Source organism: Pelobates fuscus, chromosome 4 (genome assembly GCF_036172605.1).
Source record: "Pelobates fuscus isolate aPelFus1 chromosome 4, aPelFus1.pri, whole genome shotgun sequence".
In the NCBI taxonomy this organism is placed as follows: domain Eukaryota; kingdom Metazoa; phylum Chordata; class Amphibia; order Anura; family Pelobatidae; genus Pelobates; species Pelobates fuscus.
In genome coordinates, this window is record NC_086320.1 from 392,545,573 (window position 1) to 392,689,751 (window position 144,179).

The window sequence follows — 144,179 nt, forward strand, 5'->3', positions numbered from 1 at the left end:
GGTCGGGGGGTAATAAAACATGAGGATGTGGGAGCTTGGTTTTGGGAAAAGGTAGTAAATAAAACACTTCGAGCCGAGCTAGAAGAAGCTTGACCGGAAGTCTGAAGTGGCGCCAAATCAGGATATTCGGATCTAATGGGGGTTGGCTCTGGTTCCGGAAGGGGAGATTTAGTACGAGAGGGGGTGGATTCTGTACTGGAGGAGGAAGCGGAAGTGGATGAGGGCAATGAGGGAAGGGGTGCAGGACTTCCTGCATTTGCGTCACTTCCTCTTAACGGAAAGTAAGGGGGCGGCAAAGGGATCTCGGACTCAGGGGGCGTGTCCAAAATGGGCCTAACACCAGTCCTAGTGGACAAACAAGTCCTAGCCACCATGAGGCGACATTGCTCCTCGTGGCATGTCTGAATCCATTTTGGCGAGTCATTTACGGCCTGTCTCCAACAATCAATATAAGGAAACTGCCCGTAAAGTTCAGGCCTACCCGATACAGCCACGTGTAAGCGCTGTACCAGAGTTGGATCCAAACTGCCACGTGGCGGCCATGCCGCAACCAAAGTAGGCCACTCCCTAGTACACAAAGTGACCAAACGTACAGGAGACATTTTAACCCCAAAATCACAAGTTTTGAATCCCTTTTTAAAATTCTTCACCATACAACCTAAGGGATCCGGAATCGTTGACTGCGACGCGCCCATACTTATCAATGGAACGTCGTTGACAACGAATACTATGCACGCGTACTATTCAACAATCACACCCGTTTCCTCTGGCAACAGCACCACGTGGTACAGTTACCAAGTGAAGCGTACACAATAACACAATAAACACTCAGGGAATTCCCGTACACACACAGCTGTTACACCAGTCACTAGATAATCAATATTATGCCCTTTGGCGAAACTATACAGTCACCCACGCTATAATTCTCTATATACGAATTACCCGTCTATAACACACCCCAGTAACATCGTCTTTTACAAATAGCGGTTACAGTACGGTTAGCATAGGTCAAAGCACAATTTAAGGTCACAATACAATTATTAGTGGTTATGGTGTTAAACATGCAATGGACGACAATGATTAGTACTTATATACAGTGTCAGTAAATATACAGGGTTATGGTACCGTGCACTATAATACAGCAACACACTATTAACACTCTCGCTAGACGGCTGAGCTCGCGCTATCTAACAAGATATACACTTTACTAAACAATCTTTATCACATTTACAATTCCCAACTAAACTATTGGCCAGTACCTTGAATGGACTACCAAAAACTATCTACATACGTTTTGGTTAGCCACACTGCCCAAGCACCACATATAGCGAGCTAGAGGACCGAATTTACACAGACGCCTCTTAGTCGATTACTATCAAAAATCTAGTGGGTTCCAAATTTACACGCCTTCCCACTTAGCCAAGATAGGTTGAGAGCTAGCGAACCGAATTTACACAGACGCCGCTTAGTCTCCCGGTCCCTCCGACCTAGCGAACAAAATATACACCCTAGAACGCTAGTCTAGACAAGACACCGGTGTCCGGCTAGGGCTATTTACACCAGAGCCCCGCCTGACTAACAAAATCAAACGGTCTGACTAAAGAGCGTTCGATCGAGCGGTGCGCCTTCGCTCCTTCCCTCCGACAGAGGGGGCAGATTCCATACACAATTCAAACCCCTGATGGGCCTACCGCACAATCGGTATACCCCTAGTGGGTCTGCCGTCTAAAACAGCAGTTGTCTTACCTCCTCGTTCCTGAACCTGAGTTCACACTCATCGACGGGGACACCCCAGCACTTCTTACGTAGAGGCCGATGATCTCCTGGACAACAGACCAGTGGCGCCGAGACGAAGGGAGGTCCACGCAGAAGTTCAGGGGTGCAGCCGTAGAGAACGTGGGCAAAGATAGACCGTCTCACGCCTCTGCCTCTCAGCTACCGTTGAACGATGAGCTTCCCGGCCAATGCACCAAATGATACCGGAGAAACTGACGGAAGCGAAGCACAGAGAGATGGACACAGGTTTCTTCAGGAAGGAAGAGATTCTTTATTGGATCACCGATCGGGACTCAGAGGGACTAATGTCACCAAAATACAGCAAGTTCTGAGCCCCGGACAATAGTGCAGGCTCCTTATATAGGCACATAACTCCTCCCATATTAAGCTCCACCCGCACATTCTCTTGACCAATCAACACAAATAAGAATTAACTTCCTGCTTGACCGCATGGCTTGTCCAGCACAATGGAGGAGGGGAATACTACATCCTGTATTCTTGCACATGCTCCGTACACTACTGATCGTATCTTGCCTCGTGCAACCAACTGATCGATACGTCAGCATATGCACGTACACATGCCACGTGGTAATCTCGGCCTACTAAATTTATTTTTACCGAGATTCCACCACATATAGATATAGTCTACAGGAGGTAGGTGGGTATATATATATATATTTGTATAGGAGGTAGGTGGGTATATATAGAGATAGTCTATAGGAGGTAGGTGGCTATATATATATTTGTATTAGAGGTAGGTGGGTATATATAGAGATAGTCTATAGGAGGTAGGTGGTAAATATATATATTTGTATTGGAGGTAGGTGGGTATATATATATTTGTATAGGAGGTAGGTGGGTATATATAGAGAGTCTATAGGAGGTAGGTGGCTATATATATATTTGTATTAGAGGTAGGTGGGTATATATAGAGATAGTCTATAGGAGGTAGGTGGTAAATATATATATTTGTATTGGAGGTAGGTGGGTATATATATATTTGTATAGGAGGTAGGTGGGTATATATAGAGATAGTCTATAGGAGGTAGGTGGCTATATATATATTTGTATTAGAGGTAGGTGGGTATATATAGAGATAGTCTATAGGAGGTAGGTGGTAAATATATATATTTGTATTGGAGGTAGGTGGGTATATATATATTTGTATAGGAGGTAGGTGGGTATATATAGAGATAGTCTATAGGAGGTAGGTGGCTTTATATATATTTGTATTAGAGGTAGGTGGGTATATATAGAGATAGTCTATAGGAGGTAGGTGGTAAATATATATATTTGTATTGGAGGTAGGTGGGTATATATATATTTGTATAGGAGGTAGGTGGGTATATATAGATATTTGTATTGGAGGTAGGTGGGTATATATATATATTTGTATAGGAGGTAGGTGGGTATATATAGAGATAGTCTATAGGAGGTAGGTGGCTATATATAAATTTGTATTAGAGGTAGGTGGGTATATATAGAGATAGTCTATAGGAGGTAGGTGGTAAATATATATATTTGTATTGGAGGTAGGTGGGTATATATATATTTGTATAGGAGGTAGGTGGGTATATATAGAGATAGTCTATAGGAGGTAGGTGGCTATATATATATATTTGTATAGGAGGTAGGTGGGTATATATAGAGAGTCTATAGGAGGTAGGTGGGTATATATATATTTGTATAGAAGGTAGGTGGGTATATATAGAGAGTCTATAGGAGGTAATGGGGGTTAATTAATGTGAGGATATTGGGTTATGAGAAGAAGGAGAGACACTCCCACTCCAATCCCAGACAGACTCTGCCCACAACAAACATGGCCGCCGTGACTCGGCCCCCACCGGCTGCGTCACGGTCACGTGATGGGCGGAAAGTTTGAAACAAACGGAAACGGAATTTGTCTGCGGGAAGTGAAGCGGAGCCCGAGGTGAGAAAGCAAAATAATCGGGAATTAACCGACCGGTAACGAACTGCTAATATTCCATACCATCCCTGACCCCCCTCCTCAGTAATATACCCCCCCCATTAATAATATACCCTAACCCCCTCCCCCCATTAATAATAACCCATCCCCCTCCCCCATTAATAATATACCCTCCCCCCATTAATAATATACCCTAACCCCCTCCCCCCATTAATAACCCACCCCCTCCCCCATTAATAATATACCCTCCCCCCATTAATAATATACCCTAACCCCCTCCCCCCATTAATAACCCACCCCCTCCCCCATTAATAATATACCCTCCCCCCATTAATAATATACCCTAACCCCCTCCCCCCATTAATAACCCACCCTCCCCCCCATTAATAATATACCCTCCCCCCATTAATAATATACCCTCCCCCATTAATAATATACCATCCCCCCTCCCCCATTAATAATAATCCCCCCCATTAATAATAACCCATCCCCTCCCCCCATTAATAATATACCCTCCCCCATTAATAATATACACTCCCCCCCATTAATAATAATCCCCCCATTAATAATAACCCACCCCCTCCCCCATTAATAATATACCCTCCCCCCATTAATAATATACCCTCCCCCCATTAATAATATACCATCCCCCCACCCCCATTAATAATATACCATCCCCCCTCCCCCATTAATAATAATCCCCCCCATTAATAATAACCCATCCCCTCCCCCCCATTAATAATATACCCTCCCCATTAATAATATACACTCCCCCCCATTAATAATAATCCCCCCATTAATAATAACCCATCCCCCTCCCCCATTAATAATATACCCTCCCCCCATTAATAATATACCATCCCCCCACCCCCATTAATAATATACCATCCCCCCTCCCCCATTAATAATAATCCCCCCCATTAATAATAACCCATCCCCTCCCCCCATTAATAATATACCCTCCCCCCTCCCCCATTAATAATATACACTCCCCCCATTAATAATAATCCCCCCATTAATAATAACCCACCCCCTCCCCCATTAATAATATACCCTCCCCCCATTAATAATATACCCTCCCCCATTAATAATATACCCTAACCCCCTCCCCCCATTAATAATAACCCACCCCCTCCCCCATTAATAATATACCCTCCCCCCCATTAATAATATACCCTCCACCCATTAATAATATACCCTCCACCCATTAATAATATACCATCCCTGACCTCCCCTCAATAATATACCCTCCCCCCACCCCCATTAATAATATACCATCCCCCCTCCCCCATTAATAATAATCCCCCCCATTAATAATAACCCATCCCCTCCCCCCATTAATAATATACCCTCCCCCCTCCCCCATTAATAATATACACTCCCCCCCATTAATAATAATCCCCCCATTAATAATAACCCATCCCCCTCCCCCATTAATAATATACCCTCCCCCCATTAATAATATACCCTCCCCCATTAATAATATACCCTCCCCCCATTAATAATAATCCCCCCCATTAATAATAACCCATCCCCCTCCCCCATTAATAATATACCATCCCCCCATTAATAATATACCCTCCCCCCATTAATAATAATCCCCCCCATTAATAATAGCCCACCCCCCTCCCCCATTAAAAATATACCTTCCCCCATTAATAATATACCATCCCCCCATTAATAATATACCCTCCCCCCATTAATAATAATCCCCCATTAATAATAACCCCTCCCCTTCCCCCATTAATAATACACCCTCCCCCATTAATAATATACCCTCCCCCCATTAATAATAATCCCCCCCATTAATAATAACCCACCCCCCTCCCCCATTAATAATATACCATCCCCCCATTAATAATATACCCTCCCCCATTAATAATATACCCTCCCCCCATTAATAATAACCCATCCCCCTCCCCATTAATAATATACCCTCCCCCATTAATAATATACCATCCCCCATTAATAATATACCATCCCCCCATTAATAATATACCCTCCCCCCATTAATAATAATCTTTCCCCCCCTCCCCCCATTAATAATAATCCCCCCATTAATAATAACCCATCCCCCTCCCCCATTAATAATAAACCATCCCCCTCCCCCCATTAATAATATACCATCCCCCCATTAATAATATACCATCCCCCCATTAATAATATACCCTCCCCCCCATTAATAATATACCACCCCCCCTCAATAATATACCCTCCCCCCATTATTAATAATCCCCCCATTAATAATAAACCATCCCCCTCCCCCATTAATAATATACCATCTCCCTCCCCCATTAATAATATACCCTCCCCCCATTAATAATAACCCACCCCCCTCCCCCATTAATAATAACCCATCCCCCCATTAATAACATACCCTCCCCACATTAATAATAATCCACCCCCTCCCCCCATTAATAATAACCCATCCCCCCATTAATAATATACCCTCCCCACATTAATAATAATCCACCCCCCTCCCCCCATTAATAATAACCCATCCCCCCATTAATAATATACCCTCCCCACATTAATAATAATCCATCCCCCTTCCCCCCATTAATAATATACCATCCCCCTCCCCCCATTAATATCCCCTCCCTCCTCCCCCTATTATAATATCCCATCCCTGCCCCCTCCCCCTATTATAATATGCTGCCCTCTATTAATAATATACCATCCCCCATTAATAATAATACATCCCTGCCCCCCTATTAATAATAATAATCCATCCTTGTCCCCATTAATAATATACCATCCCTGCCCCCTATTAATAATATCCAATCCCTGCCCTCCATTAATAATCCATCCTTGCCCACCTACTAATACTATACCATCACTGCCCCCCTATTAATAATATACCATCCCTGCCCCCCATTAATAATAATCCATCCATGCCCACCTACTAATACTATACCATCACTGCCCCCTATTAATACTATACCAACACTGGCCTCCTACTAATACTATACCATCACTGCCCCCTATTAATAATATGCCATCACGGCCCCCCTCATTAATAATAATCCATCCTTGCCCACCTACTAATACTATACCATCACTGCGCCCCTATTAATACTATATCATCACTGGCCTCCTACTAATAATATACCATCACTGTCCCCCATTAATAATAATCCATCCCTGCCCACCTACTAATAATATACCATCACTGCCCCCCTATTAATACTATACCATCACTGCCCCCCTATTAATAATATACCATCCCTGCCCCCCATTAATAATAATAAGCAATCCCTGCCCCCTCCTAATAATATCCCATCCCTGCCCACCTACTAATATACCATCCCTGTCCCCTATTTATAATATCACATCCCTGCCCCCCATTAATAATAATCCATCCTTGCCCACCTACTAATACTATACCATCACTGCCCCCTATTAATACTATACCATCACTGCCCCCTATTAATAATATACCATCCCTGCCCCCCATTAATAATAATCCATCCTTGCCCACCTACTAATACTATACCATCACTGCCCCCCTATTAATAATATACCATCCCTGCCCCCCATTAATAATAATCCATCCTTGCCCACCTACTAATACTATACCATCACTGCCCCCTATTAATACTATACCAACACTGGCCTCCTACTAATACTATACCATCACTGCCCCCTATTAATAATATGCCATCACGGCCCCCCTCATTAATAATAATCCATCCTTGCCCACCTACTAATACTATACCATCACTGGCCTCCTACTAATAATATACCATCACTGCCCCCCATTAATAATAATCCATCCCTGCCCACCTACTAATAATATACCATCACTGCCCCCTATTAATACTATACCATCACTGCCCCCTATTAATAATATACCATCACGGCCCCCCTCATTAATAATAATCCATCCTTGCCCACCTACTAATACTATACCATCACTGCCCCCTATTAATACTATACCATCACTACCCCCCTATTAATAATATACCATCACGGCCCCCCTCATTAATAATAATCCATCCTTGCCCACCTACCAATACTATACCATCACTGCCCCCTATTAATACTATACCATCACTACCCCCCTATTAATAATATACCATCACGGCCCCCCTCATTAATAATAATCCATCCTTGCCCACCTACTAATACTATACCATCACTGCCCCCCTATTAATAATATACCATCACTGCCCCCCATTAAAGGACCACTCTAGTGCCAGGAAAACATATTCGTTTTCCTGGCACTAGAGTGCCCTGAGGGTGCCCCCACCCTCAGAGACCCACTCCCGCCGGGCTCTGGGGGGAGGAAGGGGTTAAACTTACCTCTTTCTCCAGCGCCGGGCGGGGAGCTCTACTCCTCCTCCTCTTCTTCCTCGTGACGCCATCGGCTGAATGCGCATGCGCGGCAGGAGCCGCACTCGCATTCAGCCGGTCGCATTGGAAAGCATTCATAATGCTTTCCTATGGACGCTTGCGTGCTCTCACTGTGATTTTCACAGTGAGAAGCACGCAAGCGCCTCTAGCGGCTGTCAGTGAGACAGCCACTAGAGGCTCTGGAGGCTGGCTTAACCCTCAGAATAAACATAGCAGTTTCTCTGAAACTGCTATGTTTATAATAAAAAGGGTAAAAGCTAGCTGGACCTGGCACCCAGACCACTTCATTAAGCTGAAGTGGTCTGGGTGCCTAGAGTGGTCCTTTAATAATAATAAGCAATCCCTGCCCCCTCCTAATAATATCCCATCCCTGCCCACCTACTAATATACCATCCCTGTCCCCTATTTATAATATCACATCCCTGCCCCCCATTAATAATAATCCATCCTTGCCCACCTACTAATACTATACCATCACTGCCCCCCTATTAATACTATACCATCACTGCCCCTCTATTAATAATATACCATCCCTGCCCCCCATTAATAATAATCCATCCTTGCCCACCTACTAATACTATACCATCACTGCCCCCTATTAATACTATACCAACACTGGCCTCCTACTAATACTATACCATCACTGCCCCCTATTAATAATATACCATCACTGCCCCCTATTAATAATATACCATCACTACCCCCCTATTAATAATATACCATCACGGCCCCCCTCATTAATAATAATCCATCCTTGCCCACCTACTAATACTATACCATCACTGCCCCCCTATTAATAATATACCATCACGGCTCCCCTCATTAATAATAATCCATCCTTGCCCACCTACTAATACTATACCATCACTGCCCCCCTATTAATACTATATCATCACTGGCCTCCTACTAATACTATACCATCACTGCCCCCATTAATAATAATCCATCCCTGCCCACCTACTAATAATATACCATCACTGCCCCCTATTAATACTATACCATCACTGCCCCCCTATTAATACTATACCATCACTGCTCCCCTCATTAATAATAATCCATCCTTGCCCACCTACTAATACTATACCATCACTGCCCCCTATTAATACTATACCAACACTGGCCTCCTACTAATACTATACCATCACTGCCCCCTATTAATAATATACCATCACTGCCCCCCTATTAATACTATACCATCACTGCCCCCCTATTAATACTATACCATCACTGCCCCCCTATTATTGCTATACCATCACTGCTCCCCTCATTAATAATAATCCATCCTTGCCCACCTACTAATACTATACCATCACTGCCCCCTATTAATACTATACCAACACTGGCCTCCTACTAATACTATACCATCACTGCCCCCTATTAATAATATACCATCCCTGCCCCCCATTAATAATAATCCATCCTTGCCCACCTACTAATACTATACCATCACTGCCCCCTATTAATAATATATCATCCCTGCCCCCCATTAATAATAATCCATCCTTGCCCACCTACTAAAACTATACCATCCCTGCCCCCCTATTAATAATATACCATCCCTGCCCCCCTATTAATAATATACCATCCCTGCCCCCCATTAATAATAATCCATCCTTGCCCACCTACTAATACTATACCATCACTGCCCCCTATTAATAATATACCATCACTGCCCCCCATTAATAATAAACCATCCCTGCCCACCTACTAATACTATACCATCACTGCCCCCCTATTAATAATATACCATCACGGCTCCCCTCATTAATAATAATCCATCCTTGCCCACCTACTAATACTATATCATCACTGGCCTCCATTAATAATATACCATCACTGCCCCCTATTAATAATATACCATCACTGCCCCCTATTAATAATAAACCATCCTTGCCCACCTACTAATACTATATCATCACTGCCCCCTATTAATACTATACCATCACTGGCCTCCTACTAATAATATACCATCACTGCCCCCCTATTAATACTATACCATCACTGCCCCCTATTAATAATATACCATCACTGCCCCCCTCATTAATAATAATCCATCCTTGCCCACCTACTAATATACCATCCCTGTCCCCTATTTATAATATCACATCCCTGCCCCCCTATTATAATATCCCTGCCCTGCCCCCTATTAATAGTATACCATCCCTGCCCCCCTATTAATAAACTACCATCCCTGCCCCCATTAATAATATACCATCCCTGCCCACCCTTTAATAATAATAATAAGCAATCCCTGCCCCCTCCTAATAATATCCCATCCCTGCCCACCTACTAATATACCATCCCTGTCCCCTATTTATAATATCACATCCCCGCCACCATATTAATAATAATCAATCCCTGCCCCCTACTAATAAACTACCATCCCTGCCCCCCATTAATAATATACAATCCCTTCCCCCTCTATTAATAATCCATCCCTGCTCCCTAATTATTTACCATCCCTGCCCCCTACTAATAATATACCATCACTGCCCCCCATTATTAATTTACCATCCCTTCCCCCCTATTAATAATAATAATCCATCCCTGCTACCCCTAATAATATACCATCCCTGCCCCCTAATTATTTACCATCCCTGCCCCCTACTAATAATATACCATCACTGCCCCCATTATTAATTTACCATCCCTTCCCCCCTATTAATAATAATAATCCATCCCTGCTACCCCTAATAATAATATACCATTCCTGCTCCCCCCTTTTAATAAAATGCCATCCCTTCCCCCTGTAATGGTATTGATCTGATTTACATCCTAAAATAAAGCATAATAAGTTTAATGCTTTAATGGCACCACTAGAGGCAGTCTGTAGGAATCCTTAAAGGATTACTATAGGGTCAGGAACACAAACGTATTCCTGATCCTATAATGCTAAACCCACCATATAGGTAGTCTTTTAAAACGTAAAATGTATAATGACAATGATGTTATCCCTGAAGCTGAAGTTTATTTTTTATTATTTTTGTGGAATATGCAAAAAACAAATCTGAACACCAGGGTTTGTGACTAAGTCTCTACTAACAAAGACTCAACATACCCTATTTTGAATACCCTGGGTTGTCTACGTTTGCAAATGGTATGTCAAAATGGGGATAATTCTCATTCCATGGCTACTGTAGCGGACCACGGGTTACCTCCGCTAATTCCTTCTTTTAGCCACTCTGGAACCATTAAACTAAGCAGACCTTCATTCCCCCAGTAACTGAACAACACACAGTTCTGGACAACACAATTTTATTGTGTCACACACTGCTTTTATGCATAACCCCATGCAAGGGGTCTTCCACACAAACAGACAGGGGTTTTCATCCCCAGATCCTCTGTACCTGGGAGCCAAGGCACGGGGGAAAAAAAGGCTCTAGTCTCTTTCTCACAGGTACAGAAAACCCACCACCCATGCAGATGGTTTTCCACACAAAACGATACTGGTCTCCATCCCAGGATCCCCTGTGCCTGGGAGCCAAGGCGCAGGAAAAGGCTCTAGTCCCTTTGTCTCCCAGGCACAGAAACCCCGCCAAAATAGACGGTACACCAAAAGTGTCCCCACCAAACTCAAGAACCCCACAAAAGTACATTCCCTGACCGGTCTCCGTTTGTGAGATTTTTGTGCGAACACCATGCAAGGGAATCAGTTCATCTCGGCTATACGAATGCTCCACCTGATTGGCATTCGTCTATACGAAATGGCGGCCACCCATGGGAGCACTCATTAATTACTTCCCTTGCAGTTTCGCACTTAAGTTATTGGTGGGAACGTTCTAATGGGGTACCGGGGTGGTCCCCGTTCGGGAGACGAATGGGTCCTGTATTAACGTTCCTGAACGGGGAAACGGCACAATACGCGAAATACACGAGGAAACACACAAATAAGCAGTGGTTCTACCACACAGCTCCCCCTTAACCACAAGCTGGAATACATCGTCTGATTCCAATGCATCAGCTTGGGGATGTCCGGGGGACAGTTCTGTCTGCCTTGACAACCCGTCGGCATTCCCGTTTTGCTTACTGGGTCTATAATGAATCGTAATGTCGTATGGTTGTGTGACCAGGCTCTAATGTAACAGCCTGGCATTGTCTCCAGCGACCCGGTTAAGCCATACCAACGGGTTGTGATCTGTGAGTAAAGTGAATTGTGTCGGTAAATGTAGGGCTGCAGCTTTTTGAGTGCCTAGACCGCCAGACACTTCTGCTCGATGGCGGTGTAGCTCACCTCCCGGGGTAGTAGTTTTCTGCTGAGCTAAGCTACTGGATGTTCTCCACCATCGTCCCCAACCTGGCTCAGCACTGCTCCTAATCCAAACATAGAAGCATCTGTGTGGATGAGAAAATGTTTATTCGGATTAGGAGCAGCCAGGACAGGTGCATTTATCAGGGCGTTCTTAAGGACTTGGAGCGCTTGCTCACACTCTGGGGTCCAGTGTACCTGTCTGGGCAAGTTCTTTTTGGTCAGGTCATTGAGGGGCTTAGCTAGTGCACTGTAGATGGGGAGAAACTTTCGATAGTAGCCAGCAGTCCCTAGGAAAAAAAGGCATCACATGGGTATTAGTGCGGGGAAGGGGCCAGTGAGCCACTGCCTCAACCTTGACTGGTTTGGGCTTCTGTTTCCCACACCCTACTCTGTGTCCCAGTTACTGCACTTCTGCATCCCAATATGGAACTTTCTTAACGCCAACCCTGCCTCTGTGATTCTGTCCATGTTGTCCAGGTATGCGCACGCATACTTCTGGAGGCCATCCAACAGCCGGTCCACCATCCTTTAGAAAGTGGTGCATTCTTCATTCCAAATGGCATTACCTTAAATTGGTGCAGGCCAAATGGAGTGACAAATGCCGACTTGGGAATAGCATCTGCCGCTAAGGGGATCTGCCAGTACCCCTTACACAAATCTATAGTGGTGAGGCATGGGGTAAGCATCTGAGACCGTCTTGTCATTGAGCCGGGTGGCTTTGTCTTGTTTCGGGACAAGCACTACTGGGGAGGCCCACGGACTATTGGACGGTTCGATTACCCCTAGTCTCCTGTGTAGCTTATTGCATTGGGCTGTCTGCTAAAATTGTGTGTTAAAATGTGCTCTAGTTAATTTCCTGCTATGTGTATTCCTCTTGTATGCAGCATTCGACTGATTGTTCGCTAAAATCACTCCATTCATCATACGAATGAAACTACCGAACAATCAATCACCCTAGGGATAAGTGTGCCTCTCGTTTACCCCCTTGATTCATTGTAACCACCAGCTAAGTGGCAATTGAGTAAGCCTCCATGTGGGCTTGCTGGGTGGCCGCTGTTCAGCATACGAACATGTGGCGGCGGCCATTTTACATACGAACGCTCAGCGGTGTTTGGTTGTTGAGTGTCTGGAACTCAAATCGGACACTCGATTACCAGAACACCGCTAAGACCTCCTGGGCTCCAGAACTACCGAACGGAACCACGAATCAGTCCATCATTCGTTTAAATGAATCTCCCGAACAAGGGGATTCAGCTGAACCCCAGATCAGCCCTGGATGGCAGGGATTTTCGTGCTTTTCAGGTACCGAACAAAGACCGACAGCAAGGCCCAAACATATGGAACTGCTTTCGGCTACTGCCTCGTGTGCGGTCGGACCAAATCTCTACTTCCACATAACTCCCGAACCCCTGGTCCGATCTGGGTGATTTTTGAATATGTTGCTCACCCAGATCAGGACTATCAGGGGATATAAATGTATCACTGTATCTTGCATATTTGGGGTACATCTGAAAACCGGGTAAAATCCTATACTGTAGAAGTGGATTATGTGTCATACTAAGGGGAGGAGATGTATGGGAGGTAACATATACACGATTGGTTACTGTACTAATTATTGAGGGTGTCTCCTTTGCATGGGAGAAATGCTTAAAAGGAAGTTGTGTGGACTAAAAGTTTTTAGTTCTGCTCCTGATGCTGTGTGTCGTCCAGTCATTGGGAAACGTGATGGGATACTTTTGGTTTACTTTATTAACCGTGGATATTATTCTTTTGGGTTTTACTACTTGTTCCTGAGCCTCACTTGGATTATCAGTGGAGATAGTCTGTGAGAGACCAGCACTCCGCTACATCCTGAATCTCCTGCCTCATATTCTCCCGAACCGCCTCTGTTATTCTGTACGGGGTTTGCCACAGAGGCTGTTGGTCGGGGGTCTCTACTCTGTGGGTGGCTAGTGGGGTAAAACCTGGCAGATTAGAGAACGTGTCTCTCTTTGCAGACAGCATCTGCTATGTATGCCTGCGTTTTTTTCTCTGTCAGCCGGTCCCCTAATTGGACCTCCTCTATGGACCCTGCCTGAATTCCCTCTTCTAGTAGATCAGGCAGGGGACGTTTGTCAAAATCTTCCGAGGCTGGAGCACATATAGCGGCTACCTCCTCCGTTCGCTCGTAGTAGGGCTTCAGCATGTTAACATGCAACGTGCGTGTGGCGGCCTCCCTGATGAGAAGAAGGGTTTCACCGCTAGAGATGTTCTTTTCCCCTTATTGAGAGGAATGTTGAAGAGAAGAGCAGGAACAGCTCTTAAAAGAGCTAGTGATTAGAATACAACAAAGAATAATCCCAAGAGCAGGGATTATAGCAAGTATAGCTTTCCCCTACAAGCACGAGACAAGGCTCTGTGTTGAGGGTAAACCGGAACTTAATTTTAATGGCGCCACACTGGCCTTTTATGACAATCCCCATGCAAGGGGTACGCCCACATGGACCTTATTGGGGACTCCAACACAAAGACACAGACCAATAAGAACAGTGATTAAATGCACGACACTCCCATAACAAACATACAATCCCTCCCCTCTGTCTGGGAGATAATTGAGTCAGATACTGTATCAATTCAATTATCTCCAGGCAGAAAAAACACATATTTTACAAAACCACAAAAGTACCCCACAAAATCCCCACAATTGTTACATATCCTGATAGCCCTGAGCGGGGTGACCAACATATCCAAACATCACCCAGATTAGTTCAGAGGTTCAAGAATTCTATGGAAGTCATATTTTGACCTACCGCACGCATGGTCCCATGCCCAAAACAGTTCCAGAGAATAAGGCTGTGCAGCTGGTCTACTTCGGGGATTCAAAGTACAGTTCGAAATACCGAACGTAGCCGTTCGTGGATAAAGCCAGTGTATGTCTCTTGTTCGTGTGTTTCTTTTTACCGAATGCTGTTTGACTCCCGTTCAAATAGCCGAACATCCATGGAAGGTAAACTTTAGCGGTGTTCGCGCCGGCAAGTGTCCGATTTGATTAAGATGGCCGCCGCCATGTGGTCGAATGGCACTTCAAATGGCTTCGGGTTCGAACTGCTTCACAAAAAGTATTTCTTTACCACAGGGGCCATAGTCACAGGGTGATGCGTCTAATCCCTTCACCTGAGCAAGGATCGATAACGTACAAAGTGTCACATTTCTGTTCCACTACCTGGTATGAGCCCTGCCATGCAGTCTGTAGCATGTCATATGGGACGGGTTTCAAAACCAGCACCTTTTGACTGACTCGAAAGCTATGGCTCCTGGCTCCTCTTTCATACTATGTGCGATGGCGCTCCTGTGCCGCCTGGAGGTTCTCATGCACCAGGTGAGTCATCCAATCACAGTGATCTGTCATTTTACACAGCGTGGGAAAGTTCTTTTGAATTTTCCCACGCTGTGTAAAATGACACAGAGCACTCTGATTGGCTTAAACCAACCAATCAGTGTGTTCTAAGCCTAATTGCAGGGCGGGGCAAGGCTTTATAAGCCTTGACCCGCCCTGCGGAGCTCAGTACGCGGCGTGCCCTCCATGGGTGAACATGGATTAATTTTTGTTTGCGCTCGTTTTTTTTTTTTTTTTTAAAGTGCGACGGGTATGATGGATTTTTATTTGGCCTTTTGGGGGGCTGAAGAAAGAAGAATTTAGAAAAAAGAAGACGTCAAATGGTAAGTTTAAATTTTTTTTTTTTACAGGTTAGTTATTTTATTCCCCCTCACTATTTTTAGGGTGAGGGGGGTAGGTAGGGGATAGAATGTTTTGGATGGGGGGGGGTGACTAGGGGTTTGGGACCCCTAGTCACCATGATGGGGGGGTTCATTTAGGGCCCCCACCCACCGCGCAGGGGTGAGGGCCAGGGGTGGAGGACAGTAGGTCCCCCCCCCTTATGGTTTTATTAGGGCCCCCACCCACCGCTCAGGGGTGGTGGCCAGGAGGGGAGGACAATAGGTCCCCCCCTTATTGTTTTATTAGGGCCCCCACCCACCGCTCAGGGGTGGGGGCCAGGGGGGGGAGGACAGTAGGTCCCCCCCTTATTGTTTTATTAGGGCCCCCACCCACCGCGCAGCGGTGGGGGCTAGGGGGGAGGACAGTAGGTCCCCTCCCCCTTATTACCATTTTTTTTTTTACAGTGAGCAGCCACAGGCTGCTCACTGTTTAGTGGACATGCCCCTACTCGCGGTATAGCGAGTAGGGGCATTGGGGAGATTGTAATCTCCCTTGTGCTATTATGACCCCCATAGAGTGAGGGGGGGGAACCTGGGGGGCTTATGAAGTGGTGCTCCCTGCCGCTTCTATAGTTACATATTACAAGGAGGGAGCTGCACGCCGGTAGCTCCCTCCTTGTAATAAACTGAACGAACAAACGAACACTGATACACAGTGTTAGTTTGTTCATCTGATTTTTTTTTTTATTCATTCATTCGTCTGTCTGATGAATGAATGAATAGATGAAATTCCCGTTCGCATGTCCAGGTGTTTCACTGGGCATGTGCAGGAATCTTACAGTCTGTGTAGTGTGGGCAGATGACGTGTCCCACAGGGACTTCACCTACCCACACAAAGATGGCGGCGCCCTGAATATAGATCGGGTAGAAGATAAAAAATAGGTAATGTGGGGGCTTAGGGGCATTTGGGGGTGACTAGGGGGTCGATTGGATGTAGTGGAGGCGGGAGGGGGGTTAAAAAAAAAAAACGGGATTCGGCATGACAGTGCCGCTTTAATGAAGCAGTTTTGGTGTATAGAACATGCCCCTGCAGCCTCACTGCTCAATCCTCTGCCATTTAGGAGTTTAATCCCTTTGTTTATGAACCCTAGTCACACCTCCCTGCATGTGACTTGCACAGCCTTCCATAAACACTTCCTGTAAAGAGAGCCCTATTTAGGCTTTCTTTATTGCAAGTTCTGTTTAATTAAGATTTTCTTATCCCGGGCTATGTTAATAGCTTGCTAGACCCTGCAAGAGCCTCCTGTATGTGATTAAAGTTCAATTTAGAGATTGAGATACAATTATTTAAGGTAAATTACATCTGTTTCAAAGTGAAACCAGTTTTCTTTTTCATGCAGGCTCTGTCAATCATAGCCAGGGGAGGTGTGGCTAGGGCTGCATAAACAGAAACAAAGTGATTTAACTCCTAAATGAAAGTGAATTGAGCAGTGAAATTGCAGGGGAATGGTCTATACACTAAAACTGCTTTATTTAGCTAAAGTAATTTAGGTGACTATAGTGTTCCTTTAATGATTTGTGAGTTTGAAATCAATGTGTGTGTGTGTGTGTGTTTGTCTGTCCGTGAGTGTCAATGTTTAGGTGATCTGCCCCCTCTATTCACATGGGAAAGTTGTTACCCTTTTCCCCACGCCATGGTGGTGACGCCACGCCTGGCCCCACCTCCATGGCTGAGATCAATCTTGATGATCTGAGCCAATCCAATGCTTCCCCATGGAAAAATATTGTGAGACTAGTGCTCATGCGCGGCAAAACGCCATGCTTAGCAATCAACTTCTCTTCATAGAGATGCATTGAATCAATGCATCCCTATGGGGATTATTAATGTAGGTGCTGCACACTGGGCACCACTGACCCAGGAAGCACTTCTAGAGGCTGTCTGAGTGACTGTCACTAGAGGTGTTACCAGACAGCAATGTAAACCGTGCCCTTAGTCTGAAAAGTCAGTGTTTACATTGAAAAGCATGCAGGGACAATATATAGAATACAGAACATCTATATTAAGCTGTAGAGGTTCTGGTGTTCCTTTAAAAATTGTATTTTTGACGTTTAAAAATCTGTCTCCTGGGCGGGGCCTGACAGCCAAGATGGCCGGACGCACAATCTAAGAGCTGCTGCAGCAACAGACAAAAGATTGGTGAAAATGAGAAAACTCAAGGCGCTAGCGGCAAATGGTGACCAGCAAAGGGCACAGGAGGACTCAAGCTACATATTGATACCTGCCCGACACCGGAACGCCGAAAAAAAAACACGCCGGGCATGCGGCCTACTACAGAGCGGGACCCGAGGTCCGGGGGAGGCGGACGATCCCACGGCCTGGAACGCGCTCACAAGCAAGATAATACAAAAGCCCTGCTTCACCCCCCTATGGACCGGTGGGGGACATCTAAACTGCGACTGTGCCTTCATTGTTAATATCTCAGAGACATACTATACATCAAAATGTAGGTCTGGGTCTTGTGATTCTCACAATATAAAGCTCTTCGCTGTAGGATTTATAGTTTTTAAAATACGACCGTTTGAAGATGGCAACCGCAAAAATACTCTGACCTGTGCGAGGCTGCAGCAGCAAGTGATGTTATAGACAGGGCCTTTTGCACTTGCTAATGGTTTGTATAACTGTATGTTTTAATGTAACTGTGAAGCACTTTGGGCAACAACTTTGCAATTAAATGTGCTATATAAATGATAACAGTTACTCCGCCCACTCCAGTTATAGACTACTGGTGGAGGCAAGAACACTTCACACAATTTCCCCAGAAATTGTAGCTTTTCTAGTTATTAAGTGTTCTTGCATAGCAAGACCACTTACTGTTATCTCACATATATTATTAAGTGTTCTTGCATAGCAAGACCACTTACTGTTATCTCACATATATATTATTATTAAGTGTTCTTGCACAGCAAGACCACTTACTGTTATCTCACATATATATTATTATTATTATTATAGCCAAATTTGCCACCCTAACTCCTCCCACAGTTTTTACACTACATAGACAAAAATATACCAAAACGTGCAGATTGTTCCCGATCGGATTGCTATTACTTTGTGGAACGTTTCGCCGAATGGTTCTCGGAATATCGTCGTTCTTGTGGCGAAATTTGTCCCATAGGAATGAATGGCAAAGCTAGAGTGGGAGCTGTCAAAAGCTGAAAAATCAGGACGTGATTTCTAAACTGCCACCACTCCCTCATTTTCAGGCCCACCTACACAAATCTTATATCAAAACGTTCAGCTATCCCTGCTGCCACTAAAAATGTCCACAGCTAAGCCATAGTCCTTATAGTTTTCACAATATGACCATTTGTTTGCAACTCACGCCTTCCATTGACATTCATTGAAACTCCACTCTGCAAAGCTCACATTTGAAGGGCAATTTCTAAACTGCGACTGTGCCTTCATTGTTAATATCTCAGAGACATACTATGCATCAAAATGTAGGTCTGGGTCTTGTGATTCTCACAATATAAAGCTCTTCGCTGTAGGATTTATAGTTTTTAAAATACGACCGTTTGAAGATGGCAACCGCCAAAATACTCTGACCTGTGCCAGGCTGCAGCAGCAAGTGATGTCATAGACAGGGCCTTTTGCACACCTGCTAATGTTTTTATAAATGTATATTTTAATGTAACTGTGAAGCACTTTGGACAACAACGTTGCAATTAAATGTGCTATATAAATAAATAATAAGTTATTCCGCCCACTCCAGTTGTAGACAACTGGTGGAGGCAAGAACACTTCACACAATTTCCCCAGAAATTGTAGCTTTTCTAGTTCTTATTATTCTTATTATAGCCAAATTTGCCACCCTAACTCCTCCCACAGTTTTATCACTACATAGACAAAAATATAACAAAACGTGCAGATTGTTCCCGATCGGATTGCTATTACTTTGTGGAACGTTTCGCCCAATGGTTCTCGGAATATCGTCGTTCTTGAGGCGAAATTTGTCCCATAGGAATGAATGGCAAAGCTAGAGTGGGAGCTGTCAAAAGCTGAAAAATCAGGACATGATTTCTAAACTGCCACCACTCCCTCATTTTCAGGCCCACCTACACAAATCTTATATCAAAACGTTCAGCTATCCCTGCTGCCACTAAAAATGTCCACAGCTAAGCCATAGTCCTTATAGTTTTCACAATATGACCATTTGTTTGCAACTCACGCCTTCCATTGACATTCATTGAAACTCCACTCTGCAAAGCTCACATTTGAAGGGCAATTTCTAAACTGCGACTGTGCCTTCATTGTTAATATCTCAGAGACATACTATGCATCAAAATGTAGGTCTGGGTCTTGTGATTCTCACAATATAAAGCTCTTCGCTGTAGGATTTATAGTTTTTAAAATACGACCGTTTGAAGATGGCAACCGCAAAAATACTCTGACCTGTGCCAGGCTGCAGCAGCAAGTGATGTCATAGACAGGGCCTTTTGCACCTGGTAATGTTTTTATAACTGCATGTTTTAATGTAACTGTGAAGCACTTTGGGCAACAACGTTGCAATTAAATGTGCTATATAAATAAATAAATAATAACAGTTACTCTGCCCACTCCAGTTGTAGACTACTGGTGGAGGCAAGAACACTTTACACAATTTCCCCAGAAATTGTAGCTTTTCTAGTAATATTATATTATCCCCACTCTCCCTATTAATATCATATTATCCCCACTCTCCCTATTAATATTATATTATACCCACTCTCCCTATTAATATTATATTATCCCCTCTCTCCCTATTAATATTATATTATCCCCTCTCTCCCTATTAATATTATATTATCCCCTCTCTCCCTATTAATATTATATTATCCCCTCTCTCCCTATTAATATTATATTATCCCCACTCTCCCTATTAATATTATATTATACCCACTCTCCCTATTAATATTATATTATACCCACTCTCCCTATTAATATCATATTATCCCCACTCTCCCTATTAATATTATATTATCCCCACTCTCCCTATTAATATTATATTATCCCCACTCTCCCTATTAATATTATATTATCCCCACTCTCCCTATTAATATTATATTATCCCCTCTCTCCCTATTAATATTATATTATCCCCTCTCTCCCTATTAATATTATATTATCCCCTCTCTCCCTATTAATATTATATTATCCCCTCTCTCCCTATTAATATTATATTATCCCCACTCTCCCTATTAATATTATATTATACCCACTCTCCCTATTAATATTATATTATCCCCACTCTCCCTATTAATATTATATTATACCCACTCTCCCTATTAATATCATATTATCCCCACTCTCCCTATTAATATTATATTATCCCCACTCTCCCTATTAATATTATATTATCCCCTCTCTCCCTATTAATATTATATTATCCCCACTCTCCCTATTAATATTATATTATATTATCCCCTCTCCCTATTATTATATTATCCCCACTCTCCCTATTAATATTATATTATCCCCACTCTCCCTATTAATATTATATTATCCCCTCTCTCCCTATTAATATTATATTATCCCCTCTCTCCCTATTAATATTATATTATCCCCTCTCTCCCTATTAATATTATATTATCCCCACTCTCCCTATTAATATTATATTATCCCCTCTCTCCCTATTAATATTATATTATCCCCACTCTCCCTATTAATATTATATTATCCCCACTCTCCCTATTAATATTATATTATCCCCGCTCTCCCTATTAATATTATATTTCCCCCTCTCTCCCTATTAATATTATCCCCACTCTCCCTATTAATATTATATTTTCCCCACTCTCCCTATTAATATTATATTTTCCCCTCTCTCCCTATTAATATTATATTATCCCCACTCTCCCTATTATTATATTATCCCCGCTCTCCCTATTAATATTATATTTTCCCCTCTCTCCCTATTAATATTATATTATCCCCACTCTCCCTATTAATATTATATTATCCCCTCTCTCCCTAATATTATATTTTCCCCTCTCTCCCTATTAATATTATATTTTCCCCACTCTCCCTATTAATATTATATTATCCCCGCTCTCCCTATTAATATTATATTATCCCCTCTCTCCCTATTAATATTATATTTTCCCCACTCTCCCTATTAATATTATATTTTCCCCTCTCTCCCTATTAATATTATATTATCCCCACTCTCCCTATTAATATTATATTATCCCCTCTCTCCCTAATATTATATTTTCCCCTCTCTCCCTATTAATATTATATTTTCCCCACTCTCCCTATTAATATTATATTATCCCCTCTCTCCCTATTAATATTATATTTTCCCCACTCTCCCTATTAATATTATATTATCCCCGCTCTCCCTATTAATATTATATTATCCCCACTCTCCCTATTAATATTATTTTTTCCCCTCTCTCCCTATTAATATTATATTATCCCCACTCTCCCTATTAATATTATATTATCCCCTCTCTCCCTATTAATATTATATTATCCCCTCTCTCCCTATTAATATTATATTATCCCCACTCTCCCTATTAATATTATATTATCCCCACTCTCCCTATTAATATTATATTATCCCCACTCTCCCTATTAATATTATATTATCCCCACTCTCCCTATTAATATTATATTATATTATCCCCTCTCCCTATTATTATATTATCCCCACTCTCCCTATTAATATTATATTATCCCCACTCTCCCTATTAATATTATATTATCCCCGCTCTCCCTATTAATATTATATTATCCCCACTCTCCCTATTAATATTATTTTTTCCCCTCTCTCCCTATTAATATTATATTATCCCCACTCTCCCTATTAATATTATATTATCCCCTCTCTCCCTATTAATATTATATTATCCCCACTCTCCCTATTAATATTATATTATCCCCACTCTCCCTATTAATATTATATTATCCCCACTCTCCCTATTAATATTATATTATCCCCTCTCTCCCTATTAATATTATATTATCCCCACTCTCCCTATTAATATTATATTATATTATCCCCTCTCCCTATTATTATATTATCCCCACTCTCCCTATTAATATTATATTATCCCCACTCTCCCTATTAATATTATATTATCCCCTCTCTCCCTATTAATATTATATTATCCCCTCTCTCCCTATTAATATTATATTATCCCCTCTCTCCCTATTAATATTATATTATCCCCTCTCTCCCTATTAATATTATATTATCCCCACTCTCCCTATTAATATTATATTATCCCCTCTCTCCCTAATATTATATTTTCCCCTCTCTCCCTATTAATATTATATTTTCCCCACTCTCCCTATTAATATTATATTATCCCCGCTCTCCCTATTAATATTATATTATCCCCTCTCTCCCTATTAATATTATATTTTCCCCACTCTCCCTATTAATATTATATTTTCCCCTCTCTCCCTATTAATATTATATTATCCCCACTCTCCCTATTAATATTATATTATCCCCTCTCTCCCTAATATTATATTTTCCCCTCTCTCCCTATTAATATTATATTTTCCCCACTCTCCCTATTAATATTATATTATCCCCTCTCTCCCTATTAATATTATATTATCCCCACTCTCCCTATTAATATTATATTATCCCCACTCTCCCTATTAATATTATATTATCCCCACTCTCCCTATTAATATTATATTATCCCCACTCTCCCTATTAATATTATATTATCCCCTCTCTCCCTATTAATATTATATTATCCCCACTCTCCCTATTAATATTATATTATCCCCACTCTCCCTATTAATATTATATTATCCCCACTCTCCCTATTAATATTATATTATCCCCACTCTCCCTATTAATATTATATTATCCCCACTCTCCCTATTAATATTATATTATCCCCACTCTCCCTATTAATATCATATTATCCCCACTCTCCCTATTAATATTATATTATCCCCACTCTCCCTATTAATATTATTTTTTCCCCTCTCTCCCTATTAATATTATATTATCCCCACTCTCCCTATTAATATTATATTATCCCCTCTCTCCCTATTAATATTATATTATCCCCACTCTCCCTATTAATATTATATTATCCCCACTCTCCCTATTAATATTATATTATCCCCACTCTCCCTATTAATATTATATTATCCCCTCTCTCCCTATTAATATTATATTATCCCCACTCTCCCTATTAATATTATATTATCCCCGCTCTCCCTATTAATATTATATTATCCCCACTCTCCCTATTAATATTATTTTTTCCCCTCTCTCCCTATTAATATTATATTATCCCCACTCTCCCTATTAATATTATATTATCCCCTCTCTCCCTATTAATATTATATTATCCCCACTCTCCCTATTAATATTATATTATCCCCACTCTCCCTATTAATATTATATTATCCCCACTCTCCCTATTAATATTATATTATCCCCACTCTCCCTATTAATATTATATTATCCCCACTCTCCCTATTAATATTATATTATCCCCTCTCTCCCTATTAATATTATATTATCCCCACTCTCCCTATTAATATTATATTATCCCCACTCTCCCTATTAATATTATATTATCCCCACTCTCCCTATTAATATTATATTATCCCCACTCTCCCTATTAATATTATATTATCCCCACTCTCCCTATTAATATTATATTATCCCCTCTCTCCCTATTAATATTATATTATCCCCTCTCTCCCTAATATTATATTTTCCCCTCTCTCCCTATTAATATTATATTATCCCCTCTCTCCCTATTAATATTATATTATCCCCACTCTCCCTATTAATATTATATTATCCCCACTCTCCCTATTAATATTATATTATCCCCTCTCTCCCTATTAATATTATATTATCCCCACTCTCCCTATTAATATTATATTATCCCCACTCTCCCTATTAATATTATATTATCCCCACTCTCCCTATTAATGTTATATTATCCCCACTCTCCCTATTAATATTATATTATCCCCACTCTCCCTATTAATATTATATTATCCCCTCTCTCCCTATTAATGTTATATTATCCCCTCTCTCCCTATTAATGTTATATTATCCCCTCTCTCCCTATTAATATTATATTATCCCCTCTCTCCCTATTAATATTATATTATCCCCTCTCTCCCTATTAATATTATATTATCCCCTCTCTCCCTATTAATATTATATTTTCCCCTCTCTCCCTATTAATATTATATTATCCCCTCTCTCCCTATTAATATTATATTATCCCCTCTCTCCCTATTAATATTATATTATCCCCACTCTCCCTATTAATATTATATTATCCCCTCTCTCCCTATTAATATTATATTTTCCCCACTCTCCCTATTAATATTATATTTTCCCCACTCTCCCTATTAATATTATATTTTCCCCTCTCTCCCTATTAATATTATATTTTCCCCTCTCTCCCTATTAATATTATATTATCCCCTCTCTCCCTATTAATATTATATTATCCCCTCTCTCCCTATTAATATTATATTTTCCCCACTCTCCCTATTAATATTATATTATCCACTCTCTCCCTATTAATATTATATTATCCCCTCTCTCCCTATTAATATTATATTTTCCCCTCTCTCCCTATTAATATTATATTATCCCCTCTCTCCCTATTAATATTATATTATCCCCTCTCTCCCTATTAATATTATATTATCCACTCTCTCCCTATTAATATTATATTATCCCCTCTCTCCCTATTAATATTATATTATCCACTCTCTCCCTATTAATATTATATTTTCCCCTCTCTCCCTATTAATATTATATTATCCCCTCTCTCCCTATTAATATTATATTATCCCCACTCTCCCTATTAATATTATATTATCCCCACTCTCCCTATTAATATTATATTATCCCCACTCTCCCTATTAATATTATATTATCCCCTCTCTCCCTATTAATATTATATTATCCCCACTCTCCCTATTAATATTATATTATCCCCTCTCTCCCTATTAATATTATATTATCCCCTCTCTCCCTATTAATATTATATTTTCCCCACTCTCCCTATTAATATTATATTATCCACTCTCTCCCTATTAATATTATATTATCCCCTCTCTCCCTATTAATATTATATTATCCCCTCTCTCCCTATTAATATTATATTATCCCCTCTCTCCCTATTAATATTATATTATCCCCACTCTCCCTATTAATATTATATTATCCACTCTCTCCCTATTAATATTATATTATCCCCTCTCTCCCTATTAATATTATATTATCCCCTCTCTCCCTATTAATATTATATTTTCCCCTCTCTCCCTATTAATATTATATTATCCCCTCTCTCCCTATTAATATTATATTATCCCCACTCTCCCTATTAATATTATATTATCCCCACTCTCCCTATTAATATTATATTATCCACTCTCTCCCTATTATTATATTATCCCCACTCTCCCTATTAATATTATATTATCCCCACTCTCCCTATTAATATTATATTATCCCCTCTCTCCCTATTAATATTATATTTTCCCCTCTCTCCCTATTAATATTATATTATCCCCACTCTCCCTATTAATATTATATTTTCCCCTCTCTCCCTATTAATATTATATTTTCCCCTCTCTCCCTATTAATATTATATTTTCACCTCTCTCCCTATTAATATTATATTTTCCCCACTCTCCCTATTAATATTATATTATCCCCTCTCTCCCTAATATTATATTTTCCCCTCTCTCCCTATTAATATTATATTATCCCCTCTCTCCCTATTAATATTATATTATCCCCACTCTCCCTATTAATATTATATTATCCCCTCTCTCCCTATTAATATTATATTATCCCCACTCTCCCTATTAATATTATATTTTCCCCTCTCTCCCTATTAATATTATATTATCCACTCTCTCCCTATTAATATTATATTATCCCCTCTCTCCCTATTAATATTATATTTTCCCCTCTCTCCCTATTAATATTATATTATCCCCTCTCTCCCTATTAATATTATATTATCCCCTCTCTCCCTATTAATATTATATTTTCCCCTCTCTCCCTATTAATATTATATTTTCCCCTCTCTCCCTATTAATATTATATTATCCCCTCTCTCCCTATTAATATTATATTTTCCCCACTCTCCCTATTAATATTATATTTTCCCCTCTCTCCCTATTAATATTATATTTTCCCCTCTCTCCCTATTAATATTATATTTTCCCCACTCTCCCTATTAATATTATATTATCCCCTCTCTCCCTATTAATATTATATTATCCCCACTCTCCCTATTAATATTATATTATCCCCACTCTCCCTATTAATATTATATTATCCCCTCTCTTCCTATTAATATTATATTATCCCCTCTCTCCCTATTAATATTATATTATCCCCTCTCTCCCTATTAATATTATATTATCCCCTCTCTCCCTATTAATATTATATTATCCCCGCTCTCCCTATTAATATTATATTATCCCTTCTCTCCCTAATATTATATTATCCCCTCTCTCCCTATTAATATTATATTATCCCCACTCTCCCTATTAATATTATATTATCCCCACTCTCCCTATTAATATTATATTATCCCCACTCTCCCTATTAATATTATATTATCCCCACTCTCCCTATTAATATTATATTATCCCCTCTCTCCCTATTATTATATTATCCCCTCTCTCCCTAATATTATATTTTCCCCTCTCTCCCTATTAATATTATATTATCCCCACTCTCCCTATTCATATTATATTTTCCCCTCTCTCCCTATTAATATTATATTATCCCCTCTCTCCCTATTAATATTATATTATCCCCTCTCTCCCTATTATTATATTATCCCCTCTCTCCCTAATATTATATTTTCCCCTCTCTCCCTATTAATATTATATTATCCCCACTCTCCCTATTAATATTATATTTTCCCCTCTCTCCCTATTAATATTATATTATCCCCTCTCTCCCTAATATTATATTTTCCCCACTCTCCCTATTAATATTATATTATCCCCTCTCTCCCTATTATTATATTATCCCCTCTCTCCCTAATATTATATTTTCCCCTCTCTCCCTATTAATATTATATTATCCCCACTCTCCCTATTAATATTATATTTTCCCCTCTCTCCCTATTAATATTATATTATCCCCTCTCTCCCTATTAATATTATATTATCCCCTCTCTCCCTAATATTATATTTTCCCCACTCTCCCTATTAATATTATATTATCCCCTCTCTCCCTATTATTATATTATCCCCTCTCTCCCTAATATTATATTTTCCCCTCTCTCCCTATTAATATTATATTATCCCCACTCTCCCTATTAATATTATATTTTCCCCTCTCTCCCTATTAATATTATATTATCCCCTCTCTCCCTATTAATATTATATTATCCCCTCTCTCCCTAATATTATATTTTCCCCACTCTCCCTATTAATATTATATTATCCCCTCTCTCCCTATTATTATATTATCCCCTCTCTCCCTAATATTATATTTTCCCCTCTCTCCCTATTAATATTATATTATCCCCACTCTCCCTATTAATATTATATTTTCCCCTCTCTCCCTATTAATATTATATTATCCCCTCTCTCCCTATTAATATTATATTATCCCCTCTCTCCCTAATATTATATTTTCCCCACTCTCCCTATTAATATTATATTATCCCCTCTCTCCCTATTATTATATTATTCCCTCTCTCCCTAATATTATATTTTCCCCTCTCTCCCTATTAATATTATATTATCCCCGCTCTCCTTATTAATATTATATTATCCCCACTCTCCCTATTAATATTATATTATCCCCACTCTCCCTATTAATATTATATTATCCACACTCTCCCTATTAATATATTATCCCCACTCTCCCTATTATTATATTATCCCCACTCTCCCTATTAATATTATATTTTCCCCTCTCTCAACTATTAATATTGTTGAATCCCGATCTTATCGTATTACCTATTTGCTCATCGTTTTCTCAGATTAATCATGCACCTTAATTTGGTTATCGATATATATATTTTTTTAATGTTTTTTTGTCATAGATGGCCGGTAAAAGTGTAACCTGCGATAGGGGAAGGACATTGCGAACCTATGGTCGCCTTCAGCCTTTGCGAAGGGTAAAGTCACAGCACTGGTTATCTCCAGTGGAAGCCAATCATCTCTTCTCCAGCTCTTCTTCCTCCTCTTGCTCCCTCCTCTCCTCGTCATGTGAGCCATCCTGCAATGGCGATTCTGACTTTAAACCCTATAGAAAGTGAGTATCCTCTATTTGTGCATACCTCTGCCTGTTCCTTCTCTTTATCCTGCTTCTTCGATGTTTTGCTATTTCTTTTGTAGAAAGAAGAGGGTTATGTGTAAGGTTAGGAAAGTAGTTAAGAAACGCCCAGCTGTGAAAATAAGAAAGAAAGACACAAAGTCCGAGAGCAAAATCCAACCGAAATCTGATTCGGCACGAACATCTAATGGATTAGAAGGAGAAACAGGGCCCTCGTTGAAAAGGTACGTGTCCTCTGAAACCTTTGTATCTTCCATACAGTATCTGCATTTCCACACTTTGGCTGTTGGGAGAAAATATCATCTTGTGAGATTTAGTGTTTGCGACAGTGTGCCCATTATTATCTTACTATTCCCGGACTTACATAGAACTGTGTCTTTTCCTTACTGCTGCTGATTTGTAGTTTTTATAAAATGAAAAATATTCCCATATAAGCGTCATCTCTTGCATAGGAATCCCACTGCTTCACTTGTATTATCAACACCATTCCGGAGGTTTGTTACTGTTCGTCGGAAAGCACTACCTTCCAATGTTATGAAAACTCAAGGATCACGGCCTACTAAAGAAAGGGTAAATTAAATGAGGTTTTATTAATTGTGCGGTTAGTGGTTTAGGGGAATAATGGATGTTATTCATTGTGCGGTTAGTGGTTTAGGGGAATAATGGATGGAGGGGGTTATTCATTGTGCGGTTAGTGGTTTAGGGGAATAATGGATGGGGGGGGGGGTTATTAATTGTGCAGCTGGTGGTTTAGGGGAATAATGGATGGAGGGGGTGGGTTATTCATTGTGCGGTTAGTGGTTTAGGGGAATAATGGATGGGGGGGTTATTCATTGTGCAGTTAGTGGTTTAGGGGAATAATGGATGGGGGGGTTATTAATTGTGCAGCTGGTGGTTTAGGGGAATAATGGATGGAGGGGGGTTATTCATTGTGCGGTTAGTGGTTTAGGGGAATAATGGATGGGGGGGTTATTCATTGTGCAGTTAGTGGTTTAGGGGAATAATGGATGGAGGGGGGTTATTCATTGTGCGGTTAGTGGTTTAGGGGAATAATGGATGGAGGGGGGTTATTCATTGTGCGGTTAGTGGTTTAGGGGAATAATGGATGGAGGGGGGTTATTCATTGTGCGGTTAGTGGTTTAGGGGAATAATGGACGGAGGGGGGTTATTCATTGTGCGGTTAGTGGTTTAGGGGAATAATGGATGGAGGGGGGTTATTCATTGTGCGGTTAGTGGTTTAGGGGAATAATGGATGGGGGGGTTATTCATTGTGCGGTTAGTGGTTTAGGGGAATAATGGATGGAGGAGGGTTATTCATTGTGCGGTTAGTGGTTTAGGGGAATAATGGATGGAGGGGGGTTATTCATTGTGCAGTTAGTGGTTTAGGGGAATAATGGATGGAGGGGGGTTATTCATTGTGCGGTTAGTGGTTTAGGGGAATAATGGATGGAGGGGGGTTATTCATTGTGCGGTTAGTGGTTTAGGAGAATAATGGATGGAGGGAGGTTATTCATTGTGCGGTTAGTGGTTTAGGAGAATAATGGATGGAGGGGGGTTATTCATTGTGCAGCTGGTGGTTTAGGGGAATAATAGACGGAGGGGGGGTTATTCATTGTGCAGTTAGTGGTTTAGGGGAATAATGGACGGAGGGGGGTTATTCATTGTGCAGTTAGTGGTTTAGGGGAATAATGGATGGAGGGGGGTTATTCATTGTGCGGTTAGTGGTTTAAGGGAATAATGGATGGAGGGGGCGTTATTCATTGTGCGGTTAGTGGTTTAGGGGAATAATGGATGGAGGGGTTATTCATTGTGCAGTTAGTGGTTTAGGGGAATAATGGATGGAGGGGGGTTATTCATTGTGCAGTTAGTGGTTTAAGGTAATAATGGATGGAGGGGGGGTTATTCATTGTGCTGTTAGTGGTTTAGGGGAATAATGGATGGGGGGGTTATTCATTGTGCAGTTAGTGGTTTAGGGGAATAATGGATGGAGGGGGGTTATTCATTGTGCAGTTAGTGGTTTAGGGGAATAATGGACGGAGGGGGGTTATTCATTGTGCAGTTAGTGGTTTAAGGGAATAATGGATGGAGGGGGGGTTATTCATTGTGCTGTTAGTGGTTTAGGGGAATAATGGATGGAGGGTGGTTATTCATTGTGCGGTTAGTGGTTTAGGGGAATAATGGATGGAGGGGGGTTATTCATTGTGCGGTTAGTGGTTTAACCCCTTAAGGACCAAACATCTGGAATAAAAGGGAATCATGACGTTTCAGACATGTCATGTGTCCTTAAGGGGTTAAGGGAATAATGGATGGAGGGGGGTTATTCATTGTGCAGTTAGTGGTTTAGGGGAATAATGGATGGAGGGGGTTATTCATTGTGCAGTTAGTGGTTTAGGGGAATAATGGATGGAGGGGGGTTATTCATTGTGCAGTTAGTGGTTTAGGGGAATAATGGACGGAGGGGGGTTATTCATTGTGTGGTTAGTGGTTTAGGGGAATAATGGAAGGAGGGGGTTATTCATTGTGTGGTTAGTGGTTTAGGGGAATAATGGACGGAGGGGGGTTATTCATTGTGCGGTTAGTGGTTTAGGAGAATAATGGATGGAGGGGGGTTATTCATTGTGCGGTTAGTGGTTTAGGGGAATAATGGATGGAGGGGGGTTATTCATTGTGCCGTTAGTGGTTTAGGAGAATAATGGATGGAGGGGGGTTATTCATTGTGTGGTTAGTGGTTTAGGGGAATAATGGATGGAGGGGGGTTATTCATTGTGCCGTTAGTGGTTTAGGAGAATAATGGATGGAGGGGGGTTATTCATTGTGTGGTTAGTGGTTTAGGGGAATAATGGATGGAGGGGGGTTATTCATTGTGCGGTTAGTGGTTTAGGGGAATAATGGACGGAGGGGGGTTATTCATTGTGCGGTTAGCGGTTTAGGGGAATAATGGATGGAGGGGGGTTATTCATTGTGCGGTTAGTGGTTTAAGGGAATAATGGATGGAGGGGGGTTATTCATTGTGTGGTTAGTGGTTTAGGGGAATAATGGATGGAGGGGGGTTATTCATTGTGCGGTTAGTGGTTTAGGGGAATAATGGATGGAGGGGGGTTATTCATTGTGCGGTTAGTGGTTTAGGGGAATAATGGATGGAGGGGGGTTATTCATTGTGCGGTTAGTGGTTTAAGGGAATAATGGATGGAGGGGGTTATTCATTGTGCGGTTAGTGGTTTAGGGGAATAATGGATGGAGGGGGGTTATTCATTGTGCGGTTAGTGGTTTAGGGGAATAATGGATGGAGGGGGGGTTATTCATTGTGCGGTTAGTGGTTTAGGGGAATAATGGATGGAGGGGGGGTTATTCATTGTGCGGTTAGTGGTTTAGGGGAATAATGGATGGGGGGTTATTCATTGTGCAGTTAGGTGTTTAGGGGAATAATGGATGGAGGGGGGGTTATTCATTGTGCGGTTAGTGGTTTAGGGGAATAATGGATGGAGGGGGGTTATTCATTGTGCAGTTAGTGGTTTAGGCTGATAACGGACGGAGGGGGGTTATTCATTGTGCGGTTAGTGGTTTAGGGGGACAATGGATGGAGGGGGGGTTATTCATTGTGCGGTTAGTGGTTTAGGGGAATAATGGATGGAGGGGGGTTATTCATTGTGCAGTTAGTGGTTTAGGGGAATAATGGATGGAGGGGGTTATTCATTGTGCGGTTAGTGGTTTAGGGGAATAATGGATGGAGGAGGTTATTCATTGTGCGGTTAGTGGTTTAGGGGGACAATGGATGGAGGGGGGTTATTCATTGTGCGGTTAGTGGTTTAGGGGAATAATGGATGGAGGAGGTTATTCATTGTGCAGTTAGTGGTTTAGGGGAATAATGGATGGAGGGGGGGTTACTCATTGTGCGGTTAGTGGTTTTGGGGAATAATGGATGGGGGGGTTATTTATTGTGCGGTTAGTGGTTTAGGGGAATAATGGATGGAGGGGGTTATTTATTGTGCGGTTAGTGGTTTAGGGGAATAATGGATGGAGGGGGGTTATTTGTGGTTTAGGGGAATAATGGATGGGGGGGTTATTCATTGTGCGGTTAGTGGTTTAGGGGAATAATGGATGGAGGGGGGTTATTCATTGTGCGGTTAGTGGTTTAGGGGAATAATGGATGGGGGGGGTTATTCATTGTGCGGTTAGTGGTTTAGGGGAATAATGGATGGAGGGGGGTTATTTATGGTTTGTGGTTTAGGGGAATAATGGATGGGGGGGTTATTCATTGTGCGGTTAGTGGTTTAGGGGAATAATGGATGGAGGGGGGTTATTCATTGTGCGGTTAGTGGTTTAGGGGAATAATGGATGGAGGGGGGTTATTCATTGTGCAGTTAGTGGTTTAGGGGAATAATGGATGGGGGGGTTTTTCATTGTGCGGTTAGTGGTTTAGGGGAATAATGGATGGAGGGGGGTTATTCATTGTGCAGTTAGTGGTTTAGGGGAATAATGGATGGAGGGGGGTTATTCATTGTGCGGTTAGTGGTTTAGGGGAATAATGGATGGAGGGGGGTTATTCATTGTGCGGTTAGTGGTTTAGGGGAATGATGGAGGGGGGTTATTCATTGTGCAGTTGGTGGTTTAGGGGAATAATGGAGGGGGGTTATTCATTGTGCGGTTAGTGGTTTAGGGGAATAATGGACGGAGGGGGGTTATTCATTGTGCGGTTAATGGTTTAGGGGAATAATGGACGGAGGGGGGTTATTCATTGTGCGGTTAGTGGTTTAGGGGAATAATGGATGGAGGGGGGTTATTCATTGTGCGGTTAGTGGTTTAAGGGAATAATGGATGGAGGGGGTTATTCATTGTGCAGTTAGTGGTTTAGGGGAATAATGGATGGAGGGGGGTTATTCATTGTGCAGTTAGTGGTTTAGGGGAATAATGGATGGAGGGGGGTTATTCATTGTGCGGTTAGTGGTTTAGGGGAATAATGGACGGAGGGGGGTTATTCATTGTGCGGTTAGTGGTTTAGGGGAATAATGGATGGAGGGGGGTTATTCATTGTTCGGTTAGTGGTTTAGGGGAATAATGGACGGAGGGGGTTATTCATTGTGCGGTTAGTGGTTTAGGGGAATAATGGACGGAGGGGGGTTATTCATTGTGCGGTTAGTGGTTTAGGGGAATAATGGATGGAGGAGGTTATTCATTGTGCTGTTAGTGGTTTAGGGGAATAATGGACGGAGGGGGGTTATTCATTGTGCGGTTAGTGGTTTAGGGGAATAATGGATGGGGGGGGTTATTCATTGTGTGGTTAGTGGTTTATGGGAATAATGGATGGAGGGGGTTATTCATTGTGCAGTTAGTGGTTTAGGGGAATAATGGATGGGGGGGGTTATTCATTGTGCGGTTAGTGGTTTAGGGGAATAATGGACGGAGGGGGGTTATTTATGTTTAGTGGTTTAGGGGAATAATGGATGGGGGGGGGTTATTCATTGTGCGGTTAGTGGTTTATGGGAATAATGGATGGGAGGGGTTATTCATTGTGCGGTTAGTGGTTTAGGGGAATAATGGATGGGGGGGGGTTATTCATTGTGCGGTTAGTGGTTTAGGGGAATAATGGACGGAGGGGGGTTATTTATGGTTAGTGGTTTAGGGGAATAATGGATGGGGGGGGTTATTCATTGTGCAGTTAGTGGTTTAGGGGAATAATGGACGGAGGGGGGTTATTTATGGTTAGTGGTTTAGGGGAATAATGGATGGGGGGGGGTTATTCATTGTGCAGTTAGTGGTTTAGGGGAATAATGGACGGAGGGGGGTTATTTATGGTTAGTGGTTTAGGGGAATAATGGATGGAGGGGGGGTTATTCATTGTGCGGTTAGTGGTTTAGGGGAATAATGGATGGGGGGGGGTTATTCATTGTGCGGTTAGTGGTTTATGGGAATAATGGATGGAGGGGGTTATTCATTGTGCGGTTAGTGGTTTAGGGGAATAATGGATGGGGGGGTTATTCATTGTGCGGTTAGTAGTTTAGGGGAATAATGGACGGAGGGGGGTTATTTATGGTTAGTGGTTTATGGGAATAATGGATGGAGGGGGTTATTCATTGTGCGGTTAGTGGTTTAGGGGAATAATGGATGGGGGGGGGTTATTCATTGTGCGGTTAGTGGTTTAGGGGAATAATGGACGGAGGGGGGTTATTTATGGTTAGTGGTTTAGGGGAATAATGGATGGGGGGGGTTATTCATTGTGCAGTTAGTGGTTTAGGGGAATAATGGATGGAGGAGGTTATTCATTGTGCAGTTAGTGGTTTAGGGGAATAATGGATGGAGGGGGGTTATTCATTGTGCAGTTAGTGGTTTAGGGGAGTAATGGATGGGGGGGGTTATTCATTGTGCAGTTAGTGGTTTAGGGGAATAATGGATGGAGGGGGTTATTAATTGTGCAGTTAGTGGTTTAGGGGAGTAATGGATGGAGGGGGTTATTCATTGTGCGGTTAGTGGTTTAGGGGAATAATGGATGGGGGGGTCATTCATTGTGCAGTTAGTGGTTTAGGGGAGTAATGGATGGAGGGGGTTATTCATTGTGCGGTTAGTGGTTTAGGGGAATAATGGATGGAGGGGGTTATTCATTGTGCGGTTAGTGGTTTAGGGGAATAATGGATGGAGGGGGGGTTATTCATTGTGCAGTTAGTGGTTTAGGGAAGTAATGGACGGAGGGGGGTTATTTATGGTTAGTGGTTTATGGCAGGGCCTGACAAATTTGTTTGGAATCTAGGAGCCAGCTGAAAAAGTTTTTCTAAAACTAGCGAAGTTTAATTCATGAGAAATATACAATTCTTAAAGGGACACTATAGTCACCAGAACCACTACAGCTTAATGTAGTTGTTCTGGTGCTTATAGCATGTCCCTGTAGGCTTTTCAATGTAAACGCTGCCTTTTCAGAGAAAAGGTAGTGTTTACATTGCTGCCTAATGGAATTTAAATTCATACTTTTGTTTTCCTTCTTTAATTTCAGTTCATTCAACCCTCTGATTCCGCATATGATTATCAAACCTGTGGTCCATCATCACAGAAGAAAAGGAGACGGCGTAAAGCGATCAGTAACATCCTTGACTCTTCTGCAGAGATTCTTCAAAGTCCTCTCCATAACAGCCCATTGCTCTCAAGCACTCCATCTGTGGCAGTGCTGCCCAGGCTGAAGGCTAGAGACACTTTGAAAAGATCCCTAGATTTGCGTGATAATCTGGAAGAGAGTGCGATAGTGAGTTTTGTGGAGCCAAATGTGAAGGATTCCTTTATTTCAGAACATCTCCAAGTCAGAAAACTTGACACATGCAGGAAAACGCATCTGCTCAGTGCTCACAATGAAAGTAATACAGAAAGGGACACGAGTGCCTCAAGTGAAATCAAGAGACGAGCAGGCAAGTCAAGGCGACACTCAAAGTCCATGAGGCTGGAATTTGATCACGAAGACAACACATCCCGTAAACCAACATCTATACTCATTGATTCAAAAATTAAGCAGTGCCGGAGATCGTCTTCTTCTCTTCCCTTTTATCCATTATCACATTCGTCCTCCATGCCTTCTTCCTGTCAATCCCAATCTCTTATCTGTCTCGAGGAGCCACTCACACCATGCAATAGCCAGAATCATGACAGTGTAGTTTGTATCAGCTCAGATCTTTTTTCCAACATGGACTCTAAACATGAGTCCCTGGAAGCAAATGATAAGGATCTGCCAGAGGACACTTGGGTGCCCTGTAAGAGGGCATTGACTCTGGTGTTATTTGATAGCCCCTATGCAGACAATGAGACCTTACATCCTCTAAAACATCTACAGACTAAAAACTATCAAGCAAAGAACAGAGTATCGAAGTCCCCTCAAAGATGCATTAACCCTGCCAGGTCACCCCCTTGGGAGGCTGATACTCTGGAAAATGCACAGCAATTGGAGGCCAATACATGCAGAGATACACTGCAGAGCAATACAGGAATAATTCATTTAACAGACAAAGGCTTGTGCCTTAAGAAGATGCAGCCTGTTGTGCTTCTGGATTCAAACATTGTTGCTAAGCATTTTGTCATTAAAAACGCTGTGTCTCCTTCACTGAAAACAGAGGCTGTGATACAGGGATCTGGGTCCACCCTGCCTGTTGACACAATAACTAGGACACCAGTCCTTTCTGACTCCCGGGTAAAGAATAAAATACAGAGTTCCACTGCTACCCAGGAGGCTGTTGGCACAGGGAGGAAAGTGTGTATAAGTGGATTTAGTGTCAATAGGTGGGGCACTCGTCAGAAAAAAAGAAAACCTATCCCAGATCTTTCTTTCCGAAAACATGACATACCAGTGTTGCGATTTAGAGAGGTAAGCGTAAGCCGTTTTCATGTTTTATTGTGAAGTTTGGTCAAAAACCAAAACCTCAGTTTAGCGGTATTCAGATATTTTCCCAACCTAGGCAGCAGTAGTAGAGTTTAATTTAGTTTTTTAGAAACCTCCAAGACCCAGAAATACAGCACCCTGCTACAGTGGTAATGGTGCCAGTGTAATTTGTCAAACCATTTTAGAACGACTTGCCAAGTTCCTGCCGGGCTTGCTCAGGTTCAGCTCCTGATTCATTGAAAGAGTATCTATTGCTAAGCAGGGCCATGCGTCACCCGGACTTAGCTCAGTAGCAGAAGAAGACCAGATGCAATGTTGGTGCCTGGGAGACCCAGGTTATTTGTTAAGCTGTTCTAGAACGGTTTGATAATGACACTGGAATTTGCACAGTAAAGGTTTTTCTTTAATTACATTAACTTGCATTGCTGCTCAGTGTAGTATAAATGAGGCTGAGTAATTGCATTTAAACGCTCCACTTCTGGAAATTACATCTATTTGTAATGCTAAAGTGTTGAAAAAACTGATTTTAATTTCGGGCCCTCCAGCGTTGTCCCAGAAGAGTGAATGCTGATGCACTGGAGTCCTATGACGCATGTGTGTCAGAATATTTCTCAATTAGAAGCAGTGAGCAAGGAAGACCACCACTACCGCGGCAGACATTTATAAAAATGCAGAGTTATCTTGAAATTGTCACGTGAGGCTGTACTCCAGCTAGGTTGCTAGACCTTTCCTATAATATATATTAACATTCACTTTCCAGCTTTGTCTCAGATGCATGCTGTTTTTAAATCATTTAATTTCTATTAAATCAGTCATTTAACAATCATCATCTTGGGAACCCTGCACTTTGACGGATAGATGTACGTTTTCCTCTAGTAATTTTAGGGACAGATTTGCACCCAAAAGGAGGGACAGAGGCACTTGCAATGAGAGAATAGTCAACATAAATAGAAATATTCATGTGGCAGGATAAAACCTTTTGGAAATCTCTTTCACAGGATGCCACAAGTTGCAGTGCCTTATCTTCCTCCCTCCTATACTCTACTTCACTTCTCACCTCCTCGTTCATGAATTCATCAACTGCCATGAATTTGAGTTTGTCTCCTGATGGAGTTCCAGATCCCCAGAAAGAACACCAGCGTTGGCTTCGTCTTCGAGCTGCTCTGTCTCTGCACCGGAAGAAGAAAGGTAGGGCTTTTGTGCTCTTCCACCATTTCTTAAGGTGTTCTATTTATTTTCTGTGTTCATTTTTCTTTGCTTTATTTCTACATCCCTATTGAATTAGCAATGCTTTCCAATCGAGCAGAAGACAAAGATATTCGACTGGAACTTCACACTCCATGCAGTGTCAACTCCACAAGGGTATCACAGCGTTCGTCCTTGGTAAGTTTGTTTTTCCTAATGTAGAAAGTCTTTTTGTCCTCTGGAGTCATTGCTTGTTCCGTGTTTGACATCTTCATCAAACTATATAGTATGTAGAGATTCCTAAATACGTAATGTATCTTATACTCTGGTTGTCTTGATAGTTCGAGGTTGGCGGTTCATATAAAGTCTCTGCTCATGAGTTCTGTCTTTCTTGTAGTTTCTGCTGAGTCCTCGTCGTTCATCATGTGAGGAGCTCAGTGATGCAGACAAGGTGTTCATGGAGTGTGACCAGGATGGGCCCATTTCTTTCCTTCACTGCTTGAACAAAACTGAGCTGCGTCTCTGTCAGAAAGTAGGAGAAGGGGTATATGGGGAAGTATTCAAGACCATGAGACGGGGAAAGCATGTGGCTTTGAAGGTCAGTGTTCATAGAACGATGTGGATTACTACGTGGTCTTTTGGTAGAACGTGGCCCAATTTCTTTAATTCTCCTAATTTAGCTAGCATTAAGTACGCTTATTAATGGAACACTTTCAAAAAAATATATATTAAAAAAAGAAAATATATATAAATGTATCTATATCTATCTAGGAAATCAGAGCTTTTGCACTCCAACTCCATAATATGACACAGTTACACGGTACTCAGCAACATAGATACCAAAACTCCAGGATTTTCTCCTTTATTGCATAATATCAATAAAGCTTTCAGTTCCCAAAAGGAACTTTTATCAGGACAGCACGAACACTTTAAAAAGCAAAAAAAAACTATTTAAGAAAAAAAAAAAATCTATTTAGTGTGCTCTTTGTCTCTGGAATAACAGCAGATTTAAGAAAAATGATCCTAGAAATCCTTGACCATCGGATAAGACTACCAAAGATCACTGGAAAATGGCCACCAGACAGCATGCTATCTGCAGTTAATGAGGCACTATCCAACCCTTATCATCAGAGAGACTAACATGCTCATATATGCCGCAGCATTAGTAGTTCTTGAGACTACAAGATCGACCTCAAAGAGATGCAATGCCCACCATGGAGACTAAGACTGGAAACCAAGATAAAGACAACACGGAATGAGGTTGGTAAGCTGGGTCAACTTCACAGAGATGGAAAGAGCAAAGCTAGAACCTGGCTACTGAGGACGTACAAATATATGCCCATACCAGAGGCACTGGAAACAGCTAATCAAAGACTGACAGCACTGGCACCCATACTAAGCAGATACACCAGAGAAGCAGAGGCTAAGAGAATCAATGCCCTGTTTACCAAAGAACCATCCACAGTGTATGCACAGCTGCAGGGGAACTACCACATATCCACCCAAGACCTACTCAGAGCAAAGACTGAACAGTACTGAAAGAACATCTTGGAGAAAGAAACATCACATAACAAGGATGCCCACATGAAAGCAGAACACTGCATGCTGCCAGAACATGACTCAATCACCATCACAGTGGAAGATTTCCAGCATAGAGTAGCCCACATGAAGATGTAGTCAGCCCCAGAAGCTGACATGATCCACACCTACTGGATATAGAAATTAACAATGCCCTTGAGCTCCTAGCAGTTTAAATGGACCAGCTACTAGCAACAGGCTCCCACCCTGACTGTCTTACACAAGGCTGAACAATACTGGTCATGAAGGACCCTTACAAGGGAACAACACCTGCCTCCCCACAACATGGAAGGTCCTTCAGGAATCATAGCCTTCAAGATCAATAGGTATATAAGTCAGTACATGAGCAATGCTCCGAATGGTATTGGAAACCACACCAGCAGTTCAAAACACTAACTACTAGTAGACCAGGATTATAAGACCAGACAGACCAATCTGTGTACAGCCTGAATTGACTACAAGAAAGCCTATGATACAATGCCACACACATGGATTCTGGAATGCTTGGCTCTATACAAGGTCAACAAGCCAATAAGAGCCTTCATTAAGAACTTGATAGTTGTGGCGGTAGAGCTACTTGTCCATGAATTGTCTTTATGTTATTGCCTGTATTTTCCCATGTATTTGTGACTATTTGTGTGTTTTGCCTGATCCCTGTTCGGGGGAGCTCATACGAACGGAACTTGTTCGTCTCCCAAACGGGGACCACCCTAATACCTAGATTAGGATGTTGATTAAAACGTTCACAACTCGACCTGTTGCAAAAACCAATAGAGAAGCCTTGGCGTGTGTCTCCCCTGGGTGGCCACCAGTTCGTACTGCTGGCCGCCATTGAGGGGGAGCATCCGCGAACTGCTTCCATCCTCGTTCGTATCCTGAACGTACTCGTTCGTTTCCCGAACAAGGACCGCCCAGGGCCCCTTTGGAATGTTCACACCAATTTTTATTATTATTTATTTATATAGCGCCATCAGATTCCGTAGCGCTGTACTATGGGTGGACTCACAGACATGTAATTGTAACTATACAACTGGACGTACAGGAACAGAGAGGTGGAAAATCAATTTGAACGTTCCCCCAAGTTGCAACATAAGTGCGAGACCGCAATAACACTTTGAAACAAGTGTGAAACCGCAAGGGTGGCCGCTGTTCGTATAAATAAGCACTGACCAGGGGGAGCATTCTAATTCCAAAAGGAGATGCTTCCCTTGCCTGGTTTCACACAGGGACCCTGCGAACGGGGGCTGTACGCAACAGGTACCATTGTGGAGGTCCCTTGGGTTGGTGTGGACATCCTTAGGGGACAACGGCAGGTTTGGCGGGCTTTCTGTGGCTGGGAGCCCAAGATGTGGGAGTCTCTCCCGTACTGGGACTCCCAGGTACAGAGACTCTTGGGAAGAAGACCCTGAGTGGCGGAAGTTCTGTGCCTGAGAGACAAAGGGACAGCGACTCCCCTCTCCCGCGTTTTGTCCCCGAGCATAGAGGATTATGGCAAGAAGACCCCCTCTCACCAGAAGTGGGAAGACCTGTGTTGGGGTGGCAAGAACAAGGGACTAAGGGACCAGAGTTCCTCTCCTGGGGAAGATCCTGGGAGGGGACAATGTCCTTGTGTGGTGTCCACCCCTTGCATGGGGAAAAAGTATAAAGTAGAATGTTGCCAATAAAGTTGTGTGTCGTCTAGTTACGGGGGGACAGAATGGGATTCTACGTGTTAACGATCCCCTCTTAAGTAACCGAAGTGACTTACTGAAGATAACCATTCGGGTTACCCCTGGCCCGCTACAATAGACAAGTGGGAAACCACTCTAGATGCTAATTCCAGGACAATAACATGAGAAAACATCAACTGTGGCAAATACCAAGGAGATGCGCGATCTGCTTAGAATATGGGCTGGATCTGCTTAGGTCCAGATGGGACTTAAGATGGAATATACCACAAATGGTAGTTTAAGCATTACCGGGCTAAGTTCCTGTGGGACTTCCAGATCCAGACAGACAAGCAAGTACTGGCCAATCAAACGGACATTGGCATGGTTGACAAGGAACTGTAGAATTCAGTAGTGATGGACGTAGCAATACTAAGTGACTATAACAGGAAGAAGAAACATTAGAAAATGGACAAATACCAAACTGAAAGAAGTGTTAGAAAGGATTTGTTGTTTATAGAATGTTTTTTTCTGCACAGATACAATTTATGATATTTTTTGATAATCAGGCTTAAATAGCCTTTGATATTAGAGTATTATGAGCACTTTATTATTTTCTAAACATAGTGTAATATGCACTTTGAGATGTACTAGAGAGGGGAGGTTGCAGATTATATTTTAGTTTGCACCTTATTAGGTTGGTATATCATTGAATACTCTCTGAGCACTTGAATTTTGGGGATAACAAGTAAAGTGTTCACAGGGGTTAATCAAGAGATGTGTCAGACAGTATGACCTTTATATCAGTTAAAATGATTTACTAATCAGGTTTTCTTATACCTTTAATTTTATGTATGTAGTGACAGTGGCTAATATATTTACTGGAAGCCTGTGTATGATCATATAGATGAGTGTGTATTTATATAACAGGCTTAATGCAGTGATACAATGTATTCCCTTAGCACGGTGTGTGAGATCTAGCTCCCGTGCGAGGGGTGGATGCAGAGATAGCAGTTTGTCCAATACGCATGCGCCCGACGTCTCCATGGAGATGGAGGACGCGGGCATTCAGGAAGTAACGTATGCTCCCTGTACCCACCCACTCGCTCGGAAGGGAGGATGGTCTGCCCCCTGCACATCTGAACTGTGAGTTTATTTGATTACTTTCCTTATTTAAGCCATGCTGATTTTTAAATAGGTTTGTATTCTGTCCTGATGAAAGTTCCCTAGCGGAACTGAAACGTTGACCGTTGGAATAAAGTAAAACATTTAGAATATTTTTTTATTTTTTTTTAATAAACCCTGGGAGTGCTGATTTCTTTTGTATATATATATACACACACACATACATATATTAATATTTTTTTTACACAGATTGAATTTTTTTAAAACTTTATTTGTAATTTTCCACTTGCAGGGAGATTACCTGTCAGCACAGACAGTCCCCCTGCAGGCAGATACACAGGCACCTATTGCGGTCATATGATCGAGTGATCACGTGGCCGCAGGGTCCTAATCTGCCGTGGGGAGACTGTCTGAGCAGACAGGCATTTCCTTCAGACTGGAAGAAATGCTGATCGCCGTCGGTCGGTCGGTCAGGTAAGTACCCCAAGACCGTTATGACTGTTCAGGACCGTCATCGGTCCTCCAAGGGATGTTTCCGATGACGGTCCTGAACAGTCATCGGTCCTCAAGGGGTTAAATGAATCGTTAGATATGGGCCCCTGGAGTGGAGCATTCAGAGAGTAGGGCCGGAGCTCCACTCCCCAGTTTTTACACAACTGAGAGAAATAAGGTCCAGGCCAAGGTTTTGGACTGTCTCCAACCCACTGCTCAGCTGCAGGTAATCAGCTGCAGCAGTGGGAGTAAACCACTCCCAGCTCGGCAGGTAAGGGGAGATTTTTGTTTCTCCCTTGGAGGTTGGAAGCAGCAGACTGACTGAGCACTGGAGTGCAGGGAGTTGACAAGACACTAGGTTGGTGAAACCTGTATTATTTCTGTTATAGTGTAACCTGTGAGAGATGGGGAATTGGATGTTAGTAAGCGCTCAGACGAACTAGGGTTTTGTTTACAGGGATTTCTGTTATATTATTGTTTCTTTCATTTGCTGCTGTCTCCGTGGTGAATTTCAACAATAAAGTGCCTGGATTTATGTTACTTCAAAAGACTGTGCATGTTTGTACCCTAGAGGACCGTGCTAATTGCTGTAAAGGATCACTATATATATATATATATATACACTTAGATCCAAGTATATATTGTTTTATATTGCACTGTTTTTAACTTTATTTTAATTTATTTCATGCAGCAGTGGGAGTACCTGTCATTCCATGCACTCCCCGTGCTGGCACTGATATGAACAGCTATTCTGTCCATGTGATCGTGAGGTCCTTGCAAGGACCTCGGGACCACATGGTCCAGGAGGGCCGGATCGGCAGCAGGGGGACTGCATGGGAGTCACGATTGCCGGCGAGCATTTTGCGATTGCCGACGAGCGGGTAAGTTCCCTGGACGGCGGGGACATACTATGCTGCCCGCTGGCATTTAGAGCCGGGTACCCAAGGACTGAATAGCACGCCCGCCGTTCTTAAGGTTTTAAAGCATCTGCTGCGAATATCTTGGTGCCAGATACCACAGGACACGTTCAGACGTCTTGTTGAGTCCATGTCTCAATGTACCAGAGCTTGTTCTTTTTTTGTTTTGTTTGTTTTTTAAAGCACAAGGGGAGGGAATATGATATTAGGCAGGTGGTTTTTATCTTGTGGCTAATTAGTGTAGTTTACCTGTGTGGTCATTTAAGTGATTTTCAACTCATGCATACCTATTAACCCCTTAAGGACAGAGCTTCAGAAGCTTGTCTTTCACTTAATGACAACAGCTTTTTTTGCTGTTTGCGTTCAACTGCAATTTGCATTTTACTAATTTATTGCACCGTTTTTTAAAGGACAGAAAGGGCTTTAATTTGATGTAACATATATTGGAAGGCATGGCCTGAAGTTGTGGGAGGGGCTATAGACCTACAAAAGGGACTCCCCCCTTTCCTTGCTTACCTTTGTGGGTCAGACGAATAGCACTTCCAGGTCATACAAGACGCCATTTTGATTTCACCTTTGCTCCATGAGGTCTCATACTCCAAGCTGTGTCCAGGAATCCTGCTGCAGGGCTTTCCGTTAATCCAGTGGCTTTCTTTCCGGTCAGCATCACATTTGGTGCCTCAGGGACTCTCAAACCGTAAGTTGACCCACCTGTCGCGCCAGGAATAGTTCCCACGGCGTTCAGCACAGCACGGGTCCTCACTTTACGGTTTCCTTTTGTTTCGCACGGTTATTTCATTACCTAATACTCACCCAGCTGTTCATGTAAAATCTGTTGTTTAAAATCTGTTGGGTTAAAATCATCTGTGTGGTTAAAACTACAAACGAAATACAATTTTTCACCTACACACTGTCCCCTACCGGTCTTTGGGTGTACTACAGGCTTCTTAGACATTATCGCATTTCATGTACAAACCAACGAACCACTGCATTTTTTCCCACATACTGACCCCTACCGGTCATTCGGTATACTACAGGCTTCTCAGACATTATTGCATTTCATGTACAAACCAACTAACTACTGCATTTTCGCCTACACACTGACCCCTATCGGTCATTTCGGTGTACTACAGGCTTCTTAGACGTTGTTTGCATTTTCATATATAAACCACTAAATTTCACCTACACACTGACCCCTACTGGTCATTCGGTGTACTACAGGCTTCTCAGACATTATTGCATTTCATGTACAAACCAACGAACCACTGCATTTGAGCCTACACACTGACCCCTACCGGTCATTCAGTATACTACAGGCTTCTCAGACATTATTGCATTTCATGTACAAACCAAAGAACCACCGCATTTTCACCTACACACTGACCCCCATTGGTCATTCGGTGTACTACAGGCTTCTTAGACGTTTTTCATTTTCATGTACAAACCAATAAATTACGGCATTTTCACCTACACACTGACCCCTACCGGTCATTTCAGTGTACTACAAGCTTCTCAGATATTATTGCATTTCATGTACAAACCAACGAACCACTGCATTTGCGCCTACACACTGACCCCTACCGGTCATTCGGTGTACTACAGGCTTCTCAGACATTATTGCATTTCATGTACAAACCAACTAACTTCTGCATTTTCGCCTAGACACTGACCTCTATCGGTCATTTTGGTGTACTACAGGCTTCTTAGATGTTGTTTGAATTTTCATGTACAGACCAATAAACCACTGCATTTTCACCTACACACTGACCCCTATTGGTCATTTCGGTGTACTACAGGCTTCTTAGACGTTGTTTGCATTTTCATGTATAAACCACTGAATTTTCACCTACACACTGACCCCTACCGGTCATTCGGTGTACTACAGGCTTCTCAGACATTATAGCATTTCATGTACAAACCAACGATCCACTGCATTTAAGCCTACACACTGACCCCTACCGGTCATTCGGTGTACTACAGGCTTCTCAGACATTATTTCATTTCATGTACAAACCACCGAATTTTCACCTACACACTAACCCCTACCGGTCATTCAGTGTACTACAGGCTTCTCAGATATTATTGCATTTCATGTACAAACCAACGAACCACGGCATTTGCGCCTACACACTGACCCCTACCGGTCATTCGGTGTACGACAGGCTTCTCAGACATTATTGCATTTAATGTACAAACCAATGAACCACTGCATTCGTGCCTACACACTGACCCCTACCGGTCATTCGGTGTACTAAAGGCTTCTCAGACATTATTGCATTTCATGTACAAACCACCGAATTTTCACCTACACACTGACCCCTACCGGTCATTCAGTGTACTACAGGCTTCTCAGACATCATTGCATTTCATGTACAAACCAATAAACCACTGCATTTTTATCTACACACTGACCCCTACCGGTCATTCGGTGTGCTACAGGCTTTTCAGACATTATTGCATTTCATGTAGAAACAAACGAACCACTGCATTTTCGCCTACATGCTGACACCTACTGGTCAATCGGTATACTACAGGCTTCTCAGACTTTATTTCACTTCATAAGCAAACAAACTAACTACAGCATTTTCGCTTTTATACTGACTCCTACGGAATATTTGCATGGTTGCACGCTTAAAATATAAGTCCTTCCAATTACGTACTTTCACACATTAGGTTATTCAGCAGCCAGTCATGGTTCACTACACTCATGTTTCCGGGTACAGTTGTATTCCATATCACAGATGATATAACACTCCTGACAAGTTAATTTCCTTCAAACAAGGGCATTAACAAGCATACAATAAACATTGGGACGGAGCACTTTGCTCTATTAAACATGCATAACACACATATGGGTATACGCTTTTAAATGTCTATATTCAATTCTCATACATTGTTTTACCCGTCCGGGACACAGGTATTAATAACCCTTACGACCAGTAAGGGTATCTAATCATACTACCAGGTATATACACCTTCTCATGTGGTATTTACATACATTTTCTGTTTTCCCCTGGATACATCCTTAGCGTACTGGCAATTAGGGACTATAGGTTTCCAATAGGTATTCTCCTTTCTTGGCATCTACGCCTGTCGTATAGTGGTCCCGCGAGGCCAACACCCCGCCTCAACGTTCGGAGGCAAACACCCATCGGGCCACTCGTGAGCTAGCCGCCTCGCCTGGTATATAGAGAGGGCCTCACCTGTCACTCCCCTCCCCTTTTTCTGGTTACAGTCACCGAGAGGCCAACATCCTGCCATTACGTTGGTGGCCACAAAATTCCCTCGCGCCATTGCATAGATAGAGCCTCTCAAGCCACTTGGCAACTAGCAGGGCCTCACCTGTCACAAAACAAAGGATTAATTGTTTCGCCATGCGGCTTTAGCTAGCAAGCCAGTACTAGCACACTGTGGGTTCATATAATAATGGTTATCTTTATCTTTCACTTGGAGAGGATGTTGCTAGTCCCACACGACAATTTTGTCCCAACACAGCGGACGATCACGTTTCAGGCTCCAAGCTCTAGCACCTCAGAACTACCAGAGACAATTGGGTAATCTCATTCTCTTTGGCAAATCCCAGATTTGCAACAATTTCCATGTTGGCACAAGTTGTTTCAGTGCATGCAGACTGGCAGGTATGTTCCCAATACGTCAGGACTCAGGGCACATGAAACCATGTGTCCCAATAAATGTACCCTGAACATTACTTCACGCCTGTAAACATTATGCATTTCCAGTACTTTCTAACTCCTCACCCTTCCAGACATTTAGTTGATTTCCTAATCTCCGATTTTAAAGGCCTTCCAGACAGGTATTGCCATATACTTTTGGGGAAATCTAGAATGCCCTAACTTGCAGTCATCACAGCAGCATCCAACAGCTAGCAATACACTCATGGCCCAAGAATGGCAGAAAGATTTCTACCTGGGCCTCTCCGATCTACACCATTTACCGCGTGGCGCAATCCCATTGGGATTGTCACAGGGAATCTTCCCTCACACTGTAACTGATCATAGACTTATCTGCACCTCACGCCTCGGCTACCCCAAGTCTCAACTCCCTCATACCCTTCCGAGGAGTCTTCATTACAGTATGCCACCATTGTTCATACCATTACAGCTATCACTCAAGCAGCGGGGGAAGCCTGGTCAAGTAAAACTGATATCACAACGCATTTCAGACTGCCATCATCCACCCTACACTGGCACTTACAGGGCATTTATGGGCAGCAGTCATATATTTCTTCTCCTGCTTAACTTTCGGGTTAAGAGCAGCCACAATCTTAAATATATTCGTAGAACTATTTGTTGGTTGTGGTTAGACATATCCAGATGCCCCACAGTCATACACTCCCGAGATGTTTTCTTGTTGATCAAAAGGAACGCCTTTCCCTCTAGAAGCTTCAAGGAAGCCATTAGTATGTCTGAACACTTGGGGGTCCCAGTATTCCCTAAGGTCACAGAAGACCCAGACACTATCATTACATTCCTGGGCATACAACTTGACTTGGCATCCTTGCCAACAAGTTACCACGTGAGAAATGGGAACAGTCGCAACAACACCAATTACCAAATCCTGCTTGGTATTCGCAACCGCATGGAACTACAATCCCTGCCAGGTTCCTTAAAATTTGCCATGCGCATCATACCGCAGGCTGTGCTTTCATCTCAGACCACTTTGCTTTTTCCACACTCCCGCATGATGATCAGGGGCTGTCCCTAGACAACCAAGCCACGGCAGGCCTAACCACTCGTAATGGTAAACTACTGTGGCAGCTGACGTGACAGCTGCCATGGCAGGGGGTCATTTATGGTCAAGGTCATGGATTACATGAACCTCGCCAACATAGCCGGGCTCTGACTAAACTGGCCTTGTCCACCAGCACTCAACACGCTTGCTACAGGGTTTCCACTTATACAATACGTTTCATGTCGGACCATGACTTAGATAGCTGGTTTGAGGTTTCACCATTTATGGCATTCACTTCTTTTGCCACCTTAAGTTAAAAATTCTCGCACAACACGGTTAAACTTTATCTCACGGACATTCAACACTATACGTATTTCTCCTTCCCAAACAACAAATGTTCCTATCCTCCTACCCCATCCATACCTTACTTAGAGACATAGCCAAGCGGACGTTCCCGCTACAACTAAATACTGGCCATAGACCTACAATGTTCAAACCATATCAGAACCACTCGACCATGCACCTTCCGAACCATGCACCAATGCAGTCATCAAACTGCTACCTATCTAGCCTTTAACTGCTTTCTCAAGGTATGACTCACTATCAGCTGCAAACATCAGAAACAAGAGTGCCTGTTGACCTCTTATTGTTCTAAAACACACAATACCACTATGTCCGGTCCCTTCCTAAAACTAAGACGAGTCAGATGTGTGAACCAGTGCATATAACCTACTATCTTACAAGCAATGCTGGGTGCCCGGTTTAAGGTACTGGTTACGTTCTTGGGCACGCCACCATAAGTACCACTGAACCATTACTGTCACTGTACAATACTGTCCTTACCACAGGTAAGTTCATGCACTATATATCCAAGATATCCCCGCACACGTTAAAGACACGGGGCCGCTCGGAATCATAGGCTTATGCGACTTACATACCACAGCCGATTCAGGAATTAGGAAGATTTCATTAAAATGTCTACCTGATGGTTAACAAATGCACTATGATCCTGTATAATGTTTTGCATTAATATTTCTCTTTTTGCCCACTTTTTACCGGCCTACAGCATACGTCGGTTTCGGCACACCTCAACCGATTATTCCTAAAGCTACATCGCTACAACCATCTTATTCTATATCATATGAGAATGCCCCGAACACAAATTATATATATATATCTATATATATATATATATATATATATCTATATATATATATATATATCTATATATATATATATATATATTTATTTATTATTAAAAATACAGAAAAATGCAAATAAAATGAAAAATGATTTTACAGTTTTGCAATAATGTGTGCACAATTAGTGCAAGTTAAGGAAAGTGATTAAAAATAAATTCATTAAGTTGTTCTGATTTACAGAATATATAATGTGTCTGGGATTTTCAGTTTTTTTTGGTAGTTACAGGTCACAAAGCACAAGGAGTAAAATAAACTTTTAATATGGAGCGATTTTAGAATTTGGTATGTTTGTCTTGTAAGCTTAATAGCCATAAAAGAAAACAAAATTGCCACACAAAAGTATATATTTATATACAGTAGACACCACAGGCTATTTACCTAAGGTTGGTTTGACACTTTCTACGTAGCCATTTCACCGCCAACCTCTGCTAAATATTGGAGTAAAATTGTGTTTTTTGGGTGTTTTTGGCACACAAACTTATAACAAAGAACTTCTCATGTGTATTTTGTAAAGTTGGTGTGTGCTATTCCTGTACAAAGTTTTATTTTGTGTTCAGTTACATCTGCTGAGTAAAATGACACCCCCATTGTATGTCCTAGCAACTATTTTGTGAAGCTACAGTGCCATATAGGAGACCTGTCCTTTTCAGTATTCACAGTCGAATTTTGAGAGACGGATTTAATGAGCCTATGCTTCCATTTGGGGTATTATAGTAGTTTGACTGTTCAAAAAAATACCACAAAGGCCTACCATTTGTAAAAGTAGACACTCCAGGGTATCTCATAAGGTGCATATTGTGCCTTAACATGCCCCCATTTTTTCACCAATATATGCCAAAGTATGTGGTAAAAAATATTATGCATTTTTTTTGTAATTTTTTTTTAAATTGCAGTGGTATTCGAAATACAACTTTATTATGATCTGAACGAAAAAAGGTGTGGGAATGACAGTAACAAACAAAGGTTTACCACTGAATATTGTGATGCGACTGTAGCAGTCTTAACTTAGATTGTAACTTGAGGGAAGAGTATTTGCAGTCCCAAACAGCTAAATATGCAGGTCCAAAATATGAAGGAAGGAATTTTTTTCAGAACTGCCACATTCACTCGAAGCCCACTCATCTCCTTCAGCATCCCAAAAAAACTAAGCACATGTTCTGCTAGATAATAAAGTGGCAAGCACGCTGCACCACCGACATCACAGGACAGTTGCCTATAAAACTAGACTTCTAACGCTGGGCTCCAGCTTCATTCGCCTCACAGATCATCATCTTCATCTGGCAGTGCAGTGGTTTTAGCAATCTGTAAATCTTGCTCATACTGTGCTGCCAATGCTGGATCCATAACAACTTCTGGTGGTGCTAGAGCAGGCATGGCTACAAACTCAAGATTGGGATCTCCTATCAGTTTTATGGCAAGCCAAAGGAAGGGCTTCTCAAAGTTGTAATTACTCTTTGCAGAATTGTCATAGTACTGAAGGTTCTTCTTCCTATGAAACACAATTGATTTTGCTCTGACTTTTCTGTCCTTTATGTCCACTTTATTGCCACAGAGGACAAAGGGATGTTTTCACATACTCTTACAAGATCTCTATGCCAATTTGGTACATTTTTGTATGTGACTCTGGATGTAACGTCAAACATTATGATGACACACTGGGCTTGAATATAAAACCATCTCGCAGACCACCAAACTTCTCTTGACCAGCAGTATCCCACACATTGAATTTAATAGGACCTCTGTTAGATTGGAATACCAGAGGGTGAACTTCGACACCAAGTGTGGCTACATATTTCTTTTCAAATTCACCAGTCAAATGACCCTTTACAAATGTTGTTTTACCAGTACCACCGTCTCCAACCAAAACAAGCTTAATCTGCATTTGAGGTTCTCCTTGGGCTTCCATGGTTTGTGTCGTCCAGAAGCGTCTGTGAGGAAGCGAAAGAAAATCGTTATGCTTTTTTTTTTTTTTACATACGGATTGCATTTTTTGCTGGGCATTTTGTATATTTCATATGTGCCACTAAGTTAAAAACCCCCAAATTATGCTCAGCTAAGTCTTCTGAGTAAAAAGACACCCCCAATGAATGTCTTTGGCACTATTTCGTGAAGCTACAGTGCCATATAAGAGACCAAGCCATATCAGTTTTTACCGAACTTTGAATTTTGACGCTGGGCCTATGTGCAATTTCCAAGCATGTTTGCAGGTTTTAAATTCAAACTACCCCACAAAGGCCTACCATTTCTTAAAGTAGACACCCCAGGGTATTTCATAAGGCATATTTTTTTTTTTTTTTTTTTGTGGTGCAAATAGCGTCAGATTGTTGCATTGACATATTATAAACAACTTAGTATACATTTTGAGAACAAAGTTCCAGCAACATGTTATACGAAGCTGCACCTTTTTTGTTAGGTAACTTTAAAGGGATTATGCATGCTAATAACAAATGACTTTTAAGATCATTTGAGGTTTATATATGCTGCTAACTTATGGTTTTGAAAACATTTAAGGCTTGTATATGCTGAGGAAGTACGACTTTACGAACATGTAAGGAGAACATTTGCTTCAGTAACATGTAAGGAGTGAGTATGCTGATACCGTATGGCTTTAAGAACAATTAGTGAACGCATATGCTGATAACATTTAACTGAGAAGCATTTAAGGATCATATATGCTGATAATCTGCTTATTTATGAACAGTTAAGGAATATCTATGCTGATACTACACGACTGTAGAAACATTTACAGAGAATATATGACTTCAATAGCATTTAAGGCGTATATGTGTTGATAAAACACGACTTGAAGAACATTTAAGGATTATATATGTTAATAACATTTGACTGTAGATGTTGATAACTTATGGTTTGTGAACATTTAAGGGTTAAATATGTTGATGATGGACTACTTTTAAAACCTTTGAGGAGTCCCTTTGCTGATGATACAGGGCTGTAGAAGCTCTTAAGGAGTATGGATGCTGATGATGTATGACTTTGAAAACATTTAAGGAGTACGTATGCTGATATGTGATTCAGAAACATTGAAGGACTATATATGCTGACATTGAGCAGCGTTAAAAACAGGTTAGTAGTACCGGTGTGTAGGAGTACCCATGCTGATATTATTATTATGACCTCTCTTGGTTGTTGGGGGGGGGGGGGGGTTGAGGGTGGGAGGATCACTCACCTCCTTGGTAGGAGTGGGTTTGTGGCCCTAGTAGCTGCCGCTTATAGGCTGTATGTGTGGGCATTAGCCGGTAGTTATAGTAGGGTGCTAAGCGGTGGCTTTTGTGGGGTGTGTGAGCAAGTCCTCCCGGTTTTGAGAGGAGAGTGGCATGCCGCCGTGTTTTTTTTCCTGACCTATTGGTTGCGCTTTTCTTATCGGGGGGGGGGGTACTCTCTGCAGCGGTAAGGGGGGCATGGGAGTCCGTCCTGCATATAGAGTACAATAGTGTTGTGAGGAACATCTAACAATTGCACGAAATGTAGGGGATACAAAACAAAGCAAGAATAAAAGATAAGAACAGAAAAATAAACCGTTCAAAAAGTTCTTTGACCAGGTGTCATTTGGTCACTCCGGTGGCTCCTTAAACCAGGTGGCTTTATCCTGCATGTCCCTGTGTTTCAGTCTGTGTCTGCAGCGGAGCGCAGCACAAATGGGACTATATTGGGGACGTCCCAGGAGCAATTAGGAGTCTGGTTGGAGGTGTCTATTGTTTTAAGTCCTAGTTTACCGAGGAAAGTTCCTGCGTCTTCTGTCGACGTTAATCGATAAGTTGTTGCTCCCCTTGTAACTGTTAACATGGATGGGCCCCATCGGTACCTGATTACAGCCGTCCTGAGGGTCGTGGTGACTCGCTGCACAGACCGTCTCCAGGTCAGAGTAGCTCTGCATAGGTCCTGCAGGAAGATGAGCTGCATGCCCTCAAATTGGTATGGGCTCTGGCTGCCGAGCGCTGCCATCACCGCCATTTTGTCTCGGGTAGACTGTAGTCGGAGAAGGACATCGCGGGAGGTCTCCTTTGGGGCTCTTGGCGACTTGGAGAGTCTGTGTACGCCCTCCACTAGTATAGTCTTCGCTTGCTTGGGGTTAAGTATTGTGGCTAAGAGGCGTCGGGTGAATTGTGGCAATTCATTGTCATCTATAGAGTCGGCAATTCCTCAAATTTTTATGTTGGAGCGGCGTCTTGCGTCGTTTAGGCCACCCAGCCGTGCCTGTAGTGCCTGGTGTGAGGACTGGAGGTGTATTTGCTTCTCCTCCGTTGCTTGCTGGCGTTCTGCCATAGCGGTAATGTCCTCCTCGGCAACCCTCACTCTAATTGTAACGGCGGTCACCTCCTCCTGCAAAATCGCCATGTCTGAGCGGAACAGGGCGTGCAGGTTCTGCAGTATGTTCAGGATGTCACCCTTGGTGGCCGGAGCTCTCAGGTCGCCCATTGCTAGGTTCGGTATGGGGTCTGTAGCCTCTGGTATTGGATCCGGAGCATCCAGTGTTTCCTCCTCCGAGGATGAGCTTTGAGGATCTGGGGTCGCCGCCATTTTAGGTTTAGGCCTCGCCAGAAAAAGAGAGCCTATTTTCTGGGATCCGTCCTGGTGAGTTTTTAACTTTTTATTTTGTTTTCCCATGGTGTCGTTGAGGTCGGGGGCTGAAGGGTAGTCGGATTGTCTTCTTGTGGATCGATTAATCTGCATTTATCACCGTTATTGCTCGGGAGCTCCACAGGCATGGGACTGCTCTCGGTGCGATCCAGGCCACCTTCCATAAGGCATATTTTGAACCTTAGCGTGGGATCATTTTTCCGCTAGCTTGTACTAAGTGTAGTGATAATAAGCGTTTTTTCTGCCTTTTTTGATACACAAAGTGAGTTTGCACAGGTAATGAGCGTTTTTAAATGTATTTTTTTAAAACTTTTTACTTTTTAAACTTTTGTTTTGCTTATTTTTTTTAAAAACTTTCCTAAACTTCCTTAAAACTTTTTTTTTTACAGATCTAACATTTTTCTAAGCTTTTTTATTTTACCGCTAACCCCTAACTAGCAGTAAGCAGCACTAACAGTAAATTCCCCGTTTCCCCATAGCTCCCACCCACCCCAGCTAGCAAAATATTTAATTATACAATATTTAAATTAGTTAATGAAATAAATTGAACCCCTGAGGGTTAAAAAATAAATAAAAGTTAATCGTCAGGGGTTAAAAAAAATTAGATCACAGTATAATACTGTGATCTGTATTCTGATTATGTAGGTAGTGATCGACTGGCAGGGAAGGGGTTAATTTTTTTGGACTTGGTAAAGGGGGTTGGTTATTTTATTTTTTTACTTAATTTTTAACTTTTTAAAGCTTATTTGAAAACTTTTTTTAACGTTAACCCCTAGTTAGCCGAACACCAAATACCCCAATTCCCCACTAACTTCCACCCTCCCCAGCTAGCTAAATATATAACTTTAAAATACTTAAATTAATTAATAAAAGAAATGTAACCCATGAGGGTAAAAAAAAAAAGAATTAACCCTCAGGGGTTAAAAAAAAAGAAAAAATCAGATCATAGTAAAATGCAATCCCTGCCAATTGATCACTGTAGTCAGTGATCAATTGGCAGGGAAGGGGTTAATTTTTTTATTAAAATGAGTAAAGGGGGGTGGGATTTTAATGAAACTTTATTTTTTTTTTACACAGGGGGCAGGATCACTGATGATCCGTCTCCCTGCACGTCACAGTGCACCCGGAAGTGCAGGGAGGCGGAAGGTGAGTTTACACAGCACATGTGCTTGCTCTGACATGCTGTCAGAGCGAGCACATGTGCTGGGACTGCGCGATCCGGTGCTCCCGGTCTGCCTCTAATATAGAGACAGACCGGAGCACCATTAACGCCGCGATAGCGACGATCCGGGGTTAATTTTAACGGGTGACGGACGAGGTCCGTCACTCGTCGTTATGGCAATCCATGAAATAAGAGGCACAGAGGTAACTCCACAGTATGTCCCCAGATGGTTCTTAAAGGTCCAGTAGCAGCATAATACAATACAACATGCCGATATCCTGTATTTAAAGGGTCAAATCTCTCCAATGCCCAGTGGCGAGGTTGGTTCCGCCACATTTCTCCCCTTTCCCAAAAAGACTAACAAGGTATCTGGCCTCCTGTCGGTCAGTGCCTTGGTTAGTCCAGCAACCCACCCACAAAACATAGTCAGTAGTGCAGCCCACCCATAATGAAAAGTTACTGTACCTGGTGTCACGGCAAGGGTGTATAATTTATTATTACACTATGAAATATTATCCTTTAATGTAATTTGTGTAGTAAATGACACAAATTACAGAGATGCTATTGCTGAGGTCAACAGGGGTTACATCTTTTGAAGCTGGAACCCCCACAGAGGTCAGATGACAGAAGGGGTAGTATGAATGGCATAGGAATGTGAAAAGGAGTTTACTATATGGACGGGAAGTAATTAAGGCTCTGCAAGGTGTGAGGTTCTACACTTGGAAAAAGTCTGAATGTCTCTTCATCCATTTGGCCTGTACCTTGTAAGTGATGAGTAAATCTCTTTGATATGTAAATGCCATTAGCTTTGTTCCAGTATCATACCCAAAGGAAGGACAAAAACATTCATATTTACCCCACAGAATAATAATAAAAACTAATTTTTATTATATTTGCAATGGGACAAGCCCAATCTCTTAATTAAGCCTAAACATGAGTTGCACAACTTAAACCGTGTGGCAGGAGTTGTGATGTCTGTCCTATTGGATCGTGGGTGGGGCGTGCAACATGTCTATGGAATGGGAAAACAATAACAAATTCATAGAGGCAATTATTATTTATGTGGCCAGTACAGTGGAGGAGATAAAACCAAAAGTTTATATTTGGCTTGTTGTTTCTGGAACAAAGGAGGTGGTCACTTAGAATCACTTGGCTCCACCCCTGGGTGGGGTGTGATAAGCCACAGGGTATATCTCCTGTGATTCTGAAGGGTGGTGGGGTACTTGCTTGGGGGCCAGGATCTAATTCTAAGTGAGTCACCTTCTTTCCTTGCCAGAGACCCCCTGGACAGAAGTTGTACTTTGAAAACCTAAGTGAGTAATTAGGACTTCTGTTATTTGATCATTTTTGTTTTTAAATGCTGTTGGTGTAAATAATTTGTTTATGGTATATTGTTATATGCACTGTGACTATTTTTGCTCATAATAAACATTCATTTATTAAGTTCTACCTTTGTCTGGTTAAGAATCACGTTACCTGAAGAGACTAGTTAGTATTTTTGTAATTACATAGATATTGTGCTAAGTAATATTTGGTGGGTTTTATTGTTGATTTACCTGGGGGACCAAGGCACCCCATTTATAAATTGTCTTGGTGGTGGCAGCGTTAAGATAGTAATAGTTATATTATTATGTTTAAGTGTTAAAAGGGGGATTTTGTCATTATTTCCGGTCTAGTGCAGACAAATAGTGTACTTTAACCCTTTCACCACCACAACTACGTCACGCACACTCTTGGAGTAGGGTGCGTTCGTGACACCTGGGGTAGTGGGTAGCTAGTCCATGTCCATTGTCTCCACCACGGGTCTAGGGAGTACTAGCCCTCCGGATCGGTGGGTTGCTGCTTGGGCAGAGACCAGCGGTACTCTGCCCTGGTGCCAGCGCTACCACGGGAGTAGCCTGGTTGGGACTCAGCTGAGGAGAAGGGTTAGTAGGCTTCTCCCTCTGGACCTGGTGTTGCTGCTGGAGGGGAAGACAGGCTGTCTCCCCTTTGGATAAACAGCCCTGCTGCAGGGGGACTGGACCGACTGTCCGTACTCCCTGTAGCTGGGGCGCAGAGACCATGGTCCCATCTGCACCGGTGGGGAACTTAGTGTCTCCCCTTGGTGGGCTAAGCTGCCGCTGGGGAGAGGGGGTAACAAACTCCTCTCCCTTACACACTTTCAGCCGCTGGGTAGGGGAGACACTGCTCTCCACTCCCTGCATTTCACACTGCCGCTGGGGAAAGGAGACACTGCTCTCCACTCCCTGCAAATCACACTGCCGCTGGGGATCTGAGCCGACCGCCCAGCATCCCTGTAGCTCACCCTGCCGCTGGGGAGGGATGACGCTGCTCTCCTCTCCCTGCAAGGTACACTGCCGCTGGGAGGGGAGACAATGCTCTCCACTCCCTGCACTTCACACTGCCGCTTGAGAAAGGAGACACGGCTCTCTATTTCCTGCAAATCAATGTGACGCTGGGGATCTAGGCTGACCGCCCAGCATCCCTGTAACTCACCCTGCCACTGGGGAGGAAGGACGCTACTCTCCTCTCCCTGCAAGGTACACTGCCGCTGGGGAGGGGAGACAATGCTCTCCACTCCCTGCACTTCACACTGCCACTGGGGATCTGGGCCGATTGCCCAGTATCCCTGTAGGACCAGTAGAGAGACTGCCGTCCCCTCTCCACCTGCTATCTGTGGGTCTTCCCAGGACCAGTCTGTGAGGTCTCTCAACATTTGCGAGTAAGGACCACCTGCTTCCGCACCTTGCAGCTCAGGCTGCTGCTGGGGATCTGGGCTGGCTGCCCAGCATCCCGGTGGACACGGTGGAGAGACCTCGGTCCCATCTCCACCTGCCTGTTGTGGTTCCTCACAGGACCAGTCTATGAGGACCCCTACTTTAGGTTCCTCCGGCCGCCTCTGGGTGGCCACCTTAAAGGGCCAGTAGCAGCATAATACAATACAACATGCCCAAATCCTGTATTTAAAGGGTCAAATCTCCCAGGGGCCATAGTCAGCAGGCAGGAGGCGGGTTCCACCACACCATCAATGGGCATTAAAGCTCTGCACTGCATAAGGGCATAGACAGCCATGTGTTCCTGCCATGGGGACATTAGCTGGATTCCCACAGCATCATTTACGTGGTATTGCCTGTAGGGAACACTGATTCTCTGTTCCAGATGGGATCATGCAGTCCCTCTTGTTATGATCTCTCTCTTTGTCTGGTTCACTGTTACAATATGGGACTTTCCTAACTTGTGTGGTTCTGAAAGATTCTTTATTTTTGTTGTTCACCATCACATCTGTCTTTCCTCATTTATGTGGAATTCTAATCCGGCTGAGATTCTCTGATTTTGTGATGCATTACTACTACTGATGGTGTAACTATTACATGCTGTATTCATACTTTATTTTAAAGGTCATACCCATTGAGGGAAATCGGAAAGTTAATGGAGAAGATCAAAAAAGCTTTGGAGAAATTCTTCCAGAAATTATCATTTCTAAGTAAGTATCAGTAGCAACATTTTCATTGGCCAATCAAATGGTTGTTTCTGGGCACCCACGTGTACCCATTGTGGGCCACTAGCTAGGCACAAGGTCATAGTGAATGATCCCAAAATGCTGCCTACCTTATTGGAGGATATTATGGTCACTGGCACTCAGAGTAGTATTATAGGAAGATGTGCAGCTAAACACCCTGCATCAGCACTTCCAGCCACAGGTTATTTGGAAACCAGTTAAAGGGACACTATAGGCACTTGACCACTTTATCTCATTGGAGTGGTCTGGCTGCAGTGTCCCATGCCCCTTAACCCTGCAATAGTACTTATTGCAGTTTTTTATAAACTGCAATAATGACAATGCAGGGTTAACTCCACCTCTAGTGACTGTCTATCAAAAAGCTACTAGAGGGACTTCAGGGTGGTTAGGCGTTTTTTGGTATACAATTCCTATGGGGGAAGTTCTAATGCGAGCAAGGTCATCATCTTGTGTGGCTGGATGTCACTTCCTCCCACCACTGTGTCCCTTCGACAATGTTACTAGTCTTTCCTGTTTAACCTTCTGTAAGAGTGTTTGTTTGGTTTTGTTTTCTGTGCTTGTTAGGTATGTTCTGCATGTATTGATTGTATCATAATAAAACCATACATCCAGTTCTATGACCGGCTAGTGACCATAAATAATAATTTACTTGTAAAATATGTATGCATTTGATTTGTGTTTACCAGGGAGCTCAGTTTATTGAGTGAAGGAGTTAAGAATAAAACTAGTGGCTTCATCAGCCTGCACTCGTAAGTAATGTTTTCATAAGCTTTTTCTTGCTCGCCTATTTTCTCCCTGAAAGCTTCACCTCTTGTAAAGCTTTTACACACCATTATAACCTCCCGGACAGCTTCTCCTTACACCCATCACCTCCCGGACAGCTTCTCCTTACACCCATCACCTCCCAGACAGCTTCTCCTTACACCCATCACCTCCCAGACAGCTTCTCCTTACACCCATCACCTCCCGGACAGCTTCTCCTTACACCCATCACCTCCCAGACAGCTTCTCCTTACACCCATCACCTCCCAGACAGCTTCTCCTTACACCCATCACCTCCCAGACAGCTTCTCCTTACACCCATCACCTCCCAGACAGCTTCTCCTTACACCCATCACCTCCCAGACAGCTTCTCCTTACACCCATCACCTCCCAGACAGCTTCTCCTTACACCCATCACCTCCCAGACAGCTTCTCCTTACACCCATCACCTCCCAGACAGCTTCTCCTTACACCCATCACCTCCCAGACAGCTTCTCCTTACACCCATCACCTCCCGGACAGCTTCTCCTTACAACCATCACCTCCCAGACAGCTTCTCCTTACACCCATCACCTCCCGGACAGCTTCTCCTTACACCCATCACCTCCCAGACAGCTTCTCCTTACACCCATCACCTCCCGGACAGCTTCTCCTTACACCCATCACCTCCCGGACAGCTTCTCCTAACACCCATCACCTCCCGGACAGCTTCTCCTTACACCCATCACCTCCCGGACAGCTTCTCCTTACACCCATCACCTCCCGGACAGCTTCTCCTTACACCCATAACCTCCCGGACAGCTTCTCCTTACACCCATCACCTCCCGGACAGCTTCTCCTTACACCCATCACCTCCCGGACAGCTTCTCCTTACACCCATCACCTCCCGGACAGCTTCTCCTTACACCCATCACCTCCCAGACAGCTTCTCCTTACACCCATCACCTCCCAGACAGCTTCTCCTTACACCCATCACCTCCCAGACAGCTTCTCCTTACACCCATCACCTCCCGGACAGCTTCTCCTTACACCCATCACCTCCCGGACAGCTTCTCCTTACACCCATCACCTCCCAGACAGCTTCTCCTTACACCCATCACCTCCCGGACAGCTTCTCCTTACACCCATCACCTCCCGGACAGCTTCTCCTTACACCCATCACCTCCCGGACAGCTCCCCCTGGGGCTGTCGCCACCTCCCGGACAGCTCCCCCTGGGGCTGTCGCCACCTCCCGGACAGCTCCCCCTGGGGCTGTCGCCACCTCCCGGACAGCTCCCCCTGGGGCTGTCGCCACCTCCCGGACAGCTCCCCCGGGGGCCCTCGCCACCTCCCGGACAGCTCCCCCGGGGGCCCTCGCCACCTCCCGGACAGCTCCCCCTGGGGCCCTCGCCACCTCCCGGACAGCTTCCCCCTGGGGCCCTCGCCACCTCCCGGACAGCTCCCCCTGGGGCCCTTGCCACCTCCCAGACAGCTGCCCATGGGTCCCTCGCCAACTCCCGGACAGCTCCCCCTCGCTACCTCCTGGACAGTTCCCTATCGGCACCTCACCACCTTATTTTTAATACTTTGCTTCCTCCACTTATCGTGGAAGGTCATTCTGTTTTACCAACCTCTCACTGCTTATGCCATCTTTGCTTTCTTTCCTAATTTGTTTCTTTTTCCATTTTTTTCCACTTCCCCTCTTGGACTTATTGCCTTTATTCTTTTTCCACTCCTTCCTGTATCTTAATTAGCGCTTTGGGTTTATCCATGGCCATGTCCTCCCTGACCCCACACGGCTCGCTCTTATACTTTAATTTCCTGCTATAGGGCTCACTGTGTGCAGGGCTCCTATCCTGCAAAGCTTCTTACAACTTGGGACATATATGCAAAGGATAAAGGAACAGAAAATGAGCGACCTGGTAAGTTCATTTATTCTGGAGACCTACACTCTGTTAATATTACCTAAAGTGAGAGTTCAAACTGAATTTAAAATTTAATGCCAGGGTAGCCAAACTGAAAGTATATTTAACTTAGAGAATTTTTCCAGCTCGGCTATTTTGACCTTAACCCCTTAAGGACACATGACATGTCTGACACGTCATAATTCCATTTTATTCCAGAAGTTTGGTCCTTAAGGGGTTAAAGCGGCACTGTCTCACTGAATTTACTTTTCTCCAATTGCTTCCTCTCTCTTAATCTGTTCTTCTTTTCTTCCTTTCTGATCTATTTTTAGGGACTACTTTGTCTTGTTTTTTTTTCCTATGCTTGACCTTCTTTGACTAAAGGAGGAGCTTAAATCTGTTCCATTTCCTGTAGTCAAAAAAATCTTCCCACAATACTCACCCTTCCTCAGTGTTCTCACGATGCCTCCTTTTACTATTACCAAACGTCCGATCATATACATAGGGTGCCTGAGAATTCACCGAATGTCGTCCTAACAGAATGAGTATAGTTTGTCCATTCGTTTTTGGACGAAATTCTGGCATTTTTTTTCGGTTTGGAATTTCATACAAATGAATGAAATTTCTATCAGATTCTTGCAGGCGCTTAGTCGATAGCTCCCTAATTCCCACAGTATTCGGAAGCTGTCTACTAAAATCCGAAAGACCAAAATTTGTCTTTCAGTCAACTTTACTAATACTAAATAAAATTTACTTAGTATTCGTAATTCAGGGAGAATAAAATTTCCCTCCTGCCCATGCATGTCTCGTGACCAAAAATAATTAATGGAAGGGACATAGTGTGCAGCGGACCACGGGTAACCCGAATAGTTACCTCCGCTAATTCCTTCCCTTAGCCACTCTGGAACCATTAACACCATTAGACATCCATTCCCCAAGTAACCAGACAAGGGCATACTGTCTCCCCCCCAACCCCATGAGTGTGCGACAATTGGGGAACCTGCTGTCTTTAAAATAAAGTTTACACTGTCCAGAGTAATCGGTCTATTGGTAACATCTAACGCTTTTAAAATCCGATATTCTTTTAAAAGAAATCAAACACAACAACATTTTCCAGAACAAATGTTTTATCATCCCAGGAATCAAATAAGTTTAAAACTTTTCTTAACATCCCAAGTGTCTCCAACTCTCCATATTTAGGTTGTGGAGATCCCTTGATCCAAATGCCGTTCATCAATCTGCATAGACGATAAAATGTTTTCTGACAGGAAAATTGCCAAACTAGTAATTTGCTGAAACGTTAATAATCTTCTAAGCCGTTTATCATAACAGTTGGATATTTCTGAAATGTCAGCATATATAAGAGATCCAGATCCCATTCCAAGCTTCAACGAGACCAAAGCTTTTCTGTGATTGACCCTGAACACGATACCCAAGATTCTGTAAGGATATTCTGAGTCTTAAATGGATCGTTAAATCCACAATTCCTGATATTAGCCATGCAGTTAGAACTAATTGGATGTTTAGTATTTGAGGATGAAAATTTCATTGGTGATCCATTAAAATCTGATCCCAATTCGGTAACAACCTTAGATAATTTATCTCTATTCCATCTGTTTTGGAAACCATGGTTGTCGCCTTTTGGGGTTCGATCTGATCCATACACATGACCCTGAGCCCTAACTCCGGGTGTAGATCCCAAATGAGAAAACCCCCTAATTGGGATCTCGTCCTCATCAGGATAACTCCTTGATAAGGAAAAAAGAAAAAGCTGAGTTGTGGACGTCCCATGTAATTAAACTATTCCTTGGTCCTCTAATTACTTACAACAATATCAAAAACCTCCTTACTGTAAATACCATTACAAAAACCCTTTAGCCCCACGATGATTTAAAATCTCAGAATGTAATACAATTATAAAAAGCCCTTTAGTCACACAATAATTTGAGATGCCAACAAATCTTTACCACCTGAAACCAAACCTCACATAGAGCTTATGATAGGGTTACCTCTATGTGATTACCAATCATTTTACCTATGTGGTTCAAATTTATACATTTGTGGCAGTGTTATATGTATCAATTATAAAATAATTGTTTCGAAGTGCTACACCTATCTGGAAACATATGCACTACCCCATTTAATTTAAAAAGAGACCCAATGCTACGTGCATTCAACTACCAGTAATTCTCATTCCTTATATTCCTCTTGGTACATTACCCAACAATCCAACTTGCTTATATATAATGTGGTTCCCTCCCCTTTCTTCTTTACTTGAAATGTCCCCATCCTATATAATCCCCTAACTTTGTTACCCCAAATCCCACATTTAGCTCAAACGACCAATATTATATACATTTCAACATGCACGCCCTATGTGCTCTGTGCTCTCTATTTAAACATTAAGTCTAGACCCTTAAATTGCTATTTCTGCATTTTCCCTCAGAACCAGCAGTTAATAGTTAACACCTCAAACCTGTTTCATTTTAGATATATATATATAAGACCATGGAAGAGAGGGAGAAAAAAAAAAAGAAGCCCCTCCTTCCTATAGTGAATTAATCTCATTGTGAAGCGGACATTATTGCATTGCATATTCAAATACTGTGCATTATAAAGCCTTATTTTCCAGCCAGTTTGTGATCTTCTCCCATCTTTAGTAACTATAAGTTTGGCTTGGAAACCCCACCGATATTTTAAATTATTTTCCCTTAGGCGCAGTGTGGCTGGCAGGAATAGTTTCCTTGCTTTTCGTGTCTGGAAGGACAGATCTAGGAAGACCTTTATATCGTTGAATTTGCCTTAAACTCTTTCCATTTGTCTTGCCGCTTTTATAATTTTTTATACTCTAAAAGTATAGGAGTGACAAGCAATAATTGTGTCTCTTGGGAGATCATCTGGAAGTGTTCTTGGTTTGATTAGTCGATGCGTTCTTTCAAGAAAGTCCACTTTGTCATCGATGTTTATTTTAAGAGCTTTAGGTTTCCAGATTATCTTGTGTGTTGGATTCAGGGATGTTTCTTATTCTTAAATTATTTCTTCTGCCTCTATCTTCTATGTTAGTGGTTCTCTCTTCAAGTTCTGTTATCTTCCTTTGTTGTTTCTCAATAAGCTCACTTTGCTTCTCTAAGAGAAATTCTAGATTTTCTATTTTTCGTTCGTTGACTTTGACTTTATGTCCAATCTCCAATATATCTTTCTTAAAAGCGGCAAAGCTCCCCTGCATTTCTTTTTTTACTTGTTCCAGCTGTAAGTCTAAACAATCTTGTAAGTACCCTTGGGTGATCGTTTGTCGTTCTCCTGAGTAATCCTTTACCTCAGTATCAATGAAATCCCCAGTTTCCTTAGTTAAGGCTGCTTTATTTGGGGTAGATAGTTGAGAATTTTCTGAGGTGCTTTTATCTGCTGGTGCAGTAAAAAAATTAGTCTCTTTTCCTTTTTATCTTTTTTCACTGTCTTTTTTGGGGGGAGGTTTCTGGTCCAGCCGTTGATCAGCTGGTTTCCTAGTTGCCATTATTCGGGTCTGATTCCCCTCTGTTTTCTGAAACGTATTTTATTAGAGAGCTGAGTTTAGCAGAAATGCCCTCTCTATCAATGTCTCAGGTTTTTACTGCTTTTAAGGCAGTTTTTGGATTCTTTATCTATTTCCTCCTTTTTTCTTTTCCTCCTTCCTTACTTTCCTTCTCTCTCACTTTACTCCTTCTGTTTGTACCTTTTCGGCACTATAGCCTTAGGAGTATTGTGAGACTTTCATTTAAATTTTGCTGCTTCAATGCATTCAGAGCTGGTTATTTAAACAGTATTTATTATTTTTTTATGATACTGTCATTTAGTATTTACAGCTTCTCCACTTCAATTCATTCAGGGCTGGTTATTAAACAATTTCTCCCTTTATGAAACTGACATTTAATGTTTGCAGCTGCTCCACTTTAACTCATTCAGAGCTGGATAGTCAACATTTGGTTTTACTTTTTTTCTCTGTTCCTTCCTCCCCCCTTTAAGCCATGCTTTTAAAGTGCCTTATCTGGTTTGGTGTTGTCAGCTTACCAACCTGCTGCACCAGCGCTCACCTCCTTCCAAACTGTAGGCTGTCAATCTGCCTACAGCTGCACCTCAGAACGCTGCACCTCAGGGAGGTGGACGACGGCTGTCTCTCCTAGCTACCGGTGTGAGCCCGGCTTCTGTAATCATGGGAGTGGACACTGACGGGCGGCGACTCCTTCTTTCCCGCGTGGAACTCCACAGCTCAGCTCCGTCAGATGGCGTGCACGCTACGCTCCCTGCGTGACATCACGTCGCCATCCCCAGATATTCCCTCCTACAATATCAATTTTGAAGCCCTTCACTATATTGTGTGATTAGAGACCAATAATGGGGAAAAATGGTTGATTCTTCCAACAAATTTCCTTGAAAATAATGATTTTGAGAAACACTTACCTGAATTTTTTGTGATCTAGATCTTCCTCTGTCCTCTTTTTCTCCATGGCCTTCCTCTTTATGTGGAAATTTGTTGAAATTTCAGATGCACAAGGCCTAAAGAACCATTCCTGCTTCCAGTCCTTCCCAAAAAATGTATATGAAAAACATTTTCTAAATTCAATTGTACTTTGAGGTAAAAAAATATTTTCCACAAACCGTAAACCTTCTACAGTGGGTTCAGGTTCCGAAACACCCATTTCAGTAAGCTGTGGATCTAATTTTAAAACAATGGCTTTACTTCTTTCTGATTCCAGGGCTGAATTTGCATGAGTTTTAAGACCGGGCTTGACAAATCTAAGACGTCAGATCCTCATGGCAACCAGGAAATTTCTTATGGCGTCTGGGATTTGTGAGCCCGTTCTTCCATCAAGGTGAGCCACTGCCTGAGAGTGGAAGCTTCATTCATATGGGAAAGGTGTTTTTACTACCTTTTTTCAGATGCCGTGTTAGTGATGCCGTGGCTGGCCCCACCTCCATGGCTGAGATAATTTATCTTGATCTCAACAAATCCAATGCTTCCCCATAGGAAAGCTTTGGGAGACTATTGACTTTGCGCAGCAAAACAACAAAAACAATATCAACATCTCCTCATAGAGATGTATTGAATCAATGCATCCCTATGGGGAGTATTAACTGTGCAGCACTGACCCATGAAGCACCTCTAGAGACCATCTGAGTGACTGTCACTAGAGGTGTTACTAGGCAGCAATGTAGTAACACCTCTTTTGTCTGAAAAGACTGTGCTTACATTGAAAGGCATGCAGGGACAGGATTTAGATTTTGAATAGAGAGAACAGCCAGGGAGGTGAAGGCCGAGATACAGGCCATCGGTATTAGAACAGAGGCCCTGGAGGGCAGGCTAGAAGATGTTGTGGCAGCACACAATGATACCACCACAACCACCAACACGCTCCTAACCAGGGTAGCTGAACTGGAAATGGAGCCGGAAGACAGCTCCAACAGAACAAGGCGCAACAGCATGCACGTCTGAGGCCTGCCAGAAGAGGTCAGAGACGGAGATTTAGAGCAAGTAGTGGCGGAGTGTTTCAGAGCCAGCCTGCCACAGATCCCAGAACATGGCACTTCGACAGGATCAACAGAGCACTGAAAGCCAAGGGCCTACAAAATAGCCCACCCAGGGATGTCATCATCAGATGGCATTTCTACTCAACAGGAAGCAATACTCAAGCAGAGCAGAATCCAACAATACACCCACAAAGGAGTGGCGCTCCAGATCTACCAGGACATCGCTCCAACAACCCTAGCAAGAAGAAGGGAATGGAAACCCATTGCAGACCTCGTCAGAGCAAACTGCCTACGCTTCGCCTGGGGTTTCCCCTTTAAGATGCGCATCTTCAACGGCCCGAGGCCTACAGTGCTGTCGCCATCCAGGGATCCCAAGAGGGCCCTCCACGAACTGGGCATTTCAGTACCTGATGACCTCGCTTTGCCAACAAGGGGCCTCAGAGCACTGAGCCTGCTTCCCAGGGACTGGTCGGAGCACAGGGCAATGCCTACATAAGCGGAGGCGATCCGCATCGCAGGGATGAGTTCAACGGAGATAAGGACACGCAAGTTGACTCAATACACACCACAAAGTTTGGACAAAGTTAGTGTTAAAGTTATATTGTTACGAGGGACAAAAATAAAACATGGGGTACACAGTACAGTGGGGAGGAGGGGACGGGGAGACAAGCTACCCCTGTGGGGACAGGAAGAAGGACAGCCATGAAACTGGGTATATTGATGGGCCATATATTAAAAAAAAAAAATCCAAATATACTCAGAGGATTGGCTCAAAGGAGCCGGAGACCAGGAATACCCCATGTCATGGACACACAGAGCAGTTAGACCTACGTCTATCCTCGCCTCCAAGATTTCTCCAAGGCTGCACCTCTTCTGTGGAACGCCCTTCCCTTCTCCGTAAGACTTTCACCCAGTCTCCACTCATTCAAAAAATCATTGAAAACTCACTTCTTCAAGAAAGCATATCAGTTAAACTGTAAGCAGGTTTTTATCCCCCACCCCCATGACTCCTCTGTCAAAAATTACCTACTAAGCCCTCAATGAATACTTTTCTAACAACCTACTTCGTACCCCTACCTACTTCGTACCCCTACTTTTACCCTTTGTGTCACTATACCCCACTCCCTCTATAATGTAAGCTTATTGAGCAGGGCCCTCCACCTCTCTGTTCCTGTACGTCCAATTGTCTGGTTAAAATTACATGTCTGGGGGCGCGGCCTGACTCTCAAGATGGCCGGTCGCATTTGCTAGCAGCTCCGGCTACTGAAATCTTAAAACCGTCTTAAAATGGTCTCCCACCTGGGGCCGTGTAGCTCACAGCGACTCTCTCCCCCCCCCCCCCCCTGGACCGGTGGGGGATATCCCGGTCCCTGCTGGGGAACTCACCTCACAGCTGAGCCGAAAGAAGCTGATCCTGAGACAGCGTGGTGAGCTCAAGATGGCCGCCGACCTGCAACCCCCATCAGAACAATCCATCCCAGAGTACCAGAACTGGGCAGCTATGTTTGAAGCAAAGTTCGAACAGCTATGCCAGGAATTTTGGCTACGAATAAGCCAGCGCCCGCAAACACACACAGCGCCCAAACCACTCTTACGAGATCCACCCAGTACTGCAGCGACCATGAGTACTGGGAAGCCCCTGCCATACTCACCTAAGACGGCGGGAGGTCTCCTCAGGGGATGGCCGACCTCACATGGCAGAATGCCCCACACGTGGAAACGGCAACTGCGGGAGAGACCGAAGCGGGACCAGCGCCGTCGGAAGCCCAGCTGCACTACCACACACCCAAAACGCAATCTGCTTGGGGTCCCTATCCCCTTCATGGCGCACTCCCCGGGAACACATGGCATGTACAAGAAGCTGATGATCGATGAAAACGGATGGAGCTGCAAGTCAAGTGACGCGGTCTGGGACAGGAGGGATGCCTTGCTGGGGACTCTGGAACTCTCACCTAACCTCTATCGGGTTGGTGTAGGCTGAAACGGAATGGCTATGGGACATTTGTATCGCGGCTTGTTTAATTGAGCTGTTGAAAGTTTCATGTTGTTTGGGGGACCCCAGCGGTTTCTATTATTTCCACCCTTACTTTACCTTAACTTTCCCCTGCTACACTACTCTGTTAGAACTCTCCCTTTTATTTGAGACTGGTTCTTGGTATTCTGTGTAGTCTTAACATGTGTCTCCAATCAATAACCTCAGTGTAACTTGCCTACTGGCAAAAATGACAGGTTTTCACGCATATATGACAGTCCCACTTAAATGGCACCCACCCTGCTCAGCGAGTTAAGCCTGATTTATGTGTCCTCCAGCCAGCCTATACTCTACGCGACATATACCTGATAGCATGGTAGGATCACCCAATCTATGTGCACTGAGGACCATTTCTCTTTGATAATAGTTGTATTACACAGTTCCTTAATCTACTCTCACAGTCCAGTTGGTAAACAAAAGTGAGGATTTACTGCAATATAGCAATCTGGACGTATGCTATCTAGCCTGTAGCAATCATCTTATTAACAAAAAGGTGCTTACTTATCAAGACCATGAATCTGTTATGCATGTCTTCTCGTATGCTTGCTAATGCTATTGTGGCCTTGCAAAGCTATTTGTATTACTCTGCACACAAAAATAAAGAATACAAAAAAAAAATTATATGTCTGTTAGTCCACCCAATGTACAGCGGTACGGAATGTGATGGCGCTATATAAATAATAAAATAATAATAATAAAAGAGCCTTTCCAAGGTGCTTGATGGCTGTACACTTGCCCCGCCTGAGACCACCTCTCGACGAGGCAGGTGACCACCCCTGATCGACCTGGTAGGAGATAAGACCGGGAAGTTTGATCCGATAGGAATGAGGATCAAGGAGGTAAAACCTCAACCATGCCTAGTATATGGTTATAAATGCTATGTTTTTATGTTATCAATGCATGGTTTCTTACCCTATTTTGTTTCCTTTCCCATCCCCACCCACATTCCCCCCCCCCCAAGACAAGGTTCACCCAGTAACAACCCCAGGGGGGCCACCGGGGTGCACACCGCGTAAAGGAGGACACGCAGCACTACGTGCAAGCCACGAGCCAACGCACAAGGTACAACAGCTCACCACACACATTACCACATGGAGCTTAAACTCACATCACTGAACGTCAACAGGCCTCCATGTCCCGAACAAACGCAGTCTGTTACTCAGGGAGCTGCACAGACAAAAGGCAGACATTGCGTTCATACAGGAGACCCATATACCTAATACTTCTAAGATACAAATCACAGACCACATATACACAAGAACATACGCGGTCCATACGCTTAGTAAAACAAGGGAAGTAGAAATCGTCATACACAAAAGATGCCCACTGGTGGTACAATCCACACATAGGGACACGGACGGCAGGTACATAATGTGACGAGACCAACCTCGCCACATTGCATTGGAGGAGCCTGGTTGCCCGCCTGCTGCCTTTGGATTATGGACCGGCAGCTAAAGTGTTAATTTTACTGTGCAGAAGGATTTATTTCTCCCTTTCTGCACAGCCGTTCTGTAGATTCTATCTACCGAACAAACAGCCTGATTGCAACCTCCCCAGAGCCGTGGGAAGCCGGCCGGCCCTGTTAATTGGCCACCCAGAAGCTGGAGTGTGCTGCCAATTTACCTCCCTGAAGCTGCGGTTAACCGCAGCTTAATTGCTTGTTACTGGGTGGCCGCTGTTATACTTGGCGGCCGCTAGGTGGCGGTGTTCTGGAGCTCCCCGGGCAGCCAGCGCTTTTCTGCCCGGCTTTCATGCACCAAAATCGGACACTTTTACGTGCAGGCACCGCTGAACCTCCAGCCCCTGGTTCTAATTCGTATGGATTTGGTGAATGCAGGGAAATTCGGTAGTTTGGTTTCATGTGAATTTGTGGTAACCCAGATAGCTATGCCATGGAGCCTGTTCGTATAATTAAAGACTTAAGCTCCATGGCGATTAAACTGTATTTGGATATGTAACATGTCTGTGTTTAATGTAATAGAAGTAACTTTATATATTTTAAAACATAATACTGTATTTAGGTCCCCACATGTGTAAAGGAGTTTTGTCTTTGTGCTGGGAGATAATTGGATTACTTCTCCAATTATCTCCAGGGCAGAAGGGAGGAAGCCAGGATGCATTGTGGGGATGTTTTACTTCGGTTTGTCCTGAAAGGCTAAATGTCTGTCTTTTGTTACAGTCTTCCATTTGGTCCCCTAGGGGAGTGTCCACCAGGTGGGAGACCTGCATAAATACAGGGGCAGGTAGCCCTCAATAAACAGACCACTGCTTGACCCTCAACACGGAGCCTTGTCTCGTTCTTGGGGGGGGATTCACTGTATGCTGTTGGAGGCTGATTGCTAGGAGTGTAAGCTGATGTATGCTTTTCCTGTTTGTCTGCTGGCAGCTATTCGTGAGGTTCCAGTTGGAGTACTACCTTATTCCCTTGTATGCCGTTCGGGAGTTTGGTGCATTCATTTATATCCAAATTCGTGAGTTTTGATGTTCTGCAGTAGCTGTGCCTTTCTGAGAAAAGGGGATTATCGCCTAAACGGATTTTTACCCTTTTCTGCTGAAACGGTCCGTTACACATAATACTTACAGGAACAATCAACACCACCAAATATCACTTCATCAATGTATATGCCCCTAATGCCCCAGATGCTACATTCTGGAAGACACTGGAAAACTTTACAAGGGGGGCATAAAGATCCTGGGTGGGGACCTAAACGCAGTGCCGTGCCCCGTGGTTGACCGCAGCTCACAGGATATGGGGGGACAAAACCGTCTCCTTAACAATTTTCCACAGAACACAGGGCTACTAGACCCCTGGAGACTGCAACACCCGGGCACAATCGATTATACCCATTACTTAGCAGTACACTCCACATACTCTAGAATAGACCTATTCCTCACAAACCAACAAGGCATGAGATGGGTTAAGTCAACAGCAATAAACCTAATATCGTGGTCAGACCATGCTGACATAGCACTAACCCTGAAAACACCAGGGCCACGTGCCCCCTGGCGAAGGAGACTTAATAATGCCCTCCTTAAGAATCCGGAGATCTTAGAGCAGCTTAAAACCGAAATAAATTACTACTTTCAGCTTAATACCACTGAGAAACTATCCTCGACCACAACTTGGGCGGCCCACAAAGCCGTTCTGAGGGGAGCCATAATAAAAAATAGCGACACGCAACAAAAAACAAAAACTAGAAAAACTTACAGAACTACAGAAGGCTTTACGTACAAAGGAAATGCAACATAAACAGAACCCAACACAGAACAGACTAGACAAAATACAGAATATCAGACATATACTGAGGGACCTCCTCTTAGACGAGGTGAGCAGAGACATTACCCGCTCGAGAAGATTTTACTACGAAAAGTCCAACAAGATGGACACGCTATTAGCAAAGGCCCTTAGACCCAAACCTGATCTGGTGGGCCGGAAAGACCAGAACGCCTTCTCTCGTCCTTTCACTGAAGGCCTTCGACAGAATTCAATGGCATTACATGTTTGCTCTGCTGCGCCATATAGGCTTACCAGAAAACTACATCACAGCGGTTAGAGCACTATACACGAATCCACAGGCCCAAATAGCCATACCAGGGGCGACCCCGAAACTGTTTAAACTGAGTAACGGCACAAGACATGGCTGCCCGCTCTGCCGCTTCTCTTCATACTGGCCCTTAGCAGGTGTACAAATGGCCCTGTCTATGACATCACTTGCTGCTGCAGCCTGGCACAGGTCAGAGTATTTTGGCGGTTGCCATCTTCAAACGGTCTTATTTTAAAAACTATAAATCCTACAGCGAAGAGCTTTATATTGTGAGAGTCACAAGACCAAGACCTACATTATGATGTTGTATGTCTCTGCAATATTAACAATGAAGGCACAGTTGCAGTTTAGAAATTGCCCTTCAAATGTGAGCTTTGCAGAGTGGAGTTTCAATGAATGTCAATGGACGGCGTGAGTTGCAAACAAATGGTCATATTGTGAAAACTGTAAGGACTATGGCTTAGCTGTGGGCATTTTTAGTGTCAGCAGGGATTGCTGAACGTTTTGATATAAGATTTGTGTAGATGGGCCTGAAAATGAGGGAGTGGTGGCAGTTTAGAAATCATGTCCTGATTTTTCAGCTTTTGCCAGCTCCCACTCTAGCTTTGCCATTCATTCCTATGGGACAAATTTCGCCACAAGAATGACGATATTCCGAGAACCATTCAGCGAAACGTTCCAAAAAGTAATAGCAACGCGATCGGGAATAATCTGCACGTTTTGGTAAATTTTTGTCTATGTAGTGTAAAAACTGTGGGAGGAGTTAGGGTGGCAAATTTGGCTATAATAAGAATAATAATAATAATATATATGTGAGATAACATTAAGTGGTCTTGCTATGCAAGAACACTTAATAATATATATGTGAGATAACATTAAGTGGTCTTGCTATGCAAGAACACTTAATAATAATAATAATAATAATATATATGTGAGATAACATTAAGTGGTCTTGCTATGCAAGAACACTTAACTAGAAAAGCTACAATTTCTGGGGAAATTGTGTGAAGTGTTCTTGCATCCACCAGTAGTCTACAACTAGAGTGGGCGGAGTAACTGTTAGCATTTATATATCACATTTAATTGCAATGTTGTTGCCCAAAGTGCTTCACAGTTACATTAAAACATACAGTTATAAAAACATTAGCAGGTGCAAAAGTCCCTGTCTATGACATCACGTGCTGCTGCAGCCTTGCACAGGTCAGAGTATTTTTGCGGTTGCCATCTTCAAACGGTCATATTTTAAAAACTATAAATTCTACAGCGAAGAGCTTTATATTGTGAGAATCACAAGACCCAGACCTACATTTCGATGCATAGTATGTCTCTGAGATAGTAACAATGAAGGCACAGTCGCAGTTTAGAAATTGCCCTTCAAATGTGAGCTTTTCAGAGTGGAGTTTCAATGAATGTCAATGGACTGTGTGAGTTGCAAACAAATGGTCATATTGTGAAAACTATAAGGACTATGGCTTAGCTGTGGGCATTTTTAGTGGCAGCAGGGATAGCTGAACATTTTGATATAAGATTTGTGTAGGTGGGCCTGAAAATGAGGGAGTGGTGGCAGTTTAGAAATCATGTCCTGATTTTTCAGCTTTTGCCAGCTCCCACTCTAGCTTTGCCATTCATTCCTATGGGACAAATTTCACCACAAGAACGACGATATTCCGAGAACCATTCGGCGAAACGTTCCACAAAGTAATAGCAATCCGATCGGGAACAATCTGCACGTTTTGGTATATTTTTGTCTATGTAGTGTAAAAACTGTGGGAGGAGTTAGGGTGGCAAATTTGGCTATAATAATAATAATAATAACTAGAAAAGCTACAATTTCTGGGGAAATTGTGAAGTGTTCTTGCCTCCACCAGTAGTATACAACTGGAGTGGGCGGAGTAACTGTTAGTATTTATTTATATAGCACATTTAATTGCAATGTTGTTGCCCAAAGTGCTTCACAGTTACATTAAAACATACAGTTATAAAAAATTAGCAGGTGTAAAAGGCTTTGTCTATGACATCACTTGCTGCTGCAGCCTTGCACAGGTCAGAGTATTTTGGCGGTTGCCATCTTCAAACGGTCATATTTTAAAAACTATAAATCCTACAGTGAAGAGCTTTATATTCTGAGAATCACAAGACCCAGACCTACATTTTGATGTATAGTATGTCTCTGAGATATTAACAATGAAGGCACAGTCGCAGTTTAGAAATTGCCCTTCAAATGTGAGCTTTGCAGAGTGGAGTTTCAATGAATGTCAATGGACGGCGTGAGTTGCAAACAAATGGTCATATTGTTAAAACTATAAGGACTATGGTTTAGCCGTGGACATTTTTAGTGGCAGCAGGGATAGCTGAACGTTTTGATATAAGATTTGTGTAGGTGGGCCTGAAAATGAGGGAGTGGTGGCAGTTTAGAAATCATGTCCTGATTTTTCAGCTTTTGCCAGCTCCCACTCTAGTTTTGCCATTCATTCCTATGGGACAAATTTCGCCACAAGAACGACGATATTCCGTGAACCATTCGGCGAAACGTTCCACAAAGTAATAGCAATCCGATCGGGAACAATCTGCACGTTTTGGTACATTTTTGTCTATGTAGTGTAAAAACTGTGGGAGGAGTTAGGGTGGCAAATTTGGCTATAATAATAATAATAATATATATGTGAGATAACAGTAAGTGGTCTTGCTATGCAAGAACACTTAATAATAATAATAATATATATGTGAGATAACATTAAGTGGTCTTGCTATTCTCTGACATAGTCTTATTAGAAATAAACTCATTCGAGTCTTCAGCTGGAGAGTCAGAGATCAGAATTTTTATCCGGATCATCTTCACTATTAGAAGTTCAGTTGGAATCCGTTTTTTGTCTAAGCAAATTCATCTTGCACCTGATCTACTGTTACTGGGTTGCGGGTCTTTCTTTAGTTTTAGAACGATGTCTGTTTATCAGTATTGCTTCATGAGGGCAGAGAAGCTTTAATAAAATGTTGGTCCTCATAGCCTCTGGATGGACATTTATTCTTGCTACTAACAGGACAATATATATTCCCTATCTTCCATATCAAAATTTTGACACAACTAAAATGAGTCTGAAGAAATCTGATTTTAGCCTCTACATTAGGGATTACTTTGGTTTATAGCCATAGTAAAATGCTTAGTGAATGAATCTTGCACAGGTAATGAAAGTATTTCTTAACTGTTCTGTACAAAATAATTTAAATGTTTTCTTGTGGTAAATCATTTATGTCCATTTTACGTAATTTGGGAATTAGTGATGGATTTTCTGAAGTAATTTTGTCACCCATGACACAAAATATTTCTAAGGTAATAAAATGAATAGAAATCTGTTTAATAACCAAAATTAATAAAGCAATATTGAAATAATACTAAACAGGGGAAAAAATGCCCAAAACTGTGGAAAACTATTGAAATCTAATGACAAAATTTGCCAAATGAGAGAGAAGCATTAATCGGATCGTAATTGTTGCCTAATTATCTTTCGGACTTAATTTAGACAAAGATCTGTGGTATTTTTATTTGTTAATGCCATTCTGTTTTCTCTTTCTCTTTTTTGTTTTTTTATATTCAGATTTTTTTAGCTTACAGCAGCTTTTTCTGATATTAGAGTTTGAATTTGGGGGAAATGACCTGGAATTTATGAGTTCCCAGGTGAGTCAGCTAATGAATTGTCTATTGTAAGTTTGTTTTTTGTTGTATTTCCACTAGCTAACTAGTTCTACACTTTGTACTCACTTGGTGGCTCTTTCATCATCCTGAACTGACTGGGTGGCTCCTCTCCTCCTGAACTGACTGGGTGTCTCCTCTGCTTTTGAACTGACTGGGTGGCTCCTCTCCTCTTTCTCCTCCTGAACCGACGGGGTGGCTCCTCTCCTCTTTCTCCTCCTGAACTGACTGGGTGGCTCCTCTCCTCCTGAACTGATTAGGTGGCTCCTCTCCTCTTGAACTGACTGGGTGGCTCCTATCCTCTTTCTCCTCCTGAACTGACTGGGTGGCTCCTCTCCTCTTTCATCCTCCTGAACTGACTGGGTGGCTCCTCTCCTCTTTCTCCTCCTGAACTGACTGGGTGGCTCCTCTCCTCTTTCTCCTCCTGAACTGACTGGGTGGCTCCTCTCCTCTTTCATCCTCCTGAACTGACTGGGTGGCTCCTCTCCTCTTTCTCCTCCTGAACTGACTGGGTGGCTCCTCTCCTCTTTCTCCTCCTGAACTGATCGGGTGGCTCCTCTCCTCTTTCATCCTCCTGAACTGACTGGGTGGCTCCTCTCCTCCTGAACTGACTGGGTGGCTCCTCTCCTCTTTTATCCTCCTGAACTGACTGGGTGGCTCCTCTCCTCTTTCATCCTCCTGAACTGACTGGGTGGCTCCTCTCCTTTTTCATCCTCCTGAACTGACTGGGTGGCTCCTCTCCTCTTTCATCCTCCTGAAGTGATTGGGTTGCTCCTCTCCTCCTGAACTGACTGGGTGTCTCCTCTCCTCTTTTTCCTCCTGAACTGACTGGGTGTCTCCTCTCCTCTTTCTCCTCCTGAACTGACTGGGTGACTCCTCTCCTCTTTCATCCTCCTGAACTGTCTGGGTGGCTCCTCTCCTCTTTCATCCTCCTGAACTGATTGGGTTGCTCCTCTCCTCCTGAACTGACTGGGTGTCTCCTCTCCTCTTTCATCCTCCTGAACTGATTGGGTGGCTCCTCTCCTCTTTCATCTTCCTGAACTGACTGGGTGGCTCCTCTCATCTTTCATCCTCCTGAACTGACTGGGTGGCTCCTCTCCTCTTTCATCCTCCTGAACTGACTGGGTGGCTCCTCTCCTCTTTCATCCTCCTGAACTGACTGGGTGGCTCCTCTCCTCTTTCATCCTCCTGAACTGACTGGGTGGCTCCTCTCCTCTTTCTCCTCCTGAACTGACTGGGTGGCTCCTCTCCTCTTTCATCCTCCTGAACTGACTGGGTGGCTCCTCTCTTTTATCCTCCTGAACTGACTGGGTGGCTCCTCTCCTCTTTCATCCTCCTGAACTGACTGGGTGGCTCCTCTCCTCTTTCTCCTCCTGAACTGACTGGGTGGCTCCTCTCCTCTTTCATCCTCCTGAACTGACTGGGTGGCTCCTCTCCTCTTTCATCCCCCTGAACTGACTGGGTGGCTCCTCTCCTCTTTCATGCTTCTGAACTGATTGGGTTGCTCCTCTCCTCTTGAACTGACTGGGTCGCTCCTCTCCTCTTGAACTGACTGGGTCGCTCCTCTCCTCTTGAACTGACTGGGTCGCTCCTCTCCTCTTGAACTGACTGGGTGTCTCCTCTGCTCTTGAACTGACTGGGTGGCTCCTCTCCTCTTTTTCCTCCTAAACTGACTGGGTGGCTCCTCTCCTCTTTCATCCTCCTGAACTGACTGGGTGGCTCATATCCTCCTGAACTGACTGGGTGGCTCCTCTCCTCTTTCATCCTCCTGAACTGACTGGGTGGCTCCTCTCCTTTTTCATCCTCCTGAACTGACTGGGTGGCTCCTCTCCTCTTTCATCCTCCTGAAGTGATTGGGTTGCTCCTCTCCTCCTGAACTGACTGGGTGTCTCCTCTCCTCTTTCTCCTCCTGAACTGACTGGGTGTCTCCTCTCCTCTTTCTCCTCCTGAACTGACTGGGTGACTCCTCTCCTCTTTCATCCTCCTGAACTGTCTGGGTGGCTCCTCTCCTCTTTCATCCTCCTGAACTGATTGGGTTGCTCCTCTCCTCCTGAACTGACTGGGTGTCTCCTCTCCTCTTTCATCCTCCTGAACTGATTGGGTGGCTCCTCTCCTCTTTCATCTTCCTGAACTGACTGGGTGGCTCCTCTCATCTTTCATCCTCCTGAACTGACTGGGTGGCTCCTCTCCTCTTTCATCCTCCTGAACTGACTGGGTGGCTCCTCTCCTCTTTCATCCTCCTGAACTGATTGGATGGCTCCTCTCCTCTTTCATCCTCCTGAACTGATTGGATGGCTCCTCTCCTCTTTCATCTTCCTGAACTGACTGGGTGGCTCCTCTCCTCTTTCATCCTCCTGAACTGACTGGGTGGCTCCTATCCTCTTTCTCCTCCTGAACTGACTGGGTGGCTCCTCTCCTCTTTCATCCTCCTGAACTGACTGGGTGGCTCCTCTCTTTTATCCTCCTGAACTGACTGGGTGGCTCCTCTCCTCTTTCATCCTCCTGAACTGACTGGGTGGCTCCTCTCCTCTTTCTCCTCCTGAACTGACTGGGTGGCTCCTCTCCTCTTTCATCCTCCTGAACTGACTGGGTGTCTCCTCTCCTCTTTCATCCCCCTGAACTGACTGGGTGGCTCCTCTCCTCTTTCATGCTTCTGAACTGATTGGGTTGCTCCTCTCCTCTTGAACTGACTGGGTCGCTCCTCTCCTCTTGAACTGACTGGGTGTCTCCTCTGCTCTTGAACTGACTGGGTGGCTCCTCTCCTCTTTTTCCTCCTAAACTGACTGGGTGGCTCCTCTCCTCTTTCATCCTCCTGAACTGACTGGGTGGCTCCTCTCCTCTTTCTCCTCCTGAACCGACTGGGTGGCTCCTCTCCTCCTGAACTGATTGGGTGGCTCCTCTCCTCTTTCATCCTCCTGAACTGACTGGGTGGCTCCTCTCCTCTTTCATCCTCCTGAACTGACTGGGTCGCTCCTCTCCTCTTGAACTGACTGGGTCGCTCCTCTCCTCTTGAACTGACTGGGTCGCTCCTCTCCTCTTGAACTGACCGGGTCGCTCCTCTCCTCCTGAACTGTCTGGGTCGCTCCTTTCCTCTTGAACTGTCTTGGTCGCTCCTCTCCTCCTGAACTGACTGGGTGGCTCCTCTCCTCCTGAACTGATTGGGTGGCTCCTCTCCTTTTTCTCCTCCTGAACTGAATGGGTGGCTCCTCTCCTCTTTCTCCTCCTGAACTGTCTGGGTCGCTCCTCTTCTCCTGAACTGACTGGGTGGCTCCTCTCCTCCTAAACTGATTGGGCGGCTCTTCTCCTCTTTCTCCTCCTCAACTGAATGGGTGGCTCCTCTCCTCTTGAACTGACTTGGTCGCTCCTCTCCTCTTGAACTGTCTGGGTCGCTCCTCTCCTCTTGAACTGTCTGGGTCACTCCTTTCTGGGTCCTGGTTGGTTGGCTCCTCCCCTCTTTGTCCTCCTGCACTGGCTAAGTGGCTCATACCCTCTTTGACCTACTGTCATGGCTGGGTGGCTCATCCCATCTTTGTCTTCCTGCACTGGCTGGATGGCTCCTCCCCTCTTTGTCCTCCTGCACTGGCTCGATGGCTTCTCTTTATGAGCAGCTTGGTTGGCTGGCTTTCTCCTCTCTTCCTCCTCTAAGCTGTTTGTGTGGCTCCTCTCCTTTGATCTACATGAGTGGCTCTTCTCCTTCTTTGAACTACATGAGTGACTTGGCTCCTCTCCTCCTTCTCTAAGCTATTTGGATGGCTTTTCTTTTTGTCTGGATGACTGCGTATGTCGCATTATGACTCATGGCATATCTCGAATAATGTCTCTTACTCTCATTAGCTGCCATCCGTGTCTGTTTCCCGCAGTATACTGCACCAGGTTACAATTGCGCTTGCTGTGGCAGAAGAAGAGCTGAGATTTGAGCACAGGTAAGTTTGTCGAATGTGCTGACAAGTTCTAGTGTTGGCCATGTTGCCTACATGTTTAGGGACTGCAGAACTCACTCATAAATGTGGAAGACAGACATTTTATATATAAATATTTAACTACAGTTTGTAACATCATATAAAGTTTTTTTTTTTTGCATTACGGGGGGAGTGCAGCGCTGATGTGAGCATGTTGCGCTAATCATTCTGCAAGAGGCGCATCTCTAACTGGAATACTGAGCCACTAGGTATCTACCCACGTGGTCTGTATGGAACCTTGCAGATGCCGCTTCTAAATCTGAACACACGCTAGGCCCTTTCAAAGTCTTAGCCCCAGAAGACTGTGCCTGCTGCCCGCCTGTGTCCTACTGCTGTGCCTAGCATTTTCCAGAGCTATCTTACTGGGCATTTCAAGAGAATTGTGTCTGAGATGAAGGCAACATTTAAACCATACAGCTACATGCAAATTCCATATTTATTCAAACAAAAAATGGATTCCAGACCACTATAAACAGTTAAGTGTTTAAAAACCCCTACATAGGTCAAATTTGAGACCTTACAGAGAGACAGCGTGATCTAGGTCTGAAATTCTAAGAGTAGTTCTATAACAAAATTGATGAAGGTTCAACTGGTCAGAGATTTCATTTTAAATTCCTAGAATATTTATAGAAATGGTTCAGTAAATATAAACGATAAGAATAATAGGCAAAGATAGTTTTATATTGAGGACCTGAGAGTGGATATGTTTTTTTTTTTTTTAATTATTATTTATTTATTTTTTTAAATTGGATTTATTTGTTAATCCAGTCATTCACAAATCAGTCCTGAGGGCCCACCAATAATCCAGGATTGATATATTTCCCTTGTCTATTCTAATGGAGATACTGACAAAACCTGTACTGTTGGTGGCCCATGAGGACTGGTTTGGGAAGCACCGAGTTAACTTATACAAATAAATAGGCTACATGCACGAATTAACAACAGGCTATATACACAGGGAAATTGACACAGATCGATATGAGCAAGTAGGATGGTATTTCAGCCATAACTATAATAATTGTTTTTGCAAGTTTGTGTTAAATTAACAAGACTACTGTATGAACTGATACACAACTTGTTATCGGTAGAAAACTGATACAGTACACTAAAAACATTTAAAGGGACACTGTAGGCACCCAGGCCACTTCAGCCAACTGAAGTGGTCTGGGTGCTGTGACCCTTTTGCACTTAGTGCTGCAATGTAAAACATTGCAGTTCCAGAGAACTGCAATGTTTTACATTGCAGCTCTAAGTCTGCCCCCTAGAGGGCTTTTTCCGAAATCCAAACTGACTTTTGGTCCGTTATCTGATGCTGGATGTCCTCACGGAACTCCAGCGTCAGAATTTCCCCATAGGAAAGCATTGAATAATGCTTTCCTATGGGGAGGTCTAATGCGCGCACAGCCATTGCCACACATGCGCTTTGGTTCTCCACGCCTGCTGATGTTGGCGGGGGAGGAGCGTGGTTGGAGCCTGACCCCACACTTACCTGGATTCAGGTAGGTGGCTGAAGGGGTTTTAACCCCTTCAGCCCCACGGGACCGGGGCCCCTGAAGGGGAAGGGCACTCCAGGAGCCTATAGTGCCAGGAAAACGGGTTTGTTTTCCTGACACTATAGGATCCCTTTAAGATATAATTTTTGCAGGTAGGAGATAAAGTAGTGTATATTTAAATTGAGTGCACATTTACTTTTTTTTTTTTCTCTTCATATTGGAATTTGTAAATTATGATTGGTAAATCATTTAAATGAAGAAAAGGAATGCTACTTGGCGCTAATTGCAGGATAGAACCATTGTTTTTCTCACCAACTAGTAATGTTCTTTCCCATACCGTACCATCATGGGTGAGACCATGACGATGGCACATTGCAGAAAAGGATTAAGAGGAACTTGGTCAGTTCTGCTCACATGCTTTGTGTATGTTTTTAAATTGTATGTCTCAAGCCCATGGGTGAAAGTACAGTAGGTGGAATTGTACAATTTCTTTTATGACTAAGTTTATATCTGTTAATGTTCAGGGGTTAAACTTTCCTAACAAAAGGTCCTCTCTTATTAGTCTTCTCAAAAATGAAAAAATTATGTTTTCTTTAGGAAACCATTGGTAATAATAAAACAAGAGTGCCCTTGTCGTATAGATACTAATCTCAATATTATTAAGTCTCCTTCAGCAAAAATAGAAATCGTATATGAAGATTGTGCATGCGAGATCTATTATTCTGAAATGTAAAATTGAACTACAACACATTACCCTGATTATTATTTGTGTTCTGGGCAACATTGATTATGATATGAAGTTTGTTGTTAGCAAACCTGTGATAGGAAAAAGTCGGTTGAGGTGTGCCGAAACGACGTATGCTGTAGGCCAGTAAATAAAGTGGGCAAAAAGGAATACATAGCCTGCTCAAAATACATTTATAGATAGGGCCATGTGGTCGCGAGGTCCACAGCAATGGCAGCGGGGGGAGTGCCTGGAATGACAGGTACTCCCACTGCTGTCTGAAAAAAATAATAAAAACAGTTTAAAACAGTGTAAAGTACAATTATATATATTTATTTATATTTATTATATACATCATACATACACATACACTGTCTAAGTGTATTTTAATATCAATAAATATAATTATATATTTATATCAAAATACACGTAGAATGATATTGATTAAATATATATATTTATATACAAAATAAATATGTAAATACGTTAAAAATTTTAATTAAAAAATAAATAAAATCTGTGTAATTCTGTTCTAACGATGATATCATCAGTAAAAGTAAAATTTTTTGCATTTTTCACATACAAATGGCACTTACACGAACGATATAATTGTTGTGATACGTTTTACTGCTTTAAAACACTAATATTTGTGTTCAGCGAAGTCTCCCAAGTATAACAGTACCCCCCATGTACAGGTTTTAGGGTGTTTTCAAAAGTTACAGAGTTAAATATGAGGCTGGCGTTTCAGTTTTTTTCACATTTGCCAGATTGGTAATGTTGCCTTTGAGACCGTATGGTAGCCCAGGAATAAAAATTACCCCCATGATTGCAATAGTAGACAACCCAAGGTATTGCACATGGGGTATGTCCAGTCTTTTTTAGAAGCCACTTAGTCACAAACACTAGCCAAAATTGGCGTTCAAATTAGGTTTTTGCATTTTTCACACACAAACAAATATTACCACTAACTTTGGCCAGTGTTTGTGACCAAGTGGCTACTAAAAAAGACTAGGCATACCCCATTTGCAATACCTTGGGTTGTCTACTATTGCAAATGGTATGCCATCATGGGGGTAATTCTCATTCCTGGGCTACCATATGGTCTCAAAGGCAATGTAACCAATCTGTCAAATTTCAATGTGAAAAAAATGAAAAATGTAACATGCTATATTTGACCCTGTAACTTCACAAAACACCATAAAACCTTTACATAAGATGTGCTGTTTTACACGTGAGACATCGCTGGCAACAAATATGTGTATTTTATTGCAGTAAAAGCAAACAGTATTATGACATTCACAGTTAAAATGTCATGTAGAACTATTTTTTTTTTTTTTTATCTTTTCTCCCATTTTTAAAAATATTTTATTCATATTAAATTATGTTTCATACCTAAATATTTGATGTTAAATGAAAGACCTGTTTCCCCTGAATAAAATTATATATAATAAGTGTGGGTGCACATAATATGAAAGAGATGAATTACGCCTGAACAGACATATAGCGCAAATTCCAGGTTTTGTTACCGTTTTGTTTTGATCACAACGTGTACATTTGGCTCAGTCCTTAAGGGGTTAAGATAATTACTGTATCAACTCAATTATCTCCAAACGAAAAAGAGCACATTTTATACACTTTCTGAAACACCCCCAAATTCACATAAGTACCCCATAAAAAGTATATCCCCTAATAGCCCTGATCTGGGTTAGCAACATATTCAAAAATCACTCAGATCAGTTCAGGGTTTCGGGAATTGTATGGAAGTCCCATTTATGACCGACCGCACACCGAGGCTCCTGCGCAGAATAGTTCCATAAAATCAGCTTGTGCGGACGGTCTCTTTCGTGTACTTCAAAATGACGAAAAATGTATTGAATAACTGTTCGTGTGGAAGTTAGTCGTGTGCCTCTTTGTTCGGTAGTTGGTTTTCACTGAACACCGCCTCTTTCAGATGGATTAGGACGAATCTAATTGATCCTCGAAGTCTCAGTGGTGTTCGGGTCGTTGAGTGTCCGAAAATAGTTCCATACACTCGACGACCAAACACAGCTGAACGCGTTCAACAAAACATGATGGCCGCCACCACGTGTTCGTGCATACGAATCGACGGCCACCCAGTGAACCACTTAGGATGTTCAGAGTTGCGATTTGGAACACTGTCAATAAGGTCAATTGATGGCACACAACTGCTTTGGGTGGTCTAAGGGTTCGGTGTAACGTTCGGTATACGAACCAGCTAGAGTAAAGTCTGTTCGTTTTGGTTCGTATACTATATAGAGGAATGGAATTTCAAATAAGGTTCAGAATTGCAATAACACATAACTCCAAGAGAAAAGGGCATCTGTTACAGTGTGGCATCGCAACTTATCTATATCCTAATTAATCTATTAGTGTAAAAACTTTCAAAGTCAATATCCCGTTGGATATCTGGATGTACAGGCGCAAGTGCTCAATATTGAATTGTGTTATGATCGTATGCGTACTGATGACCCTGCAAGGGTCAGCGTCCTGTTGACGGCATGATTCGACAACATATTTTTAGTCTTGCCAGTCTCATTTACTTACCCCTTAGAGTACACAAGTGCTGAGAACGTTGCATGGAGGTTGGTGTTGCTCGAGCAACTCATGCCTACTCCAGCATCGTCCGTATTGGTACTCACGAGCCTGAGCAGGGAAAGGAACGTTGCATCTGCATAGCTCAGCCGTAATATGAGGAATGGTCCATAACCTGATAGGTGTCACCTTTTCATGTAGGTGTAATGGACCAGACTGGAGTACTGGGGATTGACATGTCATCACCTTCTTACAGAGATCTGAGACATACTGCAATATATTAATAATTAGCTTGGATCAGGATCGTTTTGCTGGTTAGATAGTGCCCAGTGGCGAAGCAATTCACTAGGTTGGTGACAGGTGAGGCCCTGCTAGTTACCAAGTGGCTTGAGAGACTCTATCTCTGCTTTGGCTTGAGGGAATTTGTGGCAACCGAACGTTGTGGCAGGGTGTTGGCCTCTCGGTGACCTTTAAATCATGAGATCGAGTGGTTGTCACAAGTGAGGCCCTCTCTATGCCACTGTGCGAGGTAGCTAACTATGTTTTGGCCCGTTGGGCGTAATGCCTCATGCATGGAGGATGGGTGTTGGCCTCGCGGGACCTCTAACTCCAAGGCAGAGATGCCAGAAACTTAACATCTATTGGTCACCTAGATCCCTATAAGCCAGTAAAACCTACTCATTAAAAATAATTCTACATTGCGGGGAGGCATCGTGGCTAAAAACGTATCTGAATTCGTACATGAGTTTGTTTAGTTCTGTATGGTATGGTTGTAACCTGTAACTGAAACCTGAAGTACCCCCTAAAGGAGGCAGAGAGGGGAAAGGAGAGGTCTATAACCTACCGTTAACCGTAACTGACAAATGGGTGCGAGGTCTGAAGAGCAAATGATGCTCCGAATTGATATTAGAACAGGATCTGTCATGCAGGGCAGCCAGTTTGAACTGGTCTGAAAGTGTCTCTGGAACAATGGGACAACACCTTGCTCGGAAAACTGTAAGATAAGAGAAGCGGGAAGAAAATATCTAACAACAAACACATGATACACACCCTACACCTATAATGGGCACAGAGTGACTAAAACATAAGAGTAATCTGGGGACCTACATAAAGTATCTGTCTCCCTTTCCCCAGTGACGGTGACTACTGTCACAATTATATTCTATATACGTATATTATATTTTTGCAAGTTTTCATCCATTTGCTGTTTTAGCATCTTTATAGACTGATAAAACCACCTCTTCAGGCAGATAATTCCAAATCCTTATTGTTCTTACTCTAAAGAACTATTTCCTTTGCTTTAGATTAAATCTCCTTTCTTCCAGTCTAGATGAGTGATCCTGTGTTCTATGTATTGTACTATTTATGAATAGATTTAAAGACAATGATTTGCAAGTGTCCAAAATATGTTTCATGTTATCACTAAACAGATTTAACTTAACCTTTCTTCATAACTAAAATCTTCCATTACTTTTATTAATTTTGTAGCACACCTATGTACATGTTCTGCACAATATACAACCACACACAAATTACCGTTATGCGTCATCTGCAAATCTCAAGTTGAACTGTGTGAAATGCTTCTTGGGCACAAACACTCGAGAATCGTGCTTCCACAACTATCCCAGAATTTGCGACTTGACATGGAAATGAACACAGATTAGCATTGTTCATTTGCAGACTTTATACTTTATTCTGCATATACCCTTAGCATTGGATGCTGGTATAAACAAGGTCTTTATTTATTTATGGAATAAAGGTATCTGCGGAACTTGTGATTGGCATGGAATAAATGTCAATTTACAGACATTGTTATATTCTGGTAGCATTTTTAAGAAGCCGCATTGCTGAAAATGGCACCAGGTTCCTTCCATGTACCCATGAACGGAGGATTTAACCATTTTTATAAACTTATTTTGTCCCAAATATTGTTTTGGCAAGGTAAATAATTTATCCTTCCATCGTTTCTGTGAAAGCATTAATGAACAAATTAAAATAGTGTAATTTTACTAAATATTTAAATTTCCCTAAACTCTTAAATAATAAGCCGTGCATCCCCTGAAGAAGTTAATGTTATGTGTCTATTTTGCTTCCTTCTTGCATTTTTATTAAAAATATTCTTTATTGACTGATTTACTGTAGAGATTTGCATTGGGGAAATCTGTTAATAGAGAACTGTAATGCTCATACATTGACTTACTCTTTGGACGGTGAAACAATGACTATCCCCACTTCCGGAGTCCAAGTGAAAATAATTGACTACACACTGTCTCGTCTTGATAAAGGTAAGTTTCAATAAATGTCCGACATACTGTATGTTCTATCTCATATCTAATACCTGTTAAACAGTCTGCCGGTATAATCTGTTTAATTCTGGATTGTCGCACAGATTAATTCAAACCATGTTTGTGGTAGTGCCACGTTCTTTCCATTGTGAACTTCTCCTATGGTTTCTCTTAGATATGTTCTTCAGCCTGGTACGTTCTCTCTCTGACAGGTGACACTCTTTCTCTTGCAGACGGTCTGACTGTATTCACAGATCTTTCAGCAGATGATGAACTTTTTCTTGGGGAGGGCGATTTGCAGTTTACTGTCTACAGAGAAATGAAGCAAGAAAACATGTGAGTTTTAAGCCAGACTTGTGGCTGTACCACAAAACTTCATGTAACTTTGTTAGAAATCTTTGTCATACTATCCTGTCTTCTAATGAGAAATATATCTTCAGAACATCTAACTGTAGAAAATAGATCCACCAGTCACAGCAAGGCCAAGTCTATAAAGGATTAACGTATAAAAGGTAATTCCTCATTCTGATCTGTGACAATTCAATAAATTCACCCATAATAAAAAAGGAAAAAATACAGTAGAAAAATAAAAACAACGAGCTGAAGAAAAACAGGAACACATATCTGTATGCTTATGAAGACTTGTTCAGTTATGCTAAAAACGAAAATACAGAAACCATATAACATCATTGTAGCGGATTGCATTGGGCTGTCCCGAGATTTTTATTGTTACAATGTTATTTCAGCTGTATTCCCTGTGTATCCATATATTGTATGTAACATTCGTCTGATTGTTCGGTAAAACCTCCTCCGTTCGACATAAGAACAAACAACCGAACAACCAGACCTCCCCAGAGTGAAGTGTGCCCTTCATTTACCTCCCACATCAACGTTCTAACCACATAATTAGCAAACAAACTAATGTATTCTGTGCTCCCTAGGTGGCCATCTTGCCACAAGAAAGATCAGCTGTGTTTGGTCGTCGAGTGTCTGGAACCCAAATCGGACACTCGACTACGCGAACACCGCTCAGACTTCCAGCATTTCGTATAGAAAACTACCGAACGGCCCACCGTTTGGTAGGAATAAACCCACGAACAAGGGGATTTATCCGAATCCAAGCCCAAGCCACATAACCCAGTAATTTCGTGCATTTCACCTTCTGAAAGTAGACCGACCAGAATGTGTGGGTCTAATTTCAGCTACTACCTCCTGTGCGGTCGGTCATACGAACAAACGCCTGTAACTCCCTAGCCCCTGATCCGATATGGGTGATTTTTGAGTATGTTGCTCACCCAGATCAGGGCTATCAGGGGATGTAATATTTAAAGGTGTATCTCTAGTATTGGGGGTACATCTGGAAACCAGGTAGAAATGTGTCCTGAATAATGGTATTATGTGTCATGCTCAGGGGAGGAGCTGTGTGGGTGGTAAATCAGATATGATTGGTGTACTAGATACAACAAATACAGGGTGCGCTAAGTAGGACAATGAGAGATAATAAACAAAAATAATATAAAGAGTCTCTTAAAATACATCCAGCTCTGAGTAAAACAGCATACAGTGGTATTTAAATATGTAGGATATCCTTCTAGCGATGCTTGCAGTGCCGGTCTTATGAAAATAAAATCACAAGAGAGGGCCCATAGTGTTTACCGTATAAAAAATAGCAGTAAAAGGTAAAATTAAACGTACTTACAGTGTTCAGAGCAGCCACACTGCTCTATGAACCAGGCGTAGGTGGAATAATCCCCACCAGGGATTTCTTTTGTAGTACTGGATCTTTAAAATGATAAAAAATCAGCCAGGATAAAACAGCAACAAATAAAAGTAAGTGTGCAGAATACTTTTATTAGATTCTTATAAAAACACAACGCGTTTTGCCAAAAAAGGCTTTATCAAGTGACACTATGGGCCCTCTCTTGTGATTTTATTTTCATAAGACCGGCACTGCAAGCATCGCTAGAAGGATATCCTACATGTGGGGAGTTTAAATACCACTGTATGCTGTTTTACTCAGAGCTGGTTATAGCTCTCCCAATTGTAAGTTGGCACTCTTATGACCTCAGTGTTGTCTGTAGTTGCAGTTAACCTACGTTATTGCACCATTGGGGTTTTTCCCCCTTTTATGTATTTTATATGCTGACGCTTATCTGCAATGCTGTAAGAAGTCTTGAGGATACACCTCCAAGTGTCCAGTTATATCCTACATGTGGGGAGTATTAAATACCACTGTATGCTGTTTTACCTAGAGCTGGGCATAGCTCTTTAAATTGTGAGTTGGCACTTCTCTACTTCTATGTTGTTCGTGATCCAGCTTTCCTAAAACGGTTTTGCACTATTGGTCTCTATTTTTGCTTTTGTATTTCATATTTACCACTGAGGATTCAAAGCAAGAACTGAAGAATATACACTCCAGGTCTTTGATGTATTTTAAGAGACTCTTTATATTATTTTTGTTTATTATCTCTCATTGTCCTACTTAGCGCACCCTGTATTTGTTGTATCTTGTTCTCTCCATTCTTTGAAGGGTTTGAGGGTTACCCTTCCCCTCAGGTGTGCAGCTCTATTCTCCCCTGTGATCAGTACTGTAGCGCTGTTCCTCTCCTATTTTTTTTTTCTGTTATGATTGGTGTACTGTATAATTATTGTGGGTGTCTCCCTTGCATGGGAGAATTGATTAAAAGCTGAGTGTGTGAATAAACCTGCAGTTCTGATGCTGTGTGTCGTCCAATCAGGGACGTATTAGCCGCGAGGCAAACAAGGTATTTGCCTTGGGCGGCATTTTCCAGGGGGCGGCAAAAAAAGCTGCCCATGGCAAATGTCTTGTTAGCCTTGCGGCTAACAGTCCAGGCGGGCGGCTAGGTCAAAATCCCTGCGGGCGGCACTGGCGAGGGAGCACTTCCCCCTGAGCACTCTGCTCAGCTCCCTCGCCAGCGCCGACGTGCGTGTTAGTGTGTGTGTGTTAGTGAGTGTGTGCTAGTGCACAAAACCAGGATACACCACTGCGTCCAGTTACTGGGAAACGTGATGGGATACTTTGGATTACTTTACTAACCGTGGATATTATTCTCTTGGGTTTTACTACTTGTTCCTGAGCCTCTCTTGGATTACCAGTGGAGATAGTCTGTGAGAGACCAGCTCTCCGCTACAATCATAAACCATACGGTGGAAAGAAATTATAAAGCAGAAGAATAATACTCAGCTCTTTAATAAAATTCTGACTTAATGTCACTAGTGCTTTTAAAATCTGGAAATTCATTTACCCCATAACCCCTCAGTGACCAGGCCGTTTTTCAAAATTCTTGCCGCTGGGACCAAGGCTCTTTTTGCATTTCTGCGGTGTTTGTGTTTAGCTGTAATTTTCCTCTTTCTCATTTACTGTACCCACATATTATATACTGTTTTTCTCTCCATTAAATGGTCTTTCTAAAGATACCATTATTTTCATCATATCATATAATTTACTATAAAACATTTTTTTATAAAATATGATGAAAAAATGTAAAAAAACTCTTTTTCGAACCCCCAAAATCTGTTATGCATCCACAACTGCCAAAAAAACACCCATGCTAAATAGTTTCTAAATTTTGTCCTGACTTTAGGAATGCCCAATGTTAGTATTTCCTTACCTTTTTTTGGAAAGTTATAGGGCTATAAGCACAAGTAGCACTTTGCTATTTCCAAACCAATTTTTTTTCAAACTTAACGCAAGTTACATTGTAACATTGATATCTGTCAGGAATCCCTGAATTAACCCTTCACATGTATATATTATTTAAAAGAAGACAACCTAAGGTATTACACTTGGGGTATTTTGAATCTTTTCATGCAGCCATTTTACCACCAATTTATGCCAAATGAAAAAAAATAATAATAATTAGTGATTTTTTTGAGACACATAGCAATTTAAGAATATATGTGCTGAGTACTTTAAGGGTTACTGCCAAATTACACCCCAATATGTGTTCAGCAACATCTCCTGAGTACAGTGATACCACCCATGTACAGGTGTGTTGGGTTCTCTGGGGGCTAAAAGGCCTTATTTGGAGGGTGCGCATTCCTGTTTTCCAACTTGGAATTTTTACAGCTGGTCCTGTTTGGGACATTTTTGAGCCGGACAGTATCATTTACCCCCATCATACCATATATTTTTGAAAAGAATACACCCTAGGGTATTTCAAATGGTGGTATTTTAACACTTTCCATGCACCAATTCTACCACCAGCCTTTGTCAAACTTTTGGATAGTCGTTTTATTATTTTTATTTTTCTCTTACATTGTACTTTAGGCGTGGATTTTAAGTTCCGTTTATGTGTTACTGACAAAGAAACCCCCAATATGTGTTCAGCAATATCTCCAGAGTACAACAGTGCCCCCAATGTACAGGTTTTATGGGCTTTTGCAAACTTTCAGGGGTCAAATATAGGGTTTTTCCATGTTTGCACATTAAAATTTGCCAGATTGGTTTGCTGGGCCTAGGTTGCCTTTGAGACCATATAGCAGCCCAGGAATTAACCCCATCATGGCATACCATTTGTAAAAGTAGACAACCCAGGGTATTCAAAATGGAGTATGTCCAGTCTTTTGTAGTAGCCACTTAGTCACAAACGCTGGCCAAAGTTAGCATTTTCCTTTGGTTTTTGCATTTTTTTTTTTTACACAAAACCTGCACTTTTACTGGTGATTTCATCGTCGGAATACGTTTCACTGATTTAGAACACTCATATTTGTTTTCAACGAAGTCTCCCGAGTATAACAATACCCCCCTGTACAGGTTTTATGGTTGTTCGGAAAGTTACAGGGTCAATATAGGGCTTGCCCGATCTAGTTTGCCATATTGGTTTGCTGGAACTTAGTTGCCTTTTGAGACCATATGGCAGCCCAGGAATGTGAAATAACCCCATGATGGCATGCCATTTTCAAATGTAGAAAACCCAGGGTATTCCAAATGTGATATTTCCAGTCTTTTTTTGTAGCCACTTAGTCACAAACGCTGGCCAAAGTTAGCGGTTTTATTGTTTTTTGTATAAATGTTTTGGTTTTGAAATTTCTTAATATATATATATATATATATATATATATATATATATATATATATATATATATATACAAATATAGCTCAAAATACCTTGCACAGCAGGCTTAAATTGCAGTTTTAGCTTACATGCTGGGTGCTGGATCCAGGTCATATGTATACAGAAGATTCAAAAAGATGGTCCGCACTCCCAGGCTCCAATTAAAATGTAACTTTTATTTTCACCTCAAAAAGTAAAAAATAAATGCCAACGGTCAACGTTTCAGTGCCCGATTCGGACTTTCCTCAGGACAGCACCGTTTGCGGGTCATTCTTTCTCCACTGCGCATAACTCACTTCCCTTGGTAGTAATTTTTTGCTGAGATATGCAACAGGGTGCTCCACTCCATCCTCCCCGACCTGGCTCAGCACAGTCTCCTCTGGGGCAGCCAAGACAGGGGCATTCACAAGAGCCTGCTTCAGTGCCTGAAACGCGGCTTCACAAGCTGGAGACCACAGGACCTGCTTAGGTAAATTCTTCTTAGTCAGGTCAGTCAGAGGTTTGGCGATAGTACTGTAGTCAGGGACGAAGCGTCGGTAGTATCCTGCTGTCCCCAAGAAGGCTAGTACCTGGGTCTTAGTGAAAGGTGTGGGCCAGTTAGCCACTGCCTCTACCTTGGCTGGCTCCGGTCTCTGGCTCCCACTTCCCACTCTGTGACCCAAATACTGCACTTCAGCCATGCCTAGATGGCACTTGTCTGGCTTCAAGGTCAGGCCAGCGGCCCGAATCTTGTCCTGAACTACCCATACATGAATCATGTGTTCCTCCCAAGACTCACTGTAGACCGCAATGTCATCCAGGTATGCACAAGCAAATTCCTGGAAGCCATCGAGGAGTCTATCCACCAAACGCTGGAAAGTAGCCGTGGCATTCTTCATCCCGAATGGCATGAATCTAAATTGGTACAGGCCAAACGGGGTGACAAATGCCGACTTGGGGATAGCATCCTCGGCCAGGGGGATCTGCCAATAGCCCTTACACAGGTCTATGGTAGACAGATAGCGCCCCCTAGCGATACGGTCTCAGGTAGGCGTCAGTGCTGGTCCTCTCGTTGAGCCGCCTGTAGTCCACACAGAACCGGGTGGTCCCGTCTTTCTTAGGCACCAGGACTACAGGCGAGGCCCAACGACTATTGCAGTGTTTGATGACCCCAAGCTGAGTCATCTCCTGTATCTCCTTCCGCATTCCTTCTCGGACTGCCTCAGGGATACGGTAAGGGGGCTGTCGCAGGGGGTTCTGTCCAGGGGTCTCTACCTTATGTACAGCTAGGGTAGTGTAACCGGGCTCTTGGGAGAACGTCGCCTGCTTCTCCCACAGAAGCTGTCTTGACTGTACCTTCTCTGCCGGACTTAACCGGTCCCCTAGCTGTACAAGACTAGTAAGCTCTGTCTGGGGGTCCCTCCTTAATAAATCGGGAAGGGGTAAGTTCTCAGGGTCATCTGCAGCAGGGGCACACACTGCAGCGACATCCTCCGGTTTCTCCTGATACTCCTTCAGCATGTTCACATGAAAGGATCACTGAATCCTTTCATCTGCACAGCTGGCTATAATACTTTATACGGGCCCTGCCAAGATGCCTGCATCTTATCTGTCTTCACAGGTTAGGGGTCCACAGACCCTTCGCCCATAGAGTAACTCAAAAGGAGAGAACCCAGTAGATTCCTGGGGCACCTCTCTGTAAGCAAATAACAGATGAGGCAGGAATCGCTCCCAGTCTCTGCTAGCGTCAGTAAAGGTCCTCAGCATCTGTTTGAGAGTCCTGTTAAAGCGCTCACAGAGGCAGTTAGTCTGTGCGTCGTAAGGTGAACTGAGCAGCGGTTTAATGCCGCACACCTTCTACAGCTGCTGGGTGAGCACAGCGGTAAACTGGGTTCCCTGGTCGGAGAGAATCGCCTTAGGGAACCCTAACCTAGTAAAAATCTTAACCAGGGCATCAGCAACTGTCTCTGCCTCAATATTAGACAGCACTACTGCCTCTGGGTAACGGGTGGCATAGTCCACCACGGTGAGAATGCATTTCTTCCCAGATGGACTAGCCCTGGCCAAGGGACCCACAATGTCAACAGCTATGCGGGAAAAGGGCTCCCCAATGATAGGCATAGACATAAGCCTAGCTTTTGGGTGGTCCCCCCGCTTACCTATCCATTGACATGTGTCACAAGTACTACAATATATACGCACAGCCTGGTTAAAATTGGGCCAAAATAAATTTTGGGTGATCTTATGGGCTGGGGGAGAGAGTCTTACCTTAGTCTCAGCAGCAGGCGGGCCTGTCTCGGCGGCACGGGTCTGGGCTGGGTCACGGGTCGGTGCTGCTGTCTGTTGTCCCGGTGGGCTGCTTGAATGGGGTCTGCTTCGTGCAGGATGCCTCAACATACACACACACTACACAAACACACACTCTGTATTATACACACACACTACACAAACACACACTCTGCATTATGTACACACACACTCTGCATTATACACACACACTCTGTATTATACACACACACTACACAAACACACACACACTCTGCATTATATACACACACTATACAAACACACTGTAGCGGAGAGCTGATTTCTCACAGCTATTCTCCACTTTAGATCCAAGGAAGGCTCAGGAACAAGTCATTAGTAAATCCACAGCAGAGTTTCCAGCAGGTAAAACGGTACAGCAATATCCCCACAGCACTCCCAATAACTGGACGACACACAGTTTCAGGAGTAGAACTGACAATCGTTTATTCCAAGGTTTCTTATAAAGCCTGCTCCCATGCAAGGGAGGGAACTACAGTAATTATGACAGTAACCAATACAGTGCTTGTTACCTCCCACACATCTCCTCCCCTCAGAGTGAGTCATAATCCCCTTAACTTGTACAGTACTTTACCCCAAACTTGGATGTACCCCTAAACCATCACATATCCTTAATATTAGGGTACCGCTAGGTAGCCCTGATCTGGGTGAATATAATATCCAAAATTCACCCAGATCGGACCAGTGGTTCGGCAGTTACAGGAAGGTGAAGTTTGACCGACCGCACACGAGTTGGTATCCGAAAAGGGTTCCATGAGAATGGGCCCTGCGGTCGGTCTCCGTTCGGCAGTTAAAACAGACATTTATAATTGCCATCCATACTTTAATTCACCTAGATAGTGATTCCCTCATTCGGTACTTTGTTACTACCGAATGGGGATTCGTTAGGTCTCTCCGTTCGGTAGTTACGGAGCTCTGGAGGTCTCAGCGGTGTTTGGTTGTTTGAGTGTCCGATTTGAGTTCCAGACACTCGACGACCAAACACCGCTGAGATTTTCATGCGTAAGATGGCCGCCGCCACGTGTACGCATGCCGAATGGCGGGCACCCAGATACAATGTTAATGAGCCGGTTAACTTGCGGTTTTGGAAAGAATGTGAACCTTAATTGCTGGCACACTTCTCTCCGGGGTGGTCCCTCCGTTCGGTAGTTTCCATAAGCATATAGTACGGATGGAAACTACCGAATAACATACAATTCACACTTTAAATAGACGAATAGCAATTCAACACAGGTACAATTATAACGAATATAGTCACACAGGCATGTTGCAGGACAGGCTTACTGCGTTCCGCTACACACACACACACTCTGCATTATATACACACACTACACAAACACACACTCTGCATTATACACAAAACACTACACAAACACACACTCTCTGCATTATATACACACTACACAAACACACACTCTGCATTATACACACACACACTACACAAACACACACACACACTCTCTGCATTATATACACACTACACAAATACACACACACACTCTGCATTCATTATATACACACTACACAAACACACACACTCTGCATTCATTATATACACAACTATACAAACACACTACACACACACTGCATTATACACACACACTGCATTCATTATATACACAACTATAAAAACACACACTCTGCATTATACACACACACACTACACAAACACACACACTGCATTCATTATATACACACTACACAAATACACACACACTGCATTCACTATACACACAGTACACAAACACACACACTCTGCGTTCACTATGTATACACACTACACAAACACACCCTGCATTCATTATATACACACTGCATCCACCAGACAAACACACACAGCTCCCCTGTCTAAACACACTGCATCCACTACATGTGGCATGTATATTTTGTGCATTTAACTTAAGAAATTGTTTATTTTTTTTAAATGGTAAATGTACAGAATATCGGCAAGTTTTCGGCTATAGGCCTGAAAGTTCACAGATTATGGGTATCGGCTCTAAAAAAAAATCAATATTGGTCGATCCCTAGTTAAGAGTCATGAAACGGTATCAGTTTTTCTTTGCTTTCAGTCCAAATTATGAAGATATCATCGATATAGCGATAATATTTGTAAGGTTTGGTGTGCTGTATTTGGAGGAATCGCTGTTCAAGATCTGCCATAAACAGATTAGTATATTGGGGGGCCATCTTAGTGCCCATAGCGATGCCCATGGTTTGTAGGTAAACCTCATTGTTAAAACTGAAATAATTATATGTGCCAGTTCTGTGATAATTCGGGGGCTGTATTTATGGTTGTCGGCAAAGGAAATGGAAGCAAGCATTGATGCCATCTGTATGTGGAATGTTGCTGTACAGAGATTCCACATCCATGGTTACAAGGATGGTGTTAGTAGGGAGATTGGTGATTTGGCTGAGTTTGTTGAGGAAGGCGGTTGTGTCTTTTATGAAGCTGTTAGTGTTGGTGACTAGAGGTTTTAGGGTATTTTCTACCAGTCCTGAGATCTCTTCTGTGAGAGTTCCCACTCCTGTAATTATGGGTCTTCCAGGATTACCTGCTTTGTGGATTTGGGGAATTATATAGCGACTGATTGGTATGAGTATTTAATGAGCTCCCCAAGTTGTAATGTGTATGTGTATGTGTATGTGTGTATATATATATATATATATATATATATATATATGTGTATGTGTGTGTGTGTATATATATATATATATATAATATGTATAGACGTAAAAAAACAGATAACATTTGTATCTTCTAATACCTTTTTTATTGGACTAACAGAATTTTTTAATGACAAGCTTTCGTGAGAACCTCCCTTTCTCAAGTCTGAAGCATTTCTGAGCAAGACGACACATAGAATTCAAAGGGGTTAAAGAGAGAGAGACATGAGTGCAGATAAGACACAGGTTTTGATAGAAAATAGACAACATTCTTGCAGAGGGTCGTTAATATCTTTCTGAAGAAAAAGAACCAAGCAGACAGTGCAGAAGATGGTACACTTTATACATGCACACACACACATATATATATATATATATATATATATACAAACACATATACATACACATGGGCACTTTCTAAATGCTTCCCAATTACAGGAATGATAACTCTTACAGAACAGATCTGGGAGACATGGGGACACAGACACTAGGGGATGCTTAGACACTTGGGGAGACTGAGTCCCTAGTGTTTATGTCTCCCAATGTCCCCAAGTGTTTCAGCATCCCCATATCTCCCAGCTAGTGTCTCTAGTGTCTCAATGTCTCCCAGTGTCCCCTACTGTCCCACTGTCTCAAAGTGTTCCCATGTCTCTAAGTGTCCAAGTGACATGGAAACACTGGATGACATGGGACACTGAGACATTGTGATACATAGGGGACACTGTGATACATAGAGGACACAGAGAGACATGAGGACACTGGATGACTAGGAGACACTGGGATACTTAGAGACAGGGAGACACTAGGAGCAATCCATCTATTATTCAGCAGAATCAAACTGTAAGTACCGGTAGTTTTGGGGGGATTTTACAGAAATGGCACTTGTGATTTACACTTACATAATTAATTATGTAAATTAGTAAGGCCGATATTTTTTTCCAAGAAAGATGGCAACCCTAACTATCCTTCACATACTCTTGCTTAAGTATGGAAACTTAAGAGGGATGTATGGTAACAAGACTTATGTGGACTGTCTGACAATGAAATTAGTTAAGGTAAAGCTGACTTTGTGCACAATGCAAATGCTCTTGCTGCTTTACTCTCTCTAACACTGTGGCATGTCCCCTTTCTTCTACACTCTCTACATACACCTTTTCTTTGTCCCATACTATATATGCCAGGAGCTTCTGCCTACTAGTAAGAAGGTAGGAGACAAGTGGACATGTGTGTGCTAGGGGACAGTCCTTAGAAAGCATGGAGCAAGCGCATCATTAGACACATTTATGGCAAGCTCAGGGTTCTGTCTGCATAGTATGCCCTTAGTTGGCCAGTCTGCATGACTGGCTTTCAGCCTGACATGCATTAATGCTAGGTTGGCCTTCCAGTTCTTGAGGCAGACATGCTTGTTCGCCCCTTTCGGTAGCTCTCTTTTTGGGCTTGTTCGCCCCTTTCGGCAGCTCTGTTTACATTATTCACATCAGTGGCACACCCTTCTACCCTGCCCATTAACTATCTGCTTCACTGGACACTGCTGTTAGGTTATGGATTTACTTTAAAGATGAAAGCATAAATTAGAGAGAAATTAGCATAGAGTATGTGTTTTCTTATAGCTGCATCCTATGAGTTTCCATCCAGCACCATCTCCATCAGATACATGACGCTTGGGAGGTAGGGCTGTTTTAGTGTTTTTGGTCGATAAAATTCTGTAATTAGGCAAATCATAATTGTCAGCACCAGGCCCACTGGGCTCTTAATCTGGCCCTGGTCTGCGTATAATAAGATTTTTATCTTTTGGTAGAAAAGCACTTTATGTCCTTATTGTTTCTAATGTTTATTGCTAGGGGTTCTACTGAAAGGATGTACACGAGGGGAGACACGGGACACCCCTGTCTTGTTGCATTGTGAAGGTCAAACCATCCTGCACATACATTAGCTCCTACCGTCTTTGCTGAAGGCGCATAATATTAGGCCATAATGGCCTCACGGTTCCAACCCACAAAACCAAAGTGTTTTAATACGTCTTCTATCCCCAACTCACTCAAGCTTTCTCCACATCTAATGAATGGGCCAGCAGGGGCTCACCTCTATGACTAGACTGATCTAAAATGTCCAAAATTCTTCTAGTGCAGTTATTTGCTGATCTCCCTGGTATGAAACCTATCTGGTCTGCATGTATAATTTTTTGTATTACTCACTTTATTCTTTTTGCTATGATGGAGGCATTTAATTTCATGTACGTTTTTATCAGCAAGATTGGTCTATAATTACCTACATCTGTTACGTTTTTATTGGGTTTTAGTATCGGCAGAAGATTTGCCTGTAGTAGCTCTTTTGATGGATTTGATCTATTTGCTATTTACGAGGTCAGAGGATGAACCAATTTAGATTTTATTCATTTATAAAAAAGATTACTAATTCCGTCAGGCCTGGAGTTTTGTTCATATCTAGCTCATCTATTTCTCTCTCAACTTCGTTGGAAGTAAAGTAAGTATTCAAAAATTCAAGATCTATCTTTGATATCTTGCGAATATTTGTTTTCGCTAGGTAATTTTGTATATCGCTCTCCTTTGGGTTTAACCCAAGATTGTATATTTTACCGTAAAATTCATTAAATTTTTTACCTATTTTCTCGGGATTGGTGTATATATCATACTTGTCTATTAATTTGTCCTATTTCTTGTTCTTAGTTGTAATTATTTTGGTAAATTTTTACTTGCTCTATTTACAAAGTAATAATTATTTAAATTCAATTTATTTAGTACTGTTTCAATTTTTTCTTGTTTTTAATATTATTTTATTTTGAAGTTCAATCAACTTTTTATGATGATATATATGATAATTCTTTACCTTTTTTTTCAATAGATATTTTACTCATTTTTATTATATAGCTCCTCATAACGGCCTCATGCATACATCAATGAAAAAACTATATTAGATGAATAATCTAATGTGGTTTCAGGAGTGGTATATACCTTTAAATGTTGAAAATGACATGCAGCAATACTATAGTAACATAATCTGTCTTAAATTGCCGAAATAAATACAATATCAGTGTGCTTGATAGCAATGAGTCCAATAGTATAAGTAATGTCTCTATATGGATACAATTGTATCACTGAAATTGAAAGTTTTACACAGTCTGTGAATGTTGTAAGCTATAACAGCCTCTACCAGCTATAGATAAAACTGGATTGTATATGGTACAATAATATATAAATCTGCATAAATAGCAGTAATGATTTATATGTGACTCTGTACTGAAAAAGAATAAATAGAAAAAGACTAACAGGTCAAAAGTAATGACCTGCAGTTTGATGGGAAAAACCCCTCCGTTCTTGCCAAGATTAGTGAAGAATTCAATAGTGCTTTCTTGTAAAAAATGAATTTATTATCCACATAGTTAAACGGAAAAAGCACTTACAATTGGTAAAGTTCTGAGTGCTGTACTGGAAACGGGAAAGTCCGGTGTTAGCAGCTGTAAGAACTTGTCCTGTCGGCAGATGATGCTGAAAGCCGCGTGCGTGTCACCGATCCTCCTGCGTTCCAAATGCAGCCCGGTCGTCTTTACGGTAAAGCCAGAAAGTGCAAAGTAAAAGTCCTTACGCGTTTCGTGAGTCTTTTACTTTAGGACTTTTACTTTGCACTTTCTGCATGTCATTTTCAACATTTAAAGGTATATACCACTCCTGAAACCACATTAGATTATTCATCTAATATAGTTTTTTCATTGCATCTATAAGGATTTTTTAGTGGAGTCCTTTTTTTCAACTGAGGGGTTAACCTTTTAGTGTGTTTTTTATTTTTTTTAAATTCTTTATTTTGTTAAGGCATATATAAAGGGTACAAAATGAAGAAAAGGGAAATGCAGGGGTGTTCCACATTTATGGATTAGTACAGAGATATTATCATTAATTACATTTCCAGGTAGTAAGTGCCTCATTTTTCTTTTTATATGTCATTCAATATTAACAGGAACGTTATTCAAACAGTATAGATCAACGTAAAGCATGATGTCAGAAAGTAGTGTAATAAACTGGTGAGTGACATTTTAGTGTTGGAGCGTCGACGTTAATACCTAACAAGAAGTAACCCGGTTAGGCTTTTGATTTCAGGCAGAGGTATATTATAACGTCTTGTTATATGGTGTATGTGTAAAGGGCTTCCATGGCGGTCGGGGTATGATGAGGGGGTTCCTGGTGGTGCCTTATCAGGGGTCGGCTGCCTTCGTGGGTCGTATCGTCTGGCCACCCATGAGGAGTTGAAGGGCGGGTATGTCAGTGGTGCAGTGTGTTTGTAGGCGTGTGCCTCTTAGGTAGGTAGTTGGTGAGGGGCAGTGGCAGAGGCAGAGGCCCCTGTCGTTCTTGTGTTCCCCTAACCTATGGGGAGACGGGGGGGGGGGGGGGAGATTGTGAAAAGAATTAACGGGTTCGTCTGTTTGTGTGTCAGAATTAGTGGAAAATCTGGCAGTATGCGCCATGAAACTTAAAACACGAAATTAAAAACATGAAATTAAACCAAAACTAGATACATTAGAAAAGAGAAAAGAACATGGAATATTCAATTGCTACAGTCCGCTTTGCAGGGTGCCACTATAGTGTGGCTCGGTGGTAGATGATTCTTTCTTTGCCGCCAACATTGGGGAGGTGCACTAAAGTAGTGCCATTCAGGCTGCGATTAAGTCACTGAGTCTTGATCCTGAGATGGGTTGCAATTCCGAGCTGGAACAAAGGGTGTCACATTGGGTATGTCCCATTGGTGATGTGTTGCCGGTCTCGGTGGAGTTCCAGCGCTTCTCATCAGGTCCAGGGCTGTGAAAAAGGTGGGGGCATCCGTTGGAGAAGACGCTGTGTACACCTTTCCGTCCTTGAGGACCGTTAGGGTTCGGGACGCAGACCAGCGGTAGGCCACGCCAGCTTCTCGCAACTTAGTTTTGATAGGTTGCATGGTCTTTCTCCAGTGAAGTGTTGCCCTGGTGACATCCTGGTAGAATGTCAGCTGGTGTGATTCAAAGTCCATGGGGGCCCTTTCTTGGAACGCCTTCATGAGCTTTTGTTTGTCGGTAACGGTTTGGCATTTGAGGATAATATCCCTGGGCAGGCTCGTTGGGGCGCGTTGTGGTCTATTGACCCTGTAAGCTCCGTCCAGCGGGATTTGTTTAGCTTGTTTGGCGGGTAGGCATGAGGCCATCAGCCGCCTAAGGAAGTGCGGCAGTTCCTCTGCGGTCACCGCATCGGAGACTCCGCAGATTTTTATGTGCTTGCGCCTACTCCTGTCATCCAGGGTGTCCACTCTGTGCGTCAGAGAGGAGTGCAGAGTTCTCATTTGTTGCACAGTGTCCCCTAGGGCTGCCAGGCCCTGCTTGATATCGATCACGTCTTCCTCCGTGGCTTGTACACGGTCAGTGACCGCTTGCACTTCAGTTTTGACTAGGGCGATGTCAGTGTCAAATAGCAGCTTGATTCTATCATAAAGGTCTGCAATGTCCTTTTTAGTGGCGTGTGCTGGGCTTGGGGACTCTATTGCGATGGCTGTCGCTGTGTCTGGGTACTTGCTGCCGTTCCCGTTCCCCCCTTCAGTCTCCTGAGGCTCTATGGCGTCTGGGACAGCTGGGGATGGTGAGGGTTCTGCTGTTTTGGGCCTGGAGCATTTGAGGAGCGTCCCTATGTCTCTCGCCTCTGGAATGGGTGCCCCTGTCTGTTTCTGTGTTTTTCGACCCATGATTGGTGTGTCAGGGTCGTTTTGGTAGGGGTGTAAATACTCACTCCAGTCCGCGAGGAGCTCGGCGTGGTAAGTTGCGGCCTTCAGGCTTTCAGACCGGAGCTTCTGCCGGGTCTTGCGGGGTGGTGCTGAGGCGGATCCGAACCGGAATGGCATGGGTCGATGCAGCAGGGGTTCCCCTTCCCGCTGTAAGTGTTTGTAGTCGGCAGCTTGAAGTTATTTTCGGCGTTTTTTAGGCGATTCGTAGCGGAGCTGTCAGTAATGGCGTCTAGGCTGTAGCGGTGCCAGGCCACGCCCCCCTTTTAGTGTGTTTTATCCTCTTCATCTAAGGTCCATTTTTTTGGACCTTATCCTTTTATTTCTATCATACATACACCAGATTGTAGATTCTGACATATCTGGGGAGGCATTTTCCTCATAAAAAAGTATTGACATTTTTAATAGTTCTTCTAAGGTAGAAATGAGGGTCTACTGTGCAGCAGTGTTCAACTCCATGTCGTATAGTCGGGCCGAGATCCCGCATATCTCCTCTCGGAACTGCCTGATATCTGCCGCAATGTTGCGGCGTAGCTCTTCCAACAGGTCCCGTAGTGTGTCCTCCGTTACTGGAGACTTATCAACTGGTTTCGGAGGTGGTGGAGACTCTCTGTGCTCCAGGCGTGTGCTCGTAGCCAGTTTACCCAGCAGGGACTCTTCACTGGTTGTGCACGAGGGACTGTCCAACATCGGGGCCATTACAGGCTTCTGCGCAGAGTGTGGCCTCCACAGCAGCTCGCCGATATCCGCCATTGTAGGGGTATGATCGGGCTTACACTTCTTGCTCCAACGCCCTATGTCTTCAGACAGGTATCCAACGCTTTTTGTGAAAATTGTGTGGGAGCTGCAGCAATGTGCGTTGGACAGAATGCCTGCTTGCTCCGCCCCCTCCCATTTTATCTATTTTATGATTAAATACGCAATTAAAGTCTCCTGCTATAATTTACGAACTTTTAGATATTTTTTTTAACTCTTTCCATAATCTTTGAAAATAGTGACATAGGGTTAATGTTTGGTAAATATACATTTACTAAAGTAAATATGTTGTCTATCTTACACACAATTATCCGGTACCTAGCTTCTGGATCGATGTCTTAATATATTATGTCAACTTTTAGTTGACTTGAGATGATGAATACGCCACTTTTGTTATTTTTTTCAAATGATGCTTGTACAATAATTGGAAACTTTTTCCTACCCATTTCTGGGGCTCTGTTTCCAATGAGCTTCGTGTATCAAACCTATTTGAATTTCTTTCGATGTTAAGGGAGTTGTATATCATATGCCTTTTTGCTGGAGTATTTAAACCTTGTGCATTTATTGACATATGTAACATAAAATAAGAAAATAATTTGGTTTGATCACAAAAAACGAATATAACTGTGGTGAAGGTAACCTTTTGGAGGAGCCCGTTTGCCACCCTCCTGCCATGTGACTATGGCACCTGTAATATACTTTGGTTAAACCCTGTTTGTGCCTTTTGGACTTTTATGGCTACACTTCGAACTCCCAAACAACCGCATGAACCAGAGACCACCCTGGACCCTATTAACAACTTGGAACGTTTCTCACCACAGTGTTCTAATTGTTCGTCTAGGTGGCCACAATTCCTATGGACAACCACGAAGTGGCGGCCATCTTGTTCGCATGAACGCAAGCAGCCGTGTTTGGGCATGAATCTCATGGAACTAAAATCGGACAGAGAAACTCCCAAACACCGCTGGACTTCCAGCATCGCCAGCGTTCGGTTCTTTACAATTTAGAAGGGCACTGTTCAGTGAAATCGTTCATCTGGATGAAGGGATCAAGCTCCAGGGTAAGACTATTGACTCTGTTCGGTAGTTTGTTCATTTTCAAACTACCGATCTAGACGGGCCGCAAGCCCTGATTCTCTGGAACTGTTTTGGGCATGGGACCATGCCTGCGGTCGGTGAAAATGTGACTTCCATAGAATTCCTGAGCCCCTGAACTGATCTGGGTGATTTCTGGAAATGTTGGTCACCCGGATCAGGGCTATCAGAAGATGTAGCATTTGTGGAGATATTATGTGTTTTTGGTAGGGATGCACCAAAATGAAAATTCTGGTCCGAAAACAAAAATTCAGGATGCCCTTGGCCGAAAACCAAAACCGGAAATGACTTTTTCCCCCCCAAATTATTTTAAAATATTTTTTTCTATAATTTTATTAATATTAGACTTTTTAATGAATTTAATATGAAAAACTACAAGCAAATAAAATAAATAGCCACACTTTTATTGAAAGTAACACAAAATTGGACAGAATATAACTTAAAAAAACAATATAAATAAAAATCTGTTAAATCTGTTATATGGGACTAAAGAATAATATATTGTTGATATTAATTTAATATCAATGTACATTCTTCATTTAGTTCTATGCAACAGAATCAGATTTAACAGATTTTTTTAAAAACATTATCTGTATTGCAGTCAGTCGGTGTCTCTGTATTGCAGTCAGTCAGCGTCTCTGTATTTAAGTCAGTCAGTGTCTCTGTATTGCAGTCAGTCGGCGTCTCTGTATTGCAGTCAGTCGGCGTCTCTGTATTGCAGTCAGTCGGTGTCTCTGTATTGCAGTCAGTCGGTGTCTCTGTATTGCAGTCAGTCGGTGTCTCTGTATTGCAGTCAGTCGGTGTCTCTGTATTGCAGTCAGTCGGTGTCTCTGCAATACAGAGACACCGACTGACTGCAATACAGAGACACCGACTGACTGCAATACAGAGACACCTACTGACTGCAATACACAGACACGACTGACTGCAATACAGAGACACCGACTGACATACACAGACACTGACTGACTGCAATACACAGACACGACTGACTGCAATACAGAGACACCGACTGACATACACAGACACTGACTGACTGCAATACACAGACACCGACTGACTGCAATACACAGACACCGACTGACTGCAATACAGAGACACCGACTGACTGCAATACAGAGACACCGACTGACTGCAATACAGTCAGTCGGTGTCTCTGTATTGCAGTCAGTCAGTGTCTGTGTATGTCAGTCGGTGTCTCTGTATTGCAGTCAGTCGTGTCTGTGTATTGCAGTCAGTAGGTGTCTCTGTATTGCAGTCAGTCGGTGTCTCTGTATTGCAGTCAGTCGGTGTCTCTGTATTGCAGTCAGTCGGTGTCTCTGTATTGCAGTCAGTCGGTGTCTGTGTATTGCAGTCAGTCGGTGTCTGTGTATTGCAGTCAGTCACCGGCTACCCACAGCAAGGGTACATTTGCATTGGGGAGCGGGGTCTGGAAAGGTGGAGGTGGAGTTAATGGTGCAACTACCGGCATAGGATTTGTTGGGGAACAATCTGGGGAAGCTCACATCCGCTTTTGAGCCCCAGACCACCGCCACTGGAGAAGCACACCCAGTTGTCACCCGTCAACAGGCCCGCACCCAGGACCACAACGCACACCCTTCTTTAGAGTGTGTCCCCTGGGCTCCCCCTAGCAAATTTGATACAGAGGTGATCACTGACCCCACGTTACAAGTATATAGAGATAAGGTCACCTCGGACCAACCCGGGGCGGAGGGAGAGAGATTTGTATGGGACAAGAAATTGTTATACAGGGAGTCTGAGAAAAGAGTAGATGGGTCAGACCCAATTATTATTAGGCAGCTGGTGAAACCACAGCGGTACCGATCAGAGTTGCTCCGGATAGCACATGATATCCAGCTTTCCGGACATTTAGGGGTGAGTCGCACCCGGTATCGATTGACACAGAGTTTCTTCTGGTCAGGAGTCAGTCAAAAAGTACTGCAATACCTGTGACACGTGCCAGAGAGTGGGAATGAGAGGGGACCGCCGGAAATCCAAGTTACACCCCTTACCCACCGTTCAGCCGAATAGCGGTAGTTTGGCGCTGCAGCCATTTGACTTCAACATCCAGTACCACCCGGGAAATCAAAATGAAAACGCTGACGGGTTGTCTCGACAAACTGACTTGGAAAAATGATCGGTGAGCAACCCCGGACATCCCCAAGTCGATCCGTGATGGATCAAACTGTGTATGCTGGCTTGTGGGCAAGGGGGAGCAGTTTAGCGGATTGCGTTTAGCTACTATCCACCGTCTTTTGTTTTGGCTGTCCAGAACGTTTATTGTGGCAACATTAGGTTCAATTCCCTATGGTTCGTGACTTTTAAGGCAAAAAGTAATCAGTGATCTGAAGCATTCGTATGGTTGTTCGGTAGGAATCCAATGGCCAACCTGTTAAATACCTCAGTTCGACAAACTACCAAACAACCAGACCACCCCGGAGAGGAACGTGGCTAATTTACCTTCCCATCGTTATTCCCACTAGCCTGATTGAGAATAATACGAACGCACTGTGTATTCCCTGGGTGGGCGCCGTTCGAAATGCTAACACGTGGTGGCGGCCATCTTGCCATACGAACGCACCAGCTGTGTCTTTCACCGCACGAACGGAGACCGACCGCAAGGCCAAAATACATAGAATTCTTTTCGGCTACTCCCTCGTGTGCTGTCGGTAAAACGAAGACCTCCACAAAATTCCCGAACCCCTGATCCGATCTGGGTGATTTTTGAGTATGTTGCTCACCCAGATCAGGGCTATCAGGGGATATGTAATTTACATCAGGGGTGTATGTCATAGTCTTGGGGTGCATCAAGAAAACAGGGGGAAATGTATGCTTTTAATGGTGTTATCTCTCACTTTGGGATTGGAGAATGTATAATTTTCTGTGGGTGTCTCCCTTGCATGGGAGAGTTGCATAAAAGCAGAGTATTTGGAATTAAACATCAGTTCTGCTCCTGATACTGTGTGTCGTCCAGTCATTGGGAAAGGTGATGGGATATTTGTGGATTGTTTTATTTTACTATTGATGCTGTTCTTCCTGTGCTAACTACTTGATCGTGAGCAACTCTTGGAATACCAGCAGAGAAAGTCTATGTTGAACTAGCGCCCAGCTACATCCGTAAACTGTAGATTTGTGTAGAAAGTTTTTTTTCAAAACTGTAATTGTACAGAATATCGGTAAGTTATCGGCTATCTGCCTGAACGTTCACAGATTATTGGTATCGGTATCAGCTCTAAAAAAAAAATCAATATCGGTTGATCCTTTCTCTTTTGACTTATGTGGATAGAACTAAAGAGTGTCGCAAATCCAATCAGCTATTTGTCCCCAATAAAGAGAAGATTATTTCAAGAGCTACATTAGCCAGGCAGATAAAAAAAATCAGTTTTTGCTTATTTAACAAAGAACAAGTCTCCTCCTCCTTTACTTCAAGCTCATCCCACCAGGTCTTTTTCCACTTACTGAATCTCAAAAGACTTTGGCATCTCTGGGACAGATCTGCAAGGCAGCTACTTGGTCATCCATCCACAGTTTTACCAAACCGTATCTGTTGTATGCACTATCCTCTGAAGAATCGTCTTGCGGGTGCTTCAGTTGGAGGTGAAATGATCTGACGTACCCTTTATTTTTGCCTCTCTATATCCCTTAGGTGTGTACTGACTAGTTACAAGGGAAAAACTGAATTTTACTTACCTCCAATATTTCCCCCCCTTGGATTAAAGGCAGTACAAGTTTGCCTTCCTGTTTGTAAGTTTGTTTAATTTTTGCAGTACCTCAATTTGTCTTCCAATAAGAAGGCTGCCTGTCCTGCACAAGATAGATCGCTAAGGTGTGTACTGCCTCTAATTCTGGGGGAAAGGGATTTGTGCGTGTTTTAAACCTTACATTATGGTGGATATAAAATCTCTGCAAAATCAGCCGTAGATTGTTAGAAAAGTTTGAAACTGTTCCAGAAAGTAGTGATCGATCACATGAATGAATACATGAATTATGCTTAGTGCATGAACAAATAGGAAGTGAATATGTGATGTAAAAATGCATGTCAGACTTGTGTTTACAACGTTGAGGAAAGCCTTTTGCAAAGTTACTGGCCGCACCATTTGATCAACGAGTTTCACCACACGTGTCATCTCCAGTCTGACTACCTGTTGGCAGTTGCCAGCGGGGTGACGGTGGAGGAGCGTAGCGACCAGACAAATATCGTGTCTGGTACATTGAGGCTTTCCCTCCAGCTTATTGCTACATCTGGATCCCCCTATCCTATCTGGATTTGATCTGTTAATCCTGTGCACTGTATTCCTTTTCTAGAGGAGATTTCACTTATATTTGCTACCTCACTAACCTGTTGGTTGACAAGGTTAACAATAGGAGTTTGTTTTATATTTATAAGTGAAATTTTACACATTTTTTTGAATACTCACCGTTTTTGCAACATTTAGAAGTGAAGCCCCCTTTCTCTGTTTACATGTCATTTGGCTGCTTCATTATATTTGATACTGTAACAGCTACATTTGAGATTTTTAACAGTTTTTACGGTCATTATTACAGGCGGTTTGATACTTTTTGTATATTTTTACTCTCATACATTTTGTTTGAATATTATGTAAGATCTTGCCTTTGGTAGCTTACTGTGGATACTATAAGTCTATTCCTGTGCTTATTCATATAAAGTTTATTTTAGTATATATTTGTTTGTTTTGTTGCACACTTTTTATATGATTTTTTTATGAGTTTCATGTTTCAAGTCGCTCTTTCTATGTATTTTTCTGGCCACTACGGATAGAATTTGTTTTTAGAAACCCTTTTCATTAAGAGATACTTTTTTAAATCTACCATTCTTACCTCAGATTACCTTGACCCAGAGAATACACATGGCATTCCAATCATGAGTGAACTAGCCACCTGTTATATTCCTGATACCAAATGGCTTGTAGCCTATATCTTGTATTAGCACTATGCTCCACACACCATTTCTTCAGCAATATGTCCACCGGCCTTCTGTCTCTGCTCTTTAAAATATTTTTCCTTTTTGTTTTCAGGAATATATGGTCCTCCTATAATCCATTCTCCAATGTCCTGTGGCTGCATTACTTGGCTGATAAGCTGCTCAGTGCTGTAAAGTATGTTCAAAAACCTTCCTCGGTAGTGGACCGCAGAGAGCTCCGCAAACTTCAGGTTTTCCGCAGAGAAGTTCGGAAATGTAGTTCTGCAACAGAGGCTCTGCGCATGAGTAAGATTTTTAAATGATGGAAATCGCATCGTGGATAATGTTTACATTGGTGTGAGCTCATAAACACAATGTGTTTTGGTTTTATATAAAAAAATAAACTGGAAAGTACTATGTATTCTAACAACTCCCTATCATAATCCTTTCTCCGTTTATTAAATGTCTCCCGCTCTATGCCTGTCAATAAATATCTCAAGCAAAATCTTTTCTAAGTTCTGCATCATGCTGCACCTGTAACCTGAGACAGAAGATCACCATCAGAATGCATTTTAAAAATGTGTGAATAAAATAAAGGTAGAAACCTCCAAGACCAGTCTCTCAAAGAGCCCAAAATGAGGCTTCTCAGATTGCATATCAACGCAAGCCAGTGATGGGGAAGAGAATGTCTGCTCCCTTTTGTTGATGGTTGGCCCTGTGCTCCACTGTGAAGCCCTATTCTGTCAGGTTGACAATTTTTTTTTTTAATTGTAGGTTGCAGGGACAGGGTCCTGGTACCATAACCTTCCTTTGTTAACAGTTCATATATCACCTGTCTGTGGGTTTTATTTTCATCACACATTCCGCTATTACATTGTCAAGAGAATGACCAGTGTCCTCTAAAACAAGAGTAGTCAACCTTCTAATACCTAACGCCCACTTTTGTATCTTTGTTGATGGTAAAATTTCCTTACCATCCACCGGTGCCACAGTAACACATTTTATAGCGCAAGTGCGATTTTGTTTTTTTGGGGGTTTTTTTGTGGGTGAGTAGTGCAGTGTGCATGGGTAGGGGTTGAAGGATGCTGTGCGGGGTGGAGTGCATGGGAGTGGGCAATCTGTGTGTGTTTGTGAGGGGGTGGTGTAGTGTATGTGAGGGGTGCATAGGGTCTATTCTGTGTGTAGGTGGGTGAGATGTGAAAATCTTAATGTCTCCCCGTCCCTTCTTCTTACCTTTTACCGTGGAACGGGGAAATAATGCTGCAAGCCCTGGTGGCATGTTCATTTTAGCCTGCAGCTCCTCCGGCTGCAGACTGACTCTCCTGTCTTCCTGCGAGCACAGTACTGTATCGGAGCGTTGCCATGGTAACACTCGGCAAAGCTACGACCACCCTGCTCACAAGAGGAACACACAGCCTCCCAAGCCCTTTCCTTCCTTCTGCTGGAACTACGTACAGTAATAGTGTGTAGGCGCTCCTTATACGTAGCTAAAATACATTTCGGGTGGTGCTTACCATATACACCAAACAGAAAACAGATAATAAATACAATATATCAGTGTGTACACCCTACTCAGTGCAAATGTAAAATCAGATATCACCATATGATGAACTCTAATAGAATGGTACCTAAAATATAAAAGACAACATAGTGTGAACTGTATAATATAACCAAGTGGTGAACAGATATTGGACTACCACTCTGTGACAGAACCGTCTGTCTTTGGGTTATGTTTCTCCTCCCTCCATTCGTCTGTTTGTACGGTTGTTTCTTTGCCCGTGCAGTCCCCTTATTTTCCCATATTATTTCCCGAAAGACTGCCGAATACGCGACCACCGGGAAGCTGGCGTGTGCCGTCAATTGACCACCCAGTATTTGCGGTTAACCACAGCTTAATTGACTGTTACTGGGTGGTCGCAGCTACACCTGGCTGCCACACGATGGCGGTGTTATGGAGCTCCCCGGACAACCAGCGGTGCTCTGCCTAGCTTCAAAACACCAAGAGCGGACACTTTTCTTCCCAAGCACCGCTGAGCTACCAGCCTTCGGGTCTTCACCCCCGTTCGTGAACCGAACGGCAGAGTATTCGGGACTTTGTGTTTTATAATGTACTATATGTGAGGGTACCCGGATAGCTATGCCATGGAGCATGTTCGTGGAATTAAAGACTTTGGCTCCATGGCGATTAAACTGCATTTGTGTGGTCTGAGCGCCATTCACCTAATAGTGTGCGCTCAGACCGGAGCTATCTGGGGGTACGTTACATGTCTATATTTATTGTAACACTGTAAATTTTAAAGTAATTCTCTATCCTGTTGCCCCCACGTGCATAACGGTGATTTGCCTTTGTCCTGGGAGATAATTGAATTACTTCTCAATTATCTCCAGGGCAGAGAGGAGGCAGCCATGATGCATTGTGGGGATGTATTGTGACTGTATGTCCTGATCAGATACCTGTCTGTCCTTTGTTACAGTCTCCCCTTTAGTCCCCTAGGGGAGTGTCCACCAGGTGGGAGACTTCCATAAATATGGGCAGGTAGCCCTCATTAAAGCCAGATCTTGTTTTACCCTCAATACGGAGCTTGGTCTCATGATTGGGGGGGATTTACTATACGCGGTTAGAGACTGATTGCTGGAAGTGTAAGCCGCATGGATGCTGTGCCTGCTCGTCGGTTAGCAGCGATTCGTGAAATTACCGTTCGGGAGTTTAGAGAACTACTGGGTACACCGTTCGGGACTTAGGAGCATTCCCCTGGTTCCAGTTCGGGAGTTTGGGGTTCTACAGTAACTGCCTATACCTCTGCAAAGGGAAGCTCTACTAAACGGCGGTTTAACTCCTTTATGTCGGGAGTGCCGTAACACACTCATATTCTCCAGATCCATACTAGGCTCTGTGTGACAGGTTCAAAAGTGCCAATGCAGGCTAGCGACCCCACTGACGTTAGTAGAAGATGATGATGAGACTCTAGATAGGTTATAAAGAAAATGCATTGGTATAAAAAAACACCACGGGGGCGTGGCCGACCAAGAGACTGAGCGGACGCCTAAGTGAGAGGCTCCGTATCGCACTACAGCAAAAACGCTATTTTGGCCGAAAAAACGAAAGCAATCAGACAGACACATCACCCCCCACCAGAGAGAACCATGGGGCGCAAAAATCGGAAAGCTCAGCACACAGAGACGACCTGTTTACCCGATATTCGGCTCTCCTTCGAGAGGCCCATACCGCGGCTGCAAGCTAAGATGGCGCCCGAGGCCGGAGTGGAAAACACACGGTCGGAAGATTCCCCAGAGGAAGAAGATCCCTCCACACCACAACGATCAGGAGGAGATTCCACTGCATCAGAGTCTGATGAAGACTCCGCACCCTCCACGAAGGGGGACATAAAGAAACTCCTGCAAGATCTCAGGAGAGTATGGAGAGAAGACCTGAAAGTGGTACAGGCTGAGGTGGGGACAGTCCACACCAAAGTCCGAGCTCTGGAAGAGAGAGAAGGTGCCAGAGAGGCACAACTACAAGAGACTGTGGTACAAATGGGGGACCTAACCGCACAGGTCCAGAAACTAAACCGCACTGTGACAGTGCTGGAAACTCGACATAGACGCAGGAACATTAGATTCAGGGGGATCCCGGAGGCAATTGGTAACGAGCCTCATAGACAGCCTGGGAATTGAAAGGGGGGCCACCCAGCCGCTCATAACCTCGGCATTTAGAGTCCGCAAATCCCCAGCAGCACCAGAAGGGACCACCAGGGATGTCATAGCGGTAACACGCGACGTAAGTGCCAGAAATGCAATCATGAGCCGATCCAGAGCGCAGGGGGCCATAGAATTCGATGGCAGCACCATAGCCATCTATGGAGACATTCCATTCTCCGTACTGGTGGAGAAACGGAAACTAGCACTGGTGGCCAGGAAACTCAGACTGCTCCATAAAGTTTCGATGGGGAATGGAGGGGTCCCTAGCAGTGACAGTGGGGGACACATCCCACACCCTGACGTCAACAGACGACCCCGAGGCATTCTACAAAATCCTGGCACTGCAGCCCAGGCCCACACCAGAGCCACCCTCCAAGTGCCACCAAGCGGGCGGATCGAAAACCTGCCCCAGTAAAGTGCAGAGTCTGAACAGACCAGAAGGAGGAAGAGCCTCAGGACGCTGGACCCCAAACACTACAACACAACAAGCGAACCAATCCCACCCGAGCCACAGACATAGAGACTATAACATTGCCTAAGCCAGTAGGAGCCCAGATAGTCATTTTAGTCCACAGAGACATACATCCATGTCAAATAGCCACTGGGGGATCCCACGGCATGCTTCCCGGAAGGCTGCCCCAGGACAGTAACTGTTTACTAGACATATACATATTGTTCACTTATACAATGGAAATGATGTATATCATATATGATAACTCAATAAAAAATATAAATTGAAAAAAACACCACCACCTCAAGGTACTATGGGAGTGGAACCCAGCATATAGATACAATATAATAAGAAAAGGCTGGAATTCCACTTAGCCCTATAATTAGTAACCACGAGTGAGTATAAAAACAAATGTGTAAAACCAAATGCAGAAAACGCGTTTCGGCAGTAAGCCTTCTTCCAATGCTGGTTTCTGAGTCCCAAATGTCTTCTTATATACATTCTTTTCTTTGCTGATCACCTGAACGTGATTTTTAGCGTAACGTAATTTCCGTTTTTTCGACTGACATCACTTACGCATCCGGCTAAGTGGAATGCAGCGTTCTTGATGTGGACCACACGGAGAATGGAGTGGTAGAGACAATATATTTATTCCTTATATTCTGCCTCTGCTGTTATAGACATACTACACTATATAAGTATTCCTGTCCCATTTCGTTTTCTCCCTTATATTGGACTCCACACAAGGATTTTAATTGTTAAGCACTGCTTACCTACATCCCCCGTTTTACTTGCATCAACGACCAGAAAGAAGAGACTCTGGTTTGGTAAAGCTTTAGCTGCTGTACACATAAGGAACAAGCGCCAGAAATCTCACTTGCTGCTATAATTGAAAAAACTGAATCTATTCGTAAAAACTACTAAGAATAAATTAACAATATTAAAAGAGCACTAAATTCACCCAGATGACTTTATCTCAATGGTGACTCATCATTTTAACCGTTAATGTTAAACAGTAATGGGTCTATTGCAAGGTTAAACACACCTCTATTGGTTGTCTTCCTGATATAATAAAACTCAGTCCTGCAAACACATGCTTATCGTAGCGTTTGATTGGAGGAGTGTGGCGTTTGGCTGCGTATGCGTATCTCCCATCCAATGCTTCACTAAGAGAGACAATGGAATGGACAAGATCATGGAAGACACCTCTGAAGTTGGAACATGCGGTTGCAGTGGAGGAGTCACGCATAAAGGTGAGTATTCTTTATGTAACTAGCAAAGAGGATTAGACAGAGAGGAACCTATGGTCCCAAAAAGCGATTCATTTTGGGACTATAGCTTCCCTTTAGTCCGCTAACCAGTATTATATTTAAAGACAAACTGGAGAGCTTTTACAGATATATGTAAAAAATATACTTAATAAAAACATTTATGTTCTGTTTTCCTTCAACATGTACCGTATATACTCGAGTATAAGCCGAGTTTTTCAGCACATTTTTTGTGCTGAAAAACCCCAACTCGGCTTATACTCGAGTCAATGTCTGTATTATGGCAATTTGCATTGCCATAATACAGACAGGGGGCTGTGGGGGCTGCAGAGCCGTTTCTTACCTCTCCGTTCTCCGTCCGTTCAGCACCTCGGTCAGCTCCCAGTGTAAGTCTCGCGAGAGCCACGGGGTCATAGTGCGGCTCTCGCGAGACTTACAGCACCTCGGTCAGCTGACAGAGAAGCTGCACGGACCGGCGCGGAGGAGAAGGGAGCTGACAGGAGCTGCAAGAGAGGTAAGTGAACTCTCTGCCAGCCCCCTCCCCCCCCCCCCCCACTGAACTGCCAATGCCACTGGACCACCAGGGAAGGAGAGCCCCCCTCCCTGCCATGTATCAAGCAGGGAGGGGGGACGAAAAAAAATTTAATAAAGTAAAACATAATAATTAAATTAAAAAAATAATAATAAAAAATTATTAAAATAATTTTAAAAAATAATAATAAAATTGCCCACCCCCCACCAAGGCTCAGCTACACACACACACACACACACTGCACTCATACACACACTGCACTCATACATACACACACGCTGTGCAGATAAAACTCATCAGATAATTGTGTGGGAATTTGCTCACTGCAAAAATGTGATGATATACTTACATTGTAAAAGCCTCCTTGTGTGACTGCAAAAGACAGCAACCCATCTTTCCACAAATGGAAAATAGCCACAACTGTTTAACATACCAAGCTATTGTCACTCACGTAGTACAGAGCCCAGGACCTGGCTCTCGTTTTAACACTTCTTAGTGTTTCAACTGTCTCTCTTGATTTGCAGCATTCCTCCTGTGGCGGACCGCCTGGTTCCCCGACTGGGTACCTCCGCCAATCACATTTCCTAGGTATCACCGGGACACCATAAGCACTTCTAGCCCCGCAGCTTTGCTGGGGTCTCGCTGGATCCAGCTCCCAGTGGGTAGACCTCTCTTCCAAAGAGTATAGCGGTTCCTCCCACACATGAGCCGAGGCTTAATGCTGGGAGTAGGTTGGTTTATTCAGGGCCCCACATGGCCTTTTATGCAAAAGCTCCTACACGGGGTTTCTAACACAAAATTACAGGGTAATCCCTCCCATGATCCTCTGTGCCTGAGAGATAATTACCTTGGAAAAAACATATAATTAAGTTATCTTAAAAATATAATTAAGTTATCTCTCAGGTACAGAAAAATCTACAATTTATAAAACACAGAAAACAACCCTGTACCCCCTCAAGTCTTATATCCTCGAATAGCTTGGATCAAAGAGCACAAAATATCAAAAAAGCGCTTATATCCCATGAATACAGCCGAAACGACACCGGGGTAAAGTTTTGACCGACAAACATGAGGCTGCTGCCCAAAATAGTTCCATAGAATCAGTGGTAGCAGTCGATCTCTTTTGGCAGTCCAAAAATGAATGAATTACCTAACGTAGTCCATAGTCATAACGTGGAGCTTCTTCCCCTAATCCATACACACGATTCCACTGACCAGTGCTCTTCTGGGATGGAAAGAACCGAACAGAGGCAGGGATGGAAGTTCAGCGGTGTCAGATTTTAGTTCCATGCACTCGATGACCAAACACCGTTGTCTGTGTTTGTGCGAACAAGATGGCCGCCACCACATGTTCGTGCATATGGACGGTAGCCACCCAGACGAACACTTAGAATACTGCGGTGAGAATCGTTACAAGGTGTCAATAGGCCTTAAGAAGCATCCCGGGTGGTCTTTGGCTTGTGAGTTTGTTTGGTTCCCGAACAGTACAGGGAAACCACACTGATGAACTGAGCCTCATCACGTGTTCTTGGAGGGACCTGCTGGCCAGCCTCTTAACAAAAGAGTATGGGCCCTTTAAAAAAAACCTATGTGAACAGACTTGGTCCTTGGGATTTTATATTTGGTTTGGGAACCGAACAGCCGCACGAACCGAAGACCACCCTGGAGCTTGTTAAGCCTAATGGCGACTTTGTAGCAATTTCCACCGCAGTGTTCGAAGTGTTCATTTGGGTGGCTGCAATTCCTATAGACGACCACGAAGTGGTGGTGGCCATCTTGTTCGCATGAAAGCAGGCAGCGGTGTTTGGGCATGAATCTCATGGAACTGAAAACGGACACAGAAACTCCCAAACACCACTGGATTTCCAGCATCGCCTGTGGTCGGTTCTACAACACGTAGAAAGGCGCTACTTGGTGGAAACGTTCCCACAAACAAGGGGAACAAGCTCCAGGGTAAGAACATTGACTCTGTTCGATAGTTTGTTCGGTTTTTAAACTACTGAACTAGACCGACCGCAAGCCCTGATTCTCTGGAACTGTTTTGGGCATGGGACCATGCGTGCAGTCGGTCAAATTATGACTTCCAGTAGATAGTACCCTAATTCCCACAGTATTAGGAAGCATTCGACTAAAAGTCTTTCAGCCAACTTTACTAATACTAAGTAATAATTACTTAGTACTAGTAAATAAGGTAGATTAAAATCCCCCTCAACCACCTAGGAATAGAACACGGCAGCGAGGCATGGACCGCACACGTCTTAATTACCGATTTTGGCGGTATATATACAGAGACAGTGAACCAGGAATCATTCTATTTTATTATCCGGTTGAAGAAGCCACATTGCAGTGGCGAAACGCGTTCCAGTTTCTTATTGGACATTGAGCCATTTTTATTTTGTATTGTACTAATACATTTTATTTTATTTGAGACACTTTATCCTGGTTCCAGATCTCATCCATTTCAACACGGGAGTGCAGTCCCTAAACTGCACAGCGCCTATACATAGAGTCATTAGAGACTCTCTGTTTGTAAGTATCCACTTGGGAATTTTATGTACTTTCTCATATAACTTGACAATACTGCGCAATCGTTTGCCTATTTGTGTTCCTCCAGGACAAGATACTCGTCTGGAGTAGGGGTGGGTCGCCTATACGGTCCCAGAGGCGATTTATACCAGAGCTGGGTCCACAGCTCTCTGTTTGTGAGTGTGTATATATCTTAGAATTCTATGTTATTTAACCCTGTACTATCTACACTATATTTGTTCACTAAATTGATGATAAAAGTGGGAACTTCCTCCTAACTAAACCAAAAGGTGATCATTTATTTATTATATAAGCGCCACATTCTTTTCTACTACCAACAAAATTAGCCTCAAGCTGATTTTTTATTTTTATCTTTGAAAGGCAACAGACCATTGTCAGTTTTCTTTAGATTGCATGGTGCCAAACTTTGTATACAGTTCAATGTCCATAGGTGAAGGTAGCATTCAATCTACTTTTTTTCTCTCTCCATAGTCTTTGATTTTGTGGTTTTATTATGCATTTTATTGTATTTCACACTCTAAAGGGAATATAGGAAAAACAGATAATTTCATATATTTTATATTGCCTTGACTCAAGGTGGGGTGAACAATAAAATGATAATGGTTATGCTTTGTTTTTTAATTTATACTCTTAAGGTGGGGTATAGAATATGGGCAAGTTAGACAATTTTGTGTATTTTGTATTGTCTTGAGTCAAGGTGGGGTGAGCGACAATATATGATTTAGCATTTTCTATTTGCTCTATTTGGTTTTCCACAAGGGGTTAAATATTTATGGATTTAGTAAGGTTATAGTAAATTATTTTATACTGTTATGAGGATGTATTCCTTAGTACACATGAATACTGGTTGCATTTTGCTCACATTTGTGTTTACAATGTTTTAGATGACCACTTGTGAATCCAGACGGTAATACTGAGACAAGGATGATAATCCAACCACTAGTGATTTGCATAATGTAACACTGCGCACTTTCTGTGCTAAGAATCTTTTAATTTCCGGAAGCCAAGGGCCTATCGAAAAATTATTAAACATCCTCAAGGGCTCAAACACAAACCCACTCCAGTTATACAACCTTTAATAACTTTCAATAAACGTGCACAAACACCTTCACTCAGATCCCCACTCCAAACAATAAACTGTGTTTCTCCCTTGTGTGGTCTCTTTAATACACTGTGTGTAAACAGCAAATTAACTGCTGTTGGTGTGAAAACACACCTGGTGTCATGGTGGGCAGAGGTCAGGGGCCAAACAGCTCAAAGTAAGCAAGGCCAGGGTTAAAGGAACAGTGTGGTGGAAGCAGTGCTGGTGGCACAGGTAACAGCGCGAGGGGAGTGAAATCTAATGTTTGCAGTGAGGGTATTGGAAGGTTAAGAATATGGCTGAAGGAGTTCAAATTTTGGTGAAATAATTTGCTAAATTATGCCTTGCAGTACCCTAAATTATAAATATATGTGGTTGTCAAGTCATTCGTGTCTCAGTAAAACACATAATTATTTAAAACACATAATACAAATACTGTATTTCTTTGAGAAGGCTCATTTTCTTTTTGAGTCATTCGCCCTCTAGGTGGGGACTGTAAGAAATTGATATGCCAAACTGCAATATGGTATCTAACTTTCTGTGTATGTGACTGGTTTCACAAGTTGGGGTCATTTCCTTGATAACAGTGTGATAAGGATCAAAGCTTTCAGTTGCATTTTACAACATCCAGCTAAAACCTAAGCTTACATCCCTCCCAGTATTCCATGTATGTTATCAGGAGATCAGAGTAATTAACATCTAGGTGTAACCATGGAATTGTGTGTGTTTTCCCAAGCTGTCTAACCTACCCAGAAACCAACCCTAACTGGTCACATCTTACTCAATGTTACAGTGTAGCTGGAGGGAAGAGATCAAAGGGAAAGACTTGTGTAAAGACAGAACTCTCTGGAAAAAGAGGGCGGAATAAACCACTTTTGGGAGGGAAAGGGGATTCTGGGACTTGTAGTTTATTACTCCACAAATCAGTCTTTAACCCCTTAAGGACCAAACTTCTGGAATAAAAGGGAATCATGACGTGTTTCGCACGTCATGTGTCCTTAAGGGGTTAAAAGGACAACATCCAAGGAAGTCTCTCGCTCTCTCTCTGTCTCTTTGGAGAGGACAGCGTAGCAAGCGGGTGCCATGGTGAACTGAGAGAGACTGTCCCAGATTACCCAAGATGAAGGCACAGGGGGAAGACCTGCATTTAAATGTTTAAGTATTGCCCTTTTATTATGTAGCTTTTGATTATGTACTGGATATAATGTATAATCTGTAATGTGTATATCCTTTTAAAATCTAATTAAATTAACATTTGCAATACATTTTATTATACACTTGTGTTTGTGTCTTATTTGTCACACATTCCCTAAAAGAATATCCTTGTAAGAGGGTCATAATTTCTTACACCTGTAGTGATTATAGCTGTCCCCTCCAAACACGAGTCAAGACTGTGAGTTGAGGGTCAAGTAGAACTGTTTTAATGAGCACACAGGACTTTCTTATGTACACATTTTCCCACAAGGTTACCACCCACGTGGACCTTGTGGTACACAGGACACAGAGTTACAACAGCCAATCAACACAGTATTGTACAGTCAGACACTCCCAGCTAAGGCACACAAACCCTCCCCTGTGATATAATTACTGAACACAATGGGCTGAGCTAATTATCACAGGCAGGCGAATATACAGTTTTACACAATATTCATAAATTCCAAACCATACATGCAATTTCCATAAAAGTATACATATTCTGAACCAGCATACTCACTATACAAACATATTCGAAAATCATACAATTTGGTCCAGTGGTTCAAAAGTTAGATGGAAGTCCTATTTGACCGACCGCAAGCATGGCTTTCCTGCCCAAAAGAGTTCCATAGATTTGGGCTATGCGGTCGGTCTATTTTACATAGAAAAAAAGACCTATTCGAATGCACGAACGGTTACACTACACTTGTGTGTGGTCCGCCTGTTCGGTACTTTTAGAACAAAAAGTATTTTCACAGTCTGGGGACAGTTTTTTTTTTTTTTAAATTCTTTATTTTATTGTGCAAGGCAAGAAACATACAATGGAGCAGGTAAAACCACAACAGCAGCATCTGCCTTATCTGTCAACACATATGAACAATTGCGTGGCAAGTTAGAACATAGCACATTTTGAAATTTTATATAACGAAGTTTCCTTGAGTTATAGATCAACTTGTCAGTTATAAGTGACTATTCATTAGGTTCACAGTGTGATTTTCCGACTGACTATGGCATATAGTTTGAGGGTTACAAGCTTATTAGAGTAAGTTTACACCAGGCATAGTGCGCCATCGGCATCTTAATGCAAGAAATCAGCACCAAAGTGGCATTCACATTGAACATTAGCTTAGGCATTAACATTATCCTGAACAATAGCCTTAACTTTAGCCCTATCAGAGAGTGTGTGTGCGTGTCGATGTCTGCAGCCACCGCGACACCAGGTGAGGTTATCTAAGGTATATGTAAACTTTGTGTGCCTTAATAGTGACATACAGGCTGGGGTCACTGCCAGCTCCGACCATTTGCATTCCCTGTGCGTGGGAATAGTCCCTGTGCGATACCTATCATGGCTACAGATTCCCAAAGTCCCGCTGCTGAGTGCAGCAATTGAGGTCCGTTCCCATCATTTCTCCTTGTTGTTGAGTGAGTATGGGTACGGTACCTGTGGTGCCCCCATACCATGGTGCGATCTGCCGCGGTGTTGAGTTGGGGCATGGGAGTGGTGTCACTGGGTGCCCTCCAGGTGCAGGTCCTTGGTGCAGGCTTCAGGGTAGTTGATGGGTCCTGGGAGTGCCACTGCTGTGCGGGAATGCAGGAGTATGCAGGCTTCTGTGGTGCTTGTGCATCTTGGGGTCTTTACCAAGGATGGTTAGTGTGGAGGTCGAGAGCTTTCGTGGGATCCCCCACCTTGTCGGCTCGGGCTGGGTGAGTCTTGCACGCCACTCTGGTCTCTGGAACTGCTGCGCTGCCGTCGGCCATTTTAGTGTGGCCTTGTGGGAGCTGTTCGCCTTTGGCATGTAACTGCACAAGAGAGTTGTAGGCTGTAAAAGTGCAGGCTTGCCTGGTGGGGACCGGGATAACCCCCACCAGTCCCAAGGGGGGAGGGGGAACGGGGCTCTTGGAGGCTTCAGCACCAGCCTAGGACCTGCTAAATTGGGAGAGCGGCCGTCCCTCCCGCTCCACTGGTCGACTAGGCCGCACCGTCCCCTCCGGTTCTTTCTACCTCGAACTCGGCCCCCAGCCGCTGCCACTCGAGCCTGCCACGTTGTAGCTCCGGTATGTGTTCACCGGGTGCATTTCGGAGGCGAAATGTGGCCAGAATCCAGGCTAAAGTCGTGTCCAGGCGAGGAGCCCAAGCAAGGCACGTCTGATCGCCATGAGTGTCAGGCCCCGCCCCCCTGGGGACATAGTTTTAAAGGGGCATTGATCCAAAAACTCTCCATATGCCCATATAATTTTTTAAAGGGCCATACACCCCAGGGCCATAGTTATAAGGCAGGAGGCTGGCAATTAGGCTTCTCCAAAAGCCAGTGACAAAGGGTGTACTAGCAAAACCATTAGCAGATTTATTTAACCAATCATTGATAACAGGAGTAGTCCCAGAAGATTGGAAGTTAGCGAATGTTGTGCCCATTCACAAGAAAGGTGCGTAGGGAGGTGTTGGGCAACTATAGGCCAGTAAGCCTTACTTCAGTAGTGGGGAAAGTGATGGAAACCATGTTAAAGGATAGAATTTTTGAACATCTAAAATCAGAGGGATTTCAAGATCAGAGACAACATGGGTTTACTTCAGGGAGATCATGCCAAACTAATCTTATTGATTTTTTGGATTGGGTAACTAAAATAATAGATCAGGGTGGTGCAGTACCTAGATTTCAGTTAGGCTTTTGACACTGTTGCACGTAGAAGGTTTATCAATAAACTGCAGTCTTTAAGTTTGGATTCCAATATCGTTGAATGGATAAGGCAGTGGCTGAGTGACAGGCAACAGAGGGTTGTAGTCAATTGAGTATATTCGAAGCATGGGCTTGTCACCAGTGGGGTTACCTCAGGGATCTGTACTTGGACCCATTCTCTTTAATATTTTTATTAGTGATATTGCACAAGGTCTTGATGGTAAGGTATGTCTTTTTGCTGATGCTACAAAAATATGTAACAGGGTTGAGTTTCCAGGAGGGATAAGCCAAATGGCAAATGATTTAGGTATACTAGAAAAATGGTCAGAGTTGTGGCAACTGACATTTAATATGGATAAGTGCAAAATAATGCATCTTGGACGTAAAAACCCAAGGGCAGAGTACAGAATATTTGATAGAGCCCTGTTTCAGAAGACACCAGGGTTCATCTTCACAGAGAAGAGGATCCTGACACAACGTGTGTTCATCAGCTTGGACCCCAAGATTTCCATTGAGAAAGCGGACAACATTTCATTCATGCAGCTTCCTCAGTTACAAACCGATACCAGATGCACCTCCAAAGAGCACAGGACCATGTGCGAAACATCTGGAGCAAGCCCGTAAACTTTTGTATCCAGTACTAGTCCGATGAGCAACCGACCAAAAAGGTTCCTCACCGCTATAATTGTTGCATTGGTTTGTGCCACTGTCGGTGCAGTTGTCGCAACTGGAATGTCTGCAGCCAACTATATTAATGTCCAAAAACTGGACATGGAAATCTTTGCACTAAAGCAGCACATTAACGATATACATCAGGTGATAAAAAAGCAAAGAACACTTCTCCAGGACGTGTTAACTATTGTGGAATACACAGTTGTTACAACAAATTTGCATTCTGAGTTAATTTCCAAGTCCACTGATTTGCACCAAAGTCACGACTTATTTAAGCGCTAACGTCTATTTCTGCATGACCCAATATTGTTCCAAACACTTGCTTTTCTTAACGTTGTGCAAACCTGAATGACTGAATTGGCAGGGGGACGTATATCTCTGTATTTTGGATCCAAGGATATTGTTCATGCGATGCTTGCCAATGTGGATGGAGATACATTGAGCCTATGCAATTAAAATTGACCTTCGAGATGGGGAGTGCTCTGCCTCTCTTAATTGACCCGGAACGCATGGAGATTTGCTTTTTATTGGCCATACCGTATGTTACTCCCAACAACATTTTCCAAATGAAAACATTTTACAATGATAATAATGGTATTATGGTTGATTGTACTAAGTGTAAGGTTCAATGCTCTTACAGGTCCAACGACAGTCAAAAGTGTTCGTTATGTACGCGCATGCCCAACGCCAGAAGCTGTGATATGAGTACACAATATGTCTTGAAACTTCTGTAGTGATTATTCATAGACTAAATTAATCATTGCTATGTTAATCACTAAGGGGGGTTATTTCAGTATATTTATACTGGCAGACATTTTGTGTTAAGACCGAAATTAAAAATGTATACTGTAAGTACCATCAGAACAGAGGTGACTCCATTTTGTATGACAATGCAAAGACAGACACAATTTTACTTTTGTGTAACTCTATTCATTCAAGCCTGAGCTAAGGAATGCGACTAATGTAAGCATTAGAGATAAGACATCAGATATGGTATGATGTCTTCAGCAACCCAGAGACAAATATATATATATTTGTGCTCAGGACAATAAAGCCGTATGTGTATTGATACCTTATCATACTAGTAGGGGTATATATAATTCGGTTGATGTGTGCCAAAACCGAAGTATTGGTAGACCTGTAAATAAAGTGGGCAAAAGATATATGGCAAAAAAATTTATTCAATCAACAATAACTTATTACAACATAGTATCATAATGCCAAGTGTTGGAATGCCTGTCTAATTTCTTTCTCAGGTTGTGGAATGTACCTACAGTATGCTGTAGATTTCCAGCGCCCCAATTACTTTATAATATGAGTAGGTATGTTCCTGTAGGAGGCTGCTCCGATCCTAAATGAATGTCCAAGTAGTGTGAGGAGTTAAGGCCTAATCTCATCAACAAGATTCTAATATAAAGCATGAATTTGCTTGTAGTGAGGATGGTGCCTTGTAAGATGAGTAAAGGGTGATTTGTTGGTGCCTGTAAGTTACTCAGTTAGGCATCTAAAGTCTTTACGGGACACCATCTATTAAATGTGGGGTAATAGGGAATTGTGATGGTTTGACCAGGTTGACTTGTCTTGGTATGTAGTGATGAGAGTAAATAGTGGTCTTTATGGTTAATATATGGACAACTTTAATACAGGAGCTTAAATCGGTATTATTTATGGTAGTGAATTCTCTGGGTGTAAGGAACCTGTTAAATGCTAAATATATCACAACTTTTAAGGTCTGATTGGTTTGGGTTCAAATGGGGAGTTATCCAAAAGGTCTGACAGTGACCTGAATAAGGTCACATTAATAGGTAATCTTTGTGGCGCTTGTGTCGTACTGCACCTCTGGATTCCTTTTAAAAAGGTCTTGATTTGGTAGGAGGATATGAAAGTCTGTTTGTTTGGGAATAGGGTTAGCATGTGGTGTTGTAACCCTATGAGGTAAAGTTATATTGTATTGTAGAACAAATGTAAATTGAGGTGGCAAAAGCGAACGCCACCAAAGATTCCATAGCGAACATGTCTACCACCTGGAAGTCCCTAGTAAAATTTACAAAAATATCGAGAGCCCGTTTGTATGCTCGCTTGATAAAGCGCCTAGCGACAGCATTCTGCCGTGTGCTAGGAGTTGGCCTAATCCAATATGAGCTCTTGAAACTGAGGGTCTGGAGTTGCTACAGTGGAGGCATTGGGATGTATTAGGCAGAATTCCTGAATACGGAAGCAGGACAAATGGTCAGCTGCTGTGCTTAGAGCACCAGGCACATGTGTGCAACATATAAAGAACTGATGAGTTGCTGTGAGCCAAGTTAATCGTCTCATGAAACTCATAATGACTAGAGAGGGGGACTGGCCTTTGTTGATGATGTGACAAGTTGCTTGATTGAGTGAAAAACAATGCACCGTGTGTCCTGACCAGGAGCGTCCCCATGTTGCTGCCGCTGCCACAATAGGGTATATTTCCAGGAATGCTGAAGTCTGATCAAAGGCCTCAAAAGTTCTGGTCTCGGGCGGCCAACTGCCCCACAACCACTGGTCACCACAGATTTCCGCAAAACCAGTAAAAGCCGCTGCATCTGACCACAGAATTGGGGAATCGGGGGACAGTGGAGGTATAAACATGGACTTTCCATTCCATTGGAATAAGAAATTCTGTCACATGCGTAAATCAGCTGTGGACTGAGAATCCAGAGAAACCACACTGTCCTCGGAGGGCAGGCTAGGCAATAGACATAGAAGCCTAGAAACTAAAGACCTGCCCTGCGGGATGATTCTCATAGCAAAATTTAACGATCCTAGCAATGACTGTAACTCCTTACAACTACAGTAACCCAGTCGCAAATAATCACTAATACTTCCAAGGATACGTTCAAACTTGTCATGTGGTAAGCTGGCTTCCATAGTTACTGAGTCAAGTTCAATACCCAGAAAATTGACTACAGTGTCGGGACCTTCAGTTTTGAAGGGGGAAATTGGGACTGGGAATTGGGACTCCCAACCTCCCAACAGCTGTCTAGCGTCATGAAGGCTTTGTGGGTTATGAATATGATTACTCTATATGAAGAGAAAATCATCCAGATAGTGTAGTACTGATGGACATCTACATGAGTTTAAGAGCAACCAGCATAAGGCCTCTGCAAAGGTGTTGAATATTTTTGGGCTACTTTTTGACCCAAATGTTAGCCTGTTGAAAATGTTATACTGGTTTTTCCACTTAATACCATGTAGATGCCATAAAGACAGTGAATTGGAAGCAACTTAAAGGCATTTACAATATCTGTATTGCTTACCCATGCCCCCACACCCGCCGATATGATGGTTTGAACAGCGTCATCTATCGTACAGGGGTTCAGGAATTTCCTGGAAGTCATTTATTTGACCGACCGCAGGCATGGTCCCATGCCCAAAACAGTTCCAGAGAATCAGGAAATGCGGTTGGTCTAGTTCGGTAGTTTTAAAATGAGTAGTTTTAAAATAGTCTTACCCCAGATGAATGATTTCCCTGAACAGTGCCCTTCCGAACGCAGGAGATGATGGAAGTCTAGCGGTGTTCAGGAGTTTCTGTGTCCGATTTTAGTTCCATGAGATTCATGCCAAAACACCGCTGCCTGCATTCATGTGAACAAGATGGCCTACCTGGTGGTTGTCCATAGAAATTGCGGCCACCCAGATGAACAATTAGAACATTGCGGTGAGAAACGTTCCAAGTTGTTAATAGGTGTTAACAAGCTCCAGGGTGGTCTCTGTAACGGATCACCTGGCACCCCGACTGGGTACCTCCGTTGAAGGATGCTCCTAGCGCCTACAGAGGGCTCCAAGCGCTCCGCCAGACACCACAACTACCGCAGACCCCACGATTCCCCAATTCTGGGTGACCCACAGCTTGGTTGGGGTCTCGCTGTCTCCTACCCACCCTGGACCTTGTTAAACGTCGTCCTCGTAGCGACATATCAGGTTGAGGTGCTCTTCGCAGGGTTCTATCCAGGGTCTTGCTCGCTCCATGCTGTTGTAAATAGGGACGCTGCACGGTAGCTAGCTCTATCCCTCTATTGTAAATCCGTAGCGTTACCGGTGTCTCTGAGCTGCTTCTCCTCGCACTAGGACGTCATCCCACCGCTGCCACCACTGTAACGGATCACCTGGCACCCCAACTGGGTACCTCCGTTGAAGGATGCTCCTAGCGCTTACAGAGGGCTCCAAGTGCTCCGCCAGACACCACAACCACCGCAGACCCCACGAACTGCCGCAGTTTGGTTGGGGTCTCGCCGTCTCCTACCCACCCTGGACCTACGACAAGGCTCCAGGTTCCAGTGGGTGAACCTCTCCTCCAAGAGAGTGAAGCAGGAACAAGCTCTTAAAAGAGCTTAGTAGTGATTAGCTAAGGGAGTATGCAGAGCATAGAAATCCCTTGTAGTGATATAGCAATTCCCCCAATAAGACACAGGACTCTAGATTGAGGGTGAAGAAGAACTGACTGTACTGGCACATACAGCCTCTTTTATTCACAATCCACAAACATAGTACTGCCCACAGGGTTTTGAAATACAACCAATCAATCCGTACAATACACACAGACATCCCCACACAAAATCCTCCCCTCTGCCTGTGATATGATTACTGAACACAATGGTTAATATAATTATCACAGGCAGAGAAATACAGTATTATAAAACATATCACAGGGACCCCAAAACAATGCAATAACCCCATAAAAAGTATATCCCCGGAACCGGGGGATATGGGTGAACCACATATCCAAAATTCACCCAGATCCGTTCAGTAGTTTGGAACATACAGTTTAATGCAGATTCCGCAGAACATATACAGGCTATATGAAAAATAATTACTGTATAATGTGTCCCCTGTTGTATAGTTTAAAACTACTGCACGATGTCTTTGCGCACCAAATACCGGCGAGATGGCACCGTGTAGAAAAGTCCAAGCAGTGTCTGTGAGTTAAAATGGCCGCCATCCATTGTTCTCACCATGTGCTTCATCCATTGTTCTCACCATGTGCCTCTGATACATGAAATGGTGGTCACCCAGTAACTCCACAGTATGTCCCAAGATGGTTCTTAAAGGGCCAGCAGCAGCATAATAAAATACAATATGCCCAAATCAGTTCCTAGGGCAATACATCCCAGGGCCATAGTCGCAGGGCAGGAGGCTGGCAAACAGGCCCCTCCAAAAAAACAGTGGCGAGGTTACTTTCGCCACAGTCTCTGGTTCATGCGGTTGTTCGGTAACTGAACTATATAATCCCAATTGCACGAACAGAGACTTTTTACATTATATTTCACAGGGTCCATAGTCTGCGGGCAGGAGGCTGGCAAGCTGACTCCTCCAGGAGCTCGTGGCAAACTCACTGGAAAAGGGGAGTTTGTCACACAACCCTATGAAAGCTATGTTTGTTTCATATATACGCTGTACCCGCATTAAAAAGGCACTATTTTTATGGAACTTCAGAATGATTGTTGTACATTAATTGTTCTCAGTGAACATACATAAAGAGATTAAGGAAAGCAGGATGCTAAGTCCATGGCAGCTTAAGGATTCCCAGACCCTGTATATTTTGCAGCCTAACACTGGGGATGTCACAATCAAGACCCCAGACAGAGTGGCACCGGGGTGGGACTATTGTAAAGGGACTATTGTAAAGGTTAGGACCCCTTGGTGCGTGAATCCACATTTCTCTGTTTAAATAGCGGTGTGTTCAATAAATCTGCATTCTACATGTAGGCTGAATCCCTACATTCAGTCTCGGCTAACGTGTGGGGAAAATTATCTATAGTCACTGCTTCACTGGAGAAAAGGGCTCCAGAGCTATAATCATTGCAATGAACTATAACCACTGCATAGAGTTATAACCACCGCAAGGAACTATAACTGTTATAGGGGAACACTGAAGACCTCACACACAGAGAGTCCGGACGCAGGTCAGTTCAGGAAGCAAAGATCGGGTCTCAGTCGACTAGTGCCCAAGGTCTGATCACATGGAGTACAGGCTTTTTATAAACTATACATCCCCCATCTGTACCCTTACAACAATCAGCAAACAGGATACACTGTATCACTTTATATGTACAGGCAGTATGGAACTTAGAAGAGAATGGAATGTGGTTTCAATTCGTGCTCAGTACATTGATAACAGTTTCCTGACTATGTGTAACTAACTAACACATATAGCAGAGAGCTATAACCATTTCAGAGAACTATAACCACTGCAATTAACTATAACCACTACAGAGAGCTATAACCACCGCAAGGAACTATTACCACTGCAGAGAGCGATAACCATTTCAGAGAACTATAACCACTGTAATGAACTATAACCACTGCATAGAGCTATAATCACTGCATGGAGCTATAACCACAGCAGAGAGCTATAACCATTTCAGAGAACTATAACCACTGCAGTGAACTATAACCACTACAGAGAGCTATAACCACAGCAGAGAGCTATAACCACTGCAAGGAACTATGGCCACTGCAGAGAGCTATAACCATTTCAGAGAACTATAACCACTGTAATGAACTATAACCACTGCATAGAGCTATAATCACTGCATGGAGCTATAACCACTACAGAGAGCTATAAAGGCTGCAGAGAGCTATAACCACCGCAAGTAACTATAACCACTGCAGAGAGCTATAACCATTTCAGAGAACTATAACCACTGCAATGAACTATAACCACTGCATAGAGCAGGGGTCCTCAAACTGTGGCCCTCCAGATGTTGCTGAACTACAACTACAATTCAGAGAATCATGGGAGCTGTAGTTCAGCAACATCTGGGGGGCCGGAGTTTGAGGACCCCAGGCATAGAGCTATAATCACTGCATAGAGCTATAACCACTACAAAGAGCTATAACTGCTGCATTGAGCTATAACCGCTGCATTGAGCTAAAACCACCACAGATACCTGTAACCACTTAAAGGAACTACAACCACTGCAGGGAGCTATAACAGCTGCAGAGAGCTATAATCACCGCAGATACCTGTAACCACTGAAAGGAACTATAACCACTGCAGGGAGCTATAACTGCTGCAAGAGCTATAACTGCTGGTGTCCATGGGCCGAGGCCAGCGCTATCCAAGCGCCGGCCCTGCTGTGTGCCTTCATTGGCCAGTGGGGAGATCAAAGATCTCCCTCTCTGGTCCACAGGCACTGACATGCAGTCGCCAGATGGGAATGGAAAGGAAGACCCGGGGAGCTCTAGCCACCAGCTCCGCCGCGTTCCTCTCGCGAGGTTGGAGCATTGCCGCGGTTACCACAGCAATGTTAAGATCTCGCGAGAGTGAACTCTAGCCTGAGCTGCAGGCTAGAGTTTATTCACCACTAGGACCACCAAGGATAGCAGCACGGTCCCCCCTCCCAGGCTAAAGGTAAGAAGGGAGGGCGAGGATATAAAGTTTTGTGTTTTTTTTTTAAATAAAAAAAAATACATATTTAAACCTGTCCGTCCTTGCTCCCACACACACAATCCCTTTAAACATATTCACACACACAGCACCTTCACACACACACAGCACGCTCACACTAACAGCACACTCACACACACAGCACTCTAACACACATATATATAATATATAAAATAACCCTCAGTGAAGAAAATTTTAAACATAGAACTTGACGGCAGATATGAACACCCTCACACACACAGCATATATATATATATATATATGAATATAAATGGAAAAAATGCCGGCACTTTGGGCTTTCCAAAACTCGTTCTTTATTTTCTGTCAATCCAGGGGGTCATAGCTTCAGCTCCCATTCGGAGCTTTTATCAGGACACTAATTCTAATTCTCAGGACACTAATTCTAATATATACATATACATACATACTACAGCACCCCTCACACTGCACCACTTCACATATTATGGTCCAGATACATGCTAGATCCAACTCCGGATTTTCTAATCTAAACACACACACACACTAGATCCCTATATACACTTTGAATCCTCTACACACACACACGATATTCTACACACACTACATTCCTGACATACAAACTCTGGATCCCCTATACACACACTACATTCCTTGTAAGCAAACACATACTACATTCTCTAAACACACACTCTCTAAAATCCCTACACACACTGCATCACCTAATACACATACACATTACAGCCTGTATGCGCACACTCGCTACATCCCCTATACACACACACTCCCTACAGCTCCTAGCCACACATATTACACTACAAACACGAATGAAATCAACCTATTTACACAATACCACACCACAATCAGCTCACTACACACACGCAATCCCACAAGCAGGCTTCAAACACATGCATCCTACGCTTTCCTGGCCCTTTTGTCCTCCCATATCCCACTTATGGAGACACCAGAGACAAGTTAAAATCAAACAGTGCAAGCATGTAATTACATTTGCTTGTGCTGTGCAGATCATATACAGGGCTTTTTTCTCATGCTAGAGCTCTTCAGCGTGGCTCTGCGCATTGAACCAACATGCTCACTTTGAGAAGCTGCGTGCTTGTCATTAGTGATGACAAAACACACCCTCTCTAGCCCTGCCCCCTTCTCAGGGGGCCGCTGTGATTGAAAAATGCCCGGGCCAAGTTTTTTTCACAGTCCAGTCCTGTGTTTAACCACTGCAGAGAACTAAAACCACTGCAAGGAACTCTAACCACTGCAGAGTGCTATAACTGGAGAAGGGAGCTATAACCACAGCAGAGAACTATAACCACTGCAAGGAACTCTAACCACAGCAGATGGCTATAACCACTGCAGAGAGCTATAACCACTGCAACGAACTATAATCACTGAAGGAACTATAACCGCTGCAGAGAGTTACAACCACCGCAGAGAACTATAACCACTGCAAGTTTGCTGTCTGAATTGACCTAATGGCATGTGCATGGTTTTGCCTCAATGGGTACAGGGCCATTTGGATTTTAGCAAATTAGCAGAGTATAGACATAAGGTGCTATGCGCTCCTACATCAAAGTGTCACTTACAGTAGTCCCTTAGCTGGAGACATACATGGTGGTAAGTGTCCATTCTACTAGAGTTAACATAGCGAAACTGCTCTGTAATTTTAAATTAATGTAAACTCACAGTTTAAAAAATGTATATGCACTGGTTTAATATGAATTAGAGACAGTTTGATTTGTGAAGTGTGGACATGAGAAACTGGGATAAAAAAAACTGTGATAAGTTTTGCTGAAGCTGAAAGGGTTAAAGTATTGTGTGTTTTATTTGATGGTACGTTGTCACGCAGATAATAACAGTGTTTGACATCTATGAATGTGTCGGGGCGTCTCCCATCTTGAAAGAGCCATGTTTGATCTACAGAGTAAAACCATTAGGGTATTATAGGATTAGTGGAAATGGCAAGCGTCTCACGCTGTGATCTCGCATCCTAAACGTCCCCACCTCAGAGACCCTGACCTGTGGCTTCTTGTCCTTGGAGATCCTGGAAGCACGTAGCAAGCTCTGTGAACCAAACAAGAATATCACATGCATCCCCTCAATATACATGGATCATATATCATCCATTACCCCAGGGCTAGAGGGCTGTTTGACGTTGAGATGAGGGTACACTAAGCCATGTTCAGCCTATTTGCCTATTTATTCAGAATCTCTACCTCTGAGTGAAATGTCATATTTTCCCGAGTCAATACATGCATGATTATGAATGAATATGTGCACCCTTCACACATGCTTATGTAAAATTATACAGATGTTCTGTAATATTACTGAGCAAATTAAAATACAAAAACAAAACAAACATGTATTGCTTGTTTTTTTTGAAAATTCTTCTGCTGTTACTGAAAGATAATTGCTATCACAATCAAGCAGCCAAGCACCGACAATGTCAGTTATCCAAGTAACTTGTCACTGACACCATCGATCATTCTGGATCTATCGATATCTAGTCTGAGGAGCCTAGTGACAGATCTGCTAGTCCTGAGTAATGAACCGTGGTGGCTGGTAACATTTAAAGATACCTTCTTAACTCCCATGTATTTAACTCTTGATTCATGCCCTGTGCAAAACCCTAAACAGACTATCAGCAGCATCTCTGTCTATAAGGAGGGTGATATAAATTCTCTGATTGGTTACTTTCAATTAACCAATAAGAGTGTTGTTATGAGTCAAATTACACAGCGTTGGAAAATTCCAAAGAACTTTCCCACGCTGTGTAAAATGACACAGAGCACTCTGATTGGCTGGATTTCAAGCTAACCAATCAGAGTGTTGTGACAGGTAAATGTAGAGACTTACCTGGCAGTCTCTTCATTTACCTGTTAGAGCACTCTGATTGGATGGCTTAAAGCAACCAACCAGAGTGCTCTGAGCCTAATTGCAGGGCGGGCAAGGCTTTATAAGCCTTACCCCGCCCTGCTGAGCTCAGTCTGCGCGGTGCCCTCCATGGGTGAAGATAAATATTTTTTTTGCGCTGAGGTTTTTTTTATTTCAAAGTGCGACGGTTATTATGGATTTTTATTTGGTCTCGCTCGCGGCTTAAGATGGCCGCCGCCACGTGTTCGAATGCCAGCCGACCGCTTCGAACCACTTCGAGAGCTTGAAGTGCCGCTTTAAACCGCTTTGAGATTTTGAAGTGTTACTGAGTGAATAATGTTAATAGGTGGCACACTTCTCGTATGGGTGGTCCAGTCATTTGGTGGTTTATTCGGCATTCTAATCCAAACTCCTGATCCGTTCGGTAAATTCCATATATGGACCCATACAAGTTCAAAAGACACAGTGTCTTAAACCACAGTTTATTACAGGGGCGATAGTCACAGGGCAGGAGGCTGGCAAACAGGCTCCTCCAAAAGCCAGTGGCGAGGTTACTTTTGCCACATTTATGTTTTTATATTTTTGTGTTTGGCTCTCTGTTCCTGGGAGATAATTAGCTTACTGTTTTTTAATGCAATAATCTCCCAGGCCCAGAGATTCCTGGGGGGAGGGGGGGGGCAGCTTGTGCTGAATATAATGGAGACCCCCTGCTGGGGTCTGAGCATAAAAGGCCAAGTTTGTATAATTAAAATCAATTTTACTCCCAGAACTATGTGTCGACTAGTTAGTTGGAGGGGAAGGGCTATAATCACTGCTCAGCACTGTGTTCCAGCTCATGGAGGATTCGGCGGGGAAAGTCCTTGTAAGGACTAGAGCTCCTAGGACTGTGTGTCGTCCAGTCATTGAGAGGGAATAGAGCTAGTCCCCTATCCTGTTCCAGGGCAGAGAGGCTCCAGGAGGACCCCAGTCAAGCCACGGCGACTGGGGCAGAAGCAAGAGGTTTTCCTTGAGACCATGGTTCTGAAGTCTTTGTAAAACCTGCTTTACGTTCTGCTTGTGTTCTTGGTCCGTACGTCCAGTGATGAGCATGTCATCTAATAGATACTGTGTGATGGGAATGTCTGCTAAGATTGCATCCATCTTCCTCTGCCAGATGGCTGGTGCGGGTGCTATGCCAAACACCATACAGTTGTATTCGTACAAGACTCTGTGAGTGTTAATGGTGAGGTATTTTCAGGAAGAAGGGTGGACCTCAAACTGTAGGTAGGCTTGTTGGTTATCAATCTTAGGAAACTTCTGTCACCCAGCAAGTGAGGCGAAGATGTCATCTACTCTGGGTAAAGGATACTGGTCTACATCCAGTTGAGTGTTCAGTATCATGCGTAAATCCCTGCAGATGCACAAGTCCCCATTTGATTTCTTTACTGGCACAATATGTGATGCCCATTCACTGTGCTCTACCTTGGAAATTGTAACGGAATTAATGGACGCTTCCTAGCTTGCGCCGAGGACCAGAAGCACCGCACTGGACACCATAACCACCGCAGACTCCACAACCGCCATAGCTTAGCTGGAGCCTCGCCGTCTTCCGTCCACCCTGGATCAGCTTCTGTCCTCCAGGACCGTGTGGGGAACACCTCTCCTCCAGGAGAGCGTATCAGGAACAAGCTCTTAAAAGAGCTAAGTGATTCAAGCTATGGGGAGTATGCAGAGCATAGCAATCCCCAGTGTGATTATAGCAGCTCCCTCCAGGGCCGCCACCAGAAATTTTGGGGCCCCTGACAAAGCACAAGGTCTGGGCCCCCCCCCGCCCCATCCCGCCCCACCCCCCCCCGGCCCACCCACGAGTCCGCCCACAGGACTCTTACCTAGTCCGCAAACAATGATGCAGGACTGAATGTGGTGTGTATAGTGGAATTAGAATGTGTGTAATGGATGTAGTGTTTGTGTGTATTAGATACTGTTTGTGCAGTGAATGCAGAGTGTGTGTTTGTGTAGCAGGATGCAGTGTGTGTAGTGGATGTAGTGTGTTTGTGTAGTGGATGTAGTTTTTGTGTGTACTAGATGCAATGTGTTTAGTGGATGTAGTGTGTGTTTTAGACGCAGCGTCTCTGAATAGTGAATGCAGAATGTTTAAATGTGTGGTGGATGTAGTGTGTGTACTGTGAATACAGGATGTTTGTGTAGTGGATGCTGTGTGTATAGTTAATGCAGAGTGTGTGTCAGTGTAGTGAATGCAGAGTGTGTGTCAGTGTAGTGAATGCAGAGTGTGTGTTAGTGTAATAAATGCAGAGTGTGTGTGTCAGTGTAGTGAATGCAGAGTGTGTGTGTCAGTGTAGTGAATGCAGAGTGTGTGTGTCAGTGTAGTGAATGCAGAGTGTGTGTGTCAGTGTAGTGAATGCAGAGTGTGTGTGTTAGTGTAGTGGATGCAGAGTGTGTGTGTTAGTGTAGTGGATGCAGAGTGTGTGTGTTAGTGTAGTGGATGCAGTGTGTGTGTGTGTTAGTGTAGTGGATGCAGAGTGTGTGTCGGTGTAGTGAATGCAGAGTGTGTGTCGGTGTAGTGAATGCAGAGTGTGTGTCAGTGTAGTGAATACAGTATGTGTGTGTTAGTGTAGTGGATGCAGAGTGTGTGTTAGTGTAGTGGATGCAGAGTGTGTGTTAGTGAAGTGAATGCAGTGTGTGTGTGTGTTAGTGTAGTGGATGCAGTGTGTGTATTAGTGTAGTGAATACAGTGTGTTAGTGTAGTGGATGCAGTGTGTGTTAGTGAAGTGAATGTAGTGTGTGTGTTAATGTAGTGGATGCAGTGTGTGTGTTAGTGTAGTGAATACAGTGTGTGTGTTAGTGTAGTGAATACAGTGTGTGTGTTAGTGTAGTGGATGCAGAGTGTGTGTCAGTGTAGTGGATGCAGAGTGTGTGTCAGTGTAGTGGATGCAGAGTGTGTGTCAGTGTAGTGGATGCAGAGTGTGTGTCGGTGTAGTGAATGCAGAGTGTGTGTCGGTGTAGTGAATGCAGAGTGTGTGTCGGTGTAGTGAATGCAGAGTGTGTGTCGGTGTAGTGAATGCAGAGTTTGTGTCAGTGTAGTGAATACAGTATGTGTGTGTTAGTGTAGTGGATGCAGAGTGTGTGTTAGTGTAGTGGATGCAGAGTGTGTGTTAGTGAAGTGAATGCAGTGTGTGTGTGTTAGTGTAGTGGATGCAGTGTGTGTATTAGTGTAGTGAATACAGTGTGTTAGTGTAGTGGATGCAGTGTGTGTTAGTGAAGTGAATGTAATGTGTGTGTTAATGTAGTGGATGCAGTGTGTGTGTTAGTGTAGTGAATACAGTGTGTATGTTAGTGTAGTGGAAGCATAGTGTGTGTCAGTGTAGTGGAAGCATAGTGTGTGTCAGTGTAGTGGATGCAGAGTGTGTGTCAGTGTAGTGGATGCAGAGTGTGTGTCAGTGTAGTGGATGCAGAGTGTGTGTCAGTGTAGTGGATGCAGAGTGTGTGTCAGTGTAGTGGATGCAGAGTGTGTGTCAGTGTAGTGGATGCAGAGTGTGTGTTAGTGTAGTGGATGCAGAGTGTGTGTTAGTGTAGTGGATGCAGAGTGTGTGTTAGTGTAGTGGATGCAGAGTGTGTGTTAGTGTAATGGATGCAGAGTGTGTGTTAGTGTAATGGATGCAGTGTGTGTGTTAGTGTAATGAATGCAGTGTGTGTGTTAGTGTAATGAATGCAGTGTGTGTGTTAGTGTAGTGAATGCAGTGTGCGTGTTAGTGTAGTGAATGTAGTGTGCGTGTTAGTGTAGTGAATGCAGTGTGTGTGAGTGTAGTGAATGCAGTGTGTGTGAGTGTAGTGAATGCAGTGTGTGTGTTAGTGTTGTGAATACAGTGTGTGTTAGTGAAATGAATGCAGTGTGTGTGTCAGTGTTGTGGATGCAGAGTGTGTCAGTGCAATGAATGCAGAGTGTGTGTTAGTGTTGTGGATGCAGTGTGTGTGTTAGTGTAGTGGATGCAGAGTGTGTGTTAGTGAAGTGAATGCAGTGTGTGTGTGTGTTAGTGTAGTAGATGCAGTGTGTGTGTTAGTGTAGTGAATACAGTGTGTTAGTGTAGTGGATGCAGTGTGTGTGTGTTAATGTAGTGGATGCAGTGTGTGTGTTAGTGTAGTGAATACAGTGTGTGTGTTAGTGTAGTGGAAGCATAGTGTGTGTCAGTGTAGTGGATGCAGAGTGTGTGTTAGTGTAGTGGATGCAGAGTGTGTGTTAGTGTAATGAATGCAGTGTGTGTGTTAGTGTAATGAATGCAGTGTGTGTGTTAGTGTAATGAATGCAGTGTGTGTGTTAGTGTAGTGAATGCAGTGTGTGTTAGTGTAGTGAATGCAGTGTGTGTGTGTCAGTGCAATGAATGCAGAGTGCGTGTTAGTGTTGTGAATACAGTGCGTGTTAGTGTAATGAATGCAGTGTGTGTGTCAGTGTAGTGGATGCAGAGTGTGTGTCAGTGTAGTGGATGCAGAGTGTGTGTTAGTGTAGTGGATGCAGAGTGTGTGTTAGGGTAGTGGATGCAGAGTGTGTGTTAGTGTTGTGGATGCAGTGTGTGTTAGTGTTGTGGATGCAGTGTGTGTTAGTGTAATTAATGCAGTGTGTGTGTTAGTGTAATAAATGCAGTGTGTGTGTTAGTGTAATGAATGCAGTGTGTGTGTGTCAGTGTAATGAATGCAGTGTGTGTGTCAGTGTAGTGGATGCAGTGTGTGTGTTAGTGTGTTTATTAGTGTATGTATGTAATGTAATGAACGTTATTCCCCCCTCCCTGTTTCTTACCTTGTTCAGGGAGGGGGGAAGATTCTTTGATCCCTGGTGGTCCGGTCCGGTGGCATTCTGGGCCCCCGGCTCCCTGTATTTGCAGAGGGGGCCCAGCGGACTGCAGAAGCACTTTCCAGCATTTCCCTGCGTCTAACTCCCGCGAGACGTGATTTGCGCGTCGCGCGGAGCGTTGCCATGGTAACCCATGGCAACGCTCTACCGACCGCACATCTCGCGGGAGTTTGACGCAGGGAAATGCTGGAAAGTGCTTCTGCAGTCCGCTGGGCCCCCTCTGCAAATACAGGGAGCCGGGGGGCCCGCGGCTGCACATATATATAGCAATGATCGCTATATATATGTGCAGAGTGTAATTGTGGGGCCCTGGACTGCCAAAGCAGTCCGGGCCCCCCAGGACCGCCGGGCCCGTGACAACCGTCACGGTTGTCACCCCCTGATGGCGGCCCTGGCTCCCTCCAATAACGAGACAAGGCTACGTATTGAGGGTCAAACAGGATCTCCTTTACTTGGCACCAAAGGGCCTTCTTTTATGCAGGTTTTCCCTACATAGGACCACCCACAGGGTTTTACAGGACAACCAATAACACCCGTACATTACAGAAAACACTCCCAGCAATTATACACAAAATCCTCCCCTCTGCCTGTGATATAATTATGGTACACAATGGGTTAACATAATTATCACAAGCAGGAAAAACACCGTTTTTATATATGTTCTATAACTTTAAAACCACACATCCAATCTTCATAAAAACACATATTAATCAGCATGCTTGAAATATGAACATACTCAAAAATCATGCAAATCCTTCCATTAGTTCAAAAGTTAGTTGGAAGTCCTTTGTGACCGACCGCAAGCACATTTTCCTGCCCAAAACAGTTCCATAGATTTGGGCTGTGCGGTCGGTCAATTTCACACTGAAAAAATGAATCTTCGAACGGGACTTAGTCTCTGTGTCTGAAAACTCAGTGCAGGAGAAGGTAAGGGTCAGCGGTGTTCATTGAAATGTGTAGCCAATTTCAGTTCCATGGATTTGGCTACACATACCACATGACCTAGTTAGAATGAACAAAGGTGGCCACTTCGACTACTTCGGCACTTCGGCTGCATCTGAAGTGCCAATTTAAAGCTTCAGAACTGCTCCAATACAATTTAAAGGGGCAGCAAGAGTCTTTTAAAATCCAATCTGCTAAAACAGTCTTTAACAGGCAATCTCTTCTAGGGGCCATAGTCTTAAAGGGGCATTGTTCACCAAAGTCACAATGTGCCCACCGATGGTTCTTAAAGGGCCATACACCATCCAATAAAAGTCCATAAGCCCAAATGCTGATTTAAGAGGGTACAATCTCCCCGGGGCCATAGTCACAGGGGAGGAGGCAGGCAAGCAGGAGTCTCCAGGACAAAGTGGCAAAGGGCACTTTGTCACAGAAATGATGCTATGTTTTTGTAACCAGATGAGTTCAGCTTCCACTCCTGCTTGAAGGGCAAATGGTACTGTCCCGGGCTTTGAAGAATCTAGGACAGGCATACAGTTTCAGCTAGAGTTTCACACAGTTGATTTTTGATTTTCCCCAATTGTTCCTTCTTTAAACCTCAGGAAAACTCTGTTTCAAGGATTCCTCCCATCCATTAATCTGTCCTGATGGGACTGTGTAATAGCCACCCAGGTAGTGAGAGGGGTGTATGCCATTGGAGACGTCCTTTTCCCCGGCGAGAGGCTGTGCTTCAGTGTATTCTCGATATCCCATCAGCTGGATCAGTGTAAAGAGAGACTAGCAGAGCTCTTACGAGAGCTAGAGATTAGTTAGATGCAGGTTCCCTACAATAACGAGACAAGGCTACGTGTTGAGGGTTAAGCAGGAACTGAAGGTTTAATGTGCCAGGCTGGCTTTTATGTTACCACCCATGTGGACCTTGTTAGGCACCGAAAACACAAACTCAACAACCAATAGTTTACAGTCACACAGTTAAACACTCCCATTCATTACCGTAAATTCCTTCCCTCTGCTTGGGAGATAATTGAGTTAATTGCTGTATCAACTCAATTATCTCCAAGCGAAAAATACACTGTTTACTCATTTTTCATAACTTCATAAATTATACATCACATTTCCATAAAACGTATATATTTTCCGAACGAGCATAATTAGGGAACAAACATATTTAAAAATCATACGAATCAGTTTAGGGGTTCGGGAGATAGTCCCATTTCTGCCTGGCCGCACACGAGGCTCCTGCCCAAAATAGTTCCATGCATTCAGCTGGTGTGGCTGGTCCCTTTTTGCATGTTTTAAAATACCGAACAGTCATTCTTTTTAATGTTCGTGCCTTTGGTGATAGTGTGCCGCCTTGTTCGTGTAATACTTTTACCAAACGCCGCCTTGTTTGTATGAATCTGTGCGAAGCTAAGTGGTCCTGGAAGTTTCAGCGGTGTTCAGGAGTTTGAGTGTCCGAAAATAGTTCCAGACACTCGACGACCAAACCCCGCTGGACGCGTTCGACAAAACAAGATGGCCGCCGCCACATGTTCGTGCATACGAATCGACGGCCACCCAGTGAACCACTTAGAACATTTGCGGTTTGGCAAAGAGTCAGGGAGTTAATTGGCGACACACGCCGGGTCTGGGTGGTCTTTAGTTTGGCAGTTTGTTCGGTGATACAAATGGATTAGCAGGGTTATTTGTTTTCCTATTCATATGTTCCGCATAACTACAGTTACAAATACAGTGGGTTCAATGTTTCAAGTCTGTTGGCCAGGCAATAACAGTGGATCTCTTACAGACTGTAAGGTTCTTGCAAGGGTACTCAATGATGTCTGGCATTACCAGATGAGTGGTCCAGTCTCTACCTAAGAGAGGTGGTCCTCCATGTTTCCGAATATATATTGGTAGTCTCTTTGTCTGACCCTTGTATGATACCTGTACCTTTGCACAACCAAGTGGGTGGAGTACTTGCATGGAATATGTCTGCAGCTTGATTGGGGTTGGGCGGATAGTTGCCCCCGTGTTTTTGTGTGATAACTGAAACTGCCACTCCTGTATCAACATCCATCTTTTCAGAAACGTGTTGACAGACGCGGAGGTGTGGAGACGGCGATACCGATGTAATAGGATTAAAGACCGGCGGATAAAGGCTTGGTGCAAGGGGGAGACACGGAACCCGCAGTCGGACGGGAGATGCAGTCAATACAGTTGCACTCGAATTAACAATTTGACAGCCTGCCATATACGCAGCATGCCACATAACCATACTGCTATTTAATCAGCTTGCTATATAACTAACCTGCTTTGTAACCAGCTTGCTACAGCCTGCTATTTAACCAGCGTTCTACAAACTGTTACATAACCAGCTACTAATTCAGAAACACTGTGTCCAGGAATAACTCCAATAAGGGAAAAATCATCAGAACAAAGATAAGTTGTGTTCTACTTTATATCAAAATTGACAGCTGAATTTCTTAAAGGAACAGTGGATTATTTGTATGACAAAATCTCTAGCTAAAAAAGTTAGATTAATTCTCTCTCCTTAATTAGCATATCTAATAATCTGAGGTTTAGTTTGCTTCTCTTTCTTCTACATTTCTTCCCTTCTCCTTCCACTCCATGAGTATACTCTATAACGTATACTAACAAATAACTAAGCAAGGGAAGGAAAAAGAGAGGGAATGGAGAGAAAAGGGGGGAAGGAGGACTGGAGGGGATCCCCTGTGTAAAAGTTACAATGTCTACTAGGAAGCCCACAGATAATAAACAACAGAAAAAAAGGGAAAAAAGGACAAGAAAGCACAAGAAAGACTCAAATCTTTTCACTCCACAATCACCGGATGGTGCGGCACTAAGAGGCAGCGTGGCTATGGAAACAAGTATCCAGGTACCTTGCAAGGTTAACTCCTCCTCTAGTGGCTGTCTGCTAGACAGCCACTAGAGGGCACTTCCTGGTTTCTAGACCATCGCTGGACGTCCTCACGCTGTGTGAGTACCTCCAGCGTCACTAAAATCCCCATATGAAAGCATTGAAAGCATTTTCAATGCTTTCCCATGGGGAAATCTAATGCACATGCGCATTAGGTCTCATCCCGCCGGCTGACGTTGGCGGGGGAGGAGCATGGGCGGACCCTTAACCACCGCTGAGGGACATCGGCGGTGGTCTAAGGTAAGTCACTGAAGGGGTTTTCACATGGGATGGGGGGTGGGAGGGAGAGGGGACCTGCAG

At 43.1% G+C, this 144,179-nt stretch overlaps 1 protein-coding gene and 1 pseudogene across 1 annotated transcript; one reads left to right on the forward strand and one right to left on the reverse strand.

Annotated features, from left to right (window-relative positions):
• The first annotated feature begins 3,675 nt into the window (after positions 1 to 3,675).
• Positions 3,676 to 111,278, forward strand: HASPIN (histone H3 associated protein kinase). The gene is made up of 16 exons (XM_063450877.1): positions 3,676 to 3,706; positions 29,079 to 29,290; positions 29,374 to 29,535; positions 29,764 to 29,881; positions 36,294 to 37,646; positions 38,660 to 38,849; positions 38,947 to 39,044; positions 39,244 to 39,444; positions 59,658 to 59,743; positions 60,466 to 60,528; positions 62,351 to 62,442; positions 77,100 to 77,179; positions 81,029 to 81,117; positions 88,066 to 88,208; positions 88,442 to 88,544; positions 110,895 to 111,278. Exons 2-16 carry the CDS (start codon positions 29,079 to 29,081, stop codon positions 111,100 to 111,102), a joined length of 3,198 nt encoding a protein of 1,065 aa, XP_063306947.1. The 5' UTR covers positions 3,676 to 3,706; the 3' UTR covers positions 111,103 to 111,278.
• On the reverse strand, positions 51,380 to 52,442 carry LOC134608209 (GTP-binding nuclear protein Ran-like; annotated as a pseudogene).
• Positions 111,279 to 144,179: the final 32,901 nt, after the last annotated feature.

What these genes read in the sequence shown, in the direction of transcription:
- HASPIN (XM_063450877.1), top strand. Translation starts at nt 29,079, where the DNA reads ATGGCCGGTAAAAGTGTAACCTGCGATAGGGGAAGGACATTGCGAACC. An exon ending in CAGTGTTGCGATTTAGAGAG is followed by an intron (nt 37,647 to 38,659) that starts GTAAGCGTAAGC and finishes TCTCTTTCACAG; the next exon opens with GATGCCACAAGTTGCAGTGC. An exon ending in GAAATGAAGCAAGAAAACAT is followed by an intron (nt 88,545 to 110,894) that starts GTGAGTTTTAAG and finishes TTTTGTTTTCAG; the next exon opens with GAATATATGGTCCTCCTATA.